At 39.4% G+C, this 144,179-nt stretch overlaps 5 protein-coding genes across 10 annotated transcripts; 4 read left to right on the forward strand and 1 right to left on the reverse strand.

The window, feature by feature from the left end:
- The first annotated feature begins 2,585 nt into the window (after window positions 1–2,585).
- LOC126383223 (RNA-binding Raly-like protein) lies at window positions 2,586–69,376 on the forward strand. Of its 4 annotated transcripts, none has more exons than XM_050033717.1 (10): window positions 2,595–2,736; window positions 3,111–3,200; window positions 27,357–27,634; window positions 57,909–57,984; window positions 60,441–60,488; window positions 61,256–61,446; window positions 63,471–63,584; window positions 63,797–63,954; window positions 67,810–67,847; window positions 68,610–69,376. In XM_050033717.1, the coding sequence occupies exons 3-9, from the start codon at window positions 27,379–27,381 to the stop codon at window positions 67,840–67,842; spliced, it is 876 nt and encodes a 291-aa protein (XP_049889674.1). In that variant the 5' UTR covers window positions 2,595–2,736; window positions 3,111–3,200; window positions 27,357–27,378; the 3' UTR covers window positions 67,843–67,847; window positions 68,610–69,376. The 4 variants fall into 4 exon arrangements, with proteins under 4 accessions (XP_049889672.1, XP_049889674.1, XP_049889673.1 ...); XM_050033716.1 differs by having other exon boundaries at window positions 2,596–2,736; window positions 27,360–27,634; XM_050033715.1 differs by lacking the exon at window positions 3,111–3,200 and having other exon boundaries at window positions 2,586–2,736; window positions 27,360–27,634.
- A 6,246-nt stretch (window positions 69,377–75,622) lies between these two features.
- LOC126383189 (leucine-rich repeat and coiled-coil domain-containing protein 1-like) lies at window positions 75,623–96,119 on the forward strand. Its single transcript, XM_050033659.1, is given in 20 exon segments — window positions 75,623–76,050; window positions 77,488–77,693; window positions 77,831–77,896; window positions 78,003–78,170; window positions 79,683–79,849; window positions 81,364–81,555; window positions 81,996–82,189; window positions 82,988–83,162; window positions 85,479–85,545; window positions 85,548–85,626; window positions 86,692–86,896; window positions 87,134–87,273; window positions 89,798–89,999; window positions 90,632–90,817; window positions 91,077–91,251; window positions 92,158–92,321; window positions 92,557–92,765; window positions 94,197–94,334; window positions 95,127–95,262; window positions 95,845–96,119. Coding segments are annotated over 20 exon segments (3,024 nt in total). The 5' UTR covers window positions 75,623–76,006; the 3' UTR covers window positions 95,956–96,119.
- Window positions 96,120–97,509: 1,390 nt separating this feature from the next.
- Window positions 97,510–107,695, forward strand: LOC126382643 (transcription factor E2F5-like). 2 transcript variants are annotated; one of them, XM_050032634.1, is made up of 8 exons: window positions 97,510–97,785; window positions 100,095–100,204; window positions 100,524–100,682; window positions 101,261–101,372; window positions 102,934–103,258; window positions 105,527–105,664; window positions 105,960–105,998; window positions 106,264–107,695. In XM_050032634.1, exons 1-8 carry the CDS (start codon window positions 97,657–97,659, stop codon window positions 106,338–106,340), a joined length of 1,089 nt encoding a protein of 362 aa, XP_049888591.1. In that variant the 5' UTR covers window positions 97,510–97,656; the 3' UTR covers window positions 106,341–107,695. The 2 variants fall into 2 exon arrangements, with proteins under 2 accessions (XP_049888591.1, XP_049888592.1); XM_050032635.1 differs by having other exon boundaries at window positions 101,261–101,354.
- A 2,788-nt stretch (window positions 107,696–110,483) lies between these two features.
- On the reverse strand, window positions 110,484–117,652 carry ackr4a (atypical chemokine receptor 4a). 2 transcript variants are annotated; one of them, XM_050032401.1, is made up of 3 exons: window positions 117,524–117,538; window positions 115,540–115,616; window positions 110,484–113,362 (listed from the first exon to the last, which is right to left on the reverse strand). In XM_050032401.1, the coding sequence occupies exon 3, from the start codon at window positions 113,345–113,347 to the stop codon at window positions 112,235–112,237; it is 1,113 nt and encodes a 370-aa protein (XP_049888358.1). In that variant the 5' UTR covers window positions 113,348–113,362; window positions 115,540–115,616; window positions 117,524–117,538; the 3' UTR covers window positions 110,484–112,234. The 2 variants fall into 2 exon arrangements, with proteins under 2 accessions (XP_049888358.1, XP_049888359.1); XM_050032402.1 differs by lacking the exon at window positions 115,540–115,616 and having other exon boundaries at window positions 117,524–117,652.
- A 9,778-nt stretch (window positions 117,653–127,430) lies between these two features.
- On the forward strand, window positions 127,431–133,985 carry LOC126382453 (poly(A) polymerase type 3-like). Its single transcript, XM_050032326.1, has 19 exons — window positions 127,431–127,438; window positions 127,963–128,133; window positions 128,250–128,316; window positions 128,440–128,521; window positions 128,722–128,831; window positions 128,917–128,970; window positions 129,074–129,185; window positions 129,306–129,395; window positions 129,626–129,764; window positions 129,941–130,013; window positions 130,129–130,249; window positions 130,415–130,499; window positions 132,112–132,165; window positions 132,360–132,479; window positions 132,627–132,733; window positions 132,822–133,090; window positions 133,199–133,495; window positions 133,596–133,687; window positions 133,961–133,985. The coding sequence occupies exons 1-19, from the start codon at window positions 127,431–127,433 to the stop codon at window positions 133,983–133,985; spliced, it is 2,076 nt and encodes a 691-aa protein (XP_049888283.1).
- The last annotated feature ends 10,194 nt before the right edge of the window (window positions 133,986–144,179 follow it).

Here is a 144,179-nt window from a genome sequence, read left to right on the forward strand (position 1 = left end):
GAAAATCACCAAACTCAGCAAGAAATGAACCGTTTCTTCCAGGGGGCCGATAAATCAGGACACAGTAAACAGGGTTAGTGCAACCGATTTTGTTTATGAGTACTTCAAAAGAAGAGTAAGCCCTAGGGCTCACCGTCCATGAGGAGAAACAGTCCCGATGGATACTGGCTAAACCTCCGCCTCGGCCTGTGGATCTCGGGGCACAGGAGAAGGAGCAGTTTTGCGGGCAGAGCTCATTTAAGGAGGTAACATCGTCCGTCTTTTGCCAGGTTTCTGTAATGAACATGAAGTCCAAGTCCTTGGAGTCAAACAGATCATTCAGTGCGAACGATTTGTTGGCGATGGATCTGGCGTTAATGAGTCCGAAGTGGATGAGGTCGGAGCCGGACCTACCAAAGGTGGAAGTTTGGGGCAGCAGCCGGAGGCACCTCAGACGGTTTCCAGTTCGCCTACACGGAGGCACTGAAGCCACACTCGAGAGCGAAAGGCGGTGGTCTTCTCCTGAGATGACGGTCCTGTGTCGCGCACACGCAGGCACTGAAGCCACCCTCGTGTGCGGACGTCGGTGGGATCCAGGGGCAAAAGCCGGCAGCTCCGCGGGAGATGCAGGGAGGATGGGCCGTAGGCATGACAGCCTCAGGTCGGGGACGACATCCGTGGAGATGGACTGGAGCACTGACCGGGTGCGGCCTCGGAGTTGCTTCCGAAGTTTTACCGCGACTCCCGCCCGCTTACCCCGTCTTCTAGCCCGTCTTGACTTGGGGCAGCAGCAGGAGGACGCCCAGATTGTCCCGGGGATATGGCGATGCTGAGCTCGGTGGGAGCTCCACTGTTCAGGTCGATGAGACAGGGAGGCCACCACCGATGCGCGGATGTTAAGCAAGGTATGAAAATCGTACACCACTGTCAATTTAACACTGTTTTCACATACCGCAGAAAAAAGAAAGAGCACAAACAAGGCGAGTATCCAGCTCAGATGACTTGCCGCCAACATAGGCGCGGCCATCTTGGCTTGGTCAGAATGTAGACCCGAGTTTTGGCTCTTCCAGCATCGAGCTCTCTCTTAGTGTTAAGAGAAAAGTTTATATCAACAAGCACCCCTCTTAGATGTTACGCGAGCAGTTACGTCAGTCAGAGGCCTTCACGTGGGGAAGACAGACAGGACACTCGGCCAATCATTGCATTCGGATTGGTCGGAGTTTTCTTAGAGCCATATGAGAATGGTATAATTATGAGTTTTTATCTCTGTTGGAATTCACTTACATTTTAGTGTGCCATCAGCTTATTAATAGCATTTTAAACAAAGAAAAGTGTAAAATTTCCAGAAAGGTAAGTGTCGCTTTAAATGATCACTTGAAACATGCAACATGAAATCATGCAAGAATTTTCCCAAATCTGAGGTTAACATGAGGGCCCTATAGTGCACCCTGCAATTTTACTTAGTGGCCATTCTAATTACAACTTTGGGGTCTGTCACATGATGCCATTGAGCCCAAAAGACTTTTTCCACATTGACTTTCATCAAGAAGGAGACTTCTGTCAATCAGTAGATACGTTTTTTTGAGAGTCATCATTCCTCCAAAATGAATTATTTCATTATTTGGATTAAACATTTGGAAAGTCTAGGAGACCCGCACAATTAAATTATTTTATCCCCATTCAAGGTAGTGGAGCGTTTAGCAGAAGTCAGCCACTCTTAGGGTCCAACAACAAGGCAGAACATCTGGGCACTTTTACACCTGCGAGGTTGAACTTTTTTGGCTTCATCCACCACTGAGCAGCTTTCATGGAATGAACTCTGTTTTCAGCTCTTTTTATACAGCCATAGTTACAATCTAGACACAGCCCCATGAGCTAGTAAATAATTTAACCTAAACCACAATATTTCCAACAACCTTGTCAAAGTATTTATTTTAACTCAAAACCACAATCTTTCCCTTAAACAAATCGTTTTTGTGCCTGAACCTAATCAAAGCAAACATTAACCATAACGTTGTCACATAGTGTAAAAAAAAAAAGATTTTATATCAGTGTTTTGCTTAATTTAATTAATTTTCTAAAACTTCATATTCAATCTTTTTTAACGTCTAATTTAAACTATTTTGGACTACTATCAGTGAAAGCAAAAAGGGATATTTTCCTCTTGAATATTAAGATACAGCACAGGCTACAATAATTAGGTAACCTTTGAATAATTCACAAAAAAATCTAAGTAATAATCTCCCTGCTGTACTTACCAAACTTTTTCATAATGACTTTGGGTAAGAATACACATAGAAAGGATCATATTTGTACTTCAAACAAAGGAGTGTGACTTGACTTTGTTACCAAATATAATCACACACTATATGCATTTATTCACCTGGGGAATGCAGCAAAAGATAACTCACATTTTAACTCATAGGACCCCTTCTGACACACCGTCACTGACCCCCTGTGGTACCCCGGACCCTATTTTGAGAAACTCAAACAACACTGGGCATAAAAATCAATGACATGATCGGAGAGGCTCCTATCCATTACAGCACCGAATGCCTCCGTGTGTAGCTACAGGAGGAAAAAGCTTGGACTGATTCAGAAACTCTGGCCAATCCCGAGTCACATGACTCAAGCACCGGCAGCGATAGAGAGCGCAAAAGGGACGCAGAGCCTCGGTGTATACAAGCCTGCACACCACCAATCCTCCACCGCTATACGCCCAATTTCTTTTTAATTGAACCCTTTTACTCCCGCTCGGTGAGTACATTTTCCACTGCCATTTTCTTAAAGCATATTTTTATCCTCTTTTTCTTGCTTTCTTGTCTTGGTGTTCCGACATGGGGAAAATGTTTTCTCGTTTTCTGCATGCACTGATTTAAATCTTGGATGCTGAGTGTTGTTGCTCCGGCGACATCCACTGAGAAATAGCCCTACGTGCTTTGCGGACGCTCTTGGTATTTTTTCCCCCCTCTTCCTCTCTCTCTTCCTCTTCTCTTCCCGAAGCAGCTTCTTTCCGAGCTCACTTGTTCAAAAATCCCCACCTTTTGCTTATTTTCTAGTCTTTTTCCCCCCCTTCATCATGGCTTGTTTTGGTGTGATTTTGCTTTTGGTGCTTTCCTCTGATCTTGCAGTGTTTCTCTGGTGTTGGAGGCTGAACGTCTCCGAGGGCGCAAAAATAACAGTTTTGATTTTCATCTTTGAGGATTTTGCTTTTCGAATAGGTGAGAAATTTCACTTTGCTGGAGTTTGTTTTGGTATTTTCTTTGTACTTCTTTGTGCAGCCTTAACGAGCAAATGGGAACTTTTTGTTTTGCAAAAACGGATATCTCGGACAGAGCTGGATTTGCATTGAATTGTCAAATAGTTTTAGCTCTTTTAATACCTATTGTAATGTATGTCTTCAAAACTCTGAGGAAACACATATCAAACAATTAAAGGCATTGTTTCATGCATATTCTTGTTTCTTTGGAGGACTGATGAAAAGTGATTAAAAAAACTGTCACAGGATGCAGGATTTTTTTTTTTTGCCCTTCAAAGTTGCCTCTCAATTTGGGAAAATTCAAACAACTCTATGAATGCAAATCACTGCTGTGCAAAACAAAACAGAAGCAACAACAGATTCCTGCCAATTGAACCAGACACAGCTGTGCTCCTCCGCCCTGCTTCTCTCGCTACACACACAAACCTTGTAGCGTTTGGGAGCGATAACTGGCATGAACACACACACACACACACACACACACACCAGACACCACACAGAGATGCCTGGAAACTTAAACTGGCTGAATGAGTCGATGGAGAGCAGGGGAGGAGAGGACCAGAGGGGGTCCTCAAGGCCCAGGCAAATTTTGCAGCAGTTCATTATGCAAATGAGGCTGATAGATTTGATTAATAGTTTGACCTTGACATGCAGCCGGAATTCACCCACAAACCTGCAGGCGACAAATTAAAAAACACACAAATTCTCCTGCAATTAACAGCCAAAAAAAAAAAAAGAAAAGTGACTGCTGGTTTCACCTTTTTTAAAAATCCTTCATCAAAGTTTGTTTTTGTGCTCTGCTAAAAAAAAAAGTAATGCTCTCAAAAACATTTATAAGACAAAACCTCCTTTCAATCATCCTCGAAAGATACGGGTGAAGGCATTTGACAGCTATTCCAGCCTTCAGACTTTGCAGGTCAGGGAACAGGTGGGGGAAGCCAAGCATGAAATGTGCTGCTACGCAAACAATACTTATCTCTCACTAGGGATGAGGTGGGAGGCTGGCTCTGGAATAGCCAGCCTATATACGCATGCACTGAATCACTAAGAGAGGAGAGGTGGAAGGAAGGAATAAAGTTTCGCCCGGCATTTCTGGACCGGTCAGTAATCTGTCTCTGTCCAGTCGAGGCCTGTCTTAACGTTTCTGCACCCGTGGGCCGGGATGATCATTGACCCTTAGCAGGTGTACGATGTGGGCTGCCTCAAAGCCACGCGCCACAGAGTCCATCTTCTTTGAGATACGGATGAAAAACATTTTTAGAGCTGCTCCAGCTTTCAGACTATAGGTCAAAGAACAGATTTGGGGGGCTGTCTCTTTTTATATCCCTGCATGTGAGAGATAACCAAAGACAAAAACAGATGAGGGAGTCAGACAAACAAAAAGAAAGATGATGGCGTGTGCGAAAGTGTGTGTATGTGTGTGTCACCAGCACACACACACTCACATCTATAATATCCACTTCACATAGAACAGTCCTGTGTTACATTATGCATGTGGTAATACCCACTGCTCCGTATTAGATCTCCTATTCTTGGATGTGTTCACTGTGTTCCACGCCTGCATTAGTCATATTCAACACATTTCTCAGTACAGTCCGTCTCCTCAGCCATTGGAAAGCAGTAGTTTGGATAAACAACGGTATATGCATGCACCTGATGCTCAGTTGTGTTGTGAGACGTGCCATTAGCTGAGCAGCGTCAGTATCTCGGCACCACGGCCAGCTCCTTTTATTCTCCATTCAAAGAGATAGTGGTTGATTTCAGCACCGTGGACAGCTGCCAACACTTTATTACTCTGGCAGCTGGAGCGAGCTGATTCTTGCCTGGAAGTCTGGAGTGTCTCCACTCACTAACCTCTGCCCTCTACACCGCACACATCTTATTCGGAGCTATTTCAAGCTCTGTAACCCCCATTCAAAAGGCTAAAACACAGGTTTCACCCTAGATAAGATAATACTTTCTCTGAAGGAGTCAGAGTATATTTTAAACTGGTTGGAAAAAGCTTAATTTAGTGGGTTTTGTCCAAATCGTTGATAGATATGTAGGTATACAACAGGTATTGCTGTTTCTCACCAAAATAACAGGAACACTTAAAAATGTAGACACAAACAATGCACAGTAGCCAAGTTTACTGACAGATTCCCAACAACAATTAAACACTGTCATCTCTATGAAGATATCTATTATTGCCTGAGTGTTGTATGGGATGGTGTTATATTGTCAAGTTTAGCAGGTTTAAAATGCATCCATTCAACAGGCTAAAATAAGAGGTTTCACCTTAGGTAAACACAACAATAATACATTCTCAGACAGGGCTCCTGTGTGTTTTAAACTTGCTGAACTTAAAGGATAAATTTTGTGATATTCTATATTTTTACAACTGCAAACTAGAGATGTCAGACACCCATTAACCTGTAACTACCCGTTTAATTTTAATAAAAAATACACAAAATGACATGAAATGCAAGAGACCTTTCCTTTCAATCTCGGGCACTACTGTCTCAGTGAGCTTTAGCATGTATTTTAAAGCACTATCCATTCAGACGTGGTGAAACTTTAATGTTTTGTGATGTAAATGTCTTGCTTTTATTTTATTTTATTTTTGTTAGCTTTACTGGCAGACAGACAGCTAGCTGCATCAATATGCAACATAATGCCCCCTGCCCACCCTTCAGTCTCCACTGGTTAGCCTTGGCCGCTCTGAGCTGCGCACCAGCTGGGTTGGGTGGGAACTAGCTAGCTGTTTTGATGCGTTGCTGCAGAAACTCAAAAAACAACAACAACAACCCTATAGCATTGTTAATTATGTTAGTGCCACTAGCCGTACTGACACTGATGATAATGCTAACAGAGCTAACCGGGTTAACAATGCTAAAGCGGGTTTGCAGCTCAAGATTTAGCCGCTAACTCACCAAGGCGACCTGTGGGGAGACCAGAGGGTGGGCACAGTGTTTACAAAGCAGCGCTGTTGGGTTGGCTACTAGCGGTAACTACCAATGAGCTGTGTTGTTAGCTAACCCCTACTAGACCTGGGTGGTGGGCAGAGCAGTGAACTGAGGAGCAGACATTTTAACCAATAGCCTGACATTCCTAACTGGTCAAAAATATTCCCAATGGTTAATTGGTTAATGGTAAACCAATGACATACCTATGAAGAACAAGTCCCATGAAGAAGAAAAACAATAATGAATTGACCCTATTGACAGGTATTGTCTGTGTAGCCAGAGCCTGGTGCAGCTTATTCCTCAGGGCCAAAGACCTGTGACTCTCATGTGCTCCAGGGGGTCTATGGAAATATTGTAATGCAGTGGTTCCCAACTGGTTGGTCACGGGTCCATTCTCAGTGGACCGCAAGTGACTCACAAGTACAATGAAAATCCGGCACAGAGCTTTATTTCGAAATGCTGTTTCCTGCTGTAAAGTCAGTGAATAACAATGTGACGCTGAATATATTAAACTGTGTAGACCTTGAACTAATGACTAAGGACAAATCTGGACCCCTTGGCTCTACTGAGTGGGAACCACTGTTGTAGAGTAACTCAAAATTCACACATTTGTGTTCATGGGGTAAATAAACACACAAATCCAATTACACATTGGTGTGTAGATGATCTTGCGTTTGCTCTTAATAACCAATAAACTACCAGCTATAATGTGCCAACTGCACAGACACACTTTAGTTTCCCACCACCCTGAGCCAGTTGTAACCCTTAAACACAACCTGCTGTGATTGAAATCATGAAAACTTGTTCAAACGAGCAGAGAAGTAAAAAAAGTGACCAAGCCCAAGAATCAACAAATCCAGGATCAGTCTGTGGGGGTACGTCAAAGTAAAAATGTTGTAAAGGCCAGACTGTTGTCCCTTCATTATAAAGAACCTTGGCACTGCAGTTTATTTTGAGTCAGTCCCTCATACACTGTGCTGAGAGAGCACCAGTTATGTATTAATCACCAACAAATTAACTATTCAGTTGTTTTTTTTAGTAACAGTCACGACCTGTTTGTAAAGATTTATGTATTTAGTGGAAACCAATGGGCTGCTGACAGGCTGAGGGAAACAGAAAGTATCAAGAGGCGGATTTCCGCATTGTTGGGTTTGGTCTTTTCATGGGATTTATTGACAGTTACAAAAATATAGAATTTTGGCAGCTCTGTCCTTTAATTAAATCTTTTGTAAACCAAAACTGGAATATGCCTTGTGTGGATCAGTTATTTGTGTTGTTTTGTCAAATAATAATACAGCCCCAAATTTACCATAGAGTTGAATGACAAAATTAGACACTGTGAGCTTTATAAATGTAGCATATATTGTGTGAATTTTGGATTGGGTTGAATTATATTATCAGGTGTAGCTGTTGTGAAATGCCTCTGAGCAAATATAGAAACTAAAGCACCATCAAGACAGTAAACTGGTCCCATCACAGTGATGGTTTATTTGCATGAAAATGTGCATTATTTCGAGTTAACCAGTTTTTTAGCATGTATCTGCTCTTCTGTCACTGTGTCTATGAAATCTGCTTCTACTATACAATAAGATGAAAACACTGAGAGCTTATAACGTTCAATAGCAGACCAAAGCCATTTTCTTTCCATTTAAATTGCAAATCGTTCCCGGAATGAAATTATAATCAGTTCTCATTGACATTGTTTTTGGGATTCACAGAGAGTAAACTCCATATCATCCAGCTCAGCTCCATGCATATGTTTGATTCATAGGATCAAACCTGCACATTGTGATGCAGATTGACTTTCACCTCTAACCTTTCACCCTCGCTCTTAACCCTGCCCCAAATCATTCCCTCAGTATGATTTTACACCTCACTCTGCAGCCTCCTGGTGCCGTAAAGCAGAAATCAGCTAATTACTCACAGCTCTAGTAACCCAGTTACTTCAGCCTGGTGGAGCGGAAGCTATATTTGGCAGTCACACAAGAGGAGAATTAAGGAAATGGAGAAATATGTCTGTGCCAAGAGATATGGGAAAGCATGGCATGTGTTCATATGCCCTCGGGTGGAGCTGTGGACTCCCCTGCTACAACAGCAGGTGGAGTCTTTTTCTCCCTCTTTCCTTCAAATACACATATTGATGTACGGCTAATTCTTCGTTCTGAGTTTTTTCCACAGGGGTGAGAATGGGAAAGTCTCCAAATGACGTAAAAAACCAAACTTTTAAGAGCTCTCCAAAGGCAGCAGCATCATACACGGTGATGCAATAGATTATCTCTTAAACAGCTGGCAAGGGCTGCTGGTATAACAAGAAAAACAGAGTTAAAAATGTTCCCTTCAAAGAAATATTTCACCCACAAAATGATCATTTATATATCAGTTACTCACACACACATGTTACGTAAAAGTCGTGGCAACACAATTTCACTCCCACCTCATCAAATACAGACGATTGGTCAGAGGTCTTTGGTGTCAGATACTGACGCAAAGAGGCACCCTTTAGCTGCAGTATGAGACGCACCAGAATGCATGTCAATTAACGCTTGTTACATGTGTTGTGTCTTTTCAATGTAAATGCAAAGTATTACAGGAAATGTATTGTTTTCGCTTGTTAAATGTATACAGTCTTTTTTTCAAAATGAACTCAGATTGTAGGCAAAGACAAACTTTTTCCTCAGGTTCAGGCAATAAAAGCATGTGGGTATCTTAAGAAAAAAAAATAAGTACATTTGTTACTAATGTCATGTAATGTCTAATGGCATACGTTACATGACATATGTTTAGGGTTGTGCCTGACGCAGAATCGTGTCAGTCGAATCATTTTTGGTTGTTCAATACAAATATTTGACTATTCGTTCCCCTTTTTCCATAAAGAGTTTTTAAGTTTGCACAGTCTTCAGTGACAGTGACATTCACGGAAAACAGTGCACAAGCTAACTATGCTAATGATGGATTGGTAATGTGCAACAACAACTTTTGCAGACACTAGATATCAAACAAAGCTAGAGACTGTTGTATTAAGTTTCTGGAAGCTATAAAATCGTCACATCTAAGCAAAAGAAAGAAGATAACTTTATTTTTGAGCCTTACAAGGCAAAGCCTCTCTTCCTCTGTAACATGTCCGCACCTGCTTGTACCAAAAAGCAGTGTGACAGTGATGGGCACTCACTCTGCAAAATCTGGGGACCAAAATGTCCCCAGAAGTCCACTACACACTGACTGGCAAAAGAAAAAAATGACTGCTCAACTTGAAGCAATCTCAGTTGACTGAGGGGTCTCCAACTACTGATTCGAATCTCTGACTGTCACTAGCATAGTATGCTACACACACTAGCACACTCCATTATCAAAATAACTCAATTGACTTGGTTTTACATGGAGAAGGAACAGCTGAAAATCTGGAGTGTGTTTGACTCATCCATCCCCTCACTCCCACCCTATGCAGATGATCTCAGTCGTTATACTTTGAAAAATGCTCAGTGCTACAGATACTGCCGCTAAAGGGTGCATTGGTGCATTGGTATCTGACGCCAAGGGCCACTGACCAAGCATCACTATTTGACGAGTTGGAGTTGAGACTGATTTGTTGGTGAGGAAAACATTTTTCTGGTATATCTCCACAGTAAACAAAGAATCCGAAAACTGTTGGTGAATTGGAGTATAAGGTGGGCACGTTTAGCACCAGCAAAACATCCATTTACTTACTTACTTACTAAACCTTACTTTATAAAACACTTAGTGCATGAGTAGAGTGCCTGGGCAAGAATGTGCGTTTGAACCCTGCTGGTGCATTTGATTGAGCAGAGTTCAAACATACATTCTTGCCCAGGCTCGCTGCTGGTATGCAAAGTGTTTTAAACAGGTTTTACTAAAAAGATGCATGTGTTTGGGAAGTACTTTGCATATGAGTGGATAAATGAGACTTAGGCCTAGTCCACACGGACCCGTGTACTTCTGAAACCGAAGTTTTTCGGGCTCCAGTTTCCAAAAAAAAATTTATCCACACAAGTGGTGTGATAAAAAAATATGATATCCACACGAAACCGCAAAACCCGCTACCAAGTGATGTAATACACATGCCAAAGCAGTAGGTGGCGATGTAACTTCTAACGGAAAGGCCATTTTAACCAGTCAGAAGTCAGAGTCAATACCGGAATAGGGAAGTGTGGAAAATAAAAACAACCCGAGCCACAAAAATAGCGTGAAACAACCTTACCTTTCGTTCTTTCTTTCTTTCTTTCTTTCTTTCTTTCTTTCTTTCTTTCTTTCTTTCTTTCTTTTTAACCAACAATGGCGAATTGAGGCAGGGGAGAGTCTTTTGTGTGGACACATAGTGAAGTAGAATTGCTCCTCAAGGTAACAAACGAATACAAAGTGGATAAAATACAAGAAAATGTGGATTGGGAATCTTTTCAGGCAAAGTATGCCGATATTCAAGCGTTCTTCATTGAGCAGTACCGTGAAACACGCTCACAAATAAAGTTAGCACCAGCATGTTTGTTTGATCTGCCATTTCACTAGCTATTTATGGTTGCTCCGACATCAAACAATGGAGACAGGTAATAAAATACTGCGGTTATCCTATCTACACGCAACTGCTGGCACCAGAGTCTTCCAAAAACTTCATCCTGGACTTCAAAGAAATGCGGTTTCGGGGGCACAAAAGTGCAGTTGCATGTGGCCAAACAGCCAAATCACATTGAATAATACACGGTTTCGAATTCAGTATAACACAGGGGTTAGTAATCAACATCCAAACCATCATTTTGTGGGTGAAGTATTCTTTAAAACAGTATGACCCTGTGGAATCAATGAGGCAACATCTAAGGAGCTGTTTTCCTTCAAAGTCACCCAGCAAGTTTCACTGTTTATCACCTCTGTTGTTCACAAAAGCTGACAGTGCAAATAGTTTTGTCCAAAAGATACACCCTGACCTCAAAGATCAGGTTTGTGATATATAATAAAAGCACGCACAAATGCCCCGATTACAGAGATAATCAGCTCTGCTATTATTGTAAGATGCAAGATAAAATGTCTTCCAGAGAAACGCCTTCATCCCATCTCACTGTATAGGTCACATTGTGCTTTTATCTCCCTGCTGTCATCGCCAGCCGAGGCTATAGGTTGCTCAAATCAGATTATGGTACAACTCATTTTAGGTGCATCTACCTTCAGTCGCTATGCTTCAGTGAGCCTCCATAAATTCACATGGGACGGGGGTGGGAAGAGGAGAGATAAAGCTGATGGAAATTGGAGTGTAGTTTCTTTACAGGAGTTCTGTACAAGCGTATACCTGTGGGGGTTTCACATGTAAAGCGAAGCCTTACACTTCATTAAAGCTATGAAAAATATATAAATGATAAAAGGCTGATAGAATAGTAATATGAAAGCACAGAGTCACAGTAATAATTTATAAGCTACCTACCTACCGCGTGATGTATGCCTGCATTTCCCATCTTTGATATTCTGGTCCGAGGCCTAAGCTCCTTGAAGATGATTGGCATTGCAAATGTCTTTTTCTACCCTCCCTGTTTTTTCCTTTTTTTGAAGCTCTCTCATTCCCTCCTTCCATCTCACCCCCTTTTATTTCCCTCTCTGCTTCTCTATCTCCCTCCTTTTGTTGCCATTTTCCCCTCTCCTTCTTCAATTCAAACTCAAGACAGGTATTATGCAGGAGGTAATGGTGTGTAGGGAAAAAAAAATACGTATAGTGCCTGACAGTCATCCGTCCGTGTTAAGATCCACAGCAAAGAAATTCCAGGTACTTACAGTAAACAGGGCTCAAAACTGCAAGGCAAGTTGCTCATTATGTGTGGGCAATAACAGGCTATTCTCTATCTGCTCTGCACCGTTAGCCAGTATTTACTGTACAAGTCCTGCAGGAGAGATTAGACTCCACTGGGCTCCTCTGGGCTGGGAGCAGAATGGCCCTGCAAGGACCTCTATTCATTAAGCCCTTAATTGCTAATTGAGGTCTTTGAATGATTCAGCAATAGCTGCTGCTGTTGGGGCATTAGCTGAGTAATTTATGGCTGCAAGGGAGCAGGGGGAAAAATGAACAAGGGCGAGAAAGTGTTATTAAAAAGGACACTGGTGCCCGCACAGCTTGTTATTACACAGCCACCTTATGTTAACTCTCAAAAATCTGCACAATGCTTTTTTTAAATAGCTAATTTGTTAAACTCATTATGTTCTGGGATTAAATTTCATTTAGCCATAATGCTGTTTGACCCCGTACACCTTCATTTTCACTCCAAACTTTAATTTAATATTTTGCAATTAAGCATATTGTGCATGTATGGCCCTGTCATTGAGTTATTTAGCTCTATTCTCAGCTTTTAGATTGTGCACAGCAGCATTTTGAGAAGTCCTTTCATGTTGGCACATGGCAGCAGAAAGAGGGAGAATAACCCATACCTGCACTGCAGCATAGTTCATAAATACAGGCTGTGTCCGAAATCATTCACTCATTCACTACTGCCTACTCACTGTCCAGGGAGTTCTCTGTGGAGGACTTTATAGTGAGCTCATCTATAACATGAAAAAAACACTTTGAGACACTACTCTGGTCATTTTCTCTGCACTGTTAATTACACCATTGCTGCACAATTAAAACATGTCATATCAACGTCGGCTGGTGGACCATCCAGAACAAATGCTGACATGCGTATTTGTGATAAATACACGATATTATAATAAGCATATTTCGCCAAATTAATAAATAACGCAACAGAAGTACTTTGTGGCCATGTGTGCTGTGATGGTGCTCTGCTCACATTAAACACATTATTAATGTTGTACTGTCAGACACACAAAAGGAGAGAGAGAGCAGTGTGATTACAGCCTGTCCTACAAATCTTTTCAGTTTAACATTTGATGTGTTGAAGTTTGTTTCACCATTAGTCGTGTAATAACTTGTGAATATGATGAGAAACATTATGCATTACAATACTACGGCACAAATCATGGCTAATAGCAATCCAGCTCGCTAACGTCAGCTAGTGTTATTAGCCCTCTTCTGTACAGCACGAGAGAAAATCAATTGCCGATTTATTTTAATCTAATCTCTTTAATCTCTCATGACTACACACTAAATTGACAAGTTATTACATGGCTAAGAAACTGGTAAAACAAACCACGTCATCAAAAGTTAAACATGTACAACAGGTTGTAAACCCCCTTCTTTCTCTCTTCTCATCCCCGTGTCTGCATCTGACCCAACAGTCCGTCAGTTCCTTCAGCGCATGTTGTAACAGAAACAAGACTTAAAATAAGAGAAGCTCAGATAGTTGCACATTTGAGGGTTTACTCACGAGAAAGCCAAAGACTTGATACATCATGACAATTTATAGTGTGTGATAAACAAGCACTGTAGGTACTGTAGGTACTTTCCAAGTGTTATTTCCTGCCAGCCAGACAACCAGCTCCGAGAACATTGCTTCTTCTCACATTTGTCCTGAATCAACGCCAGATCATGTAGCTGAAGTCACATCAGGGAAATACATTTATGTCAGGTCATGTACACTATGATGGGCTATGGTGATTGGTTAGTGACCACTGGTTGGATGCTACTTGTCATCATGTGTTGTTGAATACTTTGAGTCCACTAGTGCCCCAGGGACGATGTTTTTCAGTAGGCTCACATGAAAGTTAGCATCGCCCTGGTTCCCTTGTCAAAAAGCCTATGGGATTTTTCCACTGTAATTTGAATAATTTCAGAAAATAAACTGAGATAAACATACCTTTTTTTCAGCAAGATAATCTTCATAAATAAACACCACTTACATTATTATTAGACCTAAATGCATAGGGCATAAACTAACTACACTACGGTCGCATTACCTAATGTCACCCCCAAGACGGTATGGCTAGGTGTGGCTCGACTTGATAACATTCTGAACTCTCATTTAGCCACTTGTTAGCAACCCCTTTTTTAAGACACAGAAACTTCAAAGTTCATGAGTGGGGTATTTACTGACATTTATGTTGTAGGACTTGTGTAAACCACAGACCTTATTTCAGGCATCTAACCTAAAACCCACTGACTTAGAGACAAGGGAACCCTGAGTGGTAAAATGCTAACACGTTTTGCTAACTATGGTGAGTAGTGAGGGATTTTGGAAACGGCTTTAGACTGTATAAAAATATATTTAGTGCACATGTATTCATTTTTAATGTGCTTTCTTTCAAAAGAATGAGAAGAAAATAATTTTTAAAAAAAAGGTTTACTGTGACCCGTGTTAAAAAAGGAGCTAAGCCAGTAGACGGTTAGCTTAGCTTATCTTAGCTTAGTTTGGCTTAGCTTAGAGTTAGCTTGGTATAATAATTCCCACTCTACATTTGGACAGGACTACAGTATGGCTATATGGTGAGTAGAGAGGGATTTCAGACACAGCTGTAGACTGTATAAAAATATAATAGTCCACATTTATTCATTTGTAAGATAAAAAAAGGAGTCTTGTGTTAATATTAAGCTACAGCCAGAAGATGCTTGGCTTAGCTTAGCATTAGAGGTGATTGTAGGTGGATGTTTTCTAATTGGACAGAGCTACATGGAGGTGAGCTGTTTCCCACTGTTTCAAGTAGGGTTAGCTATACGTTAACCTGCTCCTGGCTCAAGAGTGGTATCAATCTTCTCATCTCTCTGCAAGAATGCAAATTATAATGCAGTCAGCTCATGTTTAATTTCCTCTGCGGGCATTGATTAAAGCCCTAAAAACGTATCTCTGTTCATCAAAATTACATCTTATTAAGTTTTTTTCCATGAAAAAAAATCCCATTATGCCTTAAAATGCCTTAGATGTAACCCTATAGCTTTGCCTCATTTTGTATTCTCAAATCTATGAATATGTAAATCAGTCTCATCCCTCAGCTGCTCGTGTGTATCTCAAGAGTACCTGCTCACCTTCAGCTCTGCTCATCAAACACACAAACCTGTGCTTGTATACAGTAACAGATAACATGAGCCTTCTGCTTGACTATGTTGAGTGAAAGTGATACTTGCAAAAAAAAAAAAAAAACAATACATAGCTATCAAGTGGAAACTTACGGGGCTGAAACACAAAACCAATGCTCAACTGTCAACAGCCACTTGAGGCTGGCTCCAGAAATCAGTCAATCCCCAGTGACCCCCATGTTAGATGCCCATCTTCAAAGCAGAAATAAACATGTTCACAGCCTGGTACAAAAACTGATTTTGGTCTCTATAGATCATTTCTGTTTCTTAATTTCTTAATGAGTCTGATCCATCCTCTCTTCCAAGTATGGTCACTTCTGGCTCCAAAAATCCAACATGGCGGTGGCCAAAATGTCAAACTCAAGGGCTGAATCCAAATTCACTTGAAGACTCGTGGGCTTTGCGGGCACGTTCCTGGGTGTTGAGGGCTGTCCAAATTCACAATTCCAGTCCACAAGGGGCGTCAAGTAGACTTTCTGCAGACTTCCAGAGAGTCCCCTTGGGTCGCAGACTTCAGCAGACATTCATTGCCATCCAGACGTGACATTGTGGGTTTTTTTTAAAATGCTGGGAAAAAAACCCCTAGAAATGTGCAAAATAGTCATTGATAGTTAGGGCTATTAAAATGGTTCTTGAACTGTGTGGGCCAGAAATAATATTCAGTAACAGAATGATACAGAGACATGTATGAGTATAGGCTGTAGAGGGAATGAAAATGCATTTTAGTATTGCGGCCTATCAGGCTGTGCTGAGAAGGTTTCTAATCTAAGTATTACCCAAATTTATTGAGTTATAGTCCTGTCCTTATTTACAAAAAAATTGAGCATGTGTAGCCTGTTACATAGAGATGTATTAATGCATTTTTGTTCAGTCACACAAAGCAGGGACAGATGAGTAGGCACTATTCATTAACTCGTCTGAAATATATATTAGTTAACCATTTCCACAGTGACTATTAAAACAGTCTTGAGGGCTGTCTATCAGCCACGTGCAGTCTCTGCCCTTGCAGACTTAACTTGATAACAGTGAATACGTCACACTACGTACAACTGAAGTCCGCAAGGCCTCAGAGGGTGGACATTTGGATTCAGCCAAGGCTTCAGAACAGAGTCCACAGACAAATATATGATGTCACTGTGGCTACGTCCGTTAATCTTATACAGTCTGTGGTAGCGACATCTGTGATGCTCTGCAAAGATGGAAAATAGGTTTGAATCCCAGAGAAATGCTCAGCCATGTTTCAGCGTATTTTGCTCATGATATGTTGTAGCATATAAAAACACCATATGGACATGTTTAAAAGGTTGAAAACTTAATTGGCCCTGTCTAGAGCCAGTGATTTGTCTGTTCTGGGCTAATGTAGAACAACAGTGGAAGAGGACCCACTCTGTATGCAGATATAAATGGCTCATTCCAACGTGAAAAAACCCCCACAATGATTCTTAGTTTTAAGTGATTATAAACTAATGAAATTATAGCTATGAATATTATATACCATTGCTGCTAAAATATGTCCCTAAATGCTTCACACTGGACCTTTAGCTCTCAAAGATCTTCACAGGGCTCTTTTTAATGGCTGATTTTCACTGTTAGTGTGAGTTTAATTTATTATGTTCTGTGATTAAATACCATTTAGCCATAATGCAGTTTGACCCTCCAGTCCTCATGCAATTTTAATTCAGTATTTTGTGATTAAGCATATTATTTCGCCTTTGTGTAACTTCTACATTTGTAATAATGATGGTTCTTTCTTTGTCTACAACTGACAGTTGGAAAAATGTGGCAGTCAGGTCAGCTGCAATCATTATTCTGGCTGTAAAATCTCCCTGTGGCTCTGTCATTGAGTGATTTTAGCACTATTTTCAGCTTTTATGTTATTCACAGCAGCATTTTGATAAATCCCCACATTTTATGCTGCATATGTTCTCACATAACAGCAGAAAGAGGGAAAATAACCCGTACCTGCACTGCAGCATAGTTCGTAAATTTAGACTGTATAAAAATGTAATTAGATTTCAGTCCACATTTATTCCCTTGTAATGCGTTTGGCTGTCATTCAAAAGAATGAGGCAAAAAGAAAAAAAAATAACTGGCTTATTATAGACCCATATTTCATTCTCTTATGCAGACATTTTTTTTTTCCAGGGAAGCACTAAAGGTTGAGACTTAGTTCGAGAGACGTCTGTCTCCAGAGCCTGATAACGCAGAAGGTGACGTATTAAAATACGCCTTTTTTCCCCTCTGTGTTGACGACAGTTGAGGTTAGATGCTACGCTGTCAACTCGCTAAAGATAAAATGCTGCAGTGCAACATTCAAGCAGCGGAGAGTGAGTGTGGCCTGAATGCATCCTTCACATGCCATATGTATTTGTCATATTGGATGAGGAGTTTTCATCTTTCTCTCCTCTGACGGGAGCGCCAGTCAGAGGAGAGATCAGGGAGAGAGGAAGTGCTAAAATGATTACTTTCACCAGTTCCTCGCTTCTTTATCTCTGGAGAATTCAGACTCTGAAGCCCCTGACAGTCGGTGTGAAAGGACCAAAGAGGATCCTGAAACACTTACACTTGGAACCTCTGCAACACGGGAGGATGCTGTAGAAGCCCCGAAGAAAAAACATCACTGTCAAGCACTCACTTTGGCTGTTATAAGAAAGACTTTTAACAGACAAACAAAACGTCTTTGCACGGAAAAACACGCCAGTGACGAGCTGGGATGCGGTCACAGCTTCACTGACGCATGAAGATGTTATTTAGCATTAATTTCTGGAGCATTAAGCGTGCCACGATGAATCCAAACCCCTTCTCTCTCTTCCTGCCTTGCCTATCAGGCTGATTTGAATTCAGTGTGAGTGTGTTTTCTGGCCTGGGATGTTTCCACCAGCGTTTGCCAGCAGTTATGCCACATGTTCTTCTTAAAAGGCTTTGAGGATCTTAGAGACTCATGAATATTGTAAAAGAATCGTCTTTGAAGTCTCTTTTTTTTGCCATTTTGAGTGAGCTAGAGGAATAAAATAAAACTCTTTCTTGTGACCATTTTCATTAAAAACATGTAATTGAGGGCAATTGACAAAATAGTTCTGGAGCCTCTCCTGGGTGTTAATGTAAAGTGGTGCATGTGGGGAAAGGGAGACTGAAAGCTGGCTTAACAGGACATGGATTGCCTGTAGCTGTAATTTCCTACCAGCTGCAGCCTGCAGTTATTTTGAGCACGGGTTCAGTGAAAGTAACAGTAATAACAGAAGTTTGACAAGTTTACAGATTCCACTACAAACTACAAACCATTAGTCGAGCTAATGTCTTGTGTCCATAAGCAAGTTTGCATCATCCTTGAAATTCAAAACAGACACTCAAAAGCAGTTTGCTGTTTATTTCAGGTCCATAGCTGCTTTGTGTCCTCAGGCTCTGGAGAAGGTGGCTTAAATCAGAAAAGTTTGAGTCCATGATTGACTCCCACACCTCGCAAACTTGAAAAAGTCTGTGAGGTGTGGGAGAAGTTTGGTTTTTACTAGAACCATTTTACATGTATTAATGTCCAAAAAACACTTTATTTTCCTCATACTGGAACCCTTGTATTCACCCTCTGTCTGAGACGCTCCATCTTAGCACCTGTCTCTTTGTGCTCTGATTGGTCAACATTTCCAGGTCTTCCACATCTTGGCGCCTCTGTACTGTCATTGCAGCCGAGGAATGACTGTAACAAAGAATAGCTGCACTTTCCTCAATGAAATCGCCAATAAAAACTTCTAAACACAAGCAGACACATTTCAGCAGGAATATGATTTGAAAACCGGAAGACATTAACAACATGTGCAACCTTGACATTAGCATGCTGTTACGTGTAGCCGTCAGCTTGTCTTGAAAGTAGAAAAAAATGTTAGAAACAGAGTATGCATTTATTGTTTTGTGGTGACTACAGCAATAAAGCCATTGTGAACAACACCTGAATGCCTCACTATTCGTCCTTCTGCAGAGTGGTCTGCACCGCTAGAAGCTAGTTACCAGCTAATAAAAAGCCAAGGTAATTTAATGTTAATGAGCCAGTGTGTTCCCAACTACAGTTCAGAGCCGGTGAGCTGTCACTGAGGGAAGTAACAGTAGTGTATTTACTGTAAAGATATGGAAATGTAGCTTATAAATATTTTTGCACAGCAGGTGGTAAATATTGCACAATAGCACCAATTCACATGTTTTAATCTTGTTTTTTTAATCTGAACAAAACATGAAGTGGATCCACCCAAGGAATAGTTACACATACATTTAACCCCCTTGAAACACTACCAGTTGTTTTGTTTACGCTTTCGTGAAAATTAAATGCAGCTATCTCTGGTGAGCTGAACCATGCTAGCTGTTTTTCTCTGCCTCCAGCCTTTATGCTAAGCTAACTGGCTGTGTACAGTAGTTTGATACTTAACTTACAGAGTGATATTGATCTTCTTATCTAACTTATCTTATCCAACTTTTTTTTTTTAAATTTTATATAAGAGCGTTTTGTTATTTTTTTCTTCTTCTCATGCTCTTCTCACTGGCTTGATTTAAAAAAATGGCGATGTCATAGACTTCCATGCACTAATCAGAGTTGAGTAACGTATCCTCATACAGTTTGTATGATATCCTAAGAATAAGTACCCCACGAACCCTGTCTCACTCTGAAATAGTCGAAATCCAGCGCTTGGGCAGTGACTTAAGGTGCCAGAAACCAACGAAACAAGGCGTCAGGGGGGAAAATGTGGTGAGCAGAAGGGGTGGTGGATGGATCCAACAAACACGGCTTTTCACTCGCGAAAGTGGTGTTTGTGTCCCGTAAGATTCTAAAGCCAAACCCTGTTCTTTTTTCCTAAACCTAGCCACATGCTTTTATTGCCAAAACCCAACTATGTGTGTTTGTTGTTGAAGGGAAAAAAACGGTAAATTCCCTGTGAAAACAGAAGTATGTTTTGAAAGACGACAATGCATGTAACAGGCAGAACTTGACACGATGTCCCAGAACATCAACAACCAACGCACCCAGGGTACCTTGCACGTCGTATGTAGACGTGGAAAGTCCATGACCAAACATCTATATGTGAAGAGGTTGGAGTGAGAATGTGTTGGCCCTACAAATAATGTTAAAGTTATATAATTAATGTAAAGTTACACAGGTTAGGTTTAGGGAGAGAAACATGGTGAGGATGCACCTTAAAATGAGTCGAAGTTCACACAGTTCCAAACACCAGTATCTCGGGGAAAGTCCTGTGTTTTGTGACCCATCCAACCTGCCTCCTAACTTGACCACTCGGGACCACTTCCTCCTTTTCTCCTATCAGCACATTGGGCACATGATCCCAAGCGCGTAGGTCATGCACGAATAATTAGTTCATCATTATATGGGATATGTATGAATTTTGGTGAATTACTTTTCATAGGAAACGTATGAGGGTTACGTGTGAACAGCCTGAGTTAAACAACATTTGAATCAGAATCTGATGACAGTCGGTGGGTTGTTGGGTCGCCATCAATCAAATCTGATCAAAGACAACCATGCTGCCCTTTTGAGTGTTAAACTCCTAATAAACAACACCTAAAATGTTTTTTTTTTACTTGATGTTGTTTAATGGTGTAGAAACATATGTGAAGGGTTGTGAGGAGTAATTCTTAAATGCAGTTTCTGCTTTGTAACATGCTGAGAGGCCATTTTAGGTCTTATTGCTTTTTTCACACCCAGACACAAAAGTAAGAAACTGGTGACTCTGCTGTACATATCGACCACATTTCTGTGCTTTCAGCTCTTCCCGCTTAGTATGAATACAAATATAAAATAAAATTTTTCTTCGGCTCACTTCTTCCTGACTTACTGCTGCAGTCTTTTTTAACCAAACACTGTTCATTCAAACATTTCATGTGTTTAATGAGCAAAAATCCAACGCTTTCATTTGGCACTATATCCCAGCTCACCATGGGCTTAAATTAGGGAAATGACATTTTTCTGATATTGAATCTGCTTAAAAATATGCTCTTGCTTGCTAAATCAAGCGACTAATGGCCTCACCTCTGTACATTTGCGTTTAAAGAGGCCATTCAATGCACTTCACATCCGTCAGTCACTCAGTGGGTTGGGGTAGGTACTGGAGCTGTGAGGTTTATTCAAAGGTGGCGACGGACTGAATGGGATTTGATTTGATTGGATTGACTGGTGGGCTTTTTTAGTCCCCTGCTCTGTTGATAATTAAGTTAATCAACTCTAGAAAACTCAGTGACAGCATCGCTACATTATGAGACTCGCAGCAGTGTTAAATTATCCTCCATTCTGAGAGGTGCAAAAGGAGATTTTTTGAGAACAGCAGAGAAGATTTAGGGTGGATTATGTGTGGGTTAGAAAAAGAAGTGAACAGGTAGGATGGGAAAAATTGTGATGGGACGTGTGCCCGACTGCGGCGAGTATTATGTTGTATATGTCAGTGTATTTGTGTGTGAGGAAGTGTAAGATATATTTTCAGAAAATATCCGTATATATCATTACATCTTTCCATCTTTCCCCTATACTGTACTTACTCATTTGTATTCAGGCCCCTGACAAGTTTGTTGCCGGAGCCATAAAACATTCACAGATTAAAATACATTCACAAGTAGAGTCTGCTTTTCCCCTGAGCTGCATGTCTTTGGGTTATAGGAGGAAACTAAAATAGACATGATATGATTCATCAGTTAAACAAGCTGTCAGTAAACAGAAAATAAACTGGCAACTATTTTGATGAGTGATTGATCTTTCCAGTCATCTTTTTTTCCATCAAACAAACTGTAAACATTGTCTGATTCCAGCTTTTCAAATGTAATGATTTGCTGCTTTTCTTTGTTTCATGAAATTATAAACTGAATAGTTTTTTGGTGTTGAACTGTTGGTCAGACAAAACTTTCTCTGATTCTCTGAGTAACATTTGTAAGACATTGAAATGAGTGCTATGACATTTTAGGATATTACTTTGGGCTCTGAGGGAATGATAATCAGCATTTTTTCACTTTTTTCTGACATTTTATAGACAAAACAATTAATTGAGGAAGAAAAAACAGCAGGTTACCTGATAATGACGATAATTGTTAGCTGCAGCTGTGATCTAGAGGCTAATGATTCTAAAGGCCCAGACACACCAAACCAACGTCAGAGAACTAGCAGCGATGAGAGCCCCCTGCTGCGTTGCCCCAAGTTGCCACGTCTTTGCCAAAAGGTTGCACATGAAAATGAACACTAACGGCCATTACCAAGTATGTTCTGCACCTGTGTGAGAAGACATACCTCTCCATACCAGCAGACAACAGTAGTCTGTGATATCATTCAAAAAGGAAAACTAGAGGAATGTCTTGATGCTAATTAGCCAGTTAGCATGTTAACAGCACAATCCAATGTTGAAAGAACAGAGCATATTTACAGTGTGCCAGTGAACAATTTCCTGAACCATCAGGAAAGTTTCTGCTAAAGCGCTAAATGGTTAAAGAAAAACAATCTCACCTCATATAACAGGTTTGTGTTGACCTCACTCCCTCTTGACTTTAGCTCTTTGTTTACATTCCTCACTTCTGTTTGTGCAGAGCTGAACTGCCAATCAGAGTGATTTTGTTTGCCAACAGGCTCCGCAGTGCCAACACGACAATTCAACATACAGAATTGGCAGGAAAAAAGGCCAACAAGTGTTGACGAGGGCCAACGGTGCAGGACTCTCCGCACCAATGAGGGCGGCAGATGCTCACCAACGACCCAAGTTTGACGGCCAACTGTTGGCTTGGTGTGTCAAGGCCTTAAGGAAGAACCTTTGAGGGCATTGAAAGACAATGTCAACCATGAATAAAGTCAATAAAATGTCAAAAAATAAGTCCAAGTTGACACTTGTTTTGTCTTGAAACACCAAAATATGCAATTTGCGATCTCATAAAACAAAAAAAGCAGGGAAGTCATAATTTGGAACCTGAAACAAAGGAACGTAGCTTTATAAAACTGCTCAATGGAGTCATCATCAAAATAGATGAACAACAAAAGCATATTAATTAAAGGGGATCTGTTATGTGTTTAATTATTTTCTGTCATAAATACAGTATTATGTTACAATGTCAGATGTTCATAACCACCTTGCTTTGCCTGATAAAAATCTAGTAACAGAAATGATGTGATAGATTCATTTCTTCTGCTAGTTAGTGTGCGCGAGTTTGTTTGCAAATCGTGTCCGACTCGTCCCTCTCCTACACACCTGTTTTGAAATAGATGTGCAAAGTGTTCTTTTGTTCAGATGTTTTATATTAAACGTGGCCAAAGTTTCAAATAATGAAATGTAAAAGTAATACCTGAACAAAAACTTCAGGTTTCAGGATGTTCTGAACACTCTCAACAATACCTTCCAATAGTTTTTTAAAAATTATTTTCGAGGCAAGCTGACGCCAACTCGTGATGGTTTGCTGAAATGGTCATCTTCTCCAGGCAAACTACAACAAGTGTAAGATCATATTTCTGTCGGAACATGTGTGGTTGTGTATAGACAAACCAGTCTCACTCCAAATTCAGTGCTTGATCAGTGACTTCTGGCATCAGACACTGATGAAAAAAGCCCTCCATTCATGTCGACATGATACATGGCTGGTTGCCATTATAGTTGAGCGGTGCCCGGTAGCGTCAGGGGGGAATGTGACGGGACAAGAACAAGAGTTAAGGTGACGAAAGTTCAAGTAAGGTGGCCAGGAGTGGTGATGGATGGGTCCAACAACCACTGACTTTCACCAGGGAGGCTGGTGCTCGATTCCCGCAAGATTGTAAAGCCAAACCCTGTTCTTTTTTCCTATACCCAACAATGTGGCAAAATGTAACCAAGTGCGTTTGTTGCTGAAGGGAAAAAAAACTGGAAGAGACTGTATGCAAACACACCATTTCCTGTGAAAACTGAAGTGTTTTTTGAAAACAGACAATGCATGTAACAGGCAGAACTTGACACTTGACACTAAAACAGAGCATCTCAGACAGAGGGTGAATACAGGTGTTCCAGCACAGACAGTATGAGGAAAATAAAGTGTTTTTTGAACATTAAATCATTTAAACATGTTCTAGTAGAAACCCAAAATACAAGTATGACCCAGAAAATGAGCATAACATGTCCCCTTTAATGTGATTAACTTATTGATTATATCCTGCTCTACCAGTCTTTTCTGTGTGAGGTGACAAAACAAACCGCTGAAACATTTTCTGCTCTTCCAGCCTCGTAAGAGCTAGTGCTGTGAAAATAATGTGTGTACAGTTTGAGAAATCTGGGTCTAAAAGCCTCATTGTGAAAAGATACACACTCAAAAATCATCACCAACAAGGAACTCCAAGAAGCAACAACCTGAGAGGTACCTCCTTCGTCTCTGAGTGGATGTGCCAAATGTATTGCCATGGCGACACTTTCTGATCCCCCCCAGAGGACTGTAGCATTATGGGAACAAACAGTGCAGCCTGTGGGGAGGTTGTTATTTATTTGTGTCCAGCTAAATTATATTTTTTTCTCCCTGTTGACCTGGTTTCTATTTGACAATAATGAAGCTGTCATTGACATGTGCACAATCTGTGTTGTTTATACCAGTGGTGGTACTATTTGGATCATTTTAGTAAAAGTAACAATACAACAACTTAATGGTACTCCTTTATAAGAAAAAGGCATGGGTTCAAAACTCTTAACTATTAGCAGCAAAATGTGCTTAAAGAATCAAAAGTAAAAGTACTGACTGATATTTTATTATATCAGACATTATTGAATTGTTAATAGTAATAAACAGCATTTTACTATTGTAACTGGTCGAGATGGAACTAGTTTTTTGTTTCTAATGGGGTCGTGAGATAATGAACTTTTCTCATATCTTTGCTTTTTTGGATAACTTTACCCCTTTGTACTAAGAATTTCTTATACGTCATAAACATGACAGAGTACTGCAATAAAACATGGTTTTTTTGTATGGGGTCATGAAGCAAACAGGTTGGAAACCACTGGTTTAATCCTTAATATTGTGTTGTATCTTATAAGCCCACCATAGTTTCTGGATGTAAAATCTTAATCTGAGATGCAACCAGGAACTCCAGCTGTAAAATGTGTAGTGTGGTGGAATAAAAAGTACAATATTTTCCTGAAATGTTGTATAAGTATAAAGCATAACATGTAAATTCTCAAGTAAAGTACCTCAAAATTGAGCTAGTTAGTTGCTGTCCACCACTGGTTAATACCTGGAGTACCTGGAAGATGACTGACCAACATGTTGAAGTATTGCACTTGAAGGAAACTCAAAAAGAAAGAAGAAAAAAAGAGGTGAGACAGTGAGTGAAGACTCTTGTGACTTCTTATGCTATTTTCAAACGTGGGAACACAGTTCTCAAATATAGTGAGATTTTTCAAATTCACAGGTCTGATTCACAGCTGCAGTGTCAGAGTTCTCTTTCATCTCCTGCATAAGGCTTCCTGTCACAGTCTCCATGTTAAAGTAGACATTTCTAGAACTGAAACCACTTGTCCAGTAATCAATTAGTGGAGAAAAAAGATACAAATAAAATTCTAATAATAATTAACAATAATTAATAATAATCTACCCTACAGTGGTTTGCCTCCTACCTCCAAAACCGATCTGCCTCTGTTTCAGTCAGTAGTGTGTTCTCTTCCTTTGCACGCATCTCCTGTGGAGTACCACAAGGCTCCATATTAGGCCCTGTTTTATTTTCCTTATATATGCTTCCCTTGGGGTCTATTTTCAGAAAATATAATATCTCTTACCATTTTTAAGCTGACGACACCCAGCTGTACCTCCTGCTGAAACCTTGTGATTCATAGTGTTGCAGTTGCAGTTTTAAGTTGCATTAAACTGCATTACAAAAAACAGAGATTTTAATCTTCAGCCCAGCAGTCAAATCTTAAACCCGTCTGAAGACCTGTCTCTTTTCTTTAGCATTTTAATTACCATTTTGACTACATGCTTGCCTACATTGTGTTTTTTATTTGTTATTTTATTTTGTTGTTTGTTGAATGCTATTTTTGTGCTATGATTGTATGAAGGTATTGTATGCTTTTATTAATTTACCTATATTTTCTTATTTATTTATATTATGTTTTTATTTGATCATTCCTCTGTTTTGATTAACTTCTTTGTAAAGCACTTTGGTCAGCATTTGTTGTTTTTAAGTTTTTCAAATGAGCTCTTTAAATAAATCTGACTTGATCTGACAAAATCGACTGGTTCTTTCATCCCAGATATAAATATTATCTGTTTTTCTTGGTCCTCTACATTAGTAAATTGAATTTGTTTTGGTTTTAGCTTGTTGTTTGGACAAAACCAGTAATTTGAAGAAGAGCTATTATATTTTTTCAGTCAACGCTACAGTTGGTAACTTTAATGAAAAACTTGTTATATTTGCTGAAGCTGTCACTATATCCACACAGCACTAATCACATTCCTCTGACTACACTATTGACTTGTTACGCTTCCAACGGCCTTACTGCACATGAACGAAAAAACAATTTATTACTGATTTATTATTTTGAGTCCTTTAAAGAAAAAAGGCAGGGGTTCCAATGCTGCTACATGTTTTATAATATTATTAACTGAAGGTCTTTAGGTTTTGTACTTTTGATCAGACAAAACAAGACATTTAAAGATGTCACCTTTGAATATTTCACAGACTGAATGATTAATCAAGAGAAGAATCAACAGATTCAATAATAAAGAAAATAATCATCAGTTGTAGCTCTAATTAGAAGACAATGGGTTGGACCTTGGGAAACTGTGATGGACACTTCTCACTATTTTCTAACTTTTTATTGACTGAATGACTAAAAGAAGAAAAAAAAAGCTGTGACAGATCAATTCAAAATTTAAAACATGTCAGTTGCAGCTCTAAATGATTCACTGAAATTGTAGCTTTCTGGCTTTTAGTTTTCACTGACAAACAAAAAACAAAATATGATCCCATGAATCAAGCCTTTGCTGATTGAAGCTGTAGGGTAAAAAATAATCCCAAAATGTTTTTAGAGCATATTTTAACTATCCAGTTTGGTGTAAATGGATTCATAAAAACAAAGATGGAGTTGTCTCAACCCATACAAAACCCTGCAATTATCTACAACACATGCTTTCAGCTCTGACCGGTGTTTACATCCCACTGGTGCTCACTGTTTGGCTTTCTGTGTGTAACCTCCACAGTCTAACCTTCCTGGCTTTCTGAGCAGTGTGCAACTGTGTCTCCCAGCAGGCAGTGCTGCAGGACTAGGATGACTGGGAAGACCCAGACCAGCAACGTGACCAACAAGAATGACCCACGCTCCCTCAACTCCCGCGTCTTCATTGGCAACCTAAACACGGCCGTGGTAACCAAGGCCGACATCGAAGCCATCTTTGCCAAGTACGGCAAGATTGTGGGCTGCTCGGTGCACAAGGGCTACGCCTTCGTTCAGTACGCCAGTGAGAGGAATGCCAGGGCAGCAGTGGCTGGGGAGAATGCCAGGGTCATCGCTGGACAATCACTAGGTAATGTTGTTCAAATGTGCACCATTGAATTCTGATAACAGTGTTCAGACTTTCTATGTAGGAGGTACCAACCTGGAAACCGCACCATACTCATTGTGTTACAGGGTGCCTCATTTCACACCCTGGACCTAGACTGTAATAAGAGACCTCTCTGCCACATTTTCAGTGCTTTATCCTGGTGGTAGTGTAGTATCACTTAAAAGTAATAATATGACAGGACAGGTTGTTCTTCAGTATCAGTTCTGAATGTCAGATGGATCCCAAAAGTACATTACTGATCCCCAGCATCATTTTTAAAACATGCACATTACTAAACTGCTGGCTGATATGACACTGCCATTGCTGCAGAGACACGGTTAAACTGAACACATTTATTGATAATGATATAAAAGAGTAAGATGCTAGCAAGAGATCTGCAGGGTGACACTACACTCCCCTGTGTAGGTAAATGCCACTTGGGCGTTTGCAGCCTATGGTTGGTCCTTCAGCATGCCGTTCAGCCGGCGAGCAGAACATGAGGATTAAGTTAAGATGAATAAGAGTCATATCTATTTAATGTAGCAGTGGCCTGTGGATTCTGCTTTCCATTTTCCTTTACTCCAAAGTTCAAGTTTATCGTTTGAGCAGCTGATAACAGCTCCGAGCAGAGACGTCCAGCTGTCTGTTAAAAGTTTTGTTGAAAAGTTGAAAAGTAAAGAAAACCTTTATTTCAATGGAATTTAATGACTGTATTTTCAACATGTAACATTAACATGAAACATTTTATGGCAAAAGCATTAAAACAGCTAAATTCTTCCTTTACTTACATGACAGTGCTGTGTGCAGCTATGTGCTAGGTGTACTACATTACTATTAAAAAGTACTTTAATTTAAAGATATGCTACGCAGGATTTATGGCAGCATGGTGTTGCAGTGGTTAACATTGTCGCGTCACAGCAAGAGGGTTCCTGGTTCGAACCCTGGCTGGAGGGTTTGAGGGTGGAGCCCTTTTGCGCAGAGTTTGTATGTTCTCCCCTGTGTCAAGCGGGGGTTTTCTGTGGGTACTCCAGCTTCCTCCCACGGTCCAAAGACATGCAGGTTAGGTAAACTGGTGACTCTAAATTGGCCATAGGTGTGAATGTGAGCGTTACCGGTTGGTAACGGCTGTCTCTATGTGTCAGCCCTGTGATAGTCTGGCGACCTGTCCAGGGTGTACCCCACTTCTCGCCCAGTGTCAGCTGGGATAGGCTCCAGCCCCCCGCGACCCCAAAAAGGATAAGCAGCTGCGGAAAATGAATGAAGGAAAGAATATGCAGGACTCATACAGAGAGACCTAAAAACCTATCTTTTTACAAAAGCATTCTGCTAAATGTCTTTTATAGGTTCTCCTTTTAACTATTTATTGTCTCTAATCATTTTTAATAATTCTTAAATTGTATTAATTCTAACTGTTTTATTTTTTTTCTGCTCTGTAAAAATGTAAAGTGCAATACAAATAAAATTTATTCTTCGTCTTCTTATTATTATTAATCCCTCTCCATCATTACTTATGACCCAGTTGAAATATGTGCGGTATATTAGAGACTCTGCCTTACACTATTATTTCTTTATGTCTAATCAGGTGAGATCGGGACTTCATAAAAAAGTAGTGTACAGGTGCCAGACCGTAAGCAGCAGGCATCCAAGAGACACCATGCCAAAAAAAACAGTGTACCTTCACTCTTAAATAGGTATTCAGTGAGTTTCTTACAGTGTAATTTATTTATAAATGCCCCATAAAGAAACATTTTATTTCAACCTGGATGCTATTTTCTCATGTTTTTGTGTCTAAGTGACTAATGGAGGCAACAATTTTTGAAACTGGTCCAGTACTGAGAGAGACCACTGCAGACGGCAGCCATAAAACAAGCTGCAATGCAACCACTAGGGGTAACAGCACACTGTCCTGTACGTCTACTAGGATTGCTTGTTTTGCCACTGACAGGCTCAAATGGTTTTTACAAGTGTGTGAAAAATAAATAAAACATGTTTTTCTTCCCTTCTGCTTGATTATTTGGTAATTGATTGATTATTTCTTGAATGATTTTATCCGTTGATTATTGTGTTCCTGCAACAACTAAATCCGCAAGATTTCAGAATGAGACCTCTCTTTAAGGGTAACTTGCTTACACACAATAGCAAACACACTGGATCAAGCTAAGGTAAAGAAACTTGTCTTATTTCTTTGTCAGACCCTGTCAGTGTCAAAAAAAACCAAGCACTTAAATGGACTAACATGACCCTTGCAGTATTGCCCTAAGTCAGTGGTGTATGGTAGTTAGGATGGGCCCCAGTGCACATTATTATGATGGGCCCTTGTGCAAGATTTTATAGTTTATGTCAAGTAAACTTGTCGGTGAAGATTCGCAGTCATCCAGGTCATGGTAATCATAAGTACTATATCGTAGGCAACTGGACTTGCTTGCGTTTCTTGAAGACGCTTTGCCTCTCATCCAAGAAGCTTCTTCAGTTCTAAATGAAAAGTAAACATATGATTTTATTGTAGAATAGATTACTTTTGACTCTTTCACAAAAAAAAAAAAAAAAGCACACTGTTGGACGGGCTGCTCTCTCTACGCCCCCCCCCCCCCTCGTCCCATGGGCTCCAGTGCCACCGCACCGCCTGCACTGTCTATATTTACACCGCTGCCCCAAGTGGTTCCATCACAGCATGTATTGCAGCTGCTGGCTGCAGTGCTCTTTCTCTTTCTCTTTCTCTTTCTCTTTCTCTCTGGACCAATTTAAAAAATAGGTGAAAATATGTGAAAATGGGGTCCAGGTTGAAAAATACTTCTCTTCAAATACAAAGTTGTTACCCCTTCACTCCCAAAGTCCATGCGTTAGTATGTTTAATGCATTTTTATGAGCGAGAGACACAGGTAGGAAAATAAAACATACATGTTTCGTTTAAACCAAAAGCTGCAAAAGCAATAAAAACTATAAAAAAGTAGACAGAAAAACAAGGTAAGAGTCATTAAAGACAGGGTCAATAACAAAAGGTAATTTCATAAAAGCAAGTCTTTATAAAACCAGGTTTAAGATTGGAAATATGATTCAGATTAAGTCATTTTGAAACCTCTTATTTTTTAATCAATAACGCCTGAGGACCTCGAACTGCCATCTGGTTTGTTTATGGACAAAAGCTGTGTGATATATTTTGACTTAAGCTTAAATTTGATCAGTAAAACCATAATAATAATTCTGAAATGGAGAAATACAGCCGGTGTGAAGACACTAAGATACAGAATCCATTTTTAGGAGCTGCAGCGAGGCGAGCTCGAACATAAAGATAAGACAGATAGACAGTCAGTCAGACAGTCAGACAGACAGCAACAAGGAGGAAACATTCAGAACCCGGTCCTCGTGGGCATTAAGTGAATCCCTGTAAATCTTCCTTATATTACTTATTGATTGGTTCACAGCCTCCTCCACGGAAAATAAAAGTCCTCCCTGAGCTCTGCTCTCTTATTAAATATGAATAAGAGCGCTGTGGGGTCACATCTGTAATTCCACCCTATGTTTGCACAGTTTCATGCATTTTTGAGCTGTAAAATCACACATAGCACTGGTAAAAAAAAAAAGTTTTGTTTACAGCTATTTGCTGTAGCTCATAATTGTGTAACTCGAGAACTATTATTGTATCATTGTTGAACTTTATGACTCATACTAAACTGAGCTAACTCAGCTGACTGGCCTGAGCCAGCTCCAGTGTTATTTTAGTAGTTTTGGCAATGTACCCGTTAACCTGGCAACATTTGGGCCTGGAACAACAAGCAGCCAGAAAATCTGACAGATTTCAAACAATCTGCAGTACAATCCAAATTTATTTGGAAGAAAAATGAAGGCCAGTGGTAAAATTATGACCCAAATGGGCCCTTATAAACATCCATCACACTTTACCGGCTGAGCTCCTGGTTCAACTTTGACCTTGAGTTCTTACTGTAGTTTTGCTCACACAATTTTCCTGTTCATTGAGGCATTATTACTCACATTTCTGAGATGCTTCCTTCTTGAAATAAAGTGCTTTCGAGAATCTGAGCTCTTGGCTTGTTTAAAATCTCATGAGAAGGCAGCAGAGCCATCATTAGAGTGGGATAACCTCCTGAATAAAACTCAGTAACACATAGAAAATGTTTTAGTTCTTTAGTTGTAACATTTTTTTCACTTCTCATAGCCAAAACTCATCTTTTTAATATTTCTCCAAAGATGTCCAATTGAGACAATAGTTGAGGACCTTTGTTTACTCTGTCGGCAGGGGCGGAGCACCAAATTCTTGGTCCCGTGCATAAGCAGTCTCAGTGGACCCCCCGCCCTTCCTCTCCTTGGACCTTTTGAATTTGTATTTCAAAGTCAGTTTGCTTTCCTTCCCTTTACTTTCTTTCTTTTCTTTTTTGGAACCCTGATTTCCTGTACGTAAGTGCGCCAACAGCATAAGCAGTACTCACTTGGCTCTTGCTGCATTTAGGGACGAATCCTAGCACGGGGTGGACTAAACCAATTTGCGTCTTTAAGAGGTGAGAGGGGCCTCAGAGAGCTTCCATTATTTTTTAATAAAAAGTTTAGTCTATAGACCAGTTTATTCAGCCAATTTTAATGTAGTTATGGCACTATTACTTAGAAAAAATTCAAACAAAACCAAACTTTTTTTGCCAGACTTTTAGAGGCTCCCTCCTTCCCTCCCTCCCTGTGTAATCAGTCCCACTTCACCCCCCACTATGGTGCCCCTGCCTGTTGAATTTCATTATAGTTCTGTGACGCCCCCCTCACTGTCTTGGAGGATGTTTCAGCCAACTTCATCAGGCAGTTGGCTGACATGGGAGGGTCGTTGGCTTGTTTAATTTCACCTGGGCTGGGCCTTCCAGGCTATAAAAGCTGTCTCATGTTATCACTCGCTCTCTCCCTTCCTGCGGCATACATCCAGCATCATTGCTTTTGGTTTGCACCTTAAACACCTCGACAACACACCTGACACACATCCATGCATGGCTTTTATTACTGACTTTGCTGACCTACACAATCCATTAATTATTTAAGTTAATCTTAGTTTCATACATTCTTGTCACGTTCATTGAGCCAGTTTGTGACAGTTCCTAGATATCATTATTTACTTTCCTGAGTACAGTAATATCACAGCTGAAAAATGGCTAAAGCTAGCTAAAAATAAGACCCAAGTTGTAATAAAGTGGAATTATCCTTTAAAGAATACAGTCAACATTTTGGGGTTATATTCTTGGGCTATTTCCTTTCTTGCCAAGAGTTCACATCTGTATGCCAAGCATGGAGCTAGAGCCAGGAGGAGATTATCTTAGTTTAGCTTAGCATAAAGACTGGAAGCAGGGGGAAGCAGCGTGTTCAAAAAATGTAGGTAAAAAGCACCTCTGAAGCCTAATTAAAATGTCTCTGGCTGTGTGCCATAACTACTTCTTGACAAACAGCATCTGAGAGGTTGACAGGCAGACAGTAAAGACTGCAGGAAGGTCATTCGTCTTGCCGCCATGTGCCAAGAAATAACAATAGTGTGCAACTTCCCCTTAAACCTCAACTTGTCATTTTTACATTTTTGTGTGTTTCGAGACAAACAAACAAGATACAACATGTCAGTTTGTGAATTTTAGAAGTGCTGGTAGTGTGTGTTTTTTTTAAAACTTTGGACAGAGCCAGGCTAATATTTCCCCTGTTTCCAGTCTTTATGCTAAGCTAAGCTAAGCTAAGCTAACCACCTTCTGTTTTTAGATATGAGAGTGGCCTCTTATCTTTTTCTTTTAGGTGTCACAGGCTAGAGTTTGTATTCCCGGAAACTTTATTGGCTTCTTTATTTCATTTTACACAATTCACTTTTGAAGGAGGCATTTTAAGGTCTTTACATTTGTATCATAAGTACTGAGTTACAATGACGGCCAGAAATTTGTGTTATGATAGGACCATTGATAAAAACTGTATGCTCATTCATTGGTGCCGATTACTGACAAGAAAATGTAAATACCTCAGTGCTTTATGTCGCCGCACTGCTGAAACACTCGCCCTGCTGTCAACACAAATCCACATGTCCCGTCTATCTTGTCCTGTCTGCATCACTGCCTCCACTTAAAGAAACTCCTCTCATTGTTATGCACACTGACAAGCCACAACAGCGTTATATATTTCAACACAACCGCCGACAGGAACGAGTGTCAAGCTGAGAGCGTCTCAGGTGAACATGTGTCTCTTGAACAAAGGATTCACACAGCAATCAAAGTGAAGTATTCCTTTGCATAGTGTGACATATTGCAGCTCCACTGGCTGCACTTCATAATGCCCCTGTAAACATCGAGGACACACATGCGCGCACACACAATAAATTCAGTATATTTGCAATGCACCACGAGTGTCAGAGGCATACTAAAGGTGCCCACAATAACGTCTCCTTCTGCTTTGGAAATCATTTTTTCTGTCTTTATTCTTCTGCCCCTGTGAAATTTAACCCTTGCAGTCGTCATCTTTTAAACATGAATGCTATATTTGATTGGTCTCTCGAACTATATTGCCCAGAGGTGGACGCAGCCTGCATGAGATATGAATCCTTGATATTTTCTTGAGCACATTGCTCTTTTATTAAATCACACACACACACACAGGGAGGGGACTGCAGTGTGAACGTATGACATGACAGGAAGGGTCAGAGGGGTCAGATTCAAACCTGTAAGTCTTGAGTACATAGCATGCTGCTTGAGTTACCAGAGCGTCCCACGCTTGAGTAAATTTAATAGCCACGAGATACTGAAGCTCCAGCGATTGCTTTACTCAATTTAATTCCTTCGGACATGACTGGATTGCCGCCACAATGACTTTAAGTAGTTCATGAAAATAAAAGTGACATTCAATCACACCGCTGGTTGGCCTCAGACAGCAGCTACTTAGATCCTGATGAAGATGTCAGCTGGTGATGAAGAGCGCAGGGGAGGGTTTCATTCTGGTTTCACCAAGTCAGCATTTCTACCATCTGCTTTGTGCTTTTGTGGATAAAATCTGGACATAGATGTATCGATACTTTGAGGTTCATTCTTTATAATCAGAGCATATCTGCTTTCACATCATCTCTGGTTCAGTGTGGGAGAGCTTCCATGTGTGACTGCTATCGGTAGTCTTTGAGCGCCCCTCTGTGGTTGAAAAGCTTACTGCAGAACACCATGATAAAACCAAGGCATTATATGGTCTTTATTCATGATGTTCTGTGACTGTAGGTTACATATAGCTCTGTGATCAAGTATTGGAAATGAGGTGGTTGAGCTTGAAAAGGGAAAAAATAGACAGTTGTTTGGAAAGGTGTCTTGATTTTATTAATAGTGAACCATCTCGTTGCAGGTCTGAAAATTTGAAATTGAGGGGGCAGCTTACTGACTTTTTTTCAGAGATAGCTTTGATTATTTTTGTAGAAAATCACATAAGGGGGTACAGAAAAAAAACAAAAACAATAAGAAGCTACAAAATACTTAACAATGATAACATAAAATCAATATATAAATTAAAGGTTCACCCCAAAATCAAAAATACATACTTTCCTCTTACTTGTAGTGCCATTTATCACTCTAGATAGTTTGGATGTAAGTTTCTGAGTGTTGGAGATATCAGCTGTAGAGATGTCTGCCTTCTCTCCAATATGATGGAACTAGATGGCACTCAGCTTGTGGTGCTCAAAGCACCAAAAAAATACATCTGAAAACCTCAACAGCAATGTGTCTGAAATCATGACCTTATCAGGAGAGATCATGATCATGTTGTGAGCAGGTTCATTTAGGAAGTGTTTTCTGTCTGCAGAGCTGCACCTGCAAGCCATATCACCACGCAGAAGACAGAGTGCATCTACTGCTAGCTAATGTTACAGCTCAGCCACGGAGGACACCATTAATGTTTACATCTCACATTACATCTAGATGCATGCTTCCTTCTGCACGGTGATGCGGTTGGCAGGTGTAGTTCAGTAGAAAGAAAATAGTTCCTACAGGAAACTGCTCACAAGATCTGTGGATTATTGTGGGTAACCAGGTCATGATTTATTGTTATTTGATTTGATTTGATTTTTTATTCATGCTTTATTTATTTTTATTTTATTCAATTATTCTTTTATTTTATTTTATTTTTTTATTCATGCTTTATTCATTTATTTTTTCATGTTTTATTCATGCTTTATTACTTTATTTTTATTTTATTATTATTTTATTTTATTTCTATTTTTTTTAGCACCACAAACGGAGTTCCATCTAATTCCACTTTACTGGAGAGAAGGCAGACACCTCTACGGCTGATATCTCCAGCACTCTGCAACTCACCAAAATAACCCAGACTGATAAATAGCACTATAGGTCAGAGGAAAAATCTATATTTTATATTTCTGGGTAAACTGTCCCTTTAAGTATGATTAAAAGATGGAATCTGTTGAATACTTAATGTCAAATTGATTTTTTTATATATTAAACATTAAATTTTAATCAAAAAGTTTCTCTGTTTACTCTAAAATATGGATTTGTGCTTCTGTCTCCCAGACAGTTTTTTCTGGCTTCAGTATTCATGCATTTATGACTTTTCCATCTGCATGAACACTAGATGGTGCTGAGAGAATATCATTGAGGGCGACGCCACCAAAACTGGGACATCTCATTCTGTCCCTCAGCATGTATGATTCATTGGTATCCTCAGTCGTCACACTCATGCAGGGATCGCCTGCATCCTGTGCAAAAATATTCTACCACATCTTTGCATCTTTGAGTCATTTTATGGTGTGAGAAGCAGCATCTTCGGTGGTTGCACTGGTTTCCACAGTGGTGTGAAACAGCTTGGAAACATGGACTGTTTTATTTTAACATATGACAATGATTATGCAGATGCTGCTGCCACTCATGGTGGTCAAATGTGTTTCAAAATTATCCTAGAATAACCTCCCTCAACAAACCCAAAAAGGCCAAGAACATAGAGAATGTTTTAGCACCCACAAAAAGTAATTACAGAGGTATTTTTAATATTTCTCCAAAGATGTCAAAGGGAGACAATGGTCGAGGATGTCAGTCATTTGACTCCAGCGACTGTCCTTGCAGCCACCAACCCGGCCTCCATCTTTCATGAGCTTTTAGTTTCTTGTCTTTTTTCTAGCGAGAACAAAGAAGCCGGGGCACCATTAAGACGTCAGGCTGCGTGCGAGACAGCTGCAGACCCCATTTCGGTGTAATTTAGATATTACAATTACAAGGCTTCATCTACAGCAGAGCCAAAATGCTGCAACAGCTGGGGAATCACTCACTCACTTGCTCACCCACCCTCCCACCCAGGGTGTTCTGCTTTTTCAGTCTGCCTCTGAAGTCCACAGTCCAGCCACTTCATATTAAATTTGAAAACAGAGAGATGGGAGACGTAGCAAGCTGATTTGCCATTCGAATGGATGAAAGCAAGCTGTTTTACTAGTGAGGTCAAACTGTACTTTTATGCATGTTGAAAGGGAGGAAAAGAAAGAAGTATTTTCTAAGACGAACCTTGAATATCAAACAGGATTTTTTCACCTGTAACTCTCTTGACTGGGTTTGTTAATTTGCTGGAACTGTGTGTTAAATTGTGCGAGTCTGTGAATCATAAAGCACGACATGCTTCGGACATTTTCTCCTGCGTGATTTTCTATTTATTTCATACACAGATTTTCCCCTCTTTCGTCTTGCTTTTGCTTCAAGCATTTCTCATTTGTGTGTTATCAGCAAGTGCTTATTTTATACCATGCACCATAAATTCCTTAATTTTTTAAAAGTGTTTATTCATTCCCTTTAATATGCAGAGGAAGATTTCTCTGCTCACAACAGTCTTTTCTTTGTCTCATCAGAGATAAATCAGCTTCTTATTTTGAGATTATGAAGATGAAGGCTTTTTCTCAGGAGCTGAATTTGAGAAGTACGAGGGAAATAGTCAAAATCTAATATTAATGTTAGAAAGAGCTCAGACGGAGAATTAGGCTGGACAAAGATAATATCTTATTTTGAATTTTCCTTTTACTCTGGGTGTTTATGTATTTTTTATGATCAAATCATCATGCCAATAAAACTTTGTCGAACTGAGAGAGGCAACTTTTCAAATAAAGAAATGATTGAAATAGTTTAACAAGACAAATTAACATTGTGTGTAGGAACAATAATAACTGCAAAAGATGTCATGTATCCACTAATTTGTGGCCCTCGTTGTTTTACTGGATAAACAGATGGATTAAACAGACTCAGAATAAAAACAACATGTGAATATGCATTTATTATACATGACTAGGTATACATTGACATATACATAGCTTCCAAAATATATGAAGGTGTAAACATGTATCTGACCTGTCAATCTATTAAAGTTCATTCAGTGTTATTAATGGTGCTGTTGCACATGTTAACAATGGGTCAAATGACCTGTTATTATCACTTGGCTCTGCAGTTCCCTTTGGATCTACTGAGCTTTTTTGTATCTTTCAGCTCATTGTTTTGGTTTTCTGACTCACAATTTTATGTTTTGGTTCACCCTCACTGTTCTCAATGCACCATTCCCCTGCCATGCACCAAGTTCGTAACTACCTGGTAAACATAGTCGAGAATTTAGCAGCTAAAGAGCCAACAGATTTTTCCCTCAGGAAATGTTGGAGCTACAAATGGAGTTGAAAGGAGAGAAAATATTGATACTGAATATTTGTGCTAACATGATTATGTTGGTCCATGTTTACTGTGTGTCTACTTTATAGACTGTAGCCTATATAAAGATGGACATCGTGTCAGCCCCCTAGTGGCTGGCAAAAGTATGATGTCTTAGTTTGCCAGATATCTTTACATGCCCATCTGCTCCAGGCACTCTGCTACATGTGTTTACATCGCCAAGCCTTCACTGCCACATGGTAACATCAGGGAAACTAATTTTGTAAAACACGATTTCAGATCATACTCCTGCTGGAACATGTTCAGTTGTGCTTGGAAACTTTTACTGGTGATTTTTCATGATTAAAACTAGAGGTGGGAATCATCAGAGGATCCACGATACGATATTATCACGATACTTAAGTCACGATACAGCACTGTTATGATTTTGAATATGTTGCGATATGCTGAGCATTGCGATAAAATATATTGCAGTATATTGCGATTTATTACCATTTTTCAGCTGTAAGTTATGTGCCCAGAGGAAACTTTGTCAACATCTCTTTTATCCAATAAGATAAAATTTTCAGTCTGTTTATTTCACCTCAGCCTTTTTTTCTTTTTCTTTTTTTTTGGCAGCAAAATATATCAAGTGGACTGAAAAAGAATAATTGAAAAATTGATTTTGTTATTCTAATAGGCTACATAAAGTGTAATTTGTAATATCAATAATTTATATAGTAAAAAAAAAAAAATCGATACTTGACACTACATGACGATACCATTTTGTCACACGTAAAAAACATGATACAATGCTATATCGATTTTTTCCCCCACCCCTGGTAAAAAAAAATGCCGCTATACTCTGTTACAGATGTGCTGACATATGGACGACCTAGAAATGCTGACCAATCAGAGCGAACTGTGCTTTTCCGGAAGCGGGGCTTGAAAAGACAATTGGAAAAACAGAGCGTTTCAGACAGAGGGTGAACCCAAGTGTTCTAGCACAGACAGTATGGGGGAGGAAAACTATTTTTTGACCAGTAAAGCATATAAACATGTTCTAGTGGGAACCATAAATTAAAGTATGAACCTGAAAATGATAATTGTAGATCAGCTTTCAAACTAAGATACCCTATTTTTTGGTTTTCAGGTGGGGGTGCATGGGGGGGACTTGTGGGCTAAAATCCTGGCTACGGCCCTGTTTACTACCGGTAAAGAAATGATTATATAAACATACTATTGTAGAGTAATGGATATATGTGATCCATTTTCATTCGTTCTTTGCCTAATTTTAAATGACTACTTTTACAACCGCTTCTCTCCGGTAACACACATTTAAGGGGGAGAGAAAGCTTTTCGTAAGTAAAAGTCTGAAACTATCATCCACACAGGATCATAATTAAACCTCTTGTATTGTTCCCACCGCCTAATCTGCGCGACACAGAGACAAAACCGGGATTATGAGTTGAAGTGGTGAATCTGGAACAGAGAGAAGTTTGTATCTGAGGCGAGAGCTCCCCCTGGGATAGTTTGACAAATGGTATGGTCTGAAGCGGCTCGGCTGTGAGGCTGGAGCTGGAGGAGCCTCACCGGCAGTCTGGCTGATTTTAGGCAGAGAAAAGGAAGCAAAAGTCGGCTCGACCACACCAGAGACATCACCCGTGTTTCCCCGCTTTGTCATGACCATGTACAAAGGCAGGCGTCGCAACCAGAGATGTGAGTAGGACGCGGACATCACCGAGTTTATGTCGCAAGTTGATGCTGCTAGTTTGGGTATAAATTCAGCCTGTGTGAGTCAGAGAGGTCTGCGGGGTGCTTTCATTTATTCAGGTGTTTCTTGTTGTCCGTAATGTCTCCTTATGTTTGTAGTCATGAGCAGTGGTGAAATATTACCAAGTACATTTACTCAAGTAGTACAAATTTGAGAAACTTGCAGGCTACTTTACTTGAGTATTTCCATTTTAAGACACTTCTGCGTCACTACACTTACAATTTATTTCTCAGATTAAGATTTTACACATGAAAACATATCAATATGCATGCAATACAGTTGTTAAAATAAGCTGAGGACATTCAGATGCCGGTGAATCACGAATAAAATTCAAATAATTAAAAAAAAATAACACTTTGAATGGAGCCATTTTGCATTATGTGTTATTTTACTTTTGATATTTTAGTGCAATGTGCTGCTAATACTTGAGCAAGATTTTGAATGCAGAACTTTTACATGTAAGAATATTTTTTATATTGTGGTATTGCTGCGTTTCTTCTTTCTTCTTCCACCACTGATTTAAAGAAAGTGTGATCATTTCTGAAGAAAATAGCTCCTTTGATATTTGTTAAAATAGGCTACCTGTGATGTGTGCAGACTACTTTGCAGTGTTGGTGGTTTTCCTGTTTGAAATCTGTGCCCACTGCACTGTGCCTCCTCTCTTTCTGTTGCTCACTATGTGTCAGCATCTGCATGTAAATTTGTCATTTCTAGGGAAGAAAGATAACCCTTGTTTCATCTTTAAATCAATGTAAGATATTGTGTTTTAACGCTTACCATGCGTGTAAATTAAAGCTTAGGCACTGATGCAAATCATGCAGTAAATCATTTACATACTAAGGTTAATATGCTAATCGTTCGCCAATTTAAACAACACAACACCCAGTTTTTGTTCACAGGAATTGCGTGAAAGCCGTATTTTTCTCAGTGACTTGATTACAGGCAGGAGATTGCTGCCTAAAGGGCATAACATTTATTTTAATCTATTTGGCGACTGCAGTCTAAAAAATCATAATGGGGGTCTTGTGATGTTCAGAGTGTGTGTTCAGTGAGAAGTGCCTCTGAGCACAAGTACTTCTCTCCTGATTGCTTGTACCGGAGCTGTTCAGTGGTTGGTTGCACATGGCAGCTCCAGGTGTAGCGTGCACCTGTGTACATAAGAGGCTACGTGCTGATGGAGGTATCTTTGCATGGTTAGCAGATCTGTGGGCAAATGAATAATTTACAATATTAATGAGTCTCTTATATTAACATCTATATTTACTGATTCATAATCAGATTCAATTATTTATGCAGCCAGTGTGTTTTGCATTTCTAATCCTTTTATTAATAGTTAAATATAGAAAGTGAGGGCTGCATCTTACAATTATTTTCATTATTAACAGGCCTTTTTTCACAGCTGACACTAATAACTTTATTAGCGACTAATGATACATAGCTGATAAATGCACTGTTCTATTCAAGTGGTCCAGTAAGCAATGACAGTGTGACAGTGAACCAGGACGCACTATACCAGGGGCTGGTTGCACAAAACACTTTAAGTTAAGATTTTCCTCTAAGTCCTTGTTAAGGTTTTCTCAAAGTAAAGTCTGTTGCACAAAACACTCTTACGTCTTCTCCTTAAGGTTTCCTTAAAATGTTCACTTAATCTCCTTGTCTTGGTCTTATACTTAAGGAATCCTGAGACCGATGCACAAAAGACCTTAGCAACCAAAGCAGGATAAAAAAAAAACTTAAGGGACGTCTGACTGTATTTTAACTGCAACATGCAAGTTAATGGTGATAAATGAAAAAACTAACAAACCCTGAGAGGATTGTTCTGCGACCAGGAGAACCTAATGGATATGCTTTTGAATTTACACTTTAGATTTGACTGAATTAATTTTCATTGCAAGTTCTTCCTACAATAGTTTTCTGTTTTCTGGTAATTGGGAATCAGATTTACTTTGTAGTTTGTGCTTTCTATGATTGTATTCCTCCAGAAGTATAATCTTTTCCCCCTTTGACCAATTTTTTTGTCTTTTTTTCTTCTGCCATTTTTTCATCATCTAACTATAAGCCAGCTTTGTGAGATGATAACAGGCATCACAAGTGTGAGTCAAAGCACACAAACAATCTCCATGGAAACTTTCACTACTGTAAAATCTCTTTCAACACAGTAAATGAGTTGACATTTTACCTTAACTAAGGACATCTTTAAAGGGATTCTGTGCAACTGTGTAAGTCCCTCAGCAAAGGAAAAAGTAAAGCTTTAAGTGTCATACTAAAGGAGAAAACTTAAGGTGTTTTGTGCAACCAGTCCCAGGACCTGTAACTGGAGCAGAAATTCGCCCTTCACTGATTTTAATATTTACACCTGTGCTACTGTACACCTGTTTCCTCCAAGTCTATCTAGATATGGATCCAGATAAAAATTAAAGTCATCCCCAGTCAAAATATGGCTTGACTTGGGATCAAGTCAAACACCTTACGATAAAAAGGCTGGGCTGTCTGTGTTTGGCCCAGAAATATTTACCAGTGTCACGGAAAATGAATTTATGTGCCCAGTTGAAAAGGCACAGTCTTACTGAAAAGAATGTTTAGCATTCTTTTCAGTAAGACTGTGCCTTTCCAATTTAATTCAGTCACAGTTGACCGATATTAAAGGTTTATAATTTCAACTGGGCACATAAATTCATTTTCCGTGACACTGGTAAATATTTCTGGGCCAAACACGGACAGCCTTGGATGTAAAAAGTGAAATATGAAATCGAGTAGCCCTGAGTTTCCTATGCTGAGTGGCTATAACGTGCTTGTCTTGTAAAAAAAAATATGCTGGATTTCAATGACTTCAAATGTGACTTTACCTTGCCTTGATTGGGTGATCTAAACCGCTACAAGATTGGGCGTTGAGTAACAGGACAGCTGTATGATAAAAACACACAGACTTTCAAACTGGCAGCCATTAACAACCAGCAAAAAAACAAAAAAATCACATAAACAGTTAACAAATATGTCAGTTTGTTATTTCCCATAAAAGAACATGGATCCCATTTTTCGGCACCCTCCGGTAGGTTTCCTGCAGGCCCCCAGGAAGTGTGCTGGGCTTTGAAGCCATTTTACGTAGCCAAACAGTAGCACTGCAAGTTGTGGGGTTCCTTCACATTATGCTATTGGGCCCAAAAATACTTTTACCATAGACATAAATTGGGGAAGAGAGACATCTAAAAATCAGCAGATAATTTTTTTTGAAATTCACAGCCCCTGCGAAATGACGTTCCACTATCGAGATTTAAATCATTTGGTCTGATAACATTTGGAAAGTTTAAAAAAGCTGCAAGATTAGTTTATTATATCCCCATTTAAGTTAGCAGAGTGCTAAACTAGAAGTCAGCCACTTGGGCATGCTTGGCTGTGGTTGGCGGCCGTAAGTCTCTAGTGCGCCTGCTCTATGAGCCCAGTGAGGCGAAAGCAGCGCCAATCATCCAGGTAATTTGAATAGAGGCCTGCCGCCAGTGCTGTATCCAGGTCTCTTAATACATCAATGGTCAAGTTGTCCAATGGAGATGTGGTGTCCAAGTCCAGGAGCTTGTCCTCCATAGCTTTATTTCTTGACTCCAGTGTGTGAACTTTAGCTTTCAGGTTAGCTACATAATCTCCAGTACTTGATGAACTTCAGCTACTTTGATGCTTTGCTCTTTTCTTTACTTAATTTGCCACCCTTTGGCATTACAATGTCCACAGTAACACTGACACTATGATATGAAGTTTGGTTGCCAATGAGAGTATCTTCAGTTGGAGTTGGAGTGGCAAAATGAGCAATGTACTGCTGTGGAGGGGTCAGCAACAAAGCGTATTTCAGCCACCTAAAAAAAAGTCCTGCCAAAAAAAAAAAAAAAAAAATCAACATCATTTTAAGTGTATGCCATATTTAGAATATTTTCACCTCTTTACCTTGCAGTCAGACAAGCTTACCTGCCTGGGAAATGAAGCTGTTATATCCCTCTCTTCAAAGCCAGACGCCATGGAGAAAAACAATGATGTAACATTGCTGTGCACAGGAGCTGCTCGTCTACTGCTGCCTCAATCAGTTGTTATGTTTGTGTTATTGTGTGACTTTGGCGGTTAGTTTCGATTCACCAAAGTCACAGAATAACACAAACTAACCAACTGATCAAGGCAGAAGTAGACCAGCCAAAGACTGGATTTTTTTTTTGCACTTGTTGGATATGAATAATCTTAAAAGGCCTCAAACATTTCTGGTAATGACTAGTAAAAACAGCCAGATTAGAGGAGCATGTGCAAAATATATTTTGTGCAGCAGGAACATGTTTTCTCTTTCTTTTTCTATCCTGTTAAACCTTTTACCTCAGATGTAATTGTGTGGGGAGCATGACCCACAGATGGGAAACAGCAGACTGCAATAATCAATACAATGTCAGAATTTTGTGAATTAATTTTCTTTCCAAGTAAATGATTAATCACCTTATCATTTCATTGTGCTGATGTCTAATCGTGTATGCTGCTCGGTGTTTCAGCAGTAAACTCCTGAATGAGGAGGCCGAGCGTCAGAGCAGATGTACAAGTAGTTTCAAGCAGGTGGCAGCTGCTGGTTTGTTTTCCAGCTGCTTGCACAGATTCATGAGCATGTGGTGAGGTGGAAGTGATGGACCAGCTCCAGGGGGTTAAAATGTTTCAAAGCGTTGCACTTAAGAGCCACATAGTTACATCATAATGAAAAAAAAATTGCCAAAATGAAAAAAGGGGAAAAGTGCATTAACAGCTCAGGAGAGATGAAAGACTAAATTACCTTTACCTCAGGCAACAGCAATATGCTCATTATGATTTAATGCAAAAATCAACACACACCCATGTTGAGATGCACCAAGCTGCATCAAAGTCTTACTTTCTGTACTGCAGGTCTGTGTCTTTACACAAGAACATTCACCCACTAATGATTGTTTTCCCAATGCGATACATTGAGCACAGTGAACCCGAAAATTTAGCAACCACACATCACGCTTTCTTTAATGGACTACAGCTCAGCAGGTCTAATGAAAATGATTTTTATTAGATCCTCAGGAGCTTGGGGACGGGCTGCCAAATTTATGTCCTGCCAAGTACCATTTTCCTTAAGAGGGCAAAAGAGCAAAGTACAAGGAATTCATTAATGAAGGACAGCAATTAATCCATGTGTCACCTTCCAACCATAACAAAAATTGTTAAAGCCTTGAGGTCCTCATCATGATTGGAATCAGACAGGACGTAATATACTCTCGATCAGTGCAAGTAGCGCACAGAGAGTTGACAGAGTAATTTTAATGGATGTCTGAGAGCTCGCAGGGTGATTGTCTCAAACAACAGCCATCAAATGTTTGCCAGTTTTTCTGTCTATTGAGTAATCAACTTTTTTTAAGCTCTAACCTGTAATTGAATTATAACTAGTTAAAACTCACATTCAGTGTATCTTCAATGTTGTTCTGACTTGTCAAAATTAATTTTAAAGGGAAACTTGTCAGATTTTCAACCAGCTCTGTGTCATTGCAATGTGTGCAAATGAACAGTGTTAGGCTTCTCCCTGTATCTTGAGCGCCCACTGCTTCCTGCTCATCCGCCAGCAAGTGACGTGAAAAGTGTTATCGGAGTCCTTGCAGCACAAGAGGAAGCCAAATACAGTTCATCTGCACCCACTCTGATGACACAGAGCTGGGTGTAAATCAACAAAGTTTCCCTTTAAAAAATCTTTGTTATGCTTCAAATGTATTAAACTAAGCAGGTTGTTCTCATACATTTTCCTATGAAAAGTAATCTACCAAAATTCGTACATATATCACATAATTATGAGCCAGGAATTTGTGCGTAACCCCTGTTGTAGAGGGCTGCGATCACGTGACCAATGCGCTGAGGAGTAAAGAAGAAAGGGGTCCAGTTAGGAGGCAGGTTGGGGTGGTATGTGGGTCAAAAAACACAGGACTTTCTCCTGGGACTTCCCACAGGAGATGGGTGTTTGGAATTGTGTGAACTTTGAATAAACATTGAGTCATTTTAAGGTACGTTCTTACCATGTGTCTTTTTCCTAAACCTTACCACAGTAACTTTACTTGGCTAAACCTAACCTCAGTTAATTTACATTGATTATTTAACTTTACGTTAAGGACGTAACAGCAGATTTAATTGGTTAATTGGTTTCTGAGTTTCATGAGTACAGAGGGACACAGAATTGGTGAAAATATCTGCGGCACTCAAGAGAGTAATTATTTAAAAAGCCTTAAATATCTCATGGCTATTTAATCATGGTAGCACTTAAAAACATGCCTGCGTGTTTCAACCATGAAGGCTGTCATCAGGCCAAGTACAAAATGGTCGCCTGTGGGCTGTTCTTTATGCATGTGGTAAAGTAGTCACATTATCAGTATGGACAACTAAATAGTCACATGATTAGTGCAGTGAGGTAAGTCACATGACAGACAATCTTCAGCAGAGGAATCACACATCAAAAATCCCACACAATGTTGAGGCAAAACAATAATTAACAAAGGACCCCGACACCAAAAAGAAGAGACCATTACAAAAACAGGAGAAGTCAAGTTCCCATTTAAACCAGTGTATTGCATAGCTGTCAGTGTACATATTCAAATGATTCTCTTAGTAGAGCTTTTTAATCTGTCTCCACCTCTTACTGAGTTATCTATATGATCAATGAACACAAACTGAAGAGCACCATGTGACCTCTTTCACACCTGAGCAGCATGCATACTGTTTTATAGCAGTCATTTTAAAATACCTGCAAGTATGTTATGTTTTAAAGGTTATTTAGGGAAATGTTCTGCTCTCACTTTGACTGCAGGTGCACAGCTATGATGTGCTACAAACCCACTTCCAAGAAAAGTTGAAGACAGAGGTTGGTATTTGAGGTTTTTACTGGAGGCAATTATTATAAAAGTGAGAAAACAACACTGGGCAAGCTCAATAAAACAAATCAGAAACAAAGAGAAAACATAAACAACAGTCAGACCAAAGGTAAAAGTGAGCCGGTACTGTAACAAGGAAATTGGATTAACTGAAGTATCGACTAGCTTTTGAATTGTCATGCCAGGAAGAAAGAAAAGATCACCAGTGAAAGATCAATATTAAGTCGAAATAGCAAGTACAACACATTCATTAATTAACTTAACATTCACATAGTGTCCACAGGAGTGAAAGTAAAAACACTTGGCCCAACATTTACTTAGAATGTTGTGATAGCAACACAAAAGCCTCGAACAGCTCCTGCAGTATAATAACTGGCTTGGTAAGCAGTAAACTGGTGGCAGAAAACTTAAATCAACAAAACAAATCAACAAGCACAAAACAGCTGTAATTAAAAGAGTAAACACAGATAATGCTTAATCACGGATGGATGATGGATGTAACACTTGGCCTTTTCAGACTAAATTGTTCCTCTCAGGGGTCGGGCTAGGTATCGGTATCTGATTACTTTAAAGCCCAGTTCAGACCAAAGATTTGCGACGAGACGAGTTGAAACATGCAACTACTTGCAATGCGACATTCTGCAACGTTCTAAAAACCTGCTGGTTCACGCCAATGCAACTAGATGAGATGGTGTATCATCTCTATGCAACAACTCTCTATATGTCCGTTCTGATTTCCAGCTTTTTTAGACTTATTTTGTGGCTGAATAACATTTGTAGCTTCTTAAAATATGAATGAGAATAGTGATAGTGAGATACTGACTACAGTTGCATCTGTGGTAGTGTTGAAAGGCAAAAAAATGACACCACAATAATGTAAATAACTCATAGAATAGATATGGAGTGTGTGTGTTAGGGGCATAAGCACATACTGTCCGACACCAGCACACCATGAGGACAGAAACAGAGGACTCAGCAGTGGCAGAGCACCTGCCTCAGCAAGTGAACACGCCGTCTGCGGTCATTGACTTGACCAGCAGACTTCACTAAAAGCAGATTGGCTGTTGAAACAGGTGACGTGCTTTACGTTCTAAAAACCATCTGCCGGCAATTTGACCAGGGGAGTTGCCGGTGACACCATCAGCCGGCTTGAGTCGAGCTCAGACGGCCAGTTCACACCTCTGCAACTTTTCTCTGCAACGTTCTAAAACAGTTTCGTCTTGTCACGAATCTTTGGTCTGAACTGGTCTTACGGTATCGACAGAAAAACCGAGCACCGTGTACCAAATACGGTCTCTTCTGGCTCCAAAAATTCCAAGATGGCGAAAACCAAAATGCTGAATTCGAGGCTTCAAAACAGGAGTCCACAAACCAATTGGTGACATCATGGTAGCTGCGTCCATTATTTTATACAGTAATTTACCCAGAATTCTGGGCAAATTCGTTAAGAACTATTGAACAGGTTTGGGGCAACAGATAAATTTGGACTTCAATCTTAAGTCAAACTTTCAGTTTAGTCTGTGCTGTTGTCAGAGACTGTCTTTATGAAACCAACATGCAAATGTTCAATAGACTTTCAGTATTTACATTCATTATACACATACATTGCCACTAATCACAATTAAAAGACAACCTACATTCTGGCCTGTAAAGAAAGTATTATAAGGTAATGTTAACAGAAGGTCATTATGTCTACATACACACTAATGCATACACATGTGTATACCCAGACACAAACTCCCAGTGTGTGCTCTCTCACCCTGTCACTCTCCCTGCCCTGCTTGAGGAAACACACTCTGAGGTGTAATAAAAAGCTGAAGCTGCCTGTGCCCTTGAGCCGAGATCAGAGATTATTCAAGTCCTCCCTGTCAGATTTACGGGGGCGCAAGAACGCAGCGTAGATTGAATCTGCGACCGCTGTCACGCAGGATGTCTCTTAGTCGCACATTTGTATTCACACAGGTGCCTGGATGATCTCTTAATCAAATACTGCTCACCTGCTCTCAGTATGTGTGTAACAGCAGAGATGGAGGTTGTTCGCTTCAAGGAGTGCTGCTTTGCCTGCCAAAGATTGTGTTTATGCATTAGTGCAGGGAGGAAATGTATTCTCTCATTTCTTTTCTCGGGCTGTATTACCACACCGCTTACCTCTTCTGTTGTAATCGGACAGAGAGCACTAGTCTAACATGGCCAGCCACTTACTTCCTACCTATTCCTATTTCCAGAATTAAAAGTTGGTTTGTAAAGTCTCATCAAACATATTGTTATCTCGGAGAATAGCCCCACTCAAGAGGAAAATTGCTAATACACTATAATTCAGCTTGTGCTTGGCTAAACAGAAGCAGCACAAGGGCTATACAGTTATTTAGCAGCGTTTTCCTTTTCAAACCGAGCTCATCCCAGTGGACTAATTCAAATTTTTGTGTGCCGTGACACTGATTGTCTGCGCCTGGTTCGGCTATAATGACTTGTCCACACCTCCCGAGACAAAGAGCTCAAGGGCACGCTGAGCTGAGGAGTCTATATCTAACTAAAATAGACACTCACTCACAGGTAATTTAGCACAGCGTCATTAATATGAATGAACCCAAACTGAGTCAGAGGGGCCCTGAGGTGGTGATGATTGTATTCTTGAAGGATCCAGTGTGGATTGAAAAACTGTTACTGAACTCAGCCACATCTTTGCTGCAGGAGACACTCAATTAAAATGAGGCCTGGTAAAGCCCACGATTGATGCTTTCATCTTGTACACAGATGAGGAAAAGTAGTGTGAAAACACTGCTTTGACCTCGGAGTGTTTGACTTAAAAACTAGACTGTGCAAGAATAAAACTTCTGAATGTGTTAAGAGAAGTTTCGTAGTGCACATTAACACGGCTGCAGAAAAATCCTGCATATATTTTTCTGATATTGTAACATGATACAGCACAATTTCTGTCTTTTCTTTAGAAGTATTTATCCTCAAAGCGTTTTCATCAATGCTTCCTTTCACCTTAGAAGTAGAATCCTTATCATCCTAAATGCTGCACTAATCAATATTTATACATTAACATTTGATTAAATGTCTAAGTGTAATGTAAAAGAAGCTGGGAATCATCACCAAAGTACCAAAGCTGGTTATTAGCTTGAGAACATAGTGGAGCATTAAGCAGCTAAAGACCCAGATAGTTGGTGGAGACCAAAACAGAGCTAAATGAGAGTAAAATACTGAACTTATCTTTGTCAGGTGGACAGAAACAAGAATGATAATGTTGTTCCGTATGTGCTGGATGTGTAAATAGGCAACTTTGTGCCATAACAGTATGTATCAGTTGATAATATGTCACTGTTGTGTTTTCTAGCATGTTGTGCTGCCCCCAAGTGGCCAAAAAGATCAAGTATGCAGCTTTAAGATTTACATCATACTGTATGAAATCTCTTTTTTTTGCTCCGCTAGGTTATTCTGGAGAGGATCATGCTTTCCAATGTGTGTGTGTGCCTGTGTGTTTGTGTATCTTATTTGTCTGCAGTTAATCTAGAATACTACAGGACCAATCAGCCTAATGTAATGTGACCGGCCGTTAGGGGCAAATCACAAAATAAAAGGCAACAACCCACAACAACATTGTCCCACCACCGTGAATCAAGACCATACATCCATGGTAAGGACAGCGTTATCCGTGGTAACCGCCATGTGGCTAACATTAGCCAGTGGGACATTAGGGGAGGGACTTGCATACACCAATATGCCAACATATCCTCATACAATGGTTCGTATGCACGCATGGCCAGCCCGGCTACCACAACAAAGAACAGAGAAGCTCAGATTACAACACACACACACAGGGAGCGTGACTTAATTCTTTGCTCAGGACAGTATTATTCTACTATATTTTTACATAGCAAATAGTTGTTTGCTGCTAAAATGTTATGAATGTTGTAAGTTTATACAGTTAGGTGTATCCAGGATACTCGGTCACAATACTATTACATTATGCTATGCATCTTTCCACTACTGTCATGCATACATGCTCGACACAGCCTGTTCTGTACTTCGTATCACCCACCCACAAGCCCCCAGACACACCAGAGATCTACTTTACCAAGTGCAGACTTCGTGCTGTTTTTGGTCTGTTTTTTCAGCAATAGCCATTTAACCTTTGCATTGTGTAACTACCTGTTCATACAGCAGTTTTCATGTTACTTGCTCAGTCTTAGCCAGGTAAGACAAAAGCATGTTGTTGACTGACATCTTTTGTATTCTTTATTAAATCAGTGTGACAGCCCACAGCTGCTGAAGCAGATTCAGGAGTTGCATTATTGAAAAGCCATGTTTCGATCCTCCAGTGGTCCATGATTTTCAACTGAACTGGTACCATAAAAATGCACTTGCAATGACCACCAGTATCCACAGGTCACACCTAATTAACCAGGACTGAAATCTGAAGGATTGTAACTTAAATAGCTAATTTTGCTCTTTTTGAATTTAGATTTTCATTTGCTTGTAGTCATGAATTTTGACAAAAAAAATCTGTAAAACAATTGCACAGTATGATCTTTACCACTGAGTTATTTTATTCTGCTTCATATTCTCATACATACTCTGAACACACTCTGAGTATCTGCCCCAATGAAGAACTATTTGTCTATGGACTAGTCATGCTGTATAACCTTGAATCTCGCCTATGTCCACAGAAAACAGCAAACACATTTATTGATTGGGCACCACTATAACAACAAGGAAACCATATCAAAACATTGGTTTACAAACTCTCACACAACTCGTGCAGTATAATCCACCTCTCATCAGTTTGAGAGACACAAGCAAAAACAAACGTTTCATCAGGAATTCAAGGTAACACGCCATGACTGATACACAAATGGTCATTTTGTGGGTGAAGTTTTCCTTAAGGCTGCCTCTACAACATTATCTGACAGCAGTACATTCAATATTTTACCGGCACCAAACTAGAATAGTCTCTCACCAGTTGAGAGTATGATGAGTGGTTTCACAGTATCTATCTGACACCTTTGTTTTTGTAGTCTTTGAGTTTGTCTTGGTGTTATTCTGCTGCAGCCAACTTGCTCGTAATGGCATCGGCATAAAGCAACATTTAACATTCCCCCTTAATGTGATGCTGCGTACAGTTTACAGTATCAGTCAAGTCCTAACTGGCTATTGCTTAGCAACACTCTTTTCTATTTCCAGCCCCAACCTTTTTATGGATACATGTGCAAACAAGTCAGAGAGCACACACACGCACATGCACATGCACACACAGTCAGTCCATTTTTGTATATGGTTAATATAATGACTGTAATTAATCAGAGGCTCAGTGTATGTCTGTTGGGGGTGTTCATTTGAGAGTGCTCTTTAGTGCTCCGCTCTCTCTTTAATGACCCCAGCAGGGGACCAGAGAGAGGAGAGCACACTTTACAATGTGAACCATTCCTCATGTCTTCCTAGAGCCTAATGATAATGATACAGCCGTCCCCGTGCACCTGAGAGCTACCGATACATCCCCGATCCATCCATTAGTCTATTAGGGAGAGCAAGGAGGGAAAGGAGTCAATAAAGAGAAGGAGAGAGGAAGGGAAAATCTGGGCTCCAAACATAGCACCACGGTTAATCTGCAGACAATGTGTTGGAGGGTCCAGGTGCAGCTGCTGGAGTGTGTGTGTGTGAGCCAGAGAGAAAAGGTGTGACAGAGGAAAGCAGGGATCTTGTATACTACAGTCTGAGGTATCTTGCATTCTTTAATTCATAAGCTCCGTGCATTAACATTGCAGGTTGGGATTTCATTATCATCTCCACCAGTGGGGCGAAAAAAGAGCAAAGGCTAAGACTGCAACGCTCTCAGGCGAAATGACTCGACTTCAGCTCCTGTCATGACATTTGCTGCTGCATGATCCCCAAGGCAGTTGATGCAAAGCTGATGTTTTATCTGTGCAACTTTTTGAAGCTGTCAGGGATGACTCATCCATCAGGCAGGGATCTGCCCTGCTTTGTCGATGTGTGCCTCTGTGTGTGTGTGTGTGTGTGTGTGTGTGTGTGTGTGTGTGTGTGTGTGTGTGTGTTGGGCGAAGGCGGTGTTTGATATTTGTTTGTGTTTTTGTGTATGACCTTGAGCAGCACTCAAGGCTGATTGAGCCGAGTTTGAGCAGAAGCAGCGACGACAAGCCGGCAGACTAAACGCAGTGATACCAGCCTGCTTTAGCGCAGCAGGGCTCTTGGCAGGTAGAAGGGGCTGTCAATCAACACAAGAGCCTCACGTTGATGAGTCACAGTAGCCTGCTAATGCTGTTGAAGGGGATTTGATTGTTTTTATGTCTTTTTACTAAGTGGAAAAATGTCGCAGAAACTGTCCTAACATTGACTTTCAATCTTTTTTCACACAAGTGATGTTTCAGTTGTCTCAAGGCCCTTAAAAAGTTTTCCACCTCTCTGCTCGTCTTTATCTATGTCTCTTTGAAAGCCACAGTGCGCTGAAGTTAAATCACTAAATGAATCAATGCTTTCTGCCCTAATTCACCTGGTTAGTCTCATCACACACAGTCTGACAGGTGCTTAGACAGCACAAACCTCTGCCAGCTCCAGGGCTGCGACTAACAAATACTTTCAATAAAAGTTTGTCTGCACACTTCACTTTTGATTAGTTAATTTAATAAAGTTTTGTTGTCTGAGTCCAACACAATATTATATTAAAGAACTTCTCACATTTGAGAAGCTTCAACCATAAAATGTCTCTATTGCAGTCTTTACTCTGCAACTTATATTATAATTTAAAACTACTCACTATAACCAAAATTTATATTTGGAGTTTTTGAAACTGTAATAGATTTATTCATCGATAAACAAATAAATCTGAGTAAATTTTTAAACGTAAAAATGGAAAACAGGTAAATGTTTCTGTTTTGTAAACAGCAGCATCACTTTCAGTTTCTTGTTTGACTGTTTTATGCCTCCGTGTCGGCAATAACCGTGGCCTGAGGCGTTATGTTTTTGGGTTGTCCCTCCGTCCGTCCGTCCGTCCGTCCGTCCGTCCGTCCATCCATCCATCCATCCATCCATCCACCTGTCCTATTGTCATAAAAAAAAATAAAAAATTCAAATTTGGCACAAACATCCACTTGGACTTAAGGATGAACTGATTTTGGTGCTCAAATGTCAAAGTCACTATGGCCTTGTGTCCGTCTCATTCTCGTGAAGGCTTTATCTCACAAAGGCATTGAGAGAATTCATTAAATTTGACACAAACGTCCAACAGTCAACATTGAATTGATTAGATTTTGGTGGTCCTAGGTCAAAGGTCAAGGTCCCTGACCTTGCATCCATCTCATTCTCATGAACACAATATCTCAAACCTTCAAATTTGGTCATCGGTAACGATTTGTTTTATAAATGAATAATAAGAAATGTTTACAAACCAGATGAAATAGATTGAAATACTTAAAAATGTCAAACTGTCTAATATGCTAATCAACTTTTTACTGTATGTTTTACTTTATTATGCCTCTGCGATGGTGATAGCCGTGGCCATAGCCATTATGTTTTCGGGTTTTCCGTCTGTACATATGTCAGTCCCGTCCTTGTGAATGCGATATCTCAAGAATGCCACAAGGGAATTGCTTAAAATTTGNGTGTACAGAGCCAAAATGATGACAACTGTATCATTGTCCAAATATTTATGGACCTGACTGTATGTCAGTCCCGTCCTTGTGAATGCGATATCTCAAGAATGCCACAAGGGAATTGCTTAAAATTTGGCACAACTGTGTACTTGGACTCAAGTAAGAACTAATAAGAATTTGGTGGTCAAAGGTCAAAGGTCACTGTGACCTCCTAAAACACATTTTTGGCCATAACCCAAGAATTCATATGCTAATTGTGACAACACTTCACACAAATATCTAAGAGGATAAAATGATGAAGTGATGACATTTTATATCCAAAAGGTCAAAGATCAACTTCACTGTGACATCATAATGTTCTGCAGAAACACTTTTCTGGCAGTTATTCAACGCCATAGCTCAGGAACAGAAGTCGAGACATTTGGTCGAATATTGAATTGGTGACACTAATCTTGAGTGCCCACTTTGAAACTGTGCTGATTGTATAGATCTTCTGTGCTGCCAGACTGAAGACGTGTGTGAAGCATTCAAGTTGTAGAATATGTAGCTTCTTTGTAGCAACATCCATATTTGAAGCATTGTCTACAGTCATTGCTCTATATGAGTTTGAAGAGACATGGATGTAAACTGTATAGTCATGAAATATGTTTGCTTCTGTAATGTTTTTGTGGCTTTTGGCTTCACTGTAAAACTTTCCCATATGAAATCCATTTCTCCAAGATGGGGGGAGAAATAGGTGAGGTTATCCATGACAGGAAATTTAGAAGATATAGCGTATGTTTGCATACACACTAATATTAAACTATTATTCAGAATATGACAATATTCTGAATAATTTGCCATGCTGGTAAAGAAATGCATGCTGAAAAGAAAAGCCAACATTTCTGGTCGGAAGGTGATACACACCTACTTTTAAACATTATGAAAGACTTTGATATAAGCAGGTTTTTGGATCTGTACAAGTATCACAGCATTGACCTTTTTAAAAAAATGTGGTTAAAGGAATGAAAGAGAGGTTGTGCTTGCATGGTTCAACAAGTCTGTCACTAGAAAGAGACTCTGAAATAACCTTATTTTGATCCAGACAAGCAAAATGAGACAAGTGGCCCCAGCCACTCAACTTTTCTTGATATTGATGTGATAAACGACATGTTAAGGCACGTTAATCGGAATCTGCACAGCTGAATGTAAACGGGAATATTGGTGGAATTTCATTTTCTTTAGACACATAAACAGCTTAGTAGAAATGTTGTCTTTTTTGAAATAAGAGCAAAATTCTGAATAGTTTTTGCATGTAAACATAGTCAGGAAGAATGATGTGTCTGTGTCTGAGAAGTGAACTCGGGGGAATGAGCCCTCTAGCATTTGTTAGCAATGCTCTTCAGCTTACACTCTTTTCTCCTCAAAAGTAAATCGTCTAATTTACATAGTTCCTCATCTCTCAAAGTTGGGATACTGAGAGTTGTTCAACATAGTTTTATTCGTCAGTTCTGTCTAAAAAAAAAAACAAGAAAACCATGACGATAATCATTTTAATATGAATTACTCACCCCTTGTTACGTTGAATTTGTTAAGAAAATTTTGTTTTTCTCACATTACTCCACGGTGAACGAAGAATCCAAAAACAGAAAATTCTTGAGGAACTGAAGTAAAAAGGGAACCACATTTAACAACAGCAGAACTATATCAAGACATTTGTTTGCAAGCTGTTGCTTAAACACATGCATTCTCGCGAAAACCTTACTATCTAAAACATTTTAGCATAAACAATCTCATGCATGGATGAGGAAGCGCGCCTTAGCAAGATGGTATATTTGAGCTCAATCACAAGCACTAGCCCGACGCGCTACTCGTATGCGGAAGTGTCATAAATACTAAGGTTTTAGTAAAAATGCATGTGTTTGGGAATTACTGAGCATACAACAGGATGGATGAGACTTGGATTATACTGCAGGAGTTATGTGAGAGTCTGTAAACAGATGTTTTAATGCAGTTGTAGTCTGCTGATGCTAATCACGGCCCCTTAGTACGGAAATGTACGACTGCAACTATCAATTATTATCATTATTGATTTAATCCAGTGCTGATTTATGTATCCATTAATCGATAATTCGTTTTGTCTAACACGTCAGAAAATTGTGCAAATTGCTTGTTACAAGTTGCCTGTACCCAAAGTTTCATCTTCAAATTAGTACTTGTTTTATCTGACCAATAGTCCAAAACTTAAAGTTCAGGCAGGACCACTTTGATCAAAGCAAACTATATGTCCATTTGCAAAGACCCCCTGAGAACAGAACAGAGCAGCATCAATGACAAACAGAAATGAGATTGATAAGTCAGACACAGCATGAAAAGGAGGAGCTAGGGTGGAGGCGGGTTGCACAGCAGCTAGCAGAGGAAGCAGCAACAGTAGGCAGGCCAGAGCAGTTTAAATAGGGCACCCTGAATGAGATTCTCGAATTGGTTGCATAGAAAGGAATCATGTGATCAGCTGACTCCCTTCCATCAGTCAGCTGCTCCATCATGAGCTTGACATTGTGTCCTGCCTTGAACTAACACTATGATAAATATATTCAATTTTGAATCATATTAAACAGAGAAAAGCAGCAAATTTTGATGCCAAAGTTTGGCAGATTTGCTTGATAAATGACTCAATCGACTAATCATTGCAGTGCTACAATAGCGATACAATAATGGCACCTAGCAGGAATGTTGTGCGACATGAGTGACCTACACAGAGATAAAACATTCTTCTTTCCGACTGTAACATCAACAGTAACTTAAACATGCCATATATGTACTATTTAAACTTTCGTACTATTTTTTCCTGTAAATCTTCATGCTTACGTTCTTATATGAAACAAATTGTGAAACTGTGGTTAATATCCAAATTTTTATATCTTCCAGTGACACTGAAGTTACAACTACCATAACATGTCTTTAATTTATGTTTTCATGTGCTCCAGTTTAAACTCTAAACCAAATGACATTTTGGAGATATGATAATATGAACATGTGTGTATGTTTACATGTTTGTGTGCAAGTATTTCACATGCAGCGCTGTGTTAATCTGCATTTGACAGTTTTATCATGGCAACAGTTTTAATTGAGTTACAGTTAAACAGCTTTGTAGCTTATAACATTTATATGCTTATAAAAGCTTTTGAATCTTTTATTACAGCACATAAAAATACCCAGTAATACTTTCACAAACAACAAAGCAATGCAGGTGTATTGATGTTGTTTTCAAAACGTATTTCAAACGCAATTTCATTATGGCTGCAGCCTTAATGTTTTCTTTATATTATGAGCTGCTGCTGCTGCTGCATCACATCGTGACATCGATTTTCATTTTGTTCCCAGATATCAACATGGCAGGAGAGCCAAAACCATACAGGCCGAAGATGGGCTCCAAGAGGCCTCTGTCGTCCCTCTACAGGTCTGTGTGAAACACATCTGTCTTATTTCAATGTATCAGCCAGATATTGCTGTGCTGACCTAGTTTTCCCACCGTACTTATATTCTGCTGTCTGCTCGGGCACTTCTGGAGGAACAGCCAATTCCCTGTGCTATCAGTGTCTATTATTATTACACATTCGCTCATTCTTGACATTTTAGCATCTTGTTAGAAGCAAAAACAAAATAGAAGCGCACAAGGAGTGACATGACTGACATCGTAACAGACTAAAGGGAATACAAAAAATCGGTGTTTATTAGGGATTGTAAAGGAATTTGGGGAAATTAGCTTTTTTGCTGAGTGTTAACTGCAATGATCAATATCAGGCTACACAGCAGGCTCCTGCAGATCTTCTATCAGTCTGTGGTAGCAAGTGCGCTGTTCCTTGCTGTGGTGTGCTGGTGGCATCACGGCCGGTGAGGCCAGTAGATTCAACAAGTGAGAAGGCCAGCTTTGTGGTCGGGCTAGTACAGTACTGGGCACTTTGGAGTAACTTGCAGAGAGGAAGATGATGGGCAAAATCAGAGTCATCTTGGATAAACCCACTCATCAACTCCATGACAAGCTGTGGAAGCTCATTCAGCAGCTGGGCCGTCCCACCCGAGTGCAAAACTGACTGCTTCAGGCACTCATTTGTACCTGCTGCCATCACAGCAGTAGAGACCACAGGCTGTTATCACTCTGAACACTGTTTTAAACCTCACTGACTGCTGGCTGCGAGTTTTCTGGTAATCATCTCAGCTAAAAACCAGAAGCCTTACCATCTGTTGCAGGCCACATTTTGGCCTTTGCCGTGGCTCAAAAACTGACATCCATAGAAAAGTTTGGTCTAATTTTGAACCAGAGCATCTGTAGATTAATTCCATACCCAATATGATACAATCCACTAAAGTCTGGTAGAATACAAAAAGGAAAAAAAAAGTTATCATTATCTATCGCCACCATCTTGACTGTAAGGAAGCTGGGAGGTACAGTACTACGGGGTGCAGCGGTGCCGCATGAACTGTCAAGAGTGGGAGCGATTAGCTCTGGTGGCTGCCTGGCGAGGTGCACCTTTCTAGTATTAATACCATAACTACTATTACATTACACCTTATACTATATCTTATACCTCATGCTACACTACAGTATACTGTGCTATATCATACTATACTATGTTAATATGTTATACTGTCTTATCACACCATATCTTACTATTTTATATTTCTATTTTGCAGACAGACAACACTAAGGGGCCTGTCATATCAGGGGCTAGGCCCAGATCCGGGTACACTTGACACCAAAATCCAGTTTGTTTGATAAGTGTGAACACTGTGTGCCCTATGCAGGCACGGTACGCTAATTTGTACTGGGGTGGTCTCAAGTACGGTTCATGTGTAGTCCAGTACAGTACGCACCAACTGTATTAAAACACGGAGGTGGCTGCTATCATATGCGACTACAAGTCATTTTTACCCTGTTATGAAACGGTCTTGATTTAATAACGATGCCACGATGTCAGCTGGCAGCACAGCCGGCTACAAACAGACCCAGACCCAGCTTCACTGCCACCTTTGACCTGCAGTCAGAGCTCCAGCAGGAGGCATAGAGCTCCATGCCTGACAGCAGCAGCTCCTCCTTCACCCAGGAACAGAGCTTTGCATTGCTGCCCTGCTCGTCCCCACCAGTTCCCGCTGAGAACCGTCCCCCGGACATTTTTGTGCTACACTGTAGCTTCACTATGGCACAAAAATGTCACGTAGATGATGATGCAAGTGTACTTGGGCACCGAACAGCATTAATAATGTGAAAGCTGAGCAGGTGGGTAGTGGAGGGGGGGCGATCGTACTCTGGCACAGTATGACTCAGTCATCAACGCTAACATCCTTGGTGTCATTACCTCACAGTAATGACACCAAGGGTATTAATATTCTGTATTATTATTATTATTTTGGTGCATGCTGTTTACATAATACTAGAGTCACTGCTATGAATCATGCCGTGTCACTTAACCTTGTAACTTTGTCTTTAATTGCTCTTGTGTTGTTCATATTGTTGTATTTCCACTCTTCTAGTTGTACACACCTCTTATTTTTATGTTTTACTACTTTATTTATCTGTATTATTTTTATCTTTGTGCCGCTACAGCACCTGAATTTCCCCTCTGGGGTTCAATAAAAGCTTATCTTTTCATATCAATCTCATGTCTGCACTCTGAATATAAAGCTGGAGCCTAGAGATAGTTAGCGTAGCTTAGCACAAAGACTGGAAACAGGTGCAAATGGCTTATTCATCTTAGATGTGTATGCAGTGTACTCCTCATTGAGTTCTTGATCTCTCTTGTTAGTGTCTTCAGATTTTCTTCCCTGACCATACACACACACACACACACACACACACACACACATGCATTTAACACTGCAACAGAAGAATAAAAACAGTCTGTTTTATCTTCACAGCGGCTACGAGTTTGACTATGATTACTACAGAGACGATTTTTACAGCAGGTATGTGAGAAAGCTTATCTGGTCTTAAATAACCGCACAGTCTGACTGTAGTTTGTCCTTTTTAACGCTTCCACATCGTCCCTTTTCTCCCAATATTTTGCCCTTCAGTGTTCACCCTCCTTTCTCCCCATTTCAGAGTCAGCTACTTAGATAAAGATGAGTTTAGAGCAGAATAGCCCCATTTCCATCTGAGGCAAAGTAACTACATTATCATAGGCATAATGAATGTCATATTGGGGAGGTTTTTATTCCTCTCCGTTGGGCTTACTAATGATGCTTTTATCCGCATAGGCGAGTACTGAATGTCAGATAGTCCCCCGGCTGGTCATTTGCGTTGGCAAGGCAGAGAATGTGTCTTCCTTCTGACATTTTCATTGGTTTGTTTACTTCCTCTGCTTTGCAATATCCCTGAGAGTTGAATCCTTCAGCTTTGAGTCATTATTGCTATTTTGGCAATTTGATATGTCGTTGGCAACGGGATTGACTGAATTGCTGTGGCATTGTTCAATAGCTACCTCAATCATTAAAACATTTTTTGCAGCATGTCTTTTAGGTGCTTTGTAAGCGCTTCTTGGTGCTCAAATAACATCTAGAAACACGAGCTTGATGCCAGCTTTGTTGTTCAGTGCCAGTAATAAATACACAGATACTTCTCCCTGCTTTTTAGGTAATGTGTTTTTCTGCACTGGGATGCCTTTTGTAACATGTTGCTCTGTTGTTCTGCTGTTGCTAAGACTGCTGCATATTAATCTTTCATGTGTCTCCAGACTCTTTGAGTACCACGGTCGTGTCGTGCCCCCGACCCGTGCTGTGATCCCCATCAAACGTTCACGGCTAGTCGTCCCTTCCACACGCAGAGCCAAATCCTCCTTTCCAGTCAGGGCCTGTTCTTCCTCCTCCTCTTCCTCTTCCTCCTCCCGAGCGCTCAATGTCGGCTCTTCCATCACAGTCCCTAAACGTATGTTCTCTTTGTCCCTTTTGGTTCCTCTGATTCGCTCTTTCCTGCTCTATTCAAAGGAAATGTCCAGTTTATTACAACCTGGGTCTTATATCTGTAGTTTTGCCCGTCATTTCTTTAAGTTATAATAAGTCTGTCCTTATCAAAGTAATAGGTGACAGCTGAAAACATAAAATCCCTTCAGTGGCAGGGCAAAAGAGAAGAGAGGATGTCATTATCAAACATTTGTAGGGCTGCAACTAATAATTATTTTTATGAATTGAATAATTTGACAATTATTATTTCAGATTAACTGTTTGGTCTGTAAAATGTTAGAAAATAGTGCAAAATACCTAAAAGCTAAACACTTTACATGAGTCCCAGATGACATATTTATATGCCTGGTTTTGTCCAACTTACCTCCCAAAAATTTAGTTTGCAGTCATGGAAGACAAAGAAAAGCAGCAGAAAGTGAAATAAATATTTGGCATTTATACTTGAAATATGACTTTGATTAATGGACGAATTGTTTTAGTTCTGGTCAGGTTGTGAACAAGCCAACATTTAAAAGGATACTTGGCCGCTTTTCAACCAGCTTTGTATCACAACATTGTGGGTAGTATATGTAAGTGAAGTATGGTAAACATCCCTCCATCTTACTAACACCCAGATCTCCCTGCTCCTCTTTTGGCTCGTTTTGCGTCATCCAGCGGGTTTTAACTGGAGGAAGCGGATCGAGACCTTCCTCTCTGGTTCTCTCTATCTCTTAAACTCAGACCAAACTTCAATTTAGCTGTCAACACTAGGCAGTGCTGATCAAAAATGAACAAAGGTTCTGTTACTGTAATGTTTATTTCTCACCAACTATGTCATTAGAAATATATTTTAGTGCACTGTTTAGCTGTAATAGAAGAATTTGTTAACAAGCAGTGGACGCTTTACTGTTTCCTGTGTTGTAAAAATGAAGGCATAAAAAACTGAGATTAAACACTTAAATCAAGCAGTGCTGTTAATATATATATATATATATATATATATATATATATATATATATATATATATGTCACTGCATTGCCGCTTTCTCGCCTCAAAACATTTACGATACATATTTTAGCTTACTGTTTAACTGTAATTTAAGATTGTTTGTTACTAGCCGGCCGCCATATTGTTTCCTGTGTGAAAACGGCCAAGCTCACATTACCTCATCCACCAGCTGGAGCATGTATTGGTTCGATGCGGCACAGTGCATTCTGGTAGTTGTAGGTTTTCTACCTCTTGAGCAAAATCAAATACCACAGCCCTTTTTGTTTGTTTTCTCTGGTCATGTAGCACCATTTTCAAAAGTCTGCATCTTTCTACTGCATAGACAGCCCACTTTTATAAATATACCATCTCTCCAACAGTAAATGTTTCTTTAAGACAGATTATTTGTAATAAAAACTCAATCATTAGTTTGACATTTTAAGAAATATGCTAATTTGCTTTCTTGCAGAGATGTAGATGGGAAGATTGATCCCGATCTCATGTTTGTTAGATAAAAGGCTGCAGCTGGTTAGCTAATCTTAGCACAAAGACTGGAAACCTAGTTCTGTCTGAAGGTAACAAAATCCACCTACCAGGACCAACAAAATCTCAAAAGGCAGAAAAAGAATAAGCGCATTTCAAATTATATGAAAATATTCCTTTAAGTTAGTGAGTACATTGTTATAGTAACTGATGGGAATGATGGCAAAAACTGCTAAAATAAGATCCAGATTGTATCAAACTGTTATTTCCTTTAATTGTCCAACAGTTGCCTTTGCAGTGCTCCTTCTCTCACAGATACTAATCAGTATTCTCCACGTAATTCAATACAGTGAAATATCACAAACTTTGGCTTCCATTCATGTGCCCTTTCACTAATTGTGCCTCAGCCAAACTTCTGGCAACGAACTCGGCCGCTGAGACGTGTCGGAGCAGTGCAATAGCTGTTGTAACCATGTCTGTCTCCTTGTCAAACATCACATTAATTATGCTTTTTAACTTTTATTAATGTATGCTCACAGTGAAGACAGACCAGCTCCTAACAATCAAGAAGGAGCTGTCACAGATCAAGACCAAGATCGACTCACTGCTGGGAAGGCTGGAGAAGATTGAGAGGCAACATCGCTCTGATGGCGGTGAGATTTGACAGAGGGGAGGACCTGTCTGCTGGAGGAGCATGCATATATTCATGTGGAAGTCAAAGACACACGCAGGGCAAAGTGATACAGAAAATATTAAAAGCTTTATTATGTCTGACAGATTGATTATTCTATTAGTACAAATAAGAAGTCAGTTCAATACATTTCTTATGCTCTGATGTTGACTGCCAGTCTGTCTCTTTTCCCAGACATGCAGAGGAAACAAGAGGAGGTGTGTGAGTGTCTCCATGGTGACGCAGCAGACCACTCTGGTGGAGAGGAGGCAGAGGGGACAGCTGAGGTGGAGGCAGGGGAGATGACGGACGGCTGCGAAGACGACTTTGAAGATGAAGGCACCAGCGATATGGTGAGGAGGTCAAGTAGACATTTACAGTCTCGGTGAGGAGTGAGTGAGTTCTCCTGTCTGTGAAATTAATGCTAGGATATATAAGAGTGTGTGTGTGTGTATGTGTGTGTGTGTCTCTATAAATTTAAGTCACTTAGTGTGTGTTTGCATTAGCTGTACATCTGCTGCATGTGTTCATTTTACAGTATTAAAACTTATTTTCAGCTGTTACAGGAGAAGTTTGACATTCTGGGAAATGTGCTTATTCACCTTTTAGCAAAAACTTAGAGGACAAAAATTGATACCACTCATGTCTGTATGGCGAATATGAAGCTACATCTAGGAGCTGGTTAGCTTAGCTTAGCACAAAGAGTGGAAACAAAGGGAAACAGTTAGCCTGGCTCTGTCTGAAGATAGCAGAATCTGCCTAACAGCACCTCTAAAGCTTGATTATTCACACATACTCTGGTCCACACAAAAATAGGAGTGTAAAAACAACAATGTGCTGGACCACTTAATGCCTCTGACCAGTTACTAGGCAACCAGTAGAGAAATTAGGAATCAGCGATCTTAAGAGGTTGTGTTAAGAAGATTTTGTTATCTTTGGACAGCAAGGCTGGCTGGTTCCCACTGTTTCCAGTCTGTGCTTAGCTAAGCTAACCACCTCTTGGCTGTTGGGGACTCCCTAAAAAATTGTGTTTCACCCGACGTTTAAGATACTGCTTTATGTCCTGCATCACACCAATTGCCTGATGCGCATTCTTGTCGGCTCGCATTGGGTCATCTCATCACTTTTTGGATAACCTAGCAAAAGCATGAACTAAAAAGTTTTGAATAAACCTAATCTTTGCCTTAACCCCAAGATTAATCCTACAGGAGACCTCACACCTACCTGTAACTTCAAACAGAGATTAATTTTATTTGTTGAGATAACTGATTTAAGAAGACACTTCTGCCGGCACAGCTGCAACCGAGACCAGCTTCCTCTGCAGATGTTGGAATGAATTTTACCTGACTGCTGAAAATTCCCAAAATGATTGTTATGAAGTTATACTGGAAAATACATACAACTGAGAAATGCTGGTGTATATTGACATTTAGGTTGCTTAAATTATGTCCAACAACAAAAATATACTCAGATGGAGGGGTCTGTATTCTGATACAAACGTAGCATCTGGCATCATGCCCTGCCCAGATAGGCTTACAAGGCAGACAATCAGTTTCCCTGTATACAGGTGTGTGACCAAATATACAAATTATATTATGTTATACAGTATATGCAGTGCTTTCATACTTGCATCAAATAAACTGATCTAATTTTGGATGTGTCTATTATTCCGTTAAATTTGCCTAATTTTCTAAGCTTTAGAAATGATGCAGAACAACCACCGCTCCACCCAGCTTGGTCTTGGCAAGGTGCTGGAAACATCAGTGAGTCCAAACTGGTAGAAAAGCTTTCCACACACTTACATCTATGCAGTGTTTCAATTTATTGTTGAGCTTTCGGTCTGTTACACTAATGTGCGGAAATCTTTTCTACCAAGCTGTAGAAATAAAACTAGCCCGAACTTTGCCACGCACTCCTCGCTGAAGTGTGCACTGCTGTGTCCTGCAAAACGTGTTTTTCTGACTGGTATTAATCTTTTCGTCTTAAAAGAATAAGTGGTGACCTGGCTTGAACTACATTTTTCAGACACAATCAACAACTGTGTGTCTGTGCTTTTACTTAGGTTGGCCAGTCTGTATGTTCATAATAATTTCCTAGACTATTTCCTGAAAGAACTGTATAATTTGGTACTCATTACAGGGAAAACAGGGAGTCCAATTGGTACATTTCCAACTTATTAATTCAAATTAATTGCTAGCACTATGCAGAGTCACATTTTTAAAAAAAAAAATACATTTGTGTACAAGCAAGTATACAATCCAACATAAATGAAGGGTAAAGTTTCCAGTGATGAATGAATGAATACAGAATGTGTTTGGGTTTACATGGAACAGTTGTTTCAAGGAGGTTCATGTTCTCTCTTTGATTACTACTAAATTAACCAGTTCTTTGCAGGAAACCTCTTAAAGAAATTAGTAGAAAAGTATGAGCCTGTGAAGCACCACCCTCTCACAGACAGAGGAGCTTATTAGATTGATTGTGTGTGTGGACCAAACCATTGATAACTGGTCACCATTAAAGCATATTTGGCTTTCACCTATAGATACCATTTCAATAAAATCTGAACTGAAATAATCCAAACACTTGTGTATGCTGCTCAGAGGAGACATTGGTGCTTTGTATGTGGAAGTACTAGGAGATGGACATTTAGACCATATCTGATATCTCTCAGCTGACGTCTTTGCATCTCTAAAAAAAAAAAAACCCAAGGCAAAACTGCTTAGTCCTTGTATCATACAAACTATTTTTTGCTCTTCAATGTTAACAATATTAAGCACCAGCTATTAATCAATGGCTTTAAAGCTTCTCAAGCTGCTCGGCCATGGAAAACCTGACGTATATAAAGTATAAAGTATTTCTGTATGCTGCTAAAGACATTCCAAAAATATATGTGCATGCTTTATTCACTACCTGGATAGCAATTTAGCCAGCCAACTGTTATTTCTGATGAAGAAGTGTATCTAATGCATGAGAAATAATGATGAACTAATGAACTTTTTTGTTCTGAACTTTTTCTCTTGGTGTATGTATCTTTAGCTATGTATCAATTTTGGTGTAAAAGAAGTATGAAAACCAAAACATTTAAGCAGAATGAACTGTGGCTTAAAATACCTGTTCTGGGTGCTACAAACATAACTGGAAAGTTTCTGACCCCTCATTAAAAAATGCCCACTTTTGTCGCCACAAACATGGCTGGATTTGTGTTGACCTCTCGTTAAAAAAGTACCCGCTTTTATTGCTATAAGGGTAGCTGGAAATGGTGCTACCTCTCGTTGAAGCAAAAAAAAAAAAAAAATATTGCTTTTGTGGGTACAAACATGGCTTAAAATGTCTAGACCCCTCATTAAAAAAAACCCTGCTCTTATCACTACAAGCATGGCTGAAAATGTCCTGACCTAACATTAAAAATACCTGCTTTTATCACTACAAATATGTCTGGAAATGTCCTGACCACTCGTTAAACAACCAAAAAAAGCCTGCTTTGTTGCTATAAACATGGCTGAAAATGCAAACAACAACAACAAAAAAGCCTTCTTTGACGCTACAAACACGGCTGGAAATATCAAACCTGACATTAAAAATACCTGCTTTTATTGCTACAAACATGGCTGAAAATGTCCTGACCTAACATTAAAAGTACCTGCTTTTACTGCTACAAGCATGGCTGGAAATGTCTAGACCTCTCATTAAAACAACAAAAAAAACCTGCTTTGTTCCCACAAACATGGCTGGAAATGTCCTGACATCTTGTTAAAAAAATACCTGCTTTATAGCTGGAAATGGCTCAACCTCTCATTAAAACAAAAAATACCTGCTTTTATTGCTACAAACATTGCTGGAAATGTCCTGACCTCTCGTTAAAACAAAAAATACCTGCTTTTATTGCTACAAACATTGCTGGAAATGTCCTGACCTCTCGTTAAAACAACAACAACAAAAAAGCCTGCTCAGATGATCTGATACTGTATATCTATAGGCTGATCCCGGCTGTTAACCTGTTTATATTTTATGACCCATATTGAGAACCTGATTCTGACATTGTATGTATTGTATATATTTTGGATCTGTACCTTATTGTCATTTTAAACGTCCTATATTTGGACTTGTTGTGTTTGCAACCGCTGCACAGCACTATCCCTCAGGATAAATAAAGTTTTATCTTATCTTATCTTAGTCTTATTTGTTTGTCTTTTTTCTTTTCACTGCAGATAGAGAACCACATATCGGACATTGACAACTGAATAAGGTCAGTATTAAATCTCCGTGTCAAAGGAAATAAGTCTTCATTTATATGAAAACAAACTGTCTGGCATTTAATTTGGTGAACAGAAATTCAACAGCGTATGGACATTTGCACAGTGCCCCTTTTCACTGCCCAGCAACTTGTAGTCAGCCGCAGCAGTAACTCAAAAGATCTCCGGCTTATTTTTCCACTTTTAAGCAGAGTGAGGAACGCTGCTCATCACGTCTTCTAAATGGCCTGTCATTCTCTCCGTCTGGGAGCGTAAGGAAAAGCCAGCTTCTCTGCAGTTATCACTGATGACTGTCTGAACAGCCGCAGAGATACGACTCAGTCTCATCCGCACTTTCCATCAGACGACATTTAAATCCCCTGATTTTCTTTGTATGAACAAATAGCTTTGAGATTTAATTTGCCTCTTGGCTGACATTTCCTCCCTGCTGTCCTCAAGTGCCTGATAACGGAAATCTTTTTCAGCCGCTCTGAACATGATGGATCGTTAAGATGATGGCATAATGAACTGTTTGTCCTCAGGTGGATATCTCAGTAGTTGCAGGTTATATCAGAAGCATTAGGTTATTTTAATGTAAGTCACAGCAATAACGCCTACTCTGTTTTTCCACCCACCTCACAGGGAAATCTTGCAGATACAGCACCTTATGATGTAGCCACCTTTTCTACATAGGTTTACTGAGAAAGGCAGTCAGCAATGATAATAATGAATTCTCACCACAGTCTGACTTGTGTTTTTTTTAATCTTTTTTCAAGCTGGAGGAAAAGGGGAGTCTACTTGTGCAAGAAGCTGGGAGAACAGATACCAGCGAAACCTTCTTGATCAAGAAGGTGTATTTGAAATTGAACGAAAGCAATGACGGGAGTGACTGACGGCAGAAGAAGAGTTTTTCAAACTTGTTTTTATGCTTGTTTGCATCATTAGAACATGACACACCTGATGTGTACTCCATCGAAATGCTGGTTATGAATATTCTCCAGACTACTGCAAGATCAACTGCAAAGAGCAATCAGTAATTTCCCCTAAAGCTGATTGCTGCTCCGAAAAATAAGGACAGTATATTGTGTGCTTAGTATATTCTGGTCTGTATTGTGCATAAAAATACAGTTACGTGATCAGTCAGATGAACCATGAAACACCTTCCTCTGTTGTAAAGTTTGTTCTGTTTCTGTGCATTGAAAACTGTGACGAGCCACGACGCTGGCAGAGAGCTAAATATGAATGTAAGAGGAACACTTGATAATTACGTGACTTTGCTTTATTCGTACATTTTGCCGAAATGTACACAATATGTAATTTATTCACAACGTCTCCACACAGTGTCTGCCGTTTGTTATTCATGATAAGATGCATTTGGAATTCTGTTTACATTCATGTTTATGGTTAAAAAAAAAAAGATGACTATTTTTTACAATCAGCATGTTTAAAATGTAGCTATTATGGATCATTTGTATTCATTGCATCTGTTGTACAGCTATGGATGATCGCAGTTTTTGAAATAAACTCGTTCCTCCGAAAAAAAGAGAGCAAAAAAAAAAGCAGTCTGCCTGAGTGTTGTGGCTTTTATTTTTACAAGCAATCCGGGGAAAACAAATGCACATTGTGTTTCTGTGGGGATTTCTGCTTAATGCAAAAACTTTATTTTACTGCTTGCAAAACAACTTCAGCAATGTTCTTTTATTAACCTTGTATGACATGGGGAGGTGGCATCAGGAAGTTTCTACCTGACTAAAGTTCAACTTAACTTTTTCCTCCAGCCTCAGAACATTTTCAGCCTTGCTGGGTCTGTCTGTCCATCTCAACAACTGTTTGATGGATTTCATGAAAATTTCCACGGTTCCCAGATGAATAATCCTGCTGACTTTGGTCCACCATGATGCCGAATTAAAGGTCTCAAAATTTGGATTGATAGCCATGAAATTTGGTGGAATGTAACAAAATGCAATTCCTAAAGTATTGTACTTAAGTACAAATTTATGCCACTTTATATAGTACTAATCCTTTCAAAGGGACATACTGGTGCACTAGTTATTTGTAAGTTACTGACTACTGACTAGTCTTCTCAAATGTGATGATATGCAACTTTTTCCCGTCATTATTTTAATAATTTTGGTAAAAAAGCTTCGTGAACATGGTGCATTTCTCAGTTTTACAAATTTTTACAAACCAAACAATTTGTTGTTTAATCTGGAAAATAATCATCAGATTGATCCATAATAAAAAATATCATAAGTGGCAACCAAAAGTTAAATACGTCTTACACACTACTGCAATAATAATCAAATCATATATGATTATATGTAATAATAGTCACAGGGGTATTTGTCTCCACTGAGTACTTTTACTTTTCATACTCAGAAAGAGTACATTTTCCTAAAATACCGACACACTTACATAAGTAATAACAGTCAGTACAGGACTTTTACTTGTAATGGAATGGAGAATGGAGTAAGTGATCTGAACATATTTTCCTCCACCGCAGATATCCATGTCCCTCAGGAAGAGTTGTAATAACTTTGGTAACCCCCTCGTTTTATCTAGCACCATTATCAGGTCAACAGTTTAATTTGTCTGTTACTTTGATTTATAATGCTCCAATCAGCTGCACTTGTATATTCAGTTCTAGCAAATGTTAGCATAATAAGCTAAACTTAGACGATGACAACAATACCCTCTGAACATCAATATGTTAGCATCCTCACTGTGAGGATGCTGATCATAGCATTGAGCTCAAAGCACTGTTATGTAAGCATAATAATAATGCTACTGATAATAACAGCAAAGTATATTTGTAGCAGTGTTTTACAAATAAAATGCAATAAAAAAAAGATACAGACAGCAGGGATAATAAAAATCACGGGGATAAAATAAAGTTTTGACAAACATATAAGATTATACAGCCTGTATGGTGTTATGTAATACAACATCGTAGTCTGTTGAAGCAGCAGAGGAGTTCAAATATTTCTTTAATCACTTTAAGTTTTACAGTCAACACAGAATACATTTACATTTTAGTTACATATAAGCAAGAATGTTTTAGAGACAAAGTGTACAAAGTGTTCTTACTTTTAACATGTGTAGGTCTACATGGTACGTGCACGTGGGGGCTAAGAACATAGAAAGACTGTCCAGAATTACAAACATGGTCAGTAAAATTGTTGGGAAAGAACAGAAGCAGCTGGGATGTATATGTAAAAATGTAAAATGCAGGTGAAGCAAAAAGCTTTACAAACTGAGTCTGATCCTGTCGATCCCCTTTTTAAAGAATTCATAAAATTGCCCTCGGGAAGACACTATAGAGCTGCTGCAGCAACCAAGAACATTTATAACTACCACCTTGCGGTTGTGTGCCTCTGCAAACCAGTCAAGCTGCAGTTAAAGTTTACATCCATTTTGGTGAAAACATGGATGCTTCGCACACATCTCCAGCCTGGCAGCACAGAAGATGTATACAATCAGCACAGTTTCAAGATTACTGTCACCAATAATGTCTCTTCTTCTGTTCCTAAGATATGATGTTGAGTAAGTGTTTTTGCAGAAGATTATGATGTCACAGTGAAGGTGACCTTTGACCTTTTGGATATAAAATGTCATCACTTCAACATTTTATGCCATTAGATATTTGCTTTGTCATAATTAGCAGATGAATTATTGAGTTATGGCCACAAATATGTTTTGTGAGGTCACACTGACCTTTGACCTTTGGCCACCAAAAGCTAATGAGTTCATCAGTAAATGTTTGTGCCAATTTCAAAGTATTTACCCCAAGGTGTTCTTGAGATATCATTCACAAGAATGAGACAGACAGAGTCACGCTGACCTTTGACCACCAAAATCTAAACAGTTCACTGTTGAGTCCAAGTGAACGTTTGTGCCAAATTTGGAGAAAATTCTCTCAAAGTGTTAAGATATCGCATTCACAAGACTGAGACAGAGAAAGTCACAGTGACCTTGACCTTTGACCTATGACCATCAAAATCTGATTACTACATCGTTGAGTCCAAGTGGACGTTTGAGGGTAACACCTGGGATAGTGTGTTAATGAGAATAGATGGAGTATGGATGGATGGACAGACACCCTGAAAACATAATGCCTCTGGTGATGGCTGTTGCTTGCGAGGAGGCATAAAGTCTTTCATAACGAATGCAATAACTGCTAAATTTGTAACCACCATTTGCACTGGAACCATATCCGTGTTTGTTGTCTGTGCTGTGCACGTTGTGTTATTTATTGTATGTGTTGTGTTTTTACCATGATGCGTTTTAACCAACCAGTGAAGCCGATGGCAAATATCTGGACGTTTGTGGACGGCAAAGATTATTATCACAGAGCCACTAGCTCTAGGCTGTACTCAATTTATCTTGGCATTAACTTTGTTTAACTGCCTGACTCAAACTAAAATTATACTTCAGAGTAACTTTTCTCTCCACCTTCAAACTATATTTTCAAAATAAATGGGAGTAGCAAGGTGAAAGTAAAGACACGGAATGATGCTAAATGTACAAATTCTCCACTTGAATTTAATTATAGCATTCCTGCACATTAGTCCAATTCTGTAATAGGCTATGAGAATATTCATCTTATTTTTTTTTAAATACAGTGCCCTTGAAAACTACAGCTTATGAGCGATAAGCGGTGGTGAGGCAGCAGCAGATGGCATTTCTAATTCACTCACTTCATTAGCACCAGATCATCATTTTCACAGGTTAAGGAGGGTCATTGGCTGGGTTGCAGGTATAATTGGTTCTATCATCGCTGGCTAGCAGCCAGTGAGTACAATGATCAGTCATGCAGCTCCTCTAATATGGACAATGTTCAGTGTGTGATGAACTGAATCAATCACCGGCCTGTAGCTGCTGGAGAAATTATGAGTATAATAGGGGTCAGGATCTTTATAATACATCTGTGATTAGCCATACTTGAGCGAGGATGCACAACTTGCAGCAAGCTTTGTTTCACAGGGCTATAAGTCACAGACAAAGCTAATGCAGGAAGTTTTATGAATTATATCTTAGATAAAGCAAGCATGAAAGGAGCCATTTATATTTAATATTTTGCTCAATGAATAATTTCAAACTGGCAAAGTCCTCACTCATCAGCTTTATGTTGCTCTAACTCTTTGTTCACCGTGGTAAAAGTTGATTATTTCACATTGACTCTAATGATTTTCTCCATTCACACTGTTTACTGGACACAATTTTTCACATTTATTCATGTGTATGACACTATAACACATTTAACAATATCAATGAGGTGTGAGATATGATATATTTACAGGGAGATTATTCACTTATTCACACAAATGGCAAAAGGAAAAGCATAAAGTCATTTAATATGAAAACATGAATTGTATTGTTGTCTTGTGACAAATGCATCATCTCTATTATACACCAAAACATCTTTGTTTTGGCAGGCCTGAAATATTGTGTTTTTCATGCATCATGTTTGTTTTTTGTTTGTTTTGTTTGTATTTACCACATTTTTTGCTGTGAGACTGCTGCCAGAAAGGCGGTACAAATTCTGAGGGAGGCAGCTGGCACTTAAAAAGAATCAAGCATGACGATGTGGAAAAACTGGAAGCTGACCAATATGGGCTTCAGTTTTAACTTTTTTTCCCAGTTTTGAGAAAGAGAGGTAAACACAAAGAAACAAAGTGAGTTTAAACACGGGGGGTGACAGAGACAGATGCACATACACAGTAATGATATCTGAGTGACTGACAAGTCTATACCAATCATAAATGCTGTAAAACTTCAATTTATATGGGTTGCATATGGACAAACAATGTTTGTGTATTTTGTTCTACATTACTTTAGACACTTTTAGCATGCTTATATTTTCATAAATCAATACTTGACCTTGAAAACTGCAGCTGAAAAAAACAATCTCATCTCAAGGTCCATTAAGTAATTTCTTTGTGTACTTACTAAGATCATGTGATATGACTGAAAACTCCAGAACAGTTGTATAAAGTCTTCCGTGGCTCTGGGTGGAGCTTTGTCATATCTGTTTGGGCTTTTTCACATATTTTGTATGTTTCAGCTTTTCAATATAAAACTTGCTTACCAACAGGGGTGTTGAGTTTGAAAGAGGTGTGCATTTACAAGGCAGAAGGGGTGTAAAGAAAAATTGTATTGAGCTGAATTATGGGAAATGAACCAGCTTTTTTGGAGCTTGTGCTGTGCTGGAACCTAAAAATCCAGACATCTGGGCCTCTAATGGTTTGATTTTGGCCATTTCACTTAAATCTGTCTCTAGCTACTCCCCAGCCTACTGAATACAGTAATACAGAATCACTGAGTACTGTACTTAAGTAAAATTTGGGTTTTTATACTACTTTGTACTTCTGCTACATTTCAGAGTGAAGTATTGGTGACATAAGAGAGTAAAGTGTAGCGTAACATTAGAGTGATACATACATTTTTTTTGAAAATATATTCATTACTTTTTCTTTCACAACAAGTAGGGTATGGATAGGGTTACACAGGGCCTGTCTTATGGAAAGAAAGGAACAAAAAGTAGTCTACAAAAGACTAAACAATAGAAACTAACAAACCAAAAACACAGAACACCAGCCAAGATTCATACATGACACATCAGAGGTTACCATGATGATGTGAAATAATCAAGGAACAATCATGTAAATCCCTGCAGCATGACAGCAGTGGGACACAAGGCCAGTAATACTCACCTATGGCCCGCAGGCCAAATCTGGCCTCAGATACAGTGCCAGGTGACATCCCAATCATTTTCTAATTCTCAGAGAAAATAAATGGATTCACTTTGGGATGTTTTTGTACTTTTAATGTAAAATATCAGAGATGCACTGATCGAATGACTGGTAACCAGAATTGGACAATGCTCAGCTTGATTGTCCATGAACAGTGACTGGGCGATCAAATTTACATACGCACATGCGCCACATGATGGTTCATGACGCAAACAACAGCAGACAGTAACTTAAAAATATGTTTGTATGTGCTATCAGTTGCAGTTATTCAAGAGAAAGAACGTACGAGTTGTCCAAAATCTGAATCAGCAGGTCAGATTTAAAAAAAAATATCAGAAATCTGAATCGCCCAGGAAAATTTCAATTGTTGCATCTCGAATAAATAACCCAGGGGAAGATCCACTGGCCCCCCTGACAGAGGTATGGGCTAAGCCCCTAATGTCCTCAAATCCTACAAACGCCCTGCGCACACCTGGCGTTTGCATAGCTGCTGCAACTGGCCCCTGGTCTCCTGTCATTTTAGAAAAAGTTGCCCCAGGCAAAGCAGGTTGAGTATCCCTGCACGAGGCTCAACTTCGTTTAGGGTTGTTCTTCCCAAATTTTATCGAATTGGTCTGTTTTTTTTAATGTAATATACATGTCTAATGCCACTAAATCAAACAGCACTCTGCCAGCCTTTAACAGTTGGTTTTTCATTAATCCACTGCAATCAAGTGTTTTTCCTGACAGCTAAAGCAGTTAAATGTCTTACCGTTTTTTTTAAAGTGATATATATTAATCTATCAATGATTATAATTTAGTAATATACTATATATACATTTGATTTTGAAATGGCCAATTCTGTATGCTTAGTGCTTGTACTTTGTAGGGTATATTTTGATCCAAATACTTTTGTAGCCTACTTAATTTTGTACTTAGTACCCATAGTTAGTACCATATTGGTCTGTGTTTGTCTGACAGCCCGGATGAAGCCATGGGCGGGCAGGACATATTCCCGGATGTTTCCGTTAACTACGTCATGTAAACAGGAAGTCCAATACCAGAAGCGGCTAGTTCAACTATAGAGTTCAGTAATTACAGATTTCAACTCGACGGAGAAGCTAAAAACAACAAAAAATGTTTTAACGAACTCACAAAGGCTGGTTTGGCTGTTAGAAAATATAACACAATACTTGTTGGCGGTTCCAGTCTTTGTTACTGTGCTTGGTAAACGGTTTACCTCCTGAGCTCGACCGCTAATAAACTTTTGCTATGCTGCTAGGTTAACGTACCTTAGCTAAAGATTTTCAGGATGTGTTGGCAAGGTTTCTGCACACTATCTAAATATGACAGCAGTGTTCATTAGCCCGCAGACGTGACATTTAACGTTGAATAACTCGACTGTACAGACGGGTGAATAACGCTGGCTGCATGTCGTCGTTATGGGAGACAACGAGCTGAGTCTTATGGACAAGAATATAACAAGGTAACGTGAACATAAGCTAACGTTTAACACAAGTCTTTACTTGGCTTTGTTCGATAGTTAACTGGAAACTAAGTTGCTTAAACGTTGAATTCTGTCCTTATAAGTCATTACTTAAAGTGCACACGTATTATTAATAAAATGTCCTTAAAATATCAAAACTAAAAGTACTTATAATGAAGCAAAATTGTCCCTGTCAGCGTTAGTTCATGCTAGCTATATTATTGGACTATTGTCACCAATACAAAGTGGTTGAAGAAGTATTGCGATCCTTGACTTTTGTAAAAATAGCAATATTACATTTGTAAAATACCATGTTACAAGAAAATTCCTACAATCCAAATTGTATTCAAGAGAAAGTATTAGCTTCAAAATGTACTTGAAGTACTGAGAGTAAAAGTGCTCATTATGCAGAATGGCCCATTTCACATTTATATATTATATACTGCTGGGTATCTTAACATATAATAATAAGATCATTTTGCAGTCATAATTTTAATCTACAAAGTCAATAAAGCTGTTAAATAAATGTAGTGGAGTAAAAAGTACAATAGTTCGCTCTGAGATTTAGTGGAGTAGAAATATAAAGTAGCATGAAATGGTAATACTTAAAGTACAGTGAGTGAGTGAAGTACAGGTACCTCATAATTGTACATAAGTATAATACTTGAGTAAATGTAATACTTAGTTACATTCATCCACTGCTAATAAATTGATTAATGAGAAGCATATAAACTGGCTAAGATCATTTTAACTTTAATATACTACTATTGGATAGCTTAATCACTTGTAATGCATCACCTTTTATAAGATCAGCACATGTTTGTTTGTAACAACTTTTCTGCAAAGTGAGTAGTAACTATAGCTGACAGATAAATGTAATGGAGTAAAAGTACAATATTTTCTTGTGAAAGATAGTGGAGTACAAGTTAAATATAGTTAGGATATTAATGAAGTAAGCAAGTAAAGCAGCAGTGGCTACCTCAAAAGTGTGCTTAAGTTCGATTGAGTAAATATACACTCCACCACTGATATGTCTTAACATTGCTTGTTTTGACCGACTTACAGTCCAAACCCCCCAAATAATCAGCTCAAAGAAACATGACATAAAGAACACAATAATTTGCTCAGTTCTCAGCAAATCCTCACAACTGAGAAGCCAAAACCAGAGGGTGTATATGCATATTTCCTTCAGTTTATTAATTATCAAAATAGTTGCTGATAGTGCTTCTGTTGTGGACTAATGGTTTCAACTCTCATACTTTTATTTCTTTGGGGCCTTTGAAAATACTTAAAACAATCTGAGATGGAGAAGTCGCTTTTCAGTCAAAGTGTTTGTTGCCTCAACTTTTAGAAGGACCTATAGAGCAAATGGGTCTGGGCATGAAACACAAGTATTTTCTTTCATGGTGAATCTGTTGTTTCACCTCTTATGTCTAGTTTGCTAGATGTCCACCTGAGTCCCACTGTAACATCGCTCAATCTGCACTGCAATCACATCCCACGGATCGAGGGCCTGACCTCAGCTTGGCACCTGCGGCACATAGACCTTTCCTCCAATTGCATTTCAAAGATTGAGGGTCTAAGTTCCCTCACTTCCCTGAGGACTTTAAATTTATCCTGTAACTTAATCAACAAGGTTGAAGGTGAGTCTTTAGTCACCATTTTACTCTGACAATGAATTTTTCAGCTTTGTAGATGTTCTCGGAGTAATAATTCTTCATTACTGAGTCTATGAGCTGTAAAATCACTCAGTTGTTAATGTCCCCTCCCTTTACCTCAGGACTGAACGGCCTCGTGAACCTAACAAGATTAAACTTGTCCTACAATCAGATAAACAACCTTACCGGTGAGTTAAATACAGCCTCGGCAAACATGTCCTTCTCTGCGCTCGGATATAAACACTAACTGGTGACTGACACGTCAATGCTGTTGATTCTTGATGTCCTCATCAGGCTTGTTGTATCTTCATGGCACCGGATACAAGCTGAAGCACCTCAGTCTCCATGGCAACCACCTGGACAGCATTGATCACCTCCTGCAGTGCCTGCTGGGATTGCAAAGTTTAAGAGAGGTGACTTTGAGCCAGGATGACAGAGATAACCCACTGTGTAGATCACCAGGTAGGACATGAATGTGATTTTTGGAATGCAACCATAGTGGTTGGAGTGTTACCTGTAAACACTGGCCTTTCACAGATGTTATCTGATATGATATTTTACGCCCTTAGTGTCAATTTTTCCTGTGGAACTGAAAATGGCATCTAATATCAGTATTTTTCAAGCTATTGTTTTGAAGTTAGAAATTCCAGTATTGTGAAAATAGTAATGCAGCCTTTATACACCCCAGTTTATTAGGTACACCAAGCGAATTTAAATCCAGTCTAAATTTTTGCTGCATGCTAAAAACCCACATTTATGGACTGCACCTCAACACCTCATGTTAGCACTTACACTCCCCCATTTCTTAAAAAACAAAAACAGCACAGAACAAGCTTGTAATTGTTTGTTTTGGAGGGATGCAGTTCAGAATGCACTTAGACAAAAGTGACTGCTGAAAGAATTTAATATAATGTCATAAGATTAACAACCCTGCATAAAACCTCACCTTTATGAAGGTTGTAATGCTCAGTTTTTGTTGAAGACGTGCTGGTTTAACTTTATGGTCCTTTTGCAGGCGTCGTATTTTGCAATTCTGTCCCTCACATTTAGTATGTCTATGTGGGTAGACAAAATAATAGAAACACCTCTCAGTTTATCAGCACCACAAACCAGTGCCTCCAAAATCAACACTTTCTAAAACATGAAGAAGTCGTGAAATCCGTCATGAAGGTCAGGTGTATTGAGGTGTAACGTATAAACTGACAACTGAGAAAACTGAGAAAGATTTTTTTGCGTTGGGCGTTTAAAAAGTAAAATAAAGACATCATCAGTACGTCCTACATACAGCAGACTTTTTTTCTTTTGTCTCTTGTTTCTGATGCATCTCTCACTAATCCAGACAATAATTGTTAGACTTTGCAGACAAACTGAATCATAAGTCTCCCTTGTATTGTCCATAATGACAACACAATAAAAATAAATGGTAGTCAAATTGACAGCCGCTGAAAGTAATGACTGTGGCCTATTGATCTCTCGATACATCTTTTGTGTGTATCTTTTCCTAATTGGATTGAAGGATGGTATATAAATATAAAAATGTTTCCAGTGTTTTCCTTTAAGCTGTGCTGTGCACCCATTATCCATATCCCCCTGTTCATGATTAATTCACAGCAGTAGTTGTTGAAAGCACGTGTTTAAATCCACGAGGGTGCACTTAAAGCATTCTTACAACCCTTGCTGTCAATAAGCGAAGGTGCACTTAAATTAGCTGTGCTCAGTTCTCATTAAGCAGGCTGCATCAATAGTGCATGTGAGGATAGCATACACAGAAAAGAGGTTATTCATTTGGATATAGATTATTTGATTTTGTGCAACATAACATCTGATGTTTCAGCCAAGCTGTATACCACTAATGTGACAATACTGAATAATGGTGTTATTGGGCAATCATGCAGATTTAACCTGCTCGGGTTTTATAATGTGTGTGTGTGTGTGTGTGTGTGTGTGTGTGTGTGTGTGTGTGTCTCACTGCAGGTTACAGGGAGATTGTAATTCAGTCATTGCCACAGATCTCTGCTCTGGATGGTCTGGACCGGCTGGGAAATCCAACACATCAAGGTCTAAGGAGTCCCTGTGATATCCCCGGTCTGGAGAAATATGTGGACCTCCTGCTGTCCTCCGACACTAGTCACAATGAAGCGGTAATTTTTGATGCCATACCACCATTAGTGGCCATATATTTACACCATTATATTTTATTATTGACCATATTCCAAGTATTTTTTTTTTCCTAAATTAAACATTTATATAACCAGGATGTCTCTTGAGATAAATTTTGAAGCGTCACAGGCAGAACACACCCAGTTCATTTACAACATTCATATATAGCACAATAAAATGGGACATAAGATGAATGAGAAGGAGTAGATGTACTCTAAAACTGTTAAAGTCCTTACAAAATTGGATTCTGATTGTGGCTTTAAAGTTCTTGTATAACGGCCACATTTGAAAATAAAGTTTATCTTGTAAAATATTAAATATATTAATAATGCAAAGCATGCATAGTACAAATTGCAATTTTGCCAAGTTCAGAACAGACTCTGTCTAATTTATGCATACACTTCTGGCAAAATAATAAAATTACGTAGTTACACTTTTTGAAACTGAAGAAACATTTTACATAGAGAAGACCTCATGTTAAACAAAGGAAATGTCTTTGTTAGTGGATGTGCCATTTTTTTAATCCAAAATATTGTAATTCAGAATCCAAATTTAATTTGTTGTTTCCACATCTATATTTTTCGGATTTGGAAAATTCATACACACATGTAGGAAAACAAAGAGTGATTTTGCACTGCAGAGACTGTTCTCTCTCTTCCAGAAAGTGTTAAAAGAAAAAGGTCAGTATTTGGGGTTACTTAGGACCTAGGGAGCACAATTGCGACATTATCTAAGTGACATTTGTTTAAGTTGTTGCTGCATTGTAGAAAAGACCACCAGTTTCAAGATCCCAATCCCATACAATTTGGTCAACCTTTGCATTATGCCTTTTATTGTTTATATATGTAGAGACCATGTCAAGAATTACCCTTACCTGCCTTCCTACTTTATCACCCATATTTGTGCAGTTCAGAGAATGAGATCAGTGAATGCAGATTTTAGAGAAGGCCAAGAAATGCAACTGTACTTACCAACTGCTACTTGCGTTAAAATAGCAGTCCACTTTTGTGTATTGGTACAGTTGTTTTTCCACTCCTGATGCAAACTGTACCCCAGACCACCTTTTCAAGTGTACTTGGGCACAAATCAACGTATCGTGCCTGGGTACAGTACACAGTGATCACACTAATCAAACAAACTAGACTTCGTGGTTAAGTATACATGGATCTGGGTCTCAAATGTGAAAGCCTCCGTAATTAATTAGGACCATCTTGCTGTGAAGTTATGGTGCTGATTATTGAGCCACTGTATCACCCTGTAGCCCAAGTCATTGTTGTTAATAGCAGATTACCAGTAGTCACTGAACTGCTGGAATATTATGTAATTTAGTAGATTTATACTGGAATGAAGAACATTCAAGAATCTGATCTCTTTACCAATAAGTTACACATTAAAATGGCAAAATCCATCTGTTCTCTTTGTACTGGCTGCAGTGTGACACAGCGAAGTAGAGAGAAATGGGGGGGAAAAAAACAAATTTAAGTTTCCATTGCAGGTTGGAGAGGATGTCCATCTCGCCACACCCCGCATCGATGAGGTGCTGACCCAGTTTCGTCAGCGGATTGCTTCTGAAGCAATCACAGTTCCAGTCGCACAGGTTCCCTCTACTGTGGCCGATCCAGCAGACCCCGTTAATGAACAACGCATCAGGAAATTGGAGCACCAGGTGTCTCAGCTCATCCAGAAGGTGCTTATTTTACACTGCTAAAAGCTATTAAGTCAATTATTAGGAAGTATTTGTGCGAGGTATACAGAAGGTGAAGAGATAATGGTATCGATGGGTTGTATTTAGATACAAACAGGTGTATTTATCCTTCACTGGTAATGGTCTTTCTTTATAAATTAGGTTGTAAATCACAAAAAATAGTAGAAACTGGAGTATTTTAGCATTTTCAGATTTGAGAGAACATTCTTGCCTAAAGATGCCTGTTGGGAGTGCTTAATTTGTCAGTTCTAGATTAAGTATTAATGGTATCTGCAGCTTCCCAGCTTTAGTGTGGGGTCTTTTAATTTGAATTATTTTTACTTGTTTCTTTTCTTAGTGTTCCAATTTATTTTGGTGCCATGGCTATCGAATACAATGTTAGTCTTATCACGTCACATATCGTGTCTGTGATGTTTCCTCAGGCCCCTGCCAAAGACAGTAGCTCTGTTCATTCTGTGGGGACGGTACGAAAAGCCAAGAGAGACACAGATCGCACGTCAGAGAGTGAGTGTGACAGCGGGAAGGAAAACAGGAGGAGCACCAGGATCCCCAAACATCGGAACAGCATAACATCGAGGATGAGCCCCAAGGAGACCAAGGGCCGGAGATCAGACAGGTGATTGTACAGCAGCTCATCATCTTCAGCTGTCAGGTTAACTACTCTGTGATGAAAATAATTTGTTTTGCCGTCATGTTACATGTGCACTCCCTGATTTTGTTACACGAGCTAACTGACCCCCACACAAATCCCAAAATTCTTTCAAACTCACTGTTAATGTTTTAAAACAACTGTGTGAAGACTTTTTAAACTCTATTAGACACTATAACCAAACCATGGAGAGCACCTTTGAGTACCGATAATCACATTCATAAACAGTTTGCTGACACCAAAGTGTTTGTGATGGTGTAATTGACAAAGTTTGCTCTCACAGTAATCAAACACAACACGCAGCAGTGAGTATTTCCATTTTGTTCAGCATGCGTCAGCCTGATACCATCAGGTATCTTGATGTTAGAGGAAATCCTTTTACCTCTCAGCTGGAAAGCGGTGATGAATTTTCTCCTCAGAGGTAAACTTTCCTCCTCACCGGTAGAAATTACAACTGTCATCTCACTCCCATGATTAACGACCGTGCTTCTACGGTCTACCCCCTCATCTTGCTTCATCAGCCACTGATGACATGTGCTCAGGATTCAGTAATTTAACTTAAGTAAGCTCCCAACTGTCCTCATCAAAGGCAAGGTGATTTAAAAAATTAGCTCCAAATTCAATTCCAAGTTGTTCAAACTTTGCCAACTTATAGAAGTGAGCAAGCTGTCTGCTTTGACTTTTACTGAGCCAGACATTAGCTTGAAGGCTGTTTATAATCCTTTTCACAGCTGGTTCAATACCTGTGATTTGTTTTATGCGCAGCGATCAGGAGAATCATAAACAGAGGAGTTCAAAGTCAGCTGTGGGGCCCAGGAGGAAGGCTGGCGGTGCAGGGGGCGCAGATGCAGCGGGGCCAATAAGGAGCGGACCTGTGAGAGCTGCTAAGGCCTCAGGCGACGTGAAAAATAAGTCCACTGAGGAGGAGGAAACCTACAGGGTACGACAAAGACAGGTCACCTGCAGTCTCAACGGCAGCTTCTATTTTTATTAAATGAAACGAATATGAAAAAGTTTAACGTCTCAGTACAACAGGGGAGTCGATATCCTCTAGGTGTTTGTACCCATATGTCTGTGAAAGCATACTTTTAAGCATACTTTTATTTGTATTTCTTTTTATTTGACACAAAACTATTATGCAACAACATGCACAAACAGGAACAGAATTCAATATGCCGCTTGTAAATATAACTGCAAAACAAACAAACAAAGACAATAACAAAAAAAAGGTCATTAGACTTTTTGTCCTTTCTGAGATAACTGTAGTCAATAACCTAAAAAACCAGACTCTTATTACGTCCCTGTGGTTTAAATTGTATTTCTGTGATGGATTACTTGAAATTTTGTTACAAAACACCATTATATTCAGGAGTCAATCATCAGTTTGGTTATTAAAGTAAAAAAAATATCCGTGTGCATTCCCCAAACATTAAATTAATTTGATGTTAATCATTGTGTTATACTAATGGGCACAATATACATATAGAGACACAAATACTCATTGAATGTATAGAAACAGCATATTTCCAGCTACTTTAGTTATTTAATTCCAACAGTCACTTTGGCTGAGAGTATTCCACCCATGCCCAAAAATTTAATTCTGGTACTCCACTGATTTAGCATTGCTTTCCTATAATATTACTGGACTCACAATAGACTGATGCGGTCACTTTTCCCAAAATCAAGACAGAACAAATTTGAAATAACATGCAATTCGTTAAAAATGTTTTTAATGCAACACCCCTGCCCCCCTGAAAAAATAATGTTAACAACAGTTTGTTAACTTTACAGTATCAGCTATTTCAATAACTTCACATTACCATTACATTTCATGTGTATGGTGTTAGTTGAGAGCATTGTTTGTGGTTACATGGGAGATGTCAAATTCATCTAGCATCCTGCCAATGCTTTCTGCAGTGTGGACAGCTGTGTGGTCTTTGCTTAGCTCCTCGGTACACCGAACGTAGGTGTCATTGCTTAAGCTTATGCTGAATCCAAATGTCCGGACTTCACCCTACTTGTGGACTCACGGACTTTGCAGTCGCGTTCACGGGAGGTCTGGGAGTACTGAGGGCTGTCCAAATCCACAATTCAGCCAGTCCTCAAGGGGCCCTTAAGCGGACGTTCTGCAGACTTCCAGAGAATCCGATTGGGGTACAGATCTTATCAGACTTCACTGATTTCATAACCCACAATTCCTTGCAATACGGACGTGATGTTGTGGGTTTTTCACCTGCTGAAAAAAAGTATAATTGTGTAAAATAGTTATTGATAGTTAAGCCTATTAAAATACTACTTGAATTTTGTAGGCCAGAAATAATATTCAACCACATCATGAAACAGAGATATGTAGAAGTGTAGGCTGTAGAGGGACTGAAAATGCATTGTAGTATTGCCGCCTATCAGGCTGTGTAGTGTAATAGGCGAAAAAAGAAAAAGAAAAACAATTTATTGAGTTATAGTCCTGTCCTTATTACAAACATTTCTGTTTTTGAACGTCCGTGGCCTGCTTTATAGATGTATTTATACATTTTTGTCAAAACAAAAAAGGCTACATGTGGGATTTATATCGTGTTATCTGCAGGAACAGATGAGTAGGCACTGTTCATCAACTTATATGACATGTATGTGAATATGACAGCAGCGATAGTTGAATGTTTCCATGGCAACGAGTAAATCAGTCTCAAGAGCTGTCTATCAGCCGCTTGCAGTCTCTGCCTTCCCAGACTTTACGTAATGACAGTAAATATGTCACACTACGTACAACTGAAGTCCGCGAGGGCTCAGTCTGCAAGTCCAGAGGGTGGACATTTGGATTTAGCCTTAGTTTACTGAAAGGTCAAGAGGGCATGCATCAGGTCAAGCTGATAGTGGAATTTCAGAGCCCCCTCTGCTGGATTACAGGGCAAACTACTTAGAAACAGTCTGCTGCACTTATAGACTGTAAATTTAGAATTTGAACAGTTTAAAAATTAATGTTCATATGAATGGTTGAATTTTGAATAAAAAGTAAAAGCCCTGTGATGGACAGTTGAAAAATTAAAGCCAGGAGCCACCAAAGTCTTTATACGACTTTTTAAACATATGCAGTAGCGCTCCCCAGGACCTGTAAACAGACTTTAATGTGTTCTCCTTTATACATATAAATATTCTGTACAGGAACTCACTGATACTTCAGAACCCCTTTTGAAACACTAGATGTTGTTTACTTGTTCATCCCTTAGTGTTTGTGTTTTTGTGTATTTGCATGTGTCAGACTATTGTGGAAGAGCGTGACCAGGAAAGAGAGAGGCGCTGGAAGGCTGAGCAGGCTGTGAGGAAACTAACGAGGATCTAAAGTGCCTGCAGACAAAGGTCAGCGAGGAGAAAGACCTGCAGAGCATGGCCTTGCACACCACCGACAGGTAGGAGGGGAAACCGATCGGACAAACAGATGCACATGTTTGCACACAAACTTCCACACGAATCGGTGCAGCAGCTCTAAAGCAGATATCACGATGAAAAGAGATAATTGAACTTGTCTCTGTGGATTTTAGTTGTCAAATGCATAATGGATTCTCATCTGTTTCAGCCCTCTTCATCTTTTGTATTGGCTCTCGTGAGACCAGGGCCCGCTGCCTGTCTCATTCTTGAACAATGAGTATCCATCCCACCATTAAAAATCCTCACTATCTTTGTTCCATACCCTCTCATGAAATCAAGCACTCATTTTGGCTCCATTACCCCAAAACCTCAAAGTATGCCTGCAGTAATCCATGATAATAAAGCTATTTCATTAACCTACACACCCATCCTGCTTATATACCTTATATGTAAATTCCAGAGGGTCTAGTTATCTATAATGAAATATTTCTATATGTGAGAGCATTTGGCAGTGTGCTGCACTGCACAGATAGAGCCAGGTGTAACTGTTTCTGTGCACTGTTCTTGCTTGCAACACACCCTGCTTAGATAAATCTGCATTATGGCTGTAATTAGAAGCCTGGTGACAAGCATATGTCAGCTGTATTACATGAATCAATCTTAACTGTCACTTTCTAATCACACCGAACACGGCTGCCGCTGTTGATTCCCTCGCTCATCAGGAGACAGATTACAGTGAAATGACTCATTGCAGCTAATTTAAAGAGGGAGCAACTGTAGGTGGTCGTAGTTGTACTGTGTGTCCTGAATTTGTCAAGCTTGTTCTTTCTTTCATCAGGCTGCCCGCCCTTTTGTTTTATGTTTTTTTTTCTATTCCCATTTTCACTGTATTTCCATTTCCTCTCCCTAAAGATAAGACTCTGACTATGCTGCAATGTCAGATGTCTTCAATTTCACAGGCTATCACATTTTTAACAGCGGGTGATAAAACACAGGGGACAATCAAGGGCATCACAAAATGGGTAGCGGTTGCCAATATCAGTTTCCATACACAGTAAAAAACAGTCATTCAGGTTATTACTCTGAGCATGTTTCCACCCGTACAGACTGAAGGAATTGTTGCTGAAGGAGCGGTCGGGGCGCTCAGAACTGCAGAGTCGTGTTGAGGAGCTGGAGGGGAGGTGTCAGTCCCTAACCCAGCAGCTGGAGCAGGCCTGCAGCAGTGAGGAACAACACAAGACTGCACTGCACAGACTGGAGGAAAGCATCTCCCATGGCGAGACACTCAGGGCTCGCCAGCAGGCTGAAGAGGTGCAGTAGTTGGTTTAGTTTACATGATATATCATACTGGTGCATCCTGTTACCTACCACTGAACATATTAACTCCCAATGTCACCATCGTTTTTGATTAAACTGGTGAGGTGGTTCAGTGATCCCTCCTGCAGAGTGAATAAATGCAGCCAGATGAAAGGACTCAGCAGAGAGGGTCATTCAGCTCTGAGCGTACGTGATCAAACATAGTATAAAACATGTGCTGACCTTCCTCAGATGAAGCGGTATCAGGAGCTGGAGAACAGGGCAGCAGCTCTAAAGAGAGAGCTGGACATCCAGAGAGCCTCAGTGCACCATCACAAAGACAAACTGCAGCAGCTGCATGAACTGCTGGCATCCAGGGAACAAGAGCACAGGTATATCTAATGGATTTCATTCTGAGTCACTGTAAGAAGCCTGGCTTAGTATGAACTTTACCCTCTTTTTAAAGGAATATTTCACCCCCAAAATGAACCTTTGTATATCAGTTATTCACTGTTACCTTGACTTTGTGAAGAAAACTTTCTCGCATGCCTCTATGGCAAATAAAGAATCCAATAAAAGGTGAACATTTTTGATGAAACGAAGTAAACAGGGTCCTCATTTACAGCAAAACCATATCAAATCATCCGTTAAACTCACACACAGCTCGTGCAGTGTAATCCAAGTCTCATTTATCCGGTCATATGCTCAGTACTTCCCAAACACATGCATTTTCGGTAAACGTTCTGATTTAAAATACTTCCACATACGAGTAGCACGCCTGAGCACGTGTACGATTTAGCTCTGCAAAACGCTGCTCAAGCAAGGCTCAAATGCATGCACGTGCCAATACGTGCTGCTTGTCCCTGCGTGAGACAGCTGATGTGAAAGTGTTTTAAATAATTAGGTTTTAGCGAAAGTGCATGTGTTTGGAAAGTACTGAGCGTATGACTGGATAAATGAGACTTGGTTTATACTGCATGAGTTGTATGAGGGTTTGTAAACAGATATTTTGATGCGGTTTTGCTGCATCATTTGTAAATGATAATCCGACCCCGATTACGGTTCATGAAGAATGTTTGCCTTCTTCGGATTCTTCGTTCACCGTTGAAGTATACGAGAAAAGCAAAGTTTTTTTTCACTAATTCAAGCTAGTACATGGTGCGTTATTGACATACAACTTAAGTATTCCTTTAAAGGCTAAAAATCTGCTTTCTCAACCAACTTTTTCCTATTTGTAGTGGGCTTCTGAAAGGTTTCTATATTTGTGTCTATGTCTTTGCTCTTCGAACCAACTGGTTTGAAGTAGACAGGGCTCAACCTTGGGCGAGGGCCAATATTTCGGGCTGATCCGGTGTAGTCAGCAGATATCCGAGCCAAGACTTCCTCTTCTGTACGCAAGTCATTTTGGCTAAGATATCTGCGTATGAATACAGATACATTTTTCAAAGATGCTAATATAAAGTCAACTTGTTGTTATACTGTATGATAGCCAATGGATTGCAAGGTTGCATTTGGACCAGTGAGTCCGCCTCTCCACAAGGACTGTGTACCTGCAAATGTGATTGGTCAATACTACTCCCACTACAAACAACTATAAACAGAAACCAGAGCACTTCCAATACCAAAATCCGATTGCCCACAGACTTTGCATACATATGCAGATATCTGTTTATAGAGATTAGACAGGGCTCAGTTGGAATATGGTGATTTAAAGTGTGATGACTTGTGGGGTTGTTTGCTTGTGTTTCCAGCACTGTCAGTCAAAATCTGATCATAACACAACCACGCAGTTCTGATGGAGCAGATTAGCTGAGTTTTGGAGTGTTTAACTCCTGAGAGACAATGTGTGGGGATGTTTATTTCTAAAGATTGTAGTTAATTGTAGATTTTTCTGGTCTGTAGTAAAACAATAGCCAGGTTGCTGTAATAATTCCTTCAGTAAAATATACTTTCCTAATGTGTTTCAATAAAGTTGCACTTTAAGACAAGTTTTTTTAAAACTTGGAAAAAAAAGTGAACCAATCCTTTTAAGATTTAAAATCAAGTTTTGGGATGTTTTATTATGGTTTATTGTGGTAACTAATTTCTAATAGTAGCAAAATTCTTTTAGAAATCTGCTACATCCAAATTAAAGACTCATTGAAATAACTGCCTTTTAATATTCATTTGTGAATATTAAATCTCATTCCAAGAGTGTCAGCACACATTTATCATTTAAACTCTTTATTAAAACATTTATTTGTTTTGCCCTCAGTTTCCTTTATTTATTTTTAATCTTTTTGAATGTATTCTGAATAAACAGTTGGAATTTCATGTTATGACCCACAAATTTACAAAGTCCAGGCTATTCCGTTTGTGTTAAAAGGGAACACCACTTAAATTAAGAATTCCAATATGTTATTCCCATGGCCTGGGGAAGTTCAGTCAATATTTCCATACAATATTTGAGCTACTCTCTCAAAGCCAGAATCCAAAGAAGTTTGTCTCAAACTTGTGATGTCACACAGGGTATAGAGCTGCTTTATAGACAATGCATGGGAGGCAGATTTCGTGGACCCACAGAAATTTTTTTTTTTTTTTTTAATATACAAATTAGCTACATTCTGTTGTAGTGTTCACAGTTCTGAAACACAAAATGTACCCATATACTCACTGTCATCTATAACATCTATAACATCTTTTCCAATTCATTGTCTGTGGAGCAGCTCCAGACTTTAAACTTTACACAAATTTGAGTTTTAGCACTTTAGTTTTTTGATATCAAAGAGAGTTGTTCATGTCTACTAATATTTTCAGACTGTCTTAGACTATAAAAATAACATATATGAATTTTGAAATTTACTGTAGTTCCCCTTTAAGGCCCCAGTAGCCTTTAAAACAGGTCAGTATACCTTCCTTGTTTGTTTTGTTCTACAGAAAACAGCTGGACTTGCGGTTGCAGCCTGGCGGGGCAGATTTCCGCGAGGCAGTGGCGAAAGAAGTTGCATTAGTGGAAGAGAGACACGGCCACAGGGAGGCGGAGCTGCAGGAGAAACTGGCAGAGGGCAGGAGACAGTACGCAGCTCTGGAGGACGAGTTCCGCATGGCGCTAACCATCGAGGCTGCTCGCTTCTCTGAGGTCTGCTAAAAGATGGACGCGTGCCATACAGATGGCCCATAATCACTGAAGTCTTCTCCTTAATTTGACTCTACATTCTCTGTACAGTCCAGCTGATAAATTATTACTGTGTCCAGTAAAAAGTGAAATGATTGAACTGAAATTGACCCCAATCTATATAGACATAGTGGATTTTCTTATTTCAGTGTGATGGTGAAAGCTGAGATTGAATTAGGGTCGTCTGACTCTGGACAAGTAGTCTGTGATTGCCACAGGAAGAAAGCTGTACAAAAAGATTGGATTTGAATCTGCACTTTCTCGTTACGGTTACAGATTTCATTCATACATTCTGCACAAAATGTAATCCAGTCTTGATTGCTACCACTTGTGCAATTTTCTACTTTCTACTTCTAACCTTTGACCTTTGGAAAAGTCTGAATAAGACACAGATTGCCGGGAAGACGCTCACTCATGGAAACCTTAAAAAAAAAAAAAAAAAGCTTCTATAAATCTGAAGCTCCTCTTATTCTGTCCGACCTCAAAGTGACATTGATTGATAAAATTGTCCAGTCAGGTCATGCTCAAACTGAAGTGCTTCACTCTGTTCAACTCTCATTTACATTCAACTCCACGTCCTCGCTCTGCTTCTGTAGGTAAAAGAGGCTTGTGATCAGATGACTGCAGAGCTGCTGGGGCTCAAGGCGACCCTCGCCCAGTCCCAGCAGGGGGAGAAGAAATCGGGCTCCCTGGTGCAGGAGCTCACCACCATGGTCAAAGAACAGAAGAACCGCATCACTGATCTCATCAAAGCCAAGAGAGATGCTGTCACCGATCTGAAGGTATGGCACTGAAGTAAAAGAGACAGATCTGACTGATTTATTAAGAATAAATTGTCTGATCAGGTTTGAAAAATCACATCATATAGAAGAGATGACCAGCGCTGGGCATTGCCTTTTCAAAAACTGTTCAGCCCGAGTCTTTAGGAGACTTTGAGACATGATGAATTTTGAATGGTCCAGCTGCCTTTCCATCTGTCAGCCATGACAGATGGCCGTTGATCATTAATACTGTCTCTCCCTCCGTCTGTCCCTGTGCCAGAGCCGCGTGCATTCCCTGGAAGCAGAGGTGAAGCAGGACCGGCGTCTCGACCTGCAGCTCGAGCTGCTAAAAAAGGACAAGTCGCGTCTGCTGTCTCAGCTTACCGCTCAGGAGTCGGTGATCGACGGCCTCAGGGCAGAGAGGAGGATCTGGGGTCAGGAGCTCGCTCAGCAAGGTAGGAGAAGTCCAGGAGGGTACTTGGAACTTTGACTAAGCCATGGCACACATTGAGAACCAGTTCCAGTTGTTTATCTGCAATCACTGCTACAGGTCTTCTTTGACTCTGCCTTACTTTATAATGCATTTGCCCAGTGGATGCTCTATATTGTCAATGAACAGAGTGAATCACTCTTAACATTTTAAAGATTCTACTTCAGAGTCAGTATGAAGGAGACAGTTTGTCTTAAAATTGCAGTCTGATGTTTTACTTCATCTGTACCAAGTAAAGCCTGCCATCTGGTGGTTATTTGGAAGAAATACACTCTTACACACATACTGTACTCAGAAGACCCAAAACTATTCAGTACAAATACAATTGGGCCAGATTTTAAAACCAGGACATGTAGATGGATTTTCAGCCTATTTTTGCTTTTGGTAAAGACCAAATCAAAACAAATGCAAAAAAAGCAATATTTATTATCTTACTTTTGAAATAAAAAAAAAATGTGGTCACATCTCTGACTCGGGCTATCACAAAATGGAGAAACAGAAAAACACTTGTACACTTGTTATTGCCTCTTGTTATGGTATACCTCTTGTTTTGTATACGTTATTAAAATGCACAAACACAACATTTTAAAGACACTGACAAGAAAAATATAATAAATTGATAGGGAATAAGGTAAATAAAATAGAAAAGGTATAATACATGTTAAAGGTATTCAATGTATAGATGCATACAGACTGTAAGCAGAGACACATCGCAAAAAAACACACAAATATAGTGAAGTAAAATGCCAAACTAGAGTGAATCTGGGCGAGCGTGTTTACAAACCATATCCGACAGTTGTGAAGTTTAACATTCACTGCTATGATAAGAGACAAGATCCAATTTTCAATTTTATGTATTTCTCTAAACTAGGAGCGTCCTTGGCTCAGGATCGTGGACGCCTGGAGGCCAGGATAGAGGTGCTGGGTGCTGAGCTAGACACTCAGAGGAAGCAGAATGAGAGAGACAACGATGCCCTAAAAATCAAAACCAAAATAATTGATGACCAGACGGAGACCATCCGCAAACTCAAAGAGGTAGTGAGATACTTTGATGATTGAAATCTGTGTTTTAACAGCAAATCGACGAAAGAGTTCATCATACTCTGCCACTACTTCAATGTTCATATTTGTGCATTTTACCATAAGCATTGTATGCGAGTAGTTTACATGTGTTTGTTTGCATTTATGTTTATCTTTCTGTCTTACCCTGTTTTTATCTTCAAACACACTTAAGCAGTTTCTCTTTATCCTCTGCCTTCCTGCTGTCCAGGCCCTGCAGGAGCGCGATGATCAGATCCGTAGGCTGCGAGAGGAGGCAGCCCAGGCCCAGAAGAGGTTCCAGGAGCAGCTGGAGGAGGAAACAGCTCGGCAGGCTGAGCTGAGGGAGCGTCTGGAGCATCTAAACACGCGCAAGGAGGAGCTGAAGCAGCAGCTGGAGGACAAGGAGGCAGAGCTTGAGGACATCAAAAGAGTTTACAGGCAAGCATCCCATCACAAACACACAAATATACAAGATATGCAGGATGTACTCACATAGACATACCAGTATTTTGGAAGTATTACTTTATAGAGATTTCCCACAGTCATAGAAAAGCTGGGAAAGTTATGGAATCTTATAAGCTTATTTTCCAGGCCTGGAAAGCCATGAAATTAGTAAGAGTCAGTGAGTGTTTAGGAGAAGTTATGCAATTTCGTTTTGTATATTTAAATCTGATATGTTTGAATAATGCCGGGCAAGTGGGGCAAGAAAAATGTTTTGACAATGTGATAAAACATGTTTCCGTATCTATGCCTCACTACTACTTTAAGATTATACTGCATTTTTTAAATGGAGCAACTGACATGGGCTTTCTAGGGCTTTCAATTGTCAGAGTACCAATGCACACTTTGGTTTCGCTTCCACTGGTCTGCTCTGAAAGTTGAGCATGGCAGTTTGAAGGTATGGAGCATTCTTTCTTTTAAACAAACCAGCCAATGGGCCAACCGAACTGTCAGCTGTCACTCCCCCACTCTGGGAGCGCTACTGCTCGGTGTCAGCAGACCATGTCCAGAGTGTGTTTTGAACGCATTAAATCACAGAACGGTTCAACCATACCAGAATGTGCATAGCGCTCAGAATGGCAATGTAGGTATGCACCCGCTTTATCCTAACTGTGACCCACATGCTAAGTGAGTTTGTTCATTTGTAAGGAGATAGTTCATAAGAAATGTATTCCAACAGTATTAGTTAGATGTAGTTAGCATTGTGATGGACAGCAAAATGCAAAGCTAAAGGAAGGCTATTGATAATTGTATTGGAAGGCTCTTGGAAGGCTTACTGGGTATAATAATAAAAAGTTTATTGATGGGTTGTACTGAAAGGCCTTAAAACATATGCCTACATACTTATGTTGCCCCATCCAGAAAATTTAAATTTAATTTCATACAATTATTAACATTTGGCATAAAGTTTACTATACAGCTCTGTTCGTGTTATACATTGGTCATAGACATTTTTTTAAGGGTCCTTGAAAAGTCATGGAGATGTTTTTAAATTTCGTTCATGAGAACGTGTGGGAAGAAGAAGATATACTTTCTTAATCCTCGAGTTTTTCACTTTGTGTACACACAGGCCCGAAATATACACACATGCACAAACAGGACCTGAACATACATTAAATGGAGAGATGTCAGAGTGAGGGGGCTGCCCATGGACAGGCGCACCGAGCAGTTGAGGGTTCGGTGCCTTGCTCAAGGTCAACTCGGAGGTGGAGGCGAGCTGGCCCCTCTCCAGCTACCAGACCACGCTCCATACTTGGTCCGTTCCATGACCTTAGACAACTCCTCCTAACGTCGACCTGATCAAATCAGTTTCTGCACCACTGTTGTGTTGTGTTTTTCTTGATTTCTCCATATCTATTTTTCTACCAGGGATTCCAGTAAGAAGTGGCAGGCAAAGGCAGACCTGCTGACTCGGCTGGAGGGCCAGGTGAAGCACATGAAGGACAACTTTGATTCCAAGGAGCGCTTGCTGCTGGAGGAGAGAGATAAAGCAGCAGAAGCACAAAAGTATGATACAACACCACATGAGAGGGAAAGTGTCTCTTTGAAATTCCCTTTCTGCTGTATTATTAAAGTCTCAGCCTGTGTGTATAAATCAAGTCACAGTTCTTATGTCTCATATGATGGGTGTTTTAGGTGTATTTGCTCTCTTTAAATTAACTTGTGTTTACAGAGTGGGCACAGTTTTGTAGATGGAGTGATTATCTTGCTTACAATCAATAATATGAAGTTTTTGATGCAGTCAGACCTGAGAAGAAAGTTGTTACTCTGTATTTCCATACCTGTCAGAACATGCACATGCACATGTTTGCCCAGTCATTGTCCACCTGCTAGATACAGGTAGACAGTTCTGCAACTTTCTTTATTCCTGTAGGAGATGGAAGTCTTTTCCTACATCAAGAGAGCTGATAAAATGCTTTTCCTCCAAAGCCTAAAAGGAAAATCACAAAAGGAAGATTCAGTGTATCTCACTCTGAACTGTTTAGGGCAATTTGGACTGTTTGTTAAATGTGTGCCTCCTCCATCTCTCTCCAAAACCCAAAAGCTAGAGAACTCTGAAGACTCATAATGGTAATGATATATTACATATGAAGTCTGTGGGTCAAATCATGGTCAGGGTGTGTTAGTGCCGTTGAGAGAGAAGCAGGTGAGCGACGTCATAGTTTATGTTTATGTCAGTGCTTCATTTCTGGGACCATCCACCTGAAAAGAAAACTTATGTATCCAAGGCAGTTAGGACAACATCCTCCTCCAACCTTATGCAACATTATGTTCCATTTGCTGTTGTCTGTCTTGCAGAGCTGCAGTAGAGAAGTTACACAGTGTGGATGATGCATTTCGTCGACAGCTAGAGTCTTGTCAGGCCGCCCATCAAGCTGAGCTGCTTCGACTGGCGAATGAGAAGCAGAAACAGATTGAACGAGCCAATCAGAAGGTAAAATATAGACACTAAGAGTAAGACACTAGTTTCCCCCCAAGTTGGAAGGTAAGAACAGGTGCTTAGTGCCAGTGTAGTCATGACAAATGTGAACAAAATTCTAGCCTTTAATGTGGATAAGAATTAGTCAGTGTGTGGTAAATATAGTAGTTTTCTAATTAGTCTTCATGTTAGATATGTACAGAAATATGATTTTCTAGTATTTTACCTGCTTTACCATGCTCAAAGGGAGTTTTGAAAGTGGTTACCAATGATTGCACTTGGAGTTGGAGTTTTAAATCCTTATCCATACTGGCAAAATCTTGTCACTCGAAATATTACATTTGGGACACAGCTGATCATTGTCTTCCAGCTGCCCCTTGTGAGCTTAAGGAAAAAAGAAGACATTTTGAAAGTGATGAATGTAAGGACGTAGGGCAAACCCTGTGATGCAGATATGCAGTTTGACAATATCACGAGTAGCATTTCACCCAGCACGGCCTTGAAAGTCTCTAAAAATTATGAACCTCATTGAATAATTTAAAAAACGTATGTTTTCTGTATCTGAGGCTGTTTGTCTGTCTGTCTGTGTTTTCTCAGGTATTTGAAGTGGAGGAGGAGATGCGTCAGCTCCTGGAGGAGACGGAAACTAACAAGAGAATCATGGAGGAGAAAATGAAACGTCTCACGAGTGTACTAAAAGACTTTTAACACATGAAATATGACTTCGTTGAATTTAAACACTAGAGGGTAATTTTGATTTTGTTTTTTTAAAGAATCAATTTAGTAGAGTTTTGTTTTTCAATTTTTTATGTTAAGTTATTGTTGTATTTTAGTTTATTATGATGTATCTAATAAATTCTCTCTGGAGCATATTTTTGTCTTTTCTTTATAACATACATAACTAATTTGAACAAAAGTAGTAGAGTAGAACTCATTTAATTTCATTTTAATTTTTTTTTTCGAGCATTTTGCCTTTAATGGACAGGACGGGTAAGCGGGGGGGGGAGAGAGAGAGAGAGAGGGGGGTGACATGCAGCAAAGGGCCACAGGCTGGATTCGAACCCGGGCCGCTGCGGCAACAGCCTTGTACATGGGGCGCCTGCTCTACCACTAAGCCACCGACGCCCCATTTCATTTTAATTTTTTATGTGTTCCGCTCATGTCCTTACGCAGCAACGTCACATAAAAAAAAAAAAAAATCTATTATATAATCCATGACCAAAAAGGTCTTTCAAAACACAAATAATCATAAGAAATATATGGTCTATCAGTTACAGTTATTCCCCAATACTTAACAGTAACTTAGGAAAATAAACAGAAGAATCAGAAGCCAGGCACAATGTCCCCTTCAACAAGGGGACAACTTCATATAGTCCAATTTTTCTTTCTTTATAGACTTTCTTCAACTCAAAACATATTTACACAATTCCACAGTTTAACGCCCACCACCAAAATACACATCTTTTTTAATGTAGTCCGTGCAAACTGGTGCTTGAAGTGAAATTTTCTTCTGCCGGTTATCCTCTGAAATAAAAACAGACAATTTTTGCAAGTGTTCTGGTAACACTCAGAATTTTGTTTAATACATAATTAACAGTGTCCATAAATCAACTTTAAGTTTCAATAGTCCTGACGTGATAAACAGTCTGTTGGTGTTATCTCTTGGATCTACTTTACTAAAGGTTTTATGGGAAATGATAATAGAAATGTATTTATAGAGCATATTTCATCTATGAATTTGCCATACAAAGTGCATCACAAATGAAACATGAAAGTAAATAAATAAAAGACAGAATCCAAAAAAAATGATTTTTTTTTTTTTTTTTTAGAAAAAGACAAAAACTGATTAAATAAGTAGATTTTTAGATAACTGTATGATGTATTATTGTTGCCATATACGAAGAAATTAATTGTGAGCACAGAGAATGGACAAATTTAGCTCAGTTTCTTTTGTCTGCCATTTTTTCTTTTAATTTAACATTTAATTAATAAACAACATGAACACAATACATTCGTAAGAAAGAGAAAATTTAACATCAATTTACTGGGAAATAAAAGAACAGACATCTTGCCAAAAAAAATGCAAGAGACGGGACAACATATGAGTATTGATTGATCAGTATCTGATCACGTTGTCTGTCCCGTTGAAAAGAGGGGGGCGGGGCTAGGTTCTGGTTTAGGAGGAGCATCACTGACAGGGAGGGGAGGGGAGGGGGGGGCACGAGCAGGACAAGGGTTGCCATGGCAACTCTAACCCAACGTAACGTCCGTTGATTTAAAAACCCCACAGGTACTGCCGTCGTCCCGTTGAGGTAACAGAGGCGGTATGTCAGAAAGAAATACTAGTTATTTGTAGTTAAGACAGACAGCTGACTTAGAATAAGTAAGACTCTGTTTTATAGAAAGAAGATGGAGTTTGAGACGACGGAGACTGTACGCTCGACACCAAGCCGCCATGAGAAAAGTTTGGGGCTCCTCACGATGAAGTTTGTCAGTTTGCTACAAGAAGCGAAGGATGGCGTCCTTGATTTGAAAGTGGTCAGTGAAACGGCGACAGCAGCCGGCTCAGTGTTGTTGTTTCTGGGATGTTTTGGGGGGAATTACTCGGTGTTGTGTAGTGCCACCTTGGGAACAAAGAACTGTCAGTCATAAACGGAGCCAGTCAGGTGCATTGATTTGGTTAACAGGTGGACTAGCGAGCCGCCATTACCCCTTCGTTTATGGGTTCAGTAACACACACTCACAAGCAGTAAACGCTGTAACGTTATCTGTTTGAGGGTATTTGTGGTTGCCAGTTTGTTGTCAGATTGTTAATGGAAATAAACCAGTTTATACTATACCTTAAAGTGAGGCCAGGGGTCCCACAAACGGTATTCTCGGATTATTGATCTCTCCCCTTTGAAGCAGACCAGCACCACAGACATAGAGTCCCATTTGAGATCATTTTTATCATAAATGAATGTATAACTACATATATGATGGAGCTTATTTAGAAATAACCAAATATAATAAGCCCAATCAGTAAAATACAATTGCTGATGTTGATTTAGACTTATAAAAAGTCCTATTAGTGCCACAGCTTGCATATATCTATGGGTTATTACAAGGGTAGCAAAAACATGATGCATTGTTTTATTTTTTATTTTTAGGGCCCAGGTTAAACTGTAAACACAGTAGTAATGATAAAATACTGTAAAACTTAATTTAGTAGCCCAGGCTACTATTTGCTTAAATCACTGAAATCAACAGGCCTATATTTGGGACAGGCGTCTATATGGGACAGGCTTTATTCCTTTCACACCAAACTGTTGTACAGCAAAGATCAGGAAATGCAATCAAACTGTTTATTTCAACTGGTGTAATTGTTACTTGTATAAAAAATAGTCTTTGGATAAAATAACAATTATGAATCATTCATCAGATCTGACGGACGATGCATCAGAGAGAGATTTATGGCACTCGATGATTATGGCACCCAGCATACCTACACACCACTTTATCCTGTTAAAACAATACTCACAACTTGGATTCATTTTTATGAAAAATCCATTGGATTATTTTGATTTTAGGACAGTAACAGACTAAAGGAGTATGAATAAATTACAGGGTAATCGAGGAATGGACACATAATTTGAAGTAGCCAACATCCAAAGAACTTCTATAAATATAAAATAAAACCGCTTGGCAGCCACACCAGGCGTCTAATTGAGACAGGTGTTTATTTGTCATATAAAAGCCAATAAAAGGGACTAGGTGTTTAATTGGGGCTAGGATTTTAATCGAAGTTTTACAGCTATTAACATATGGGGAAAAATACAAAGATTAAGAGGAATATCTAAAAAAAAAAGTAAACCTAGTCTACTTTTTCTGTTTTCCCCATTTCCACAGTGATTTTTAGATTAGTCTAAACCTCCTGGATGCCCAGACCTCCACACTGAGAACCAATAGTTAAGCACCATCTCCTTTACAGTCATCATGCCAGTTAGCGCTGCAACAAATAGTAGACTGACAGGAAATTAATCAGGAACTATTCTGATATTTAATTCTATTGAGTATTTTTTTGAACCCAAAATACTAAAACTCTGCTTCTAGCTTCTCCAGTGTAAGAAGTTGCTGCTTTCCTCTATTTTATCATTTTGTAAACTAAATATCCTTATGTGTTGGACAGCTGAAGATGTCTACTTGGACTGTGAGAAACTGGGATGAACACAGCTTTCTGATGTTTTATAGACTTGATAACAGAGAAGGACATAGTCTGTAGTATTTGTAATATATGTGCTCATGTTCCTCTGTACAATTTTGCTTTCTACCATCTTTCAAATAATTTTTCTTATGGCTATCAGTGAACAGTGAACTTTTCAAACCCCTGGCCCTCAAACATCAAGGTTGTCGTAAACTTTGTTGTATCATCAGCTGCCCTCAGGGTTTACATTGTAGATGCATCCTTGCCAGACCTATTTGAAGTGTCTTCCACAAATCTACTTCTTTTCATCACACTGATAAGTAGTTTCCCTCCCTTCTTGCGCGCCAAAGCCGGGTAATGTTTACACAGCAGGCTCCTTAGACCCTTTCCCTCCTCCTTCCTTCTCTGCTATTGTATAACTGTCCTCTTCTGCCAAGGGGGTTTTATTTTCTGTTTGTGCAGCTTAATTTGGCCAAATCCTTCATTTGTTGGCTTTGTTCGCGTCTCTTTCTCTTTTTTTCCCCCAGAAATTTTTGTCACAGAAATTTTGTGTCTCCTGTTGAAGCCTGGTAAAAGTGTCTGTGATGTTTTTTTCTCAACAAGAGTTCATATTAAGCTGCCACTCAATAAGACCCTTTATGGAAATGTCTGTTTGAATTAACAGGCTGCAGACAGCTTGGCAGTGAAGCAGAAGAGGAGGATATACGACATCACCAACGTACTGGAAGGAGTGGGGTTGATCGAGAAGAAAAACAAGAACATAATCCAGTGGAGGTTTGCAAAAATTAATTTCAGATTTTTGAATCGGTGAAATATTTGTAAGCAGTTGCCTTTAATATCTTTGAACTCCTGTCAATGGGAAATATTTTAGAGCACTCCCTGTGCTTTGTACATGAAAAGTAGCATCTTCCTCCCTCACCCTTGGCTCAGTAGCTGGTGAATGCCAACATTTTTTATGCTGTTGGCAGCCAAAGTTAATTTTAAGTTGAAGCTGTTAACCTGAGAAAATGGAGAAAAGCATTACTTGTATAGGACTGGTGCTCATACCTCAGTCTTTCTTCTCTTTCTTCTCTGATCTGATTTCTTCTTTTAGGGGGGAGAACTCAGGCAGCCAAACTCAGGAGGTGCTGGACCAGGTGAAGGGTTTGAAAGCCCAAATCTCTGAGCTGGAGGCCCAAGAGAAAGAGCTGGACAACCAGAAGGCATGGCTAGAGGAGATCATCAAACACCTTAACCATGACCCCATCACTAGCACATATCCTTTTATGCCTGGCATTAAAGAGAGATGGTTTGCTTGTTCTTATTCTAAGGCTGTTCAGTTTTTGTTTGCTGTAATTCAGGTCAGTGGATTTGCATATTCCCTTTTTTTCACTCTCTAATATTGAGTACACAAACTGTAATTTTGCATGAACAAAGAATGTCAGACAAATTAAAAGCAGATACATCACCATTTTCTACAAAAAGCAGCTTACTGTTCAACTGACCTTAAGTGTTTAAAACATTTACTACTGGAGCTCCATGTTTGATGTCATTGATCTTGATTTGTATTTGTCTCTTTCTACAGTTTGTAATTCTAGTCCTCATGGGGCCCATTTTATTAATTTCAGAGGAAAGAAATCTCCACTTGATCCTTTTAACATTGTTTGCTTATTGAACAGAGAAAATACTATAAAGGGGGGATTATAAATCTAATTGCTATTGTCAGTCTCCTGTGAAATCACAGCCAGGCTAATCCTGACTTGCACAATGCTCACAGTCTTGTTTTTCCAGTTTATTGTCTCCATTTCCCTCCTAGAAGTAATCCTGCTCTTATTTTTCTTAACACCTCTCCACTTATAAATTTGTCACACATGAAGACATCTGCAGTGCCTTCAACGGAGACACTGTCCTTGCTGTCGTGGCTCCTGCTGGTACCCAGCTTGAGGTACCTCTACCTGACATGGTTCGTCTTACAAGCTTTCATTGGTGGTCGGGATACATGGACTTCTGTAATAGTCACCAGGAGGACAAGTTTTCTCTTATAGACATTATACATTTTAGGAAAGCAGGCTAATGGAATAGTAAGTTTCTTGTAGCACGTGAAGTCTAACTGAATATAGGCAACAATCTTGCTAGTAAGGCACAGAGTTCTCAGCACACTTGGCTGCTTAGCATGTATCGCCTGGAGTTGAAGTTAAACAGAAACTTTGGTATTATTTAACCTAAAATCTATTTTCCCATGTTTTTTCATCTAAGTGAGTAATGGAGACAACAATTTATGACACTGGCCCAGTATTGAGAGAGACCGTGACAAGACTGCAGTGTAATCCCTATGGGCAATTGTGTACCATTAATTTAAGTCCACTAGAAGTGCTTGTTTTTGCCACTGACAGGCTCAGATTGTTATTTTAAGTGTCTGATAACATCATGAACAGGTCCCTCCAGAGAAACGAAACGTTTTTCTGTATCTTCTGTTTGTTATTGTGACTAAGCCTCGCTCAAGGAGAAGGTCTGAAATCTTGCAAGAGGTGACTCATTGCAGTAAAAAAGCAACAGTGGAAATGTTAGTGAGAGATAAAGAGAGGAGTGCCAGGAAAGGTTTGTTGTGTTAGAAAGGATAGCTTAGTGTTATCTAAGAGATTTTCAGTGTTGTTGCTGAATATTTTGCTGATTTTGGCAATGTGGAAAATATATCAGAGACTTTTCCTTGAGCAAGGCTTAGTTATACACATAGTCAAACGGACCAGATCAGGGAAAGGTAAGGAAAAATATTCAGTTTCTTTGTAGGGTCTTTTCTGTAATGTTGTCAGACTCTTCTAAAAACAACCTGGGCCTGTCAGTGACAAACACAAGCACTTTTACATGAATTGTACAATTGCCTGTAGGGATTATGTTGCAGCTTGTTTTGCTGCAGCAGCTGTCACAATTTCCCTCAGTACAGGTCCAATTTCAAAGAATTTTGTTTCCAATTAGACATAAAAATATGGGAATATCGAGGTTCAAAAGTACAAAAGCCTCCCTTTAATAACTTGAGTGAGACCAGAGGTGCTGTGCCTTAGCTTCCATTCATTAACAACCTGGTCCGAATGATGACTGTACTCATCTGTGCCGGTATTAATCCTGCCGCCACTTGGGGGCAGCAGAAACAAGTTGTGAACACAACACTGTCGTACTATCACCTTTTCAGTTTATAAGCAGAACTTGTTACGAAAAGTTGCCCATTCAAACATCCAGTAGTTACGGAGCAACATTATCATTCATTTTGACTTGACTTTCTGGCCATCCGTTGAGTTTAAGTCCAGTGTTCACTCTCTGTTTTGACCACCTACTGAGGGAAATAAAAGCTGCACTGTGAAAACGAGTGAGAACAGTAGTTGCCTTAATAAAACCAGAAAATGAGCTGAATGATGCCCCGTAGAGTAAAGTGTCCTCTTTAGCATTCAAGTAGTCATGTGATCCATTTTGTGTTTAGATTATAGCTGTTGTAATGATGCTAACATTATCTCCATGCTGCTGAGCCGCAGGGCCAGACTGGTCAGAAGAAGTACCAGGTGAATCTACACAGCCACTCGGCTCCCATCCAGGTCCTGCTCATCAACAGGGATCCACACTCCACAATACCTGTGGTCTTCTCTTTGCCACCCACTGATGACATCTGTCCAATGCCAACTCCACCCAGCACCCCCGCCAGCCTACAGAGGTTCCCTCTCTCAACGTCCGTGTACTCCACCTCCAACAGCGCCTGCTCGTACTGCAGCCAGGACTCTCTGTGCTCAGACCACCAGATGGTGCTGCCAGAGCATGATGAAGTGCTGACGCCATCATCCACCCCTCCTGATGTGCAGATGGGTAAGGACAGGGACTTTGAGAATTTTAATGCTCATTAAGTTCCCCTAGAAAACCACCACATGAAGTTGCTTGTTTTAGACCGTAGTGAACAAAATTTAACAGACGAGAACTTGGCTTTACAAGCAGATTTTTATATTTTAAGCAGAGAAACATTCAACACATGCAATAGAGGCTTATTGATAGTAGGTATTAAATGAATAAAGCCAGCCTCAGCTTCAATAGCTTATAAAAATGAATAAAACATTGGTTTAAGGCCACATTACAGTCCACACATTATAACAATAGCAAAAAAAAACACCCCCATCAAAAATAGTATCACTTACATAGTGAATAAACAGAGAGGTTTAATTTTTCTTTCGAAAATCCTCCATCACAATCTCTCTGAAATAACATCCTCCACCCCATGAGTCAGAGGACATTAAGATTAAGTTCCTCCTAATTGTTTTGTCAGTTTCACTTTTTGTCTTGTGTCTTATCATAGTGTTGGATGTCACAGTGATGGATGTCTCAGTTAAATGAAAGCAGAAAGACCAGTGTGGTACTGATGATATTGCCTGCTGAAACAAGCCCACTAGACATTTAGACTCAGTTGCCTTGCCACCCAACCAAAACGAATGCAGCAAAGTAATACAACAGACCCACAAGTGTGTGTCTCGCCCTCGTTCCACAAATGAATGGGAAGCTAGTTTTGATCTGACTGCACCATTTGGACACAGCTAATGAGTACTTGGCATCAAAGACATTATTCATTTTAATCTGTCAGGTTGAATTTCCAACTCCTAAAGCCATTAGCTGATCTCCTTTTAAGTGTAACTCTACTCTTATCTACTCAGCAGCTTGGAAATATGTGATGATCTCCTTGTTGTTGAAGTGTGTTGCATTCAAAGACGCCCCCATGTCCAAGAACTGAAAGTAGTGCATTGCCGTTAAGACAAGAATCGTGTGAATTTGGTTGAATATTGCTTAAAAGTTTTGTTATCATCTGACCCAGGAATATCAGATGTCAGCTTGTCCTGACTTGCAAGAGCACGATAAGTTCAAAAAAAGGACTGCTTGCATCTGTAATACCATGTGATCATAATGTAACTGACACTGTGTCAGTCATAATGGCTTGCCTTACTCAATCAAGGTTAAAGTTTCAAGAAGTTGATTTTACATTGTACAGTTAAAATAAACCAGAACTAAAGGTTGTCTGGACTGTAAGGAAAAACATCTACAAACTTATGTTAAAAAATGGTCATTAGTAAGACATGGGGCAGCAGATTTGCAGCACTGTAATGCTGCAGCAGAGACATTTTGTATACATATCACACATGACACCCTGCATTGCCTTGTTTCTGTAGTTTTTGCATTTGTATCTGTCCCCCATCGTATCATGGGAACAGACTAAACATAGAATAAACTTCCAGTGTTGGTTAAAGACAAACCACTTCCTCATCCGGATCCAGGTTTCTAAGTTAAAAGTCTATATATACGAATAAGCAAAAATGATTACATAGAAATATGAATAAAAGGCTGAGTCAGGAAAACTGGCCAACGTGCAAACTGAGTCACCCAGTCAAAGTGAAACTCAGTCTGACCTTCCTTCCAGTTAGACACCATAATGCTGGGAACTCTGACTAACCAAATATACCGTCAGGGGCCGATTGTAAGATAGTGGGGCCCCTTGGGCATAGATATGCAAAAGGCCCCACCACCCCTCCTGCACAGGAGAAGAAATACAGACTATGTGATGGTTTTGCCTCTTTTTGTATTTTTTTGTCTCTTTGCAGTTCCTTTGCATCTCTTTGTGGTCATTTAAAAATAATTTGGATATAAAGGGGTTATATTTGGGATTATTTCTTGGCCAGGCACAATTACTTCCTGGAGTCTTTTGCTTTGATCAGCTAACCAGCTGCTGGATGTAGCATAATATTGTTATCAATCATATAGTATCGGTCTTCTCATCTAAAGTAACGAAGCACATTTCTGAAAATGTCATAACTTTTAGCTGAATCCAAATGTGTGACGTCAAGCACACTTGCAGACCCATCTCAGACCCTGAGGGTTGGTTAAATCCACAATTCAAGTCCACAGGGACTTCTGCAAACAACTTCCGTGAATTATGTCCACAGATGTCCACACAGAAGTCCACAGACTGCAAACTGAGTCAGTTTGGGGTGCAGATTTCACCAGTCCGTAACATTACAGATAATCCACAAACAATTTTCCAACAAAACTGTACTACGTAGCTAAGTATTGTTGTTGCACCTCCGATGCTCCCTGCAGAGTGTCACAGTCAGTCCACAGCAGTGTTGGAGCAGCAGCAGATGGACCTAGGGGGCCCAGAGTTCCAGTCTGTACTGGACGTGAGCGGCCTGCTGAAGCTCAACGCTGCTGGAGACCACATGAAGGACGACAGAGAGGGTAAGGCACAGGAATGTGAACCCAGCTACACTGTTGAGTCTGTAATTGCATCCAGCAGTGAAGCTCAGGGGCAGTTAGATGTTTGTTTCACAGTGGTTTCAGTTATGGTTCTGACATCTGAGCTTGTTTATACTGACAGTTTTGTTTACAAGCTTTAGGATCTGACCTGGTGACAGAAAATGGCTAAATAATTTATAAATGTTTTTGCTATACTACTTTATCCAACTTTAGTGGTTAGAAATTGTTACACAGTCAATAACAGTGAAATGAAATGGTGTTTTTACTTCTCTTGTAGAAGCTGTCGACCTGATTGATGAGCTGATGTCCACAGGTGGTAAGCATCTCAAACCCTGGCTTTACTCACTTTATAAATGTTCAACTTAAAATAAGACCAGCTACACTGCTACAGATCAAATTTGTCAGCAATCCAAAATACAATTTAGGAGACATTTTAGTGTGGACCAAAAAGGTTGATGGACCAGTGTTGCCATTCACAGAGCTGTGCTGCTAGCATGGCTAAAATCTGTAAGCAGTCTGTCTACCTGTCTTTGTCTTGTTCATGTTTTACAGTGTGTGTTTTTCTGTTGATGCTCACACAGGAATAGACTACAGCTTCAACCTGGACGACAATGAGGGAGTGTGTGACCTGTTTGATGTGCAAATCCTCAACTACTGATGACTGACAGCACCTCTGCAGTACTCAGGAGGCACTTTTGCCTCTCTGTAAGGACGCTTCAAAGATGCCTTTTCCCATTTTTGTTATAATTGCACAGTGATACTATACTATACTATTGTTATTTAAAGAAAAAAACCTTTACACACATTCAGGCTGCCAGACAGCTTCACTTTACCACACTGGCCTTATGCTTTCAGCCAACACAAAACAAAGTAAACTAATTCACCATGAGATATTTATGTAACCACAAGACATTGTGTGTCCATTTTATTGATTTTCTGGGTGAATATCTACGACGTAGCAGAGAAATGAGAAGCCAGGAGAAATCCTTCAGCCTCCGACTGCACTTTTGCATGTCTGTATCTTTGTAATGTTCCACATCCTGTGGATATCTGGGACTTGACAACTGCTCTATTTGCCGCGTATGAACGGTTGGGACTGTGACAGTGTTTGCCTTCACAGTAACTGGTAATAACACAGTATTGGCTCCTTTCTAATATTACATACAGGGTTGATGGTCTCGTTCAGGGTATGTGAGTAACTTTCTGTTCATGGAAAGTGATTGTATAAAAACCTACCCAGTGCTATAGTTATATTTGATAAATGGCATATTGTATTTAATGAGTGAATGTTTCGGTTACGTTTCTTGACTTTGTTCTCATGTAAAAATGCCAGAAAGATTTCATTTCTAAATTATTGTGTCACTGCCATTTTAGGCCTCTAATTTTTTTAATGTTTTGCATGAAGAGTTATATATTTGAATAACTAATCTCTTTTTTTTTTTTTTTTTTTTTTAATTTAAGAAAAAATATTCTTGGCTCTAGTTTGTTGAAACTGAAGCTGGTTGAGTGCCTTAATTGTAATTTAAGAAGTGAATTAGCCATATTTGTGATTAAAATATGAGATGTTAAGAGCCATAATTGGCCTTTTTGTATATTTATAGTTTTCTTTCACGACAAGAAGTCATGTTTTTGTTACATTTTGTTGTTTATTTGCACATTTTTTAAAGTTTTTTCAATAAACAGATTTCATCTTGATTTACAAACTTTGCTTTTCTGATAACTAATGATCATAATTTGATTCAAGAAACTAGTTGAGGAAAACAATTCCAAACTATTTTAACATGAAGCCTCTTAAACTTATCATGTAAGACTTGTGGGAGTGTCAAGGTTGTCTCAAACCATACCATTTGTTAATCACACATTATCTAACTGATCCCCAGGTTGAAACACTTTTTTGTTTTTTGGCCGAGTTAAATGTTTTGCACAGTTAACAGATGGCAAACCTCAGTGAAATGGTTTCCAGATGCGCCCGCATGCGTGCCAGAGTATGACCTGCAGCATCACTTGATTTGTACCAGGTGGGATATAGGAAGGCAGCTAAGAAAAACATTACAGTGGAAAAGAAACATTTAGAACTTGTGAAATTCCAGTGAGAACTTAGTGGGTTTACATTTAGTCTCAGAGATTAATGTGACAACAAACTGCAGCATGCATTGAGACAAAATAAAAAATTCAAAAATATTTAAACTATGTAGTGCTGTGTTAGTTTTATTCACAATTGGAGAAGATGTTTTATTTGCTGATGAACTTCCCTGTGTCAGTGACCTCTGAACTTTTATCCACAAAGTCATGCAATGAATCTGCTTCATTATTTGTCAGTTCCCTGACATCACATACAGAGTTTTTATTGTCCTTGCATTCATATAGCACATTTGTTTAGCATAACTTGATTTGAACCAGCTATAAAATCTTGGAGGAAATTGTGCAACATCTGAAAACCTGCAAGTTTTTTCAAAAATGTTTTCAACTGCATGGTATCAGACCTTCTGCACATAGTGAACACTTTACGCCCAGGCTGTTTCCCACAGACTCTAAAAACTGCAGCTCTAAGCCACTCTTAAAAAGTTGATATAAAAAACAATTCACTAATGAACAATTTAAGCACAAATCAAACCTACCATTTTTAAGGGAAATCATTGAGAAGGCTGTTTTTCAACACCCACTTGGCACCTAACAAGTTGTTCTGAGGTTTTCCAGGCAGGTTTTTAACTACACCACACACACACACAGGCTGCTCTTGTTTAATAAATAAATTAGGAATTCCAATGTGTTTTTTCCATGGCCTAGGAAAGTTCCCTCAGTGTTTGGGAACAGGAGCTACTCTCTCTCAAAGCCAGAAACCAGAAGAGGAATTCTCAAACTTGTGATGCCATAGGGTATTTTACATAGAGATAGCGCTACACAGCTTCTATGAAGTCCCTTCTTTAAGCCTCCTTTGCATTTTTACACAGAACAAAATGGCGGTGGCATCATTCAGCTCCAGTGTGTGATTATACACTGCATTGCAGCTTTGCAGAATCAAACGAGGTGTGACAGCATGACGTAACACATCAGCATTGGCCTCTAGTGTGACATATATTCGTCAGTACCACTGGCAACATTGGCATCAACCTGTCAATAACAATCATTTACTCTACTTATGTTTTCTTTTTGATTCTGATGAAGACGCAGTTGGCGTTGAAACGTTAGTCATTAATAAATTCATCACAAGTGATCTGAGTGCTCAAGTGCTTTTCTTGTGGATTCCTCCACGGGGTTATTTTGATCTATATGGTTCTGTTCTGAGAAGCACCGACCTCCAATTGCGGAAGGGCTGAAGCGCAAGAGATTCCCTCTACCCAACAATCATTTACTGTCTTTGTGATATGGTAGCTGGTCCCGACCTCTGGTCAGAGCCCAAGGAGCTCCTAGACATTGTTTTCCAAATTTGCAGACATTTGTGGCCGCTGTTCTTCTTCTTTGGGTTAGCCGCTAACTGCTAACTGCTACTTTTTAAATCTCCCACGGTGGGTTTCACACATAACATGTCATTAAAACATCACACCTGTTCCACCCGTGGTCCTGTACCACGGATTGTCCTGTTCTGTTCCCAAATGAACTTCATGCCCTTGTAGTGTTCTCAGTCTGAAGCAGAAAATGTGCCATTATCCTCAGAACATTCCCCTGGGTCATTGAGAACATCTTTCCCATTTTATTGTCTGTGGAGCAGCTCCAGATTTTTTATCCTATTACATCGTAAATTTGAGTTTCAGCACTCTAGTTTTTGGATTTGGGAGAGAGTTGTTCATGTTCACTAATATTTTTTGACTGTCTTAAACCATAGAAATAACATATAGGGCATAGCTCCCCTTTAAGGTCTTGATTGACTACTGTTTAATAGATACTAGTAGTACTATACTATTCCCACATTAAAGACTGGAAACTTGATTGGACTTTGCAGCACAGTACTAATCTGGTCTCAATCCTATTTGAAGAACAGGGACTGCTTTGTATTTATTATTTTATTTATCACACATCTGAGTATCCAAAAATTACGTGGAGTCCCCCAAGGCTCTTGTTCTGGGGCCTCTTCTGTTCTACATCTGCATTCTTCCACCTGCTCAGATTGTGGAAAACGAAAAGTATTTTACAACAGTTATGCAAACCACAATCAGATTTATAAAATATCACTTGGTGACTATGATCTCGCACAAGCACTGAGTAGGTATAACTGGATGTGCCAGAAATCTAGATTTCTTTTTTTAAATATCTTTTAAAAAATGTCTTTCTGTCTTATTTAAAGCACTCTGAATTGCCTTGTTGTTGAAAGGTGCTACACAAATACTGTAAACTTGCCTTTTGTACAAGGGGATGTTGCAATATGTTTGCAAAGGTCAAGCAAAAATAACGCTGACTTGTGTTTATCTAAATAGGAGTGTGCTAATACTGGACTTTTTAAAAGTGAATGATTAAATATTTGAATGTGCGCAACAACTCCTCTCTCTGCCTCTCTAAGTGATCTCACTGGGCTAACTCAGTCTTAGAGAAAAACATCTCAATTAAAAAATAAGATTTGCAACTGTCAAGAGAGTGACGCTCATCACCTCGTAAAAAGGTTACTAGAAGCTGTTTTCCAGCGTGTTGTGCACACTCGGCTGCAGAGATAAACTGTGACGTCCATGTGCAGTAAATGCACCTCAGACGTTCTGGGGAATTCAGGAAACTATTAAAGCCGAGGTTTTCCACATAAAAGGGAGTTAAATCCCACTGGATGTAGATTTGGCACAAGACTGCAAGTAACACCACCAGAGTAAACAAAGTGAAATGTGGTATCTTTTAATATTCAGGAATTTGAAGTCAACGCGAGGTGAGAAATAAAACACATGATTAAAATGTACACAGGTCAAGTGGAGCAATATTAGAGATAGAAAATCATGCTTCTTTGCTTCATATTGGAGGTGCAGGCATGTGTAGTGCATCTGGTTTACAGGCTGTGCAGATGTGTAACATCAACTTAATCAGGAATATTTTTCTAAGGTGATTGCAATAAAAACAAGCATTATTTCAAACAAGTTGCAATTACAAAGTTCCAGCCCATTTAGTTTATAAAATTGACCTCATTATTCTTCTTGTCTTCACTTCTTCTGTTTCATCTGTTGCTGTATAGTGTAATGAAAAGTATAAAGTTCAAGTATTTATCTTATTTTTGTTTGCTTTGTGGGCAGCTTGAAAAGTGTTAAATGTCACATGTGAAATCCTGGAGGTTTGTCACCTCATAGATTATGATTCTGTTAAACTTGTGGAACAAATGTAAGTCAGAGTTTAAAGAATTCATTGTCATGCTAACTATAATAAATACTGTTGAAATAAAATATTGCTTTCACAACACATTCTCACTCCCAACTCATCAAATACTGCCACTTGATCAGTGGCGCTAAATGTCAAAATGTGACTCTTCAGGTGCCACTCTAGCGTCAGTTTTGAAGGTTGAAGGACAATGTGTCAATTTAAACTTGTTACATGCATCGTGTCTTTTCAGAATAAACTTGCGTTTTCACAGCAGTTGGAACTTGTTACACGCAGAACATAGGTAAAAAACTTTGTTATTAGGTTTACTTTGGTACTGAGGTTTTGGCATCAAAAGCACATGGTTAGGTATAGAAAAAACATTTTGGTTTGGCATAAAGTAATACATTTGTTACTGACATAATCAGTGTTGGGAAGATTGCTTTCGAAATGTGATAGGTTACAGATGACTTGATACCCTGTTATGAATGTCATAAGAAATGTAACGATATTACTTTATTAAGGTAATGTGATTCATTACATTTGGTTACTTATTGATTACTTTTGAAACAACTTGGCAATAAAACTGAAAAATGTCTGGATACAGGCTATGCAAAGAAAAAGACATTCCTGCATGGCGAAAATGTGCAAAGTAACAGAATGACTGTTACTTTTTTACATATAAGCTTATTATGAAATATGTATTTGGATATAACACTGTTGTAATCATCAACATTTTGATTGGTAACTGTAATTTACTCACATATTTTGTCTCAATAACTGTAACTAATCACTCCCCAACACTGAATGTAATGCAAATGCAGCGCCATGTGACATACGTCACTAGCACAGTATGCTACACATTCTAGCATGCTAGGTTGTCCTTAAAACAGTCCCTTCAGGATTCCACAGGCTGTCTTTGTGATTGTTGGAGTGAGACCAGGTTTCCATTGGACCAGGGTATAGAATCTGACAAAACATCACTCCAAACACAAAACCAAGTCCCTTTTTCATTCATAAAAAAACACCAAAAACAATATAATATTCTTTGGTCTTAATAAGTAAACCAAATACTTTGCTAAAAGCCATTTTAACAAACTAGAGGAGGAAAATACAGCTGACAACCTCCTGTTTTTAATGTGGAGAGAATTACATGTTAAAATATCAGTGGAATATTTGTACACCTTAATGATTGTCAGGCATGCTTCTACTGCTGCTGTATCTGCTCTTCTACTATAATAAAATGATTCATATAGATGTCTTTTAGCATGACACTCCTGTGCTCACTCATATTGAGAATGTGTTTGTCTCTTGTGATGCACTGTGGGAGTTAAATGACATTTCCATCTCTTCCTCCTCTGCAGGATTTTCTCTCCTCTTCCTCCTCTTCCTTCTCTCCTCGCCAAACTTCTTGGCCACTTTCATCATGTGCTGCTTGAAGGACGAGCCCATGAAGGCGTAAAGGATGGGGTTGAGGCAGCAGTGAGTGAGGGCCAAGCTCTCTGTCACCTGAGTGGCATGATCCAATACTTTGCTCATCCCACAGTGGGTCACTAAGGCATAGACTGAGTCCATCGCTCGGTAGACCTTCAACACGTTATAAGGCAGCTGAGTGACCACAAACACACCCACTACTATTAGAAGGACACGTAGAGTTTTCCACTTCTTCCCTCTGCTCTCCACAGGGAGGGCCTTTAGTGCCTGGCCCACGCTACAGTAGCAGATCACCATCACCAGGAGAGGAAGCAGGAACCCCAGCAGCACCTCTGCTATCTCCAGAGCAGCTTTACCTCCTCCAGCCATCGATGGAGGGTAGACAGCCAGACAGACGTTCCTATTAGATGTCCATCCCACCTCTGAGAGTATCAAATCAGGGAGACCAAGGATGAAAGCTGTCGCCCAAACAACTAAACACACCTTCCAGCAGTGTCTCCTGCTGAATATCCTCTGCAGCCGCCCTCTTTGGTCTTCACCTCGCACCCTGGCTAACGCCAGGTAACGGTCCAGGCTGATGCAGGCCAGCAGCAGCATGCAGCAAGTGAAGTTGACCGTGTAGCAAGCTGACACCATCTTACAGACGACCACCCCAAGCTCCCAGCCCCTCGCCGCATCAGCAGCCCAGAAGGGTAGCGTGAAGAGCAGGAGCAGGTCAGCCACAGCCAGGTGAGTCAGGAAGGTGTCCGTCATGGTCTTGAGGCGTTTGTGGTAGGCATAGACCGCCACGACTAAACCGTTTCCTGCCAGTCCCACCACCAGACACAGAGTATATATGATAGGGAGGAAGAGGGCTGCGAAGGAACGGACGTCACCCTTCTCACAGAGGGCGGGGTAGTCGTCGTAGCTGAAGTTGAAGCTGATGTTTTCATGGTAGTAGTAGTAGTCCTCCTCTGAGACATCCATGATGATCAGACGAAGCTGTAAGGGAGGACATTTTAAAATTTTAAACATTCACAGATATACTTGTGCAACAGTGTGCATACACAGAGCAAAATCACTAAGTACATGCACTCAACTACTCCACCTGAAGTCACAGTGAAATGGCAGATAATTCTTTAGCTTCTGTTACGTTACAATTCAGACATGTCTGTAATAACAGCAGGACAGGACCAAAGGCTGTAAAATTTTTTAGACAGCAGAGATTACAAATAAATGAGATGGAAAAATGACGAAGAATGTGTCTCCATCATAGACTGCATAAAAGAAGTGGAAGTTGCCACCTTGACGTCACCCAGTGGTTCGTTGACTACCATTGTGAAACCTTAAATTTGCCATTTTGGTCATTGCTGTCTTATTTTTTTTGCAGCCAGAAGTGACCATATATGGATGAGAGGGTGGAGCTGTGGAGGAGTGAGGGGTGGATCTGACTGAGAGAGCGCTGCAGTGGTAGCCACTTGTCGATCACAAGGTAAGCACGCCCTTAAGCATACCCTGCTTTATCATCTATTTAACTCTAAATTGGACCATAATTCACAAAATGAACATCATACTGTGCTGAAGAAGACTTGAATCTAGTGATTGAGACCATGAACTCATTACGAAAACATTTACTGAGGTAATAAATCAAGTGAGAAGTAGGGTCATTTTCTCATGTACTTGTACACAATTGGACGCCCCCTGTTGGTCATTAGAAGGGATGCAGATTTAAAGCATTTCCACATTAGCTTTGCTTCTCAGACCCGAAGATTAACCCTTCACCACATATCACATTTGATTGGATAAAGAAGAGTCATCAAAAATATTTCTGTGTTTTACAAGAACAGTAAAGGGGAATTTTGATAAGAAAATACTCAAAGAAAATTATGTTTTTGACACATACCACCTGTAATAACAGATACATGAACAATTAAGATGAGAACCAGGGAATTTGAAAATATATTTTTCATCCCACTGTGTCCTCAAACATTAAAAATTCTGCTTGAGCAACAAAATCAAAAAGAAAAACAGATTTAAAACTGCCAGAAATGTCACAAGTTACTGCAGTGCCAGTGTCTGGATTTAATGTTAAGGAATAAGCTGTCTTTGTCTTACAGCTGAAACAGAAAAACTACAATTGGCAACAAAACTGGAAAACACTGTATGTGGAGACATGAAATCCTCTAGTTTGGGAAGAAAGATCTAAAGACACCAAAGTCTGCAAATAATTTTGTGACTGTAGGCTAGTCATTGTGCTGTGATAACATCATTGTTAACATCTGGATATGATGTCCTGACCCGAACTCTTCCTCCCTGTTGTAGCGTCACTGAAATAAGTAATGTGAGTTCATTCTGCCTCGCTGCAGAGTGATAAGAGCAAAGAGTTTCTACAAGTGCAGATAGTATAAACTATCACATTCCCCTGGAGATCCCCAGGCTGAGACCAAGAGTTCTGTTAGGCTACATTTACTTTTTCTGCAGGGTTCTCCACCATTAAATCTGGCTTTCACCAACAGGACATGCATGTACCTGTGCATTTGAAGAACAGCCAATAACAACGCCCTTTCTCTGAACTGACCTTTGATCGGCCAAAGTCTCCCGTCACGGCCTAGGTTTTCTAAAGCATGAAAACAGAGCCAAGAGGAGGGGCAGAGGTATAGTTTTCTTTCAGTCCACTTGAGTTACAACATGCTCGCAGTTTGAGATTTTTTGCCCAATGGTGCCAAAATGAAACTGCCTACCCCAGCTTTAATAGGCTGATGACATCCCAGTCAGGAGAAGAATTTTAGTGGAGTGAGCATGAAATGTAAATACTCAAGTTAGGCACAAGTGATTAAAAAATGGACCACAAAAAGGACTACAGTGCATGAGTAAATGATATATAGCCAGTTAAATGTTACAGAAAGTACACAGCAGTAAGGAATTAAATCAGTTCCACCAGCTGCAACATAACATGCTGCTCACAAGTTCATGCCTCAGCAATAATAACCCATTAATATAAAAGCTAATTCTAATATAAGACACAGAATGATAAACTAAGGAGACACTTCAGCTGTTTATGTAATATTAGTGTAATCTGCTGTGATGATACACATCCAACTGATCAAGAATACAGATTGAGGCTACCTTACAGGTTAAAGATAATGCAAGCAGTTAGGCAGTGCTGGATGGATACTTACAGCGTCTGTTCATCTATCTGTCCCGTCTGTTTGCACCATGTGAGCTCAAAGCTTTGTTAGACTTCAGACTGAGGGCTCTGTGTGGAGGGGAGGGTTCATTTGATTTCACACACAAGTGGGTGGGAAGTCACAAAAAAAAAACAGCCTCGTGGGAGTCCAGTGATCGACGTAGAGTTACAATTATCTTTGCAAAGAATAAACTAGGCAAGCCCATTTACTGTGGGAAAGTTGCCCCAGTGGATCTGCCTGTAATGATAAAAGATCATTTCCCTCTGGATATTAGCATGTAAAGTCCAACTGTGGCTCTGCAGGTATGATAAAGAGACACACACAAAGAAATGCTGTGGTGAATGTACACTCAGATACTACTGAAGCAGGAACTTTACATGTTATTTCTATTGCTGCTACAACATTCTTCCTCCAATCCCTGGGTCTTTAACAGGGGGTCCAGGACCGGTGGTTCCTCTGAGGTACTGCAGGGTGGCTGCCAAGTTAGTGTTTGATAGGTTTTTAAAAAAAAAAAAAAAATTCTTTTCAAACATTAAAATATGTCTGAAAATACACTGAACATGAATCCAATATATTTTGCCTTCTGCAACAAGGTATCTCTGTGAAAGTGGAGTTTCCTCCTCACCTAACTGAAAGTCAGCCCATTCTCATTCCGAACTCGTCAAATACCAACGCTTAGTCAGTGATCTCAGCATCAGATACCAACGCACAGAGGCAGTTTCTAACCAACAATTGTAGTATTAGGAGTGAGGAAGTCCCTGTCTGGAAGTTCCTATGTGGAACTTCCTCATGATGTAAGTATAACCATACTAACCACAGACTGTTGTTGCCTACATATACACATATGCCTACATCTAAGGAAATAACCTCAAAACAAGGTGTTTTAACTATGTAGTAACATTATTTTGAAAAAGAGTGTACGCATGTAGTGAGCAGAAAATGTACATTTCCTGTGAAAATGGAAATGTATTTTGAAAAGACACAATGCGTCTGACAAGCGTCAATTCAGACGCCATCCAAGAACGTCCAAAACTGACGAAGGAGGCTACCTATAGCATGTCATATTTTGACATTTAGGTTCACTGACCAAGTTATGGTATTTGACTAGTTTGGATGACAACAGGTTGAAAAGCAAAGTTACCCCAGAGATTCAGATTAATAATACGTCATTTAATCAACAAATATATCACAATGTAATACTACAGATTAAGTTATGATTAGATTTTTAAAAAAGGGAGGGGCCTACTTTTTACTTGAGTAAAATGTTGTAGTGCAACACTTGAAACAGAGTATTTCTACATCATGGTATTGCTACTTTTATTTAAGTAAAATATTTGAATGTTTCTTTTACCACTGGCAAAATACTGTTTATTTGTTTTAGATATGCACTTACCCTAAAATCATATTAGGTTTTCGCTATAGATACCTGACCTAAAGTTATAGCTTTGTGAATGGTAATAACTGACGGTGACTCAGTTATGTATGTCAACATCCTCTGAGCTCTTTTCTTATGTGGTGGTAGGACAGTTACCAAACAATGTTCAGACAGACTTTAGTAAGAAAAGCAACCTGAAAATGGCAAAATGTGATTTTGAAAAGTTTGAAATGATGCCCTCAAGTACACGTTTACACTCTAAGAAGCAGTGAGCAACAAAAATGAGTTATTAAAGATGTTTTTTTCCAACAGAAAATACCAGTGAGTTGTATTTTGAGCAACAGCTACAGAATATCAGATATAAATCACAGTGTAAACCCCCCCCTGACAGTGAAGACTTTGGTTAAGTAGCATTTTCTCTCATTATTTACTTACATTTAAATCTGATGGGAATAAAAGACTGGCAAAAGTCCCCAAAATCTGATTCAATCAGATATAAAATCACAAATTACTTGTAAATGTCACCATCCTGCAGGAGTATAGTCACTGTAGGATATGACTCATGTAGTTAATGTGAATCAGTTAAGAAACCAGTCTTACCGTTTGTCACTGTCAGCGAGCCGCGAATGAGTCCAGCTTCAAATCCAGCCGAGTCTTGTAGCTCCGCACTGGAAACACACTTCTGAGAAAGATGACTCAGAGAGAGAGAGGCAGAGAAGTCAAGTGACACAGTAACAAGCCACAACCTAATTATTTGTCTGGGCTGTTTATTGAGGAAAACATTTCTGGTGTTTGAACATGACAGAACGTGTTTACACTGAGACTAAAGCAAAAAATGTTAACAGCATTTCAACACCAGAGGAACGACACAAACAATCAGTCACTGATCCACACATACTGTAAAAGTACAGAAAAGAGGGATATATAGAAAGATGTATTTCAAAAACAATAGTCTAACCTGCACTTTAATCTTTAATGACATAGAAAATGTTTAGTTTAGCAGTGAAATAAGAGCACAGGTATGCAGACTTGGGCAAAATGTGCAAAACCAAGAAATCCTTCCTTCTCTTGTTCTGTTTTCTTAGTATATGAGCTGCTCGGCTCAATAACAGAAACCATAAATACTGGATTTATCTTTTCAGGATGAAATTCCTTTGGTTTCCAGTTGGCCACAAAATATTTATATTTTATAAAATCAAATACATATGTAAGTACTGTAGAGAACAGTCACGGGATGCATTGCTTTGAAGTAGTTTGCATTAGTATGTGTATTTTTCCTTGTACATGTCAAGTGATCATAGTCACTAGTTTGAATTCAGACCAGCTGGTGAAATGTCAGGTTTAGATTATTATTTTGTTTATCATCAGCAAAGATAACATAAATGTGATTACAGGTTCTTCTGCAGGTGTTGGGTGGTTCACACTGACCAGTCGTCAGAAAAAAAAGTTGGCAGAGTACCTTTATAAAAACCAGGTGGAGGGGATGGTGGATGGTGTGACACATCAAACCCTGCCAAGCTCAGACTGCTGTTCAAGACCAAAAAAACAGGTTGTGATTTATAGAGTCATTGCTGTGTTTCCATCTGCTTTCTAGGCTCCAAATGTGGGATGTTTTGTAGCAACCTGTCAGAGGGATAGTGGCACAAAAAGCGGTTGGTTTTTACGTAGACATCGCTGCTTTTCTAGCTTAGACCCTCAAAACTGGGTATTTTAACATGCCAAAAAATGTGCTTAAACATAACCAGACATTAATGACAGTCTTGTTGAAACACAAAGAAACATACATTTTCAACACATCTGCTACATGATATCCTGCAGATGTCCTTGGTTAGCATAAACATACAATGCCAACAACATTTTTTCTGGCAACTAGGTTGTAGGTTTACACCCTGTTCTTACATATGTCAGACACCATAAAAGAAAGCTCAGTGTTTTATATATTTAGGGTTTCAGCAACATGCTGGAGGCCCCGGCCTCTCAGGAGGCACTGATAAGTTCATATAGGAGTCTTGTGAAATAGGCATCTCTACAGTGTAAACTTGGTGATCCAGGGACTCGCTCTCATCAGAACTCATGAGACCGGGCTCTATTGTGACAGTGTTGAGTGCCCTGTATGTGAATACATTTGTATGGTCATTATTGACATACCCAAAAAAAAGGCAGAATCATTTTTAAAGAATGCTCAGTAAATACAGTATATAGCACTGCGTATAGTAGACTACACTGTATGTTGAAAAGGCAATGTTTCTGTACAGTTAGCAAAATGTTTCACAAACAAGTTCACACATTTTATTTGAAAATAACCATATGCCCCTTTTATTGGAAAATAAAGTAAAATGTGATGGTGCTACACTACGGAAGTGTATTGCATTCATTTGACAAATAAAAAAAGCCCTGTTTTTCTGAGTAATTTTTTCTGTTTTTTGGAGTAATTTATTTATTTTTCTGTTTTTTGGTGTAATTTTTTCTGTTTTGCAGGGGTCACTTGCAGGTGCCAGGCGGGAGCTTCTCACGAGATTTTGAAGTATCTCGTCTCCTCGTTCAGGAAAAAAAATTACCACGATAAACAGAAAAAAATTACAAAACAAAAAGAAAAAAAAAACAGAAAAAAATTGTTTTTATGTTCAGTAAAAACAGCTTTCGATAACCAGTGGAAATTTCCTTGTCAGAATTCACTAAATTTCAACTTAAGGCAAAAAAAATGTGTATTTATGTCTCCCCTGTGAGTGAATCCACCAGTCACAATGATTCTACTGAAATTAATTGATTTCTCTGTTTTAATTGCTGTTGTGACATTCGTAGCAACATGCTAAGCTATCTAGCCCCAGCTTTAAATATGTAGTAACTTCATAGAACACTTTCAGTAATATACAGCATGTTAATTTAACACTACATTTAGAAACAGTAGATACTCTTAAGACACAACCTCAGATAGAAAGATGCATGGACCTTTCATCTACAATACAAACAGCATTTTTATTTGTGTAAAAACACTGCTGTGAAGCACGGTACATAGAAAGTGAAAAGAGGTCAGCCCAGTGACAAAGTCCATCAGTTTTAACCAGTTATAATTTTTCATATTACAGGTTAACCTGATCCTTTATCATGTACTATTGGATCTACTAGCATTTTAGCAAAGTGCATATACTGATCAATTTACTGATGGTTCATAATGCAAATTTCATGCAGTAAGTTACTTTTCAACAAATGACCGTCATGATCCTGGGTTTTTGTTAATATCATGTTATCTTGTGGACTTCGTTTTGGGGTTTTCTGTTTGTGTCCTTCCTTGTTTTGTTATTGATAGGGAAACACACATGTATATATACACAGAAAACTAATCACAAGAACAAGACACAGCTGGAGCAGGAGGACACGGGCAAAAGGAAAAAAATGGGGATTGGCTAACAACGAGGGTGTGGAGGGGAACACTAGGGTGGAGCAAACAAGACTAATACAGAACAGGGAACTCTGGGAACAGGGAAGGACTAACGAGGCAGGTGTGACAGAAAACAGTTGAGAAAACACACAAAGACAGGAAGTAAAACCAGACACGACACACGAGGAGAAAATCTACAAAAATTAAACAGGAAACAGATTAAACATGAAACAAGGAACACAAACAGAAAACTCCAAAATAAAGGCCATTGGATCACAGAATAGAAACAAAAACCCAGGATCATGACAATGATAAAAAGAGAATAGAAAGAAACCTTTTTATAATAACCAGAGCGTGCTGCTTCAGGAGATAATGTAGTAGGTGCAAGTCTTCATGTCTTCATCTTTCTTCCTCTGGTCACTGACAGAAACACATAACAAACATCACAGTCAACTGAACAGTCCTGCAGTTCAGTGCACAGGTGAGTGTGTCTTTATGTGTGCTCACTTACACAGCAGATGTGATCTCTTTTTAACGTGGCATCAGTGCATCATAATATTAGACCGGGATCCTGGTCGTCCTGATCGAAGTCTGTTTGGATAAAAAAAAAAAACAAGTCCAAAACTTAAATATGTTCATTTTTAAAATAAAAATATCAAACAGTTTTATTTATAGTATTTGTCAAATTGTTGATGCTCAAATATGCACACATGATTGTAATGTGCTACTGATTATTTTAGTTCATTTAATGCTTTTAACTGAGCTTTGGTTTCACACAGTAGACACGAGCTCTCACCTGAGATGAGGGTCTTGTTTTTTGTTCCGTTCGTGCAGTGGCTTCTGTATTATAACAAAAAAAATAGCACAAATAACCATTTAACAATGAATTAATGTAAGTCATGTGATGTACACAAACACAATCTACTGTATTTTATCCTTTTCACTTATGAGCATAATAAAACATTAAAATCAGACGAGTGTGTGTGTGTATGTGTGTGTGTGTGTGTGAGGGGAACTTAATGTACATTTGGTCTTACTGGGCGGACACTTCCACATTGTCTTCGCAAAATACAGTTGACTCCGCGTTTGTTATCTTGTTGTCTGTTCATTTTTCCATCTCCTGCCTACAGAACAGAATGACATTTACATTTACTTACTTATTTAGTATTTATAAGCAGCATATAAACATTTTTAAAATAGTTTATAAGACACTATAATGTCGTTTTAAGCAGATATAAGTGTTTATTTATGTATTTATTAACAACTGTAACTCCTGTGGGCACCCATAAGGTGAGGCTGGTGTATAAACAGATAATGAATGATAATACAGTAAAACAGAGTTGTAATAATATGAAACATGGCTTCTCAGGAGAGGTTATAATTGCCAACTAATTCTGTGTATTGATATACTTAAATTGTCTTTTCATCTCTGTACAGCTCCATTAGAGTTTGTTGTCTATATAATGTCTATGTGTGGCTTATAAATGCTTAAAATAAAGTGTTACTAATAATGAAATATTTATAGAAACACAAAGAAAGAGTCACAAAACATTAAGTCCAAATAGAATCAGCATCTTTCAGTGCAAACATGATCAACATTTAGATGTAAATATCCTGTGAGAGAAAATGTAATTTGAATCAAGGACACAGAAAGCTACTATCTATCAGTGACCAGACGTGGATTTTCTTACCAGCTCAGCAGACAGTGGACTTGTCGGGGGAGTTGAGGCTGTGACGAGCAGGAAAACCTGCAGACACAACAGGACCAACAGCAGAGTTCTGTCCATGACTGTTGAACTGAAGCTCTGACACACACACAGGTCTTTATAAACTCACTGCCAGCAGTTAGTTTGATGATCCGAAATGGTTTGTTTAACCACAAGTCCAATTTAATCGTCACTCTGTATCTCTGTATATCTGAGTGATATATCTGCTTCCTTCCCCTGCAGTCCCTCCTTAAACATTTACTGATCGTATCAGTAAAAATATGCCAACACATTTACAGAGAAGCAGTGTTTCACTATCAAACAGTCCCTCCATGATTTCACAGGCTACTCTGGGATCGTTGTGACCTGAGATGCCTGATTACGCTGCAGCTTTCCTAAAACACTGGGGATGCATGTTGCGATGTTTTTGGTGTTTTTTTTGTAATAAAGTTGTGAGGGAAAGCGGAAATTGAAATGTGATGCTAACATTTAGCCCTGATTGTAGCTGTTGGGTGTTCCACAGGTGTCATTAGCTGTTATATTTGACCAGCAGGTCCTCCGCAAAGCCAGGGCCATACTAACCTGTACAAGTCACCCCCTTCACCAGGAATTTGAATCTCTCCCATCTGGACGTAGATTTAGAGTGCCCCGGGCCAAGTGCAATAGAAGTAAAAACTCCTTTATTCCCCGTGCAATAACTCTGATATGTAAGGCACATGTGAAATGAGCACTTTAAATGACTGTTTTTCACTGTGGGTTTTATTGTTGTTATTGTGATGTACTGTATTGTTTTTATGTATTGTACTATTCATTCTGTGTTGTTTTAAATGGTCTGTCCTGACTGCAAGAAAAGTTTCCCTTTTGGGACAATAAAGTTACCTGACCTGACCTGTCACTGTGTACATGTCAGAGTAAAAAATAACAACATATTAAACTCACTGCAGGTAACTCATGAAAAATTAGAATTACCACCTTGTGATTTTGTTTATACTGGACAGGATGGGGATGAAAAACTCTAACCTGAAAAGTAACTAAAGCTGTCAGTCATATAGTGCAGTTAGAAGTATAATATTTACCTCTGAGATGTAGTGGAGTAGTATACAGTTGCATAAAATGGAAATACTCAAGTAAAGCACTAGTACCTCAAATTTGTACTTATGACGCTACTGATGTACGTATAGTTACATTCCCCACTGCTCCTCCGATTGACTTTGAGATTAGAATATACAGAAACAAAGAATGAATGCTATTAAAAATGGAGGTCTAAATGGTGTGCATTCTCAAGGTACACCTGTATTTGTATCTGTGCACAATAGCTTCTATAAGGTGTGTTATCACTCTTATCACGACATATGTTTGTTTTTATTTACTAATATGAAATAACAATTCACAACCAGCTATTACTCACGAAATATTTAACAAAATAATTCAAGAATTCATTTGAAACTTTTTTAAAATGACACCAAAGCAGCAATAACATATCCATTTGAAAAGGAAATAATGTAGGATAATGTAAGTGTGTGATGTGCCACACACTTAATTTGATTTAATTTAAGTTAATTTAATTTAATTTGCCTCTTTATAAGAAATGGGTGTGCACAACAAACTGATACAGTCACTCAAAAATAGGCCCGGTTAAATATTGCATTGATAATGTGTGGTTATCACAAAATCCCACAGCACCTGGACTTGCAGCACGCCATTTGAGAACCACTCACTTACTTAGAGTAACCACGGCTGAATTAACCCTAGGTTAACCTGCAGGGCACACACATGATGAGCAGTTCAACGATTGGTTGGATTAACCTTTTATTTCAAGTACAAAATACTACTTTTTGTTTGTTTGTTTGTTTGTTTGTTTGTTTGTTTGTTTGTTTACAGTTTATATTTGATGTATAAAAAACATTTCAAGATGTGAGCAGAGCTGCACCCAGAATATAAAAACCAAAACATTAAATTCACCTAAGGTAATGTATGAAACAACTAGCAAAGCAAAAATACATTTTCTTTATCATGCAGAAATTTTTTTTTATTTGTTATGTTTAATGGCTTGCTGGCCCATCTATGTGCTTTTGCCTTTAGAATGCAAAGTTCATATAGATTACTGTCACCAAAATAGTAAATGAATGGCAAATTCTTGAGAAGATGCAGCTTTCACATCTGTCTTCAGCTCTCTGCTCAGGCTTGTGTAGTTTTCTTCTTCTCACTGACGTATGAAAAACCAAGAGAAGTCACTGAGATGTAGAGCAGGAGAAAAAAACATCTCAATATGTGTGTGATGTAGCAGCTACATCATCACCAGATTATGTTTCTGTTTATGTCAGTAAATCAGTTTAATGTTTGATTAGATTAAATGTTCTACATGTTTACATTTTGTTCACTTACACCATCTCCTTTAACTTGAAAACACCACAAGACAATAACACGGATCTCAAACCATGCTGATACTCATCCTCAAAGTATGAAACACATTTACATTGTTTTGTCTGTAACCAGAAATTAAGGGTTTGCTGTAGCTAGAATCTGTAAACAGAGAAAGAGAGACTTACAGGAGAGACGCTAAATTAAACACAGATCAACAATGATAAAACAAAAGTAAACAGAGACATCCCATCTTGCTTTGTTTTCTATCTGCAAGTGTTGTACCTGAAGGCAGCATGATTACAGATGTGGCCTTTTTATTTATTAGTGTTATTCTTTTCCACTTATCTGTAGCTTCACAGAACAAACACAAACAGTTATTAAGTCATGTCAGCGCTGCGATCAACACAAACTTCTGACAAGTATCAGCCTTACATCTAATTATTGACCTCAGGAGAGCCACTGAATCTGTGTTTGGCACCAAGCTAGCTTCAAACTGTCTTGTTTACAGATGAGTCCAGTTTTCAGCAGTGAAAGTAGATCTATTTCTTAAGTGAAACAAACAGTTCAACAATCTGAAAATAATCCATCACAAGTCCTGCATTCAAAATCCTACTGAAACCGTCCAGATGTCCCCGTCCAGTCCCATGGACAGAACTTTTCTAGGATGTGTAGAGCACTGTCGTCTGAAAATGCACGAACTCACATAATGGGATGTCTATAAGGTGTTTTACATCATCTGAAGTGGACTGCCGTCAGACGTGGGATTAGGTCCCACATGTGCAAGTCATAAGCAAGTCTCAAGTCATAACCTTCACGTCTTTAGCAAGTCAAGTCCTATAAGTCAAGCAAGTCGAGTCAAGTTATTTGTCAGGTCCCACACAAATCAAGTCCCACTCACAAACTCAAAAAGGTAAGATAACATAAGCTACACCCAGTGGTGAAATGTAACTAAACATATTTACTCAAGTACTGTAAGTACAAATCTGAGTCTTTTCTTCTCATGCCACCGTTTACCTCTACTCCACTACATTTATCTGACAGCTTTAGTTACAAGTTACTTTACAAGCTAAGATTTTTGCGCACAAAAACATATGAAAATATTCAAGTACAGCTGGAGGTATGAGTCAATTACTGAACTGACAGAAAAAAAATGGGCACTATTTTGATAATCATCTGATTTGTTTATTAACGCAAAAACATTTAAGTTTAATAAAATATTTTCTTCTTGAGATGAGGAGCCCTCAACAACATGACCATTTGTAAATCAATCAGTCATACCCGCCCCGTGACCTTGAATTTTGTTGTTGGTTTTGTTTGTTTGTTTTGTCATATGCCTCCACAGATAATGGTGAATGTATTATTTTATGGATTGACTGGGGACCACGTTTAACAACAGCAAAACTATATCAAAATATCCGTTTATAAACTCTCACACAACTCATGCAGTATAACCAAAGTCTCATTTATTTTGTGCTTCACAAACACATAGAGTTTCACTAAAGCCTCACCATGTAAATGCAGGTGTTTGAGAATTACTGAGCATATGACTGGGTGTTTTAGCAGATGTTTTAATATAAAACATCCATATTCTGTTAAAAGCTTTCCCCAAATGTTCAATAAATTGTTTTCCATGGGCAAGAAATACAAAGTTTTCTTCTTGATTTCAAGGTAACACAGTCTCACGTACTGACTCATGTTATGGGAGAAATATTCATTTAGATAGATAGATAGATAGATAGATAGATAGATAGATAGATAGATAGATAGATAGATACTTTATTGATCCCAAACTGGGAATTTCTTGTGTTACAGTAGCAAGTAATCAAATAGTACTATGTGGACAGTAATATCAATCAATCAAACGTTATTTATAAAGCACTTTTTATACAGAAACAATGCAACACAAAGTGCTGCACACAATAAAAACAAAAACTATATAGAATAGAAAACAATTTTTAGATCTGTCAATAAATGAGTAAATAAATAAGTTAAAATAAATAAATAAGTAACAAAATAGAAGAATATGCAGCTAAAAAGAAAGATTACAAAATAAAAATAATAAATAAATGAATAAATTAATTAATTATTAAATTATTAATAATAATAATAATTATTATTGTTATTAGTAGTAGTAGTAGCATTTATTAACAATTGTAATAATAATAATAATAATAAGAAGAATGATAATAATAATGATAATGATGATAATAATAATAATAAAAATAACGATGATAATAATAATAATAATAATAATAATAACAATAATAAAAGACAGTTCAATTAAAAGCCAGGCTAAAAAGGTAGGTCTTGAGTTTGCTTTTTAATAATCTCTCAAGACAGATTCTGCAATTTGCATTGTAGAAAGGAAGAAATTTTTTTTTTTTTTTTTTTTACCGATGGATTTCCAGATTAGCTTTTTAAAAACATCAAATACTGATATTTAAAATATACAAGAGAAATATACAAGAATAAAATAAAAAAATATCAAAATTGTAGAAGTAAAAAAACAAAACAAAATTAATTATATCCACAACACAGAGAGAAGTGAGGAAGAGGTTGTAAAAAATGTGCAAAACAGCTGCAATGAGTTCTGACCAGGGGACTTGTTAAACAGACTTGTGAAACCACATGATCGCTTTGAAACTGATGGTGGTGAATTACTGGATAAAATATGAAATCACCTCCTCACTTTGTCAGATTATCAACTTTTCCTCTCAGGTCAGATACACTCTTCACCATGTCACACACCGGCTGGCTCTTATTAAGCTATTTTACAGAAAGCACAGGTAGATTCAAAATCATTTATATTTGGGCCCAAACGTTTCCATGGTAATTATCAGTGCATTTTTTTAGAAAAAAAAACAAGCCTCTGCGGCACGTGCGTCATCGTTGGTTCGGTTTCAGAACGTAGCCGCTGCCTATATAGGGCCGCTCAGCCCAGATCCTGTCAGTGTACATCTCGCCACCCACAGTGTCAGATCAACACACACTTTGCCGGTTTACTGAGAGAAGAGATTTTTCTAACTCGATTCAAACAAGCACTTCATTATTGTCTACGATGTCTCGGTGAGTTCTGGTGTCTGGTGTCAGGGGAAATCAAAAGGACAGGACATCTGTCATTCACTGCTTTCAGCCAGTTTCCTAAAAACTGATGTGTGTAGCTGACACAATTTCTACTGCAGGGCTGCAGCTAACAGTTAGGCTATTGTTGGTATTTTTTAATTAACGTTAGACGATTGGATTGTTTTCATGATTAATTGTTTAATCAATAAAAATGTCTTTAAAATGCTTCAAAACCCAGAGACTCTTCAGTCAGCCTGTAAATTACACAGAAAGAAAGCAGCAAATCTCACATTTCAGAAGCTGGAAGCAGCAAATGTTTGACATTTCTGCTTAAAAATGACTGAAACCATTTATCTGTCATCAAAATAGTTAGCAATTAAGTTTCTTTTAATTGATTAATCAACTAATTTACTTTAAATGTCTCAGCACAGGAGTCTCCTTATTATCCTTCAGGTTTTTCTGCACATACTTTTTGTGTCATGTCTGTTGTGTGACTTGTGAACTAACATGCAAATGTCCCTTTTCAGTTCAACTGAGACTGAAGCTCCACTGTTCCCAGACACCACACAGTGGTATGGGCTCACTCCCCCGATCAGTGAGGATCTGCCTGAAGAGGCTGACTTGATCCACACCACATCCCTGACTGAGATTTTGAGATCTAATGATGTATTTGAGGACCACTTGGAGCTGCAACACAGGTATGACACACCTGTCACTGTTTCCATACAGTGATGAAACAGCTTGGAGTGGTAGGGCTCAGAAAGATGATTTTCAGTGTGTTAAAAAATGCTCTGTGTGTTTTTTTAATTTGCAGAGAGAGAGTTGTGAAACGACTGGAGTCCCTCTATAAGGAGTGGCTCAAAGAAATGTGTGTCCAAATGGTAAGACATCTTTATCTGTACTGTTTTGTCGTTGTTGTTTCAAAAGTAACTCCAGATATGACACTGAAAACATGTTACTGTGTTGTTAATACATTTTTATTATCAATTTTTCTGTGGTTTTAGAACGTACCTGAAACAGTCATTGCACACGTTGGCGGCAAGCTGGTCCCGTTTGGCTCCTATCATCTGGGGGTTCACTCAAAAGGTAAGTAGTTTCTGTCCTCAGTTGTGAGAGCATGTTAGGACTGTGGCAGCACAGAAGTTCATGACTTTACTGACACATTTGCTGGCCATCAATTTCACATGTGACACCTAAATGTTGTAGTCAAGGGTCACGCAGCGAGAACGTCCACTACATGGTGAAGATAGACTCTCCTCTCATATGAATCTGTGCTGTCCTGACAGGAGCTGATATCGATGTCCTCTGTGTCGGACCCGGTTTCCTGGAGAGGAAAGACTTCTTCACCTCCTTCTTTCAAAAGCTGAAAGCTCACGAGGACGTCAAAGACATACGGGTGAGTCTCTAAGTGATTCACTGTGTGCAAGTGAAGTGACATGTTTGTCCCCGTTGCAAGTGACTGACAGTGTTGTTGTCTTTAGGCCATTGAAGAGGCGTATGTCCCCGTCATCAAACTGTCCTTCGATGGAATTGAGGTAAAGTGGCCTTCGAGGAAAAAGTGAAAACTCTACTGTGTGCAATATCCCTCCATTAATGACTTGTCTTCATCATTGTTTCTGTGCTCCTGTTATTTTCCAGATTGACTTAGTGTTTGCCCGGGTGCAACGCAAAAGCGTCCCTGACAACCTGGACCTCCTCGACAACAACTTGTTGAAGGGTTTAGATAAACAGTGCGTCAAGAGTCTCAACGGTGAGCATCAGATTATATTCATCAACATGGTTCAACATAGCTGCACTCCTCTCTGATGTTTTTGTGATGCAAACTGTGACTCTTTTTATATGTGAACCTTTGTCTTATTGTGTTCTGTAGGCTACAGAGTCACAGAGGAGATCCTCAGGAGTGTGCCCAACGTTTATAACTTCAGGCTCACCCTGAGAGCCATCAAGCTGTGGGCCAAACGTGAGCTGAACACACACACCACTACTAGACTTTCTATCTTTGACATAGTACCTTAAAAATATTGATATTAGACAATATTTTCGATACCATGGTGATAAAATTGAGGGCATACAACACATTTAAAAACTCAGTTTGCAGCAGGCTAAAGCAAGAGAGCAGGCCATAGTCATCATCATCATCATCACCATCACGTAACAGTGTAAACTAAACTTTGTCTTCTTCCTCTTCAGGCAGGAACATCTACTCCAACATGCTGGGCTTCTTGGGCGGTGTCTCATGGGCCATACTGGTAGCCAGAATCTGCCAGGTGTACCCAAACGCAACACTGTCCACCCTGGTGACCAAGTTTTTCAAGGTCTACAATATGTGGTGAGTTGGTTTTATTGAAAGTCACTTTGTTGGCACTGACATTCACTGTAGTCAAGGTCACCTCACTTGATTATGAGTGAGTCTAGTTAAGGCCTCGCCAGTGTCTCTGTGGTGGATTGTCAGTGCATGTTAGTTTACATTTTGAGATGTTCTGAAAATGTTGTGTTTTGTGTCAGGGAGTGGCCGACCCCGATTCTGCTGAAGAGAGCAGATGACTGCTACTTCAACCTCCCTGTGTGGGATCCCAGGGTAAGACCTCAGCACCACTCTCATTAGCATTTAGGTGTAAAATCACGTCAGTCAGTTCTTAAATCTGCTCAGAAGCACACAAAGCTGAAAACACTGTGTTCTTCTGCTTCTCCAGGTTAATGTGAGCGATCGCTTCCACCTGATGCCCATCATCACCCCAGCATTCCCGCAGCAGAACACCGCAGTCAACGTGTCTCCCTCCACCCTGACCATCATCACAGAGGAGATCGAACGTGGTATGTGGTCCACATCCAGGCCTTTTAGACTTCAGTTACTGTGCTGTAATGTTGGATTAAGTTGACAGGATTTAGCCATGTTCAGCTTCAAAAATATTACAAGGATTCAATTCATGAAGCAAAGATGGACTTTTGTTTAACAAGCTGTCTCTTCCTCACTCACAGGCTTTGCCATCACAAAAGAAATCCAGCAGCAGAACACAGACTGGACCAAACTCTTTGAGAAACCAGACTTTTTTGAGAAATATGAGTATGTATTTTCACCAATGTTGAAAATGAGGATTGCCACATTCAGAATACTCTCACATATACACCACTCTCTAAAATATGGACATTTCCAACTAGTGTTTACAATTGTTACATTTTCATATTTCAAACATATTCCTTGAGCCTTTTTTATTGTTTAAATATGCCTCCAAAAAGGCAGAGCGTTATATCTGATGTTTTATGTTCCTTTTGTAATAAAGATATTTATATGTATGTAAAAACGTAAAGCGTGTGCAAATGCTCCTGTACTTCAGTACCCTATGTGCTCAAAATTAAATGATTTATTTCACATTTTGTACTATTTATGTACCGTACTGCGTGTTTGACGCTGAATTATGTCGACGTGAATCTGATTTGTTTTTACACATTGTCCTTTAAAGTGCATGAATTGATATTTCAGACTCTTTGTACGTTGCATAATGTAACCGGTATGGTTTTGCTGACTGCTGACCTAACATGAACTGTTGAATGTGCTAAACTGATGTTTGCATTTTGCTTTTATAATCATCACTGTTATTATTTATTATTGTGCGACTGATTTAAATTTGCATTTCACATTGTTTCAATTGCTGAATGTCACTTTCTTAATAAACGTGCAGACACGGTTTTACTGTTCGCTGTAATGGACTGAAGCTTTTTCACTTGATTTAAGAGTTTCTGTTATTTGTACTGTGTCTCTTAAATGTCCCGTTTAATAAATTCTCTGCGTGTTGTGATCTCTTTTTTAATTTTCGCAAATTTGTCCTGAAACTTGATACGGTTAAGGATGTACTGCAGTTACCAGCAGAGTCAGAAGTGAGCAGATGTGTTATTGAAATTTAGCATTAAATACACAAACACAGATTCATTACAGGAGCCCGTTACTTTCTAAAAACCTCAGCATACAGTTTGTCCTTTAAAGGGACAGTTCACCTAAAGATCAAAACTACATATTTCGTCTCTTACCTGTAGTGCTATTTATCAGTCTAGATAGTTTGCTGAGTGTTGGAGATGTCTGCCTTCTTTCCAATATAATGAAACTAGATGGCACTCGGCTCAAAGTGCAAAAAATAAATTTGAAAAACTCAACAGCAATGTCTCTTTCCAGAAATCATGACCTGGTTACTCAAGATAATCCACAGACCTTGTTGTGAGCAGTTTCATGTAGGAACTATTTTCTCTCTACCAAACTACACCTGCAAACCGTATCACTGTGCACCACTGAGCTAGCTAATGTTACAGCTCAGCTGATGAGGATGCCATTAATATTTAGATTTCGCACTGCTATGAGCACGAGCCTCTCGCCCATGAGTAGATGTACGCTTCCTTCTGCGTTGTGATTCTGTTTGCAGGTGTAGTTTGATTGAAAAAAAGTAGTTCCTACATGAAACTGCTCACAACAAGGTCTGTGGATTATCTTGAGTAACCAGGTCATGCTTTCTTTCCTCCATCTTTGTTCTGTAGCTTAGGCCTGGTTTTAGTATTGATCAGAAATTGCTTCAAGTATGACTATTGGTAAAACAGGAAGTATGATTCATGTAGTAAGATGCCAGCCTTTATACAAAGGCACAATGCTGTTACACCTGCTGCCATTATTCTGTCTCTTATGTTTCAAGGCACTACATTCTGCTGGAAGCTACCTCAGCTACAGAGACGCAGCATCGTGAATGGTGAGCACACACAGCAAAGCACACGAGAAGCCAAGTTTCAGTCAAACTGGAACCAATGTAGGCTTTTTTTGTAAATCCTATCTTTGGGAGAGAAGGCCTCTTGTTGTGTTTCACACTGAGGAGAGACTGTTTTAATATCTGATTTTTACATATTGTAGTGCTTTGTGAACATGATGTTTTGTTTCCTGTGTCAGGGTTGGCCTGGTGGAGTCTAAAATCAGACTCCTGGTGGGACGTCTGGAGAGAAATGTCAACATTTCCATGGCCCACATTCACCTGCAGTCCTTCCCTGGACCAAGAAACTGCAACGTCAGGTAAGGACATGTGATGATTAATTAATTAAGTTCTCATTTCTACTAACTTGACTCTCAGTTTTCAGTAGCATCAGATTCAAATGTCTTCATATTGAGGTGTTAGATGTGTTAACTTAGTCAACTCATCGACCTTTACGTCTGTTTCAGAGGCAGAATGAGCACCAAGTGGCTGATCGGACTGCTCTTTGATACGAACGGGTCTAAACACCTAAAAATAGACCTGACCCTCGAACTCCTCTCCTTCAGTGATACAAGTATGCTTTCTGAACTTTTCCAGATTCAGTAGAAATGGAGCAATGCTGCGTGAAATTTAAATCCTATTTTCATCTTGTGCTGTTGCAGTCTACAGTCAGGCAAAGAGCTGTAAGATGTACAAGGAGGAGATGACCGTATCGGCCACCTACATGAGCAGGAACAGTCTCAGCTGGGAGATGCCTAATGGAGAGTGCAAAAGCATTTACAGTCCAAAACTGAAGCCCACAGTGAGCCGCCAAGTCTCTGCCACTGCAGCAGCGAGTCACACACCAGCTGTCAGCGCAGGCCCGGCAGCCACAAAGAGAAAAGGCTGCTTTGAGTCTGAGATGCCATCCAAGAAGGCCAGAATTGACACAGTACGCCAAACCATTCCATGATGTGAAAACACTGTTGGTGTTTTAAAGGGATAGTTCCACATTTCTAGAAACAGCAACTACAAAAAACATTGTCCTTGTTCTCTGCAGGAATCTGTGTCTGCGGATAAAGGCTCAGCTGTTCGACCACTGGTGCCCAGCAAACCTGCCCCACCAACCACGACTCCACAGGCCAAAAAGAGACCTCGTTCTCCTCAGTCAGAAACTTCATCTAAGAAGTTTAAAGCTGACGAGGAGCCAGCCAAAGCCACCTGCTCTCAGTCCTCTGCAGGTGTCGCACCAGGTGTCTCACTCAGTCAGAGATCTCAAAGTGCGATATCAGGAGGCACCAAGAGAAAGCGTTCTCCTGAGCCTGAGACACGCAATGTAAAGGCCAAAGTTGACCTGGTTTGTACATGATAAATTAAGACCTATTTGCTGCCCTGACCCAGTGTGTACTTAATAACATGCTGATTTGTTACTGACCTTTCTGCCGCTTCCCTCTCAGAGTCCACCCACTGAAGAGCTGTCCGGGCTGATTACTGACTATCTCAAGCCTGTTTCAACTGTAAGACGAGCCATCAAGCTCCAGCTGATCAGGTACATACACAGTGTTAAGAATAGAAACTTCTCCTCAGTCCCTCCAGCTGCACACACTTCTTCTGTTTTCTACTTGCGGCCCATATGAGCGACATCCTCACATACTTTTACATGTACATGCATTTACCTGATATAAACAGTGTGGCAGCTGATCCCTTAATATATATATTTTTGATCGCACCCATGGGTGACCTGTTGAGGGAAGAAGTGTTACATGCAACTCTGTGAATGTGTAAATTTTACAGCCCTTTTTCCTTCTTGTGTCTCTTACAGAAGGCATAAACGACTCAGCTCCTGACCAAGAGGGGAAACAACATCCTTACCCTCCATCACCAGTCACCATTTATTTACTTCATTTTATTCTTATTGTTGAGTTTCCTTTGTTTTTTCTGGGCAGACGCTTTATAGTCTGAACCCAGCATTATTATTAGTAATTGTAGTGGTTGTATTTCATTGTAAATAACTTGTGTTTGTATTGTAATAAAATGAATTGTCTCCAAACTTACTGTAAACTTGACTGTATTCGCTCGATTGCACAAGAAAACAAAGGAAAACAGAGGTATTTGTTTTTTGCAAAAACCCTCTATGCACTTTAAAACATGGCACACTGTCTAAATAAAATGATAAACACTGTAATGTTCTGTCATTTTGATGCAATATTTGAGCTGCTCCGGGGTCGATCTGAGCAGCAATGTCAGGAAAAACTTTAGGAAATTCATCCTACTTTTAAATAAAGCTTCAAAGATATGGTACTTCACCCTGCAGGCCTTGAATTCAGGTTGCCAGATTTACATTGTGGTAGATTTAGTACACACATATACAGATTTGATTGAACCTCAGTGATGTCAGTGTAATTCTGGTGTTTCAGTGTCATTCAACAGCACAAAGATACTTTTAAATGCCGCCACAAAATGGCATGTGGTATTCAATTAATAATTTCATCGGATCATGGCAGCAACAAAGCAACAAAACACTATAAAAATTAATAAATAAAAGAAAAAAGCTGACAATGGGTAAAGTTTAAGAGCTACTTTTTCTCTGCTTGTCTTCTGTAGAAACTCAGTTACAGCAAGGTGGTTTTTGCCTCACTCACAAAGTATCCAGGAAGATGTAAGAAAATCAGCTGACCTGGGTGAAGAAGAACAAATGGAGACACGCAAGACTTTTTAAGGGTGACAGAAAATATTAGCTTAATGACCTTTGACCCCTTTAGACGGCACTGCATTAAAAACCAACATGACCGTATAAAGGATATTACTTCATGGGCTCAGGGACACTTTGGAAAACCATTGTCAGTAAACACAGTTTGTCACTGCATTGAGGTTGATGATGACAAATACAGTAAAAAACTATATATACAATGCGTTTTTAAGCATCAGTTTATTCACTGATGTGAGCTATGAGTTTCATGAATAATTAATTAACTAATTAATTTTAAAAAAAGGTTCATTAAGACCATTTATACTAAATCCAGTCAGAACCAGTGATGTTACAAAAACACACAAAGGACAGAGGTATTATTGGCCACAGGTCAAAGGTCACAGGTCAAAGAGGTCTGGCAACTGGTTTAATTTCCAACAACAGTGTATTTTATAAGCTCATCATGTGTTGTGTTCTGTAAGATCTTATAATGACAAGTAACTACAGCAGATAGTGGAGCAAAAAGTTGGGCAAACTTCCGACCTACCTCTGCTTCCATCTGTGTGTCAGCTCTGGTAGTTACCAGCTACGCTCCTCCACGTCGTTGCTTTTTAATGTTTCCAGGGTTTTAACAGATCTGGGGGAAACTGCGTTCTCCTACTCTGCACCATGGACACTGAACAATCTTCACAAAGATCTAAAATTAGAAAACCCTTACATCCATTGATGAATTTACGGGCATATCATAAAGAATGTGGTGACAGTGTTTTAAATGTGTTTTGATTGGCTGCTGCCTCGGCCAGGTCTCTCTTGTAAAAGAGAATTTCAATCTCAATGTGACTTACTCGTTAAATAAGGTCAAAAAAGGTCAAATAAATGAAAATAACAATAAAAGGCAGTAACATCTCCCTGAAGTGTAGTGGAGCAGAGGTAGAGGAGGAAACTTTTGTGCTTGAGCTCATACAGTAAAACTTCACAGCATTCAGGTTGAAATGTATTGTTATTTATCATTGGTTGAAAAATGTTGTAGCCTACTTCACTATCTGACAAAGAAATACGAATTTCTACAAATCCACTTTACAAAATCAAAAGGAATGGCCAGTTTTGTTAAAAAAAAAAAAATTCATGTAATGGTGACTAGATGTAGATAGATGCAGTTTGTTGTTTGCACACGGGGTGGCGCACTAGAGCTGGTAACACAGGTAATGTAAGGTGCAGGTGATGAGCAGCAGGTGTGTGAAGGGGGAAGCAAACAGTTTTGTGACCGTGCAGCGTGGCAGCAGGAAGAGATTGTATCGTGGTGAAACAGGAACTGATGAATGGAAACTGTTGGATGGACACTAACGTGTGACGGACTCTGAAACTGTGAAGTGGAAACCTGCCTCAGATGAATTATGGACACACTATGTTTTACCTGTGTGAAGGTGAGCACATGTGAAAATAAATGGGTCCCCCCGTTCACTCCTCAGAGCATTACATGTGACATGTTTTATTGAAAGACTCTACAAAATGATTTAAACCAAACTACTTTGCAGCACAGCACAGAGTGAACTACTGCTGTTATAAACATCAAGGCTGACTGGCTCTATCTTGTGGCCACACTATGAAGCACCTGGAATAGCAGATTATTAAAGCAGGTTACCTCATTAAAAAGTAGACATTTGAAAGCACTACATCTCTAAAGACCTGAATATTTATGTTTAACTAAAACATTTATTTAACTGATATCAAACAGTTTAATCAAGTCTTTGTCTCTGTAAAACACAGTGAAACTAGATAACATGCGTGGAAGCCCATTTCTGCCTGTGTGATGGAAAAAAACCTTAAGTCTTTATGACGAGAACCTTCTCAAAATGTTATTTTAATAACACAAAGTTTTCTCAAATTAATGATGCAGTATCTCAAAATAGTGAATTAGTGCCACTTGAGGTGCACCACCCACCCAAAAGCGCCCCAGGAATGGCCCAAATAAAAGATTATAAGGTATCGACCTGGCCTCCAAATTCCCCAGATGCTGATGTGACCGAGCGTCTGTGGGATGTGCTGGTACCCCACAGCACTCAAAGGATCCACTGCCAATGCCTTTGTGCCAGACACCACAGGACACACCCAGACATCCTGTGTCTGTGCCTCAACAAGTCAGAGCCACATTGGATCCAAAGTGGGGCCTCAGACCTGTTGAGCCATGGACCTCTGGGGTATCATCATGTCCCACAGATGCTCACTCAGATTGAGATCTGGGGAATTTGGAGGCCAGATTGAGGCCTTGAGGGGGTGTACGTGGTCTGCCACGGTGTTTGAGAGGGTGATACACATCAGGTGGCATCCACATAAAAGCCAGGACTAAAGGTGTCTCAGCGATCTGTAACAATATGGGCAATGTTATTCACTTCACCTGTCATTGGGTCAAATGTTTTGGCTGATTAGTGTATATAAATGTGTTTTTTGTTTAGGTAAAGTCAAAAGTGCAATATTTGCCTCTGAAATCTGGTGGATTTAAGTATGAAGGAGTGCAAAATGGAAAAACTCAAGCTCAAGTTTGTCAAAATTGTACAGTACTTGAGAAGATGACTGTTATTAGTTATATTCCAACACTGACTGCACTGCATGAATGACACTGAGGAATAAATAGACAGCTCTTGGAACATGTCAGAAAACAAAACAAAAATAGTGTTAATATCTTTGAAACACATTCAGCTAAATTTAGAGCGGCATTAAAAAATCAGTCAGGGTTTGTACTTACAGCTCTTGTACACTAACAGCATAAACAGTATCTTGTGAAGACAATATGAACCAGGGGCGTAAATATAGACAGTGCAGGCAGTGCAGTTGCACTGGGGCCTGTGAGATGGGGGGCCCTTATGAGTAAATGCCACCTTTTGAAATATGCCTGTTTTCAAAGAAAAAATGTCATTAAATTCAAAAAATTATTATTATCATTTTGTAAAATAGTCAATAGCATCTATAACAAAAGACAACCAAGGGGAAAAAATCATAAGCTTATTCCAAATAAACTACAATAAACTATTAAAATTGTTAAATAAAATCAATAATTTGTCATTTTCTTTAGTAGTTTTTGTGACATACAGACATGCAATTATGACTGCTGGCTAATATTTATCTTAATGTTATCCAGTGTCAAGCCTCTGATCATGTAACGAGACAATATGTGCACGACAAGCATACACTATGGGGCCCGTCATAATAGCGTGCACTGGGGCCCATCATAACTACCTTACGCCACTGATATGAATATCTAATTCTATAAGTATGCTTTTTAAAAAAAAAAAAAAAAAAATTCTAACAAAGCTAATATCAGTCAGAGCCTCAGTGCAGATCATGTCACTTACACTGATATGAGACTGTGTTCAAACCACTTTGTAGACGTACTGTGTCAAGATTTAACAAAAGGTTTTACAACTGAGTAAATGAGGTGCTTGTCATATTAAAGGAATACTTCATCTGCAAATTGACCTTTTGTATATCAGTTGTGTTATGTTACCTAGAATTAAAAAATAAACCGTTTCTCGAATGCCTCCATTGATCATGTATCAATTTATTGATCGATTGGGGAACACATTTAACAACAGCAAAACATGCATTTGAAAACACTCACACAACTCGTGTAGGATACATGCACTTTCACTAAAACCCATTTTAAAACTGAACTGAAAAATGAAACTTATCTGTACTGTCTTCAAAGCCAGACTCCAAACCAAGGTTTATTAATGAAAATGCATGCATCTGTGAAGTACTGAGCATACGACTTAATAAATGAGACTTGGATTATTGCGTGAGTTGAGTGTTTGAATGAGAGTTTGTAAATGGATAGTTTTGCTGTTGTTAAACCTGCTTCACAATCAATCAGTTAATTGCTTATTAATTTCTGTTTTCTGGGGAGACATTCGAGAAAAACAAAATTTTCTTCAGAAATCCAAGGTGACTTATCATGACTAATTAATACACATGGTCATTTTGTGGGTGAAGTATTCTATTAAGTACAAATACTTTAATAGCACATGTCTTTCCCTGCACAGTTGGAAAGTCTGTGAGCAAATTACCTCCCACTGTTTTTGTTTATTCACTAACGAATCATCACAGATTATTCATGCATATGTAAAAGAGAAAAAAAAGCTCAGCACCGAAGAGTGTCGGCAGGCGACTGGTAGGTTTGGCTGGATGTTAATCCGTCTCCATGTTGTCTGTCAGCCACAGTTCTTCTGAAGCAGTTCGAGGGTTCAGTTCAGTTTCGGGCAGTTTGGAGGAGCAGATTTTACTCATGCAGATTTATCAGGCATTTTAGGGTTATAGTCAAAAGGTTTAAACCAACGCTGCACATAAATGTCAGACCAGTGCTCTGATAAAATGCTGTCTCCAGCATCCCTGTGGGCAGGATTGGAACTACAGTACATGCTGTAGCTTACATAAAATAGTTTGATGGACCTCTCCTTTGCTTCTAGCTGTTATTATTCAGTGCATTTCTGTTGGGCTTTATAACTTAAGAGTAACTTGCACTGACTGTTCAATGAAAACAGTAGTGGAGTTAATCTGACACTTTAAAGAAAGAGAAAGTGTGAGTACAGGTGCAACAGAGCACACTGACTGCATGCTCCTGACAGCTTCCAACCACAAGAGGTCAGTGTAAAGATGCTTTTCACTTGTGAAAAGTAATGAAATAAGATGTTTTAGCTGAGCATATATTATGCAAACACAGTTAGTCCCAGAGATACAGCCTTGGACTAATTAGCAACTCGCTAAGTTAAACAGTCAGGACAATTTCCATATTTCCCTGCATTACATATCATAGGTTCAAAGAAAGACTCAATTAGCAGCATCCCAGTTTTTCAGCAATATGATATTTGGCTTTTATTGGCTCTTAATGCACTGGTTTGTCTCCACAGGATGCAGCGGCACTTTGAAGACTCTCTGCTGGATAGAAGGAAGGAATCTCTGGCACATCTTCATGGAAGCTGAAGGTCTCATCTTCTCCCTTTGCAGACTGTTCCAGCTGGTCAGAGCTACAGGCGCTGCGGCACCAGGGATGGTTTCACATTTCATTGCAGGACCGCTGGTGAATTATTTCTCTGTTCATACAAGGAGACCGGGGGAACCGATGAGTTGCAGTGACGAAGGGAGGGAGATGGAGGAGACCAGGAGCTGCTCTCGACTCTAAAGCTTGACGTGAGTTGAGCTGCTGGGAGAGTCCGCACCAGATGTTCCCTGAGCTAAAGTCCAGAAGCACGAGGACAACATCTGGACACACACACACACACACATGCTCACAGAGCTGCACAGTAATTGATGTCTGATGTAATCAGCAACGTTGATCTATACCACTTGTAGAGAAGAGAATAATGTAAAGCCAAGGAAATTACACAGTTCATAAGTTGATTAGTCTCAGAGTCCTCCTGTTATTCATCTGGGCTTAAGGCAGGAACATAAATACATGTAAATCTAATTTACTGTTCAATGACATTTTCAATAACCATATATAGAAAATATTTGCTGTATGCATGGCTGGATTACTAAACAAGCCTACTGGGCACAGGCCCAGAGGGGAGGGGGTATCGGATAACCATATTTTGTATTGTGCACTGCAGCATTTAGTATAATATCTGTGCAGAGGAGTGTCAGCAAAACAACCTAAGGGACAAAAACAACTACAAAGAAACACAATAACACTAAAGAGACTCAGAACATCCATAGTAAGATGCAAAACAACCACAAAGACACTTGAGGTGACTACAAAGAGACATGACATGACTACAAAAAATGCAAAACAACCTGAAAAAGACACAAAAATGACTACAAAGGAACTCAAAAACACCAAAAAGACACTCAAAACATCCACAGTAATATGCAAAACAACCACAAAGAGACTCAAAACAGCCAGAGGAATGCAAAACAACCACAGACATAAAAACGACTACAAAGTGATGCAAAATGACTACAAAAAAAAAAAACACGAATACCACAAAGAGACTCAAAACATCGACAACAAGATGCAGAAAACCACAATAGGACTCAGAATAAAGAAAACAACCTCAAAGAGACTCATAATGACCACGAAAAGATGTAAAACGACCACAAAGCAACTCATAACAACCACAAAAAAGACAGAGATACAAGACAACTTCAAAAAGACTCAGAATGACCACAAAATGGGGCAAAACAACTACACAGCGACTACAACTACAACAGCCACAAAGAAGTAAGAGGGACCACAGTGTCTGAAAACAACCAAAAAGTGAGGCAAAACAGCCACAGAGAAATGCAAAACAATCAAAGTGGCTCAAAACAACCACAAAAAGATGAAAAAGAAGAGTGAGATTAAAAAAACTTCAGAGACTAAAAATTACTTGAAAGACTCAAAACAACCACAAAATGGACCACAAAGAGACACAAAAACACCACAGTTAGAATCAATGATACTCAAAGTGACCACAAAGAGACATAAAACATCTATAAGTATGAATAAAAAACTGAATTGCGACTCAGCTTTATTCTGCAACCTCAATTATACGTTGGCAGTGACTTTAACTTTCATCCCCGACATCATATTGCAAGAATCAGATTTCACATTTTCCAATATGGTAGGCATTACATTTATGGATGAATTTTTTATGAGCTGGAACTGAGAGGAGCAAGGTTGCTGCTGCAAATGCAGCGGCACTGCTTCTGTGGCACTGCATGTCCAGGAGATGGCAGTGAAGAGTGGGTGACGCTCCTGGACAGCAACACTGTCAGCAGCAGCAGTAGAGAGCACTGTCCACTCTGCTATAGACTGAATTTGCTTTAAATCTCCACTTACACGCTCATTCAGTTCAAATTATGAACACATTATTGCCTAAAGACAATATTTCATGAGTCCTGGAAAGAAATGAGAGTTAAGAAAAGGGTGAAATGACCTGATGATGATGACGCTGATGATAATACGAAGAGATATTTCAGGTTTGTATCGCAGTTACATATTGTGAGCATTTATCACTTCTAAATGTGCATAATAGATAGATGTAGGATTACATTTATCTCTTTCTCCATCTTGAATATGCATATTGAATTCATGAACATAATATTTTCTCACACTCGGTCTCCTCTGCGCTGATGTAACAATGTAATGAATAAACCAATGAATAATTAATCACCCCGCAATTGCCGATGAAAGATTAAGTGATGTGTTTTCTCATAATCAAAATGCTCGCTGAATTGCAGCCTCCAGCCTCCTCCGAAACAAACCTCCAGCGCTCTCACACACATCACTGCAAATTCCCACACGTGTGCCCGCACACGCATGCGGACGCGCACACACTTGCACACATGCAACACAAGACAACTGCAGATCCACACACAGGTCAAAGGGTAGCTAAAGCAACTGGAGCACAACAGCCTGTTTCCATCTCCAGGGACTGGATTATTCTCTTTCTCTCCCCCTGCCTTCGTCCCTTCACCACCACCCTCCCTCTTGCTTTGCTACCACAAACAATGGCACAGACTGGACTGCAAATCTGTCTGAGAGCAGAGGTGGACATCCTCTTTGCTCGCCCTCATGTGGCTCTCCATTCTGCATGTTTCGCTCTGACTACAACAGAGCGGGCTTCACGTGGCCTCGATCACCCACATGATCTGAATTTGGACAAATCTCAAATTTTGACACAGCGATTTTTAACCTTTTAAATGCTTTTAATCATTCCTACATCCTCTTTTTTGGAGAATGATGCAGCAGCTGTTTTGAGCTGACTTCCAATAATTCAGCGTATTTGCTTTCAGTCCCAGCCCTGCCATCGAGCGTCTGCCAAGGGGGAGCAAGCGATCAATCAATGGACCGGCTCAACATACAAAAAGCGCCCCTGTCGAGCTCTCACATCTGAGGCAAATCCATATCTCATATTTTCTCCATTTTCATGCAGATGGAGGGAAGAGAGAGAGGGGGTGGAGAGAGTAAGATGTCTGTGCTCTCCTGACATTGTTCCTATCCCCCTGACAGTTTGATGTGATTGCATTGTCAGCCCTCTGAGTCTGCTGGTGCTGTAGTACTCTTGGTTAGAGGCTGAATGTGAAAAGGCTGGAGAAACAGTGTTCCTGGGCACAGATGTGGCATACATATTTTAGTAGTTTGAGACTACATATTTTAGAAGTTGCAAGCTTAGTGTCAACCCACAAGTGGATAGCCTAGTTTGGTGTATGGCTGGTATATTGCATCACTTTCTCCCTGTGTGTTTTTTGTAGGTCCAACAAGCAAAAATTGCACGTGCACACACTCACACACAAACACACACATACACTGGTGTCAGAATATTAATCCCCATCATGTCAAAAATCCTCGAGATGCAAAACAATATTGGGACTCTGCCTGAGGTCAAGTCCTCATCAAAGTCAATTTAATTTCCTGCAACTCAGGGGGAAACTGACGACTTGGCCCCCATGTTGCCGTGGCAGCCAACAGCCCCTCTCTGCATATGATCAGTCTGTTGCCATAGCAGCCCCGTGGAGCTTTCCTGCCAGTCAGTCTAGCAGAGAAGACGAGTGAACCAGCGGTGCCCCCATCCGGAGAGGCCTGCATGTCTTCATCTGTTGCCATGGCACCGTAATAGCGTTCTGGATAGATTTGGCATGGCAGGGAGTCAGTCCCTTTATCTTCCAACGCATTATATTGAGCTGAGCTTGCCTGTGTTCGGCACTCGCAACATGGTGAGCAGACAAAGGGAGCCAAAGGGGGAGAAGGTAGATGTCACGATAGTGTATCTATATTGAGAACTAGAGCGTTGCTGGGCTTGGATGTGCGGCGTGCTTGTCGGGTGCTAATTAGGTGGTAGATAGAGATGGTGTACGTTAGAGAGACGTGTCTGACAAGGTAACCTGGAGTGGACTCTCCAGCTGAGTCACTTTGTATCAGAATGAGTGGTTGTGTGCAGTCGTGTAGTGCGTTTGCAGCGATGATGTATGAGAGCAACAAGGAAATCAGAGAGCCAGGTGACCTCCACTTTAAAACGGAGTAGACGATGTGTAAAAGAAAAAAAAAGGTGTTTAAAGGGTCAGTTCACAGAAAAAAGAAAACTGTGAACAGTTTGTTTGGAATAACAGTCCACCGGAGAAGGAAATCTCCCTGCTGACATGATGACAGCGTGTTCTGTGGATTATCCAGCGGAACTGGGTCACTGTTTTTGGCAAGAAGTAGCTGTTTAATTTTTTGTGTGTAATTTTTCAATACTTTGAGCACCACAAAAGAAAGAACAGTCCCCTCTATTGTTTTGGGTCAGAGACAAATATCTCAAAAACCTTGATAAATAAAAGCCTACCACCTACCAGACGCGACTGTGTTTTAAAAGTGAAAATAAACAGACAGATGAGCCAC

The sequence above is a fragment of the Epinephelus moara genome, chromosome 21, assembly GCF_006386435.1.
Source record: "Epinephelus moara isolate mb chromosome 21, YSFRI_EMoa_1.0, whole genome shotgun sequence".
Classification (NCBI taxonomy): domain Eukaryota; kingdom Metazoa; phylum Chordata; class Actinopteri; order Perciformes; family Serranidae; genus Epinephelus; species Epinephelus moara.

Bases quoted from the DNA above. Each gene is read 5' to 3' on its own strand.
- LOC126383223 (XM_050033715.1), top strand. From the start codon at position 27,379: ATGACTGGGAAGACCCAGACCAGCAACGTGACCAACAAGAATGACCCA. The intron at 61,447-63,470 runs GTATGTTCTCTT...GTATGCTCACAG, and splicing joins TTCCATCACAGTCCCTAAAC to TGAAGACAGACCAGCTCCTA. The intron at 63,955-67,809 runs GTGAGGAGGTCA...TTTTCACTGCAG, and splicing joins ATGAAGGCACCAGCGATATG to ATAGAGAACCACATATCGGA.
- LOC126382643 (XM_050032634.1), top strand. From the start codon at position 97,657: ATGGAGTTTGAGACGACGGAGACTGTACGCTCGACACCAAGCCGCCAT. The intron at 97,786-100,094 runs GTCAGTGAAACG...TTGAATTAACAG, and splicing joins GCGTCCTTGATTTGAAAGTG to GCTGCAGACAGCTTGGCAGT. The intron at 101,373-102,933 runs GTTCGTCTTACA...GCTGAGCCGCAG, and splicing joins AGGTACCTCTACCTGACATG to GGCCAGACTGGTCAGAAGAA.
- ackr4a (XM_050032402.1), bottom strand. From the start codon at position 113,347: ATGGATGTCTCAGAGGAGGACTACTACTACTACCATGAAAACATCAGC.
- LOC126382453 (XM_050032326.1), top strand. The intron at 128,832-128,916 runs GTGAGTCTCTAA...TGTTGTCTTTAG, and splicing joins AGGACGTCAAAGACATACGG to GCCATTGAAGAGGCGTATGT. The intron at 133,496-133,595 runs GTTTGTACATGA...CTTCCCTCTCAG, and splicing joins TAAAGGCCAAAGTTGACCTG to AGTCCACCCACTGAAGAGCT.